Source organism: Ptychodera flava, chromosome 21, assembly GCF_041260155.1.
Source record: "Ptychodera flava strain L36383 chromosome 21, AS_Pfla_20210202, whole genome shotgun sequence".
Taxonomy (NCBI): domain Eukaryota; kingdom Metazoa; phylum Hemichordata; class Enteropneusta; family Ptychoderidae; genus Ptychodera; species Ptychodera flava.
Window position 1 is genome coordinate 22,332,562 of NC_091948.1, and position 119,106 is coordinate 22,451,667.

General features: G+C 38.2%; 6 protein-coding genes across 6 annotated transcripts; 3 read left to right on the forward strand and 3 right to left on the reverse strand.

Moving 5' to 3' along the window:
• The first annotated feature begins 474 nt into the window (after positions 1–474).
• On the forward strand, positions 475–4,724 carry LOC139122247 (putative ammonium transporter 2). The gene is made up of 6 exons (XM_070687676.1): positions 475–1,181; positions 1,365–1,436; positions 1,587–1,646; positions 1,986–2,062; positions 2,955–3,167; positions 3,669–4,724. Exons 1-6 carry the CDS (start codon positions 475–477, stop codon positions 4,325–4,327), a joined length of 1,788 nt encoding a protein of 595 aa, XP_070543777.1. The 3' UTR covers positions 4,328–4,724.
• A 3,454-nt stretch (positions 4,725–8,178) lies between these two features.
• LOC139121733 (putative ammonium transporter 2) lies at positions 8,179–16,548 on the reverse strand. Its single transcript, XM_070686859.1, has 6 exons — positions 14,378–16,548; positions 13,308–13,379; positions 12,753–12,812; positions 11,558–11,634; positions 10,645–10,869; positions 8,179–9,928 (listed from the first exon to the last, which is right to left on the reverse strand). Exons 1-6 carry the CDS (start codon positions 15,064–15,066, stop codon positions 9,228–9,230), a joined length of 1,824 nt encoding a protein of 607 aa, XP_070542960.1. The 5' UTR covers positions 15,067–16,548; the 3' UTR covers positions 8,179–9,227.
• Positions 15,368–18,355, reverse strand: LOC139122248 (uncharacterized). Its single transcript, XM_070687677.1, has 3 exons — positions 18,204–18,355; positions 16,126–17,614; positions 15,368–15,379 (listed from the first exon to the last, which is right to left on the reverse strand). Exons 1-3 carry the CDS (start codon positions 18,353–18,355, stop codon positions 15,368–15,370), a joined length of 1,653 nt encoding a protein of 550 aa, XP_070543778.1.
• A 20,099-nt stretch (positions 18,356–38,454) lies between these two features.
• On the reverse strand, positions 38,455–70,252 carry LOC139121734 (putative ammonium transporter 2). The gene is made up of 7 exons (XM_070686860.1): positions 69,934–70,252; positions 66,935–67,478; positions 56,089–56,160; positions 53,042–53,101; positions 51,241–51,317; positions 40,978–41,195; positions 38,455–40,457 (listed from the first exon to the last, which is right to left on the reverse strand). The coding sequence occupies exons 1-7, from the start codon at positions 70,094–70,096 to the stop codon at positions 39,393–39,395; spliced, it is 2,199 nt and encodes a 732-aa protein (XP_070542961.1). The 5' UTR covers positions 70,097–70,252; the 3' UTR covers positions 38,455–39,392.
• A 7,654-nt stretch (positions 70,253–77,906) lies between these two features.
• LOC139122249 (uncharacterized) lies at positions 77,907–83,565 on the forward strand. The gene is made up of 4 exons (XM_070687678.1): positions 77,907–78,007; positions 78,480–78,622; positions 80,554–80,661; positions 81,176–83,565. The coding sequence occupies exons 1-4, from the start codon at positions 77,907–77,909 to the stop codon at positions 83,563–83,565; spliced, it is 2,742 nt and encodes a 913-aa protein (XP_070543779.1).
• Positions 83,566–83,693: 128 nt separating this feature from the next.
• Positions 83,694–103,600, forward strand: LOC139122250 (uncharacterized). The gene is made up of 16 exons (XM_070687679.1): positions 83,694–88,796; positions 89,180–89,291; positions 89,612–89,800; positions 96,047–96,262; positions 96,761–96,911; positions 97,328–97,589; positions 98,041–98,296; positions 98,504–98,707; positions 99,120–99,299; positions 99,899–99,993; positions 100,989–101,063; positions 101,339–101,491; positions 101,919–102,035; positions 102,354–102,450; positions 102,987–103,138; positions 103,324–103,600. The coding sequence occupies exons 1-16, from the start codon at positions 83,794–83,796 to the stop codon at positions 103,562–103,564; spliced, it is 7,503 nt and encodes a 2,500-aa protein (XP_070543780.1). The 5' UTR covers positions 83,694–83,793; the 3' UTR covers positions 103,565–103,600.
• Positions 103,601–119,106: the final 15,506 nt, after the last annotated feature.

The following is a 119,106-nucleotide window of genomic DNA, read 5'->3' on the forward strand; positions in this document are numbered from 1 at the left end:
TAGTCATGATCAATAGCATCAGCATCATTATTATCGTTGCTGCAGCGTACATTAACAAATTATTAGAACGAGTCTGGCTGTATTTTCTTCGGGCTAGGTATTCCGAATCAGAAATTTAATCTTCCCACTATCACTCGAGCTGCCGACAAGCATATAGTCATTACTTGCAATAACAGCTTTGCGCAGTATACATTGTAGCTGTAGGTACTAGTCTATGAGCTGCCAAACTTTTTTTTTCATTCAGAAGCAATAATTGTCAAATCAGACAAGAAGTTAAGACTCGGCGGATGTTATGAATATTAAATACGAAATGTAAAGACGTTACATTAGCTTAGTTTGAAACTGTCATATTAAAATGCATCATGTTTTTTTGTAGGTTTTCCATTCAATCCCCGGCACCACGCGTATACGCCTACATATAATAAATTGCGTGTTCGAAGATCTCAGAGTTTGACTCGAATTAGTGATGAAACGATGGCGCCGACGAATTTGTCTGAGGCAAATGCTAGCGAAAGTTTAGGCGAAGATATCCTGCATGGTAATGGGGCCAGCGGCGAGCGAGGCTGGGACGACGCAACTTGGATACTGACTAGCGCGTTCATCATTTTCACCATGCAATCCGGATTTGGTCTCCTAGAATCTGGTTCCGCATCCAGGAAGAACGAAGTCAACATCATGGTGAAAAACGCAGTCGACGTGATCTTCGGAGGCATGTCCTATTGGATGTTCGGGTACGGGTTTAGCTTTGGTCAGGACCGCGGTTCTAACGCCTTCATAGGCATCGGACATGCTTTTGTCCAGCCAGCCGACGACGACAATTTCGGAAATGTCTACTCTAGCTTTTTCTTCCACACCTCATTTGCCACCACGTCGACTACGATCGTTAGTGGTGCAATGGCCGAGCGCACCAAGTTAGAAGCGTACATTATTTTCTCCTTTTTCAACACTTTTGTATACTGTTTCCCGTCTCGCTGGGTCTGGGCAAACACCGGGTGGCTGAAGAGCCTCGGGGTCATTGATATCGCAGGAGCGAGCTGTGTCCATCTTGTCGGCGGCGTTACCGGCCTGGTAGCGACAGTAATCCTCAAACCAAGAACAGGGCGATTTGACGAGAGTGGGGCTGTACATCAAATGACAATGGGCATGCCAACCAATGCTATATTCGGAATGTTTATGCTGTGGTAAGTTACCTCAACGTATTGTGGGCCTAAAATATTTTTTACCGGTAAAATCTTACAGCGAATTGTAAGCGAACAATAATACTTGATATTTTCTTGTAATTTAAATGGCAGATTTCAGATTAAATATACTTAAATCGTCTGATAGAGAACAGTTGATGAGAAAACATTGTTTACCGCCTTCAGGTGGGGATGGTTGGGCTTCAACTGCGGCAGTACATATGGAATAACGGGCGGGAAATGGAAACTTGCGGCCAGGTAACTATAAGCTTCGATATCGACTATTGTTGTGTTTAATTATTGAGGACGTTTCCTTGTTGCTTGCATTCCGCACCATACCATCATCAACGCAAAACGATATGCAATAACTTTGTGCGGTTTACAGCGATGCAATAACTTCAATTTCAGGTCCGCTGTGATGACAATAACAAGTTCAATTGGTGGTGGGATAGCTGGCTTATTATTGAGGTAATTTCAAGTTGATAGTTGTAAAGTCTTTAACAGTGTACACGTAAGTTTTTGTGCATCTCGCCGAATGTCTCTCTCCGTCTCCATGTCTGTCCCTCTATGATCTACCAATTAAAAATAAATGAATCTCAGCTTGCAACCCGAAAACATACCAAAAACTTTATTGTCTCTTCTGTGCTGTTTTGTGTATTTCTTTGTTCAATTGACTATGTCATAACGAATTTTTGACTTGTTGATGGATTATGGATGGGTATGATTGTATGATTCACAGTCCAGAGGGACTGTGTATGATTACATATCCGTTACTGATTCATCTAATTATCTCGTGTTTCCTTTCAGCTACGTTTTCAAGAAAAGGACATTCGACATTACATACCTAATAAGCGGAATTCTTGGCTCATTGGTAGCTGGGACAGGTAACAATGCATTTGTTTATAGATAAGCAAATTATGTATCAATCTGTTTACTGTCTCTAACTCTTGAAGTTGGTATTTGATTGATCTCGAACGCTTCGGGTTTTTCCTCGCGGCTGATGCAAAACACAGTAGCTTATAACACACAGTAGCTTAGAAGGGGTACCATGACAGAACCGCTTTGGCGAGACAGCGCAAGCCCACCGTATTCGGGATATTTGACCGAGGGCTTGCAGTGTATTCTACGGCCGTCCCCGCACGAGCGCCTTGCGAATTGTAACTCCATAAGAATGCAAATATATAAACCTATTTAACCAAGGCAAGACGAGGACTAAGACGCCACAGTGGCAGTTTGAAGGTAGAATGCGCCGCAAGGACAGATATTCGGCCTCTCAATATTCTGCAATACTTTTCTGCTCTACCGCTTTTTTTGGGGGGGGGGGGGGCTGATTTTAAAGATCATGGAGAAAGTTTTTATCCTCTTAGTTTTCTCGATTTAAGTTTCCCCCATTTAAAGTTTTCCCCTAAAGTAAACACAGGGATAGCAGATATCAATCTATCTTTGCTAATTTGTTTTTCTAATAGTATCAACCTTTGCATAGTGACACCTGATAAGACCTTTTTTGATCTGATAAGAGAATGATTGAAGTTTCATCGAGGAAAGATGTAGCAAAAGTTTGAGTCTTTCACTTTAGAGGTGTCCACTACATTACTTTAAACAGTTTCAGTTGAGGAGGATAAACTTACCATTTTTCTGGTTTAGTCTGCTTTCGTATCAACCTCTCTCGGGGTACTCTTTTTTCTATTATTTCCCCTGATATTCAGCACGTTAATACGGATTCCGAAGTACATTTTAATGTTCATTTAACTTAACCTCTAATTTTTCTCTCTTTAGCGCTATGTGCATTGGCACATCCTTGGGAAGGTTTGGTCATCGGCCTTATCGGGGGCAGTATAGCTTGTCTTGGTGGAGAGGCAATGGCGAAAATTAAGATAGACGACCCCGTTGGCGTTGTCTCTGTACACGGAATTGCTGCTGTGTGGGGTCTCATCTCCGTTGGCTTGTTCGTTCGCATTGATCGTCTGGAGAACATTTCTTCTCGTAATGGTAACATTATTGATTCTATTTATTGATTTTTTTATATGACAAACTCAGCTGACAATACCAAATGTAATGATGTGATCATATTATGTAATAACATGATCTACAATAACATTACTAGTCAAATAATATGAAGGATTAAAAAAGTTGTGAAGTTATATTATAATTTTTTTCTCTGGCGTCGAAACAAGTACTTCACCGAAAACTTGCTCCGATCTTTCTTTTGAGCGACTGCAAGTCTGTTGACATCATAGTTACGACACACTCAAACACAAATGTACACCAATCCAACCAATAATCCATCCATCCATCCACATACATACATGTTTTACATACATACATACATACATACATACATACATACATACATACATACATACATACATACATACATACATACAATTACATACATACATACATACATACATACATACATACATGATGTACGGCAGCGAATAGCCAGAACATGTCATGCTGTTGTTGTTGTTGTTGTTGTTTTTCACGTAGGGCTGTTTTATGGAGGAGGTTTTTACATGCTTGGCGTCCAGACCTTGACAGTCGTTACGATTATTGTATGGACAACTGTAATATCCGCAGCACTGTTGAAGATTCTGGATACCATCATTGGTTTGAGAGTCAGCATACAGGAAGAAATGCTAGGGTCTGATATTGTCGAGCATGCGCTGAACGGAACATATGACAAAGTCACTGGGGAGCTGAGGGGACTCGATGGCGAATTGCTGGAGATTGTCAGACAAAACGGGGACAACGCCTACAATCAGAACCTGCGGCGCATTTCGGAAGCTGTGGCCAGAGGGATACCGAAGGAGATGCTGAGTTCGGTGGTCAACTTAGGAAATTCCAGCCTCGACGCTGCGATGGAGTCCCGCGGTGAGCCATCCTTCGCAGCGGGAAGAACAACGGGAGAGCGGCTCAGCGTTATCACGATCAGCAGTACAAGGCGAATCTCTCCCGTCGATGATATCTCCTCGCTGTCATTGGTTGAGATGGCGGGCAAAGTCCCGGATGTTAGAGCCGGGAATGAATTCAGACGTAAATTCAAAGATAGCCTGATTATTAACAACTACGTGAACACGGACGGATGTCACGAAGACGTTGATGTTTGCATAGAAAGCATTCTCGACGACAGCAGGGATAGCAAATAGAAAAATCTACATATCAATTCAACGGCAAAAAATAGGTTTCCATGAGTATTAATCCAAGGATATATTAGAGTTTTTATACATGGTTTTATTAATTATCCATCTATAGTGTGAAACGTAAGGTACTTTATAGACTGCAATTTTAGAATCGTACCAAATGACAAAAGACTCGGTACTTAGCGTGTAGATGAGCGCCGAGACAGAAAGCATGCTTTTAACGACGAACGGAAGCCCGCTGGTTTTCAATGATTAATTCCATCATGGCTTTTTTTATTAAGCAGTATTGGATATCTATGTTTGGATTAAGAGATGGAATAAGCTGGAAGAGATGAACTGCATACATATTCAGGCTGTAAAGAAGATGACTTAAACGTACTGTAATACGAAAAGGGTAGCAAATTAGGCTGATAAATATTTGCGATACATCGGGACAAAGAACGAGAATCGTAATACTTATTTCAGTGACTAGGATCATGTGAATGTATAACCTAGCGATTAGTTTCAGCTTGCTGTGTCTGTACAGTCTAAGTACACTGCGCATGACGCTTTAATCAAAGAGCAACTGATCCAATGAAAACCGCGTATCCTCAAAATTTTAATCAATCGCTTATTCTACCGGCCCCGCAAAATCACGCAAGGAAATTTGTAAAACGCCAAATGAGGCGTTTTATTGCAACATCTTCTGATGATCAGCGACTCTTGACGATATAACAAGGAACGAGTTCAGAGAATCAATTTCAACGGCATCAAATATTTATATCTTGGAGAAATCTATAGTGCCTTGGAGAAAAGTATCAGGAAATTCATTTCAAGAAATTGAAATTATCGATTTGTAAATGACCACACTTGGGTGATGCGGCTTGAAAATATTATTGCTGTTGAAGTCGGGGCAATGTAATCTGTAGTCACATTCCAAACAATAACTCTCATAATCTTTAAGACTTACTGAAAAATCCGTTTTTGTCGATATTTTAAATTTGAAATACCTGCAACACGTCTCTGTGATTGACTGTTTGAAGTATCATTATTTCACCGATTTCGTAAAATGCCGATATTGAATAACAAATAGTTTTTTAGCCTTCGTCGTTCTGAAATTGTCGAGTCAGCTTTCATATTGTGAATTAAAATATGCCGGAACTCTCGCACAAACTAACCCTTTCGAAGTGAATACTTCCTGAATATTAAAATAAAGGATACTTGCGCTAGTAAAAAGCTTTCCCGGCACAATCCTAGAGCAATTGAAGGGCTTTCGTGAAACTTCCTTTACTCTTCGTTTATCTTTGAAATATCGATGTCGAAGTGATGACACCATGGGAAACGAGTATGCACTTTTAACATGCTTAATTACGTTATATGAACATCCTACAATTCTATATAATTATTCAATCAAAACGATTATTTTGATAGCGTATTCGATCGAAAGCATATACTAACATGCTCTCGTTTTTCCTCTGGGTTTCCCGAACCTGTACAGCAAAGATTTCACCTTAACATTGAAATGCTGAATACAAAAAATTATTGTATAAATGCGGTTAAGTGTAAGAAATTAAAAATAATTCCTCTGTGAGATGGGCTCGAGGCACACATATTTTTTTAGTGTTTGTACGTAAACGGCCGTATGCCTTGCTCTACGTTTTATTTCAACCAAGAAAGGCGGCGAATTTGAGTTTTTTCATTCAACTAAAGCGACCATATATAGCAAATTGAGAGTGAAATTTAGCAGAACGAAGTTAAGTGCAACAAATGCTGACAATACTGTATCGATTGAAGTCGCTCTAGCAAAGACCTTTCGCCGGAAGTGAGGTGATGGCGGTTTATTTACTGCTGATTTTAGTATAGCTAGCTAGTTAAATTTCATCATCCATCTTCGATTACCCTGCGAGCTGTATTGAAATTAATGTCACCATAACATTTTTACGAATGCATCAACACTTTCTTTCTCGACGTCCTAACATAGTGGCTGAATGAAATTATTATAGTCATTTTTGTTCTCTTCAAAGGCGAAAGCTTTGAAGAGGGTGCCCTAAAACTCGGCAAGAAACTCTATTGTACATGTCTGAAAGTGCTTCGCGTAAGACCATGAATAATTGTCGTGTCTGCAATTAATAATAGCATGCAGCTAAGAGTATTCTTATGACATCAGTATTCACACTAGTAGCATTTGGCTCGACCATGTTAATGTACTCATTTTTGATCTGCGGTAATAAAGCGACGGCTCACTCCATATGGTATTATATCCCAGTCTGTTTTATTCACATGACTCCAGCATGACAGTCCCGGCCCTATCGAGCCAACATATCGTTCCAAAAACCTTGCCTGTTACTAAACCGGAAATTAAAAGCTCTGCCTTGCTTGGAAGCTTTCTTAACCTCACGATTCAAAAGTCACCATATAACGGCACATTATACTCTCTAGAGACAAACGGGTAATGTTCTTTTCTTGCGCTGGTCGGTTCCATCACAGAGAAACATAGACAGAGTCGAGTCACAACGGGTATTGTTTAAGGCGTGAAGCGGTTACGTAACTCATCCATGTTCGCCTCGCCTCAGGTTGCTCTCGCCTCTCTTTTCCGAAGAGTGCCGACCATGCATCCTTCGGTAATTTTCGGATTTTCGCCATTTGTTAATCGAAAGTATGTTCGGCAAAGTTTGTGTTGTTGTTGTAGTGTGGTGCTGAGCGGAATTGACGTGCTGGCGAAAACGGGAGTGTATTGAGCTTCAGGAAAGTGAGTTTTACCGTTTTAAAAATTCCTCTCATATTTTATGAATATATAATGAGTGTGTTTGAACCAAATTTGAAAGTCTTTTATCGATACTGCTTGGTTTTACTCAATGGTTTACGGTCAGTCATACCGTCTTTTACACGTGCGTCAAGGAAGGACATGTTTATGAAACTGCTGGCGTGTTATGTTTTGATTGGCGTGAAGCAGTGTTTCTGGCCTGAGAGCTCACAAAGTAACTATGGTTGCTACGCGACTGGCAGTACGATGCCATCTCGTCGTATTTTTCGCATAATCTCGTGTAATTATCAACCACAAACAAAGCCTCCAAAAAGTTTAACACCTGTGAAGCTCATTTTAATATGAAAAGCCAATAATCTACCGAGACGACCATGGAACAAAAGGCATGCATGCGTTTCCAGTCTGTCTTTACTATTTGTCTGTGGTTCCATAAAACAGATTTCAGAAACCCCGCATGCTCCTCTATCAAATCAATATAGTAATAGGACAAAGAGCGAGCCAAAGTTCACCTTGTGAAATGTCTAAAACCGTCATTAATAACCTTCTATGAAAGCAGACATAGCACTAGGGGATATGGCAATCGCGTCTGAGAGCAAAATTAACTGTCCAATTACCCTCCCAACACAGAACCATCATCTGTTGCGATCAAGATAAGGTTTTTATGTAATCGCCTTTTGAGCGTTTACAGTGCAGGTCCGATATAAAAACAGATTTTCGTTAATTTCCTCACGGTCAAGTGACACTTCACATTGATCAATTAAATGCCGCTGTGCACCAGCAATTTTTTTCAGATATATATAATTTTTTTTATATATATATATATATATATATATATATATATATATATATATATATATATATATATATATATATATATGTATAAATATAAATTCTGTTATACACTGATCACAAATAAGATCTTTTCTTACAACATACAGCCGTCAATCCGTCCGTCGTTACGGACGGATATATACATACATACATACTTACATACATACATACATACATACACACACATACATACATACATACATACATACATACATACATACATACATACATACATACATACATACATACGTCAATAAATAATATGTACAGAAATGCATGTAAATACACTTTATTTTTGGATATGCAACTCTGGATAACAATGCTACATTTATTTATACCTGTAGATACCCTTATGTTTAACGATTTATGCACAAGAGTAATAAGTAGTTACGTAATACATGTTGCTCTCGTTGAAAGACCAATGCAGCGTGGAAATGAAATCCGTCGACCATATTGTACGCCCAAGTAATTAATCATTCATTATCCTACAAGTCGAATTGTTCCCTGCCCTAACAATATATTTATTACCAATGATCAACTCATCCTTGGAGATACTACAGTTTGAACATTTCCGCAAAGCGTAATATGCCATCGCTGAGATTTAGTTCACAAACCGTCCTTTCAAATCTATTAAAATTCAAAACTTTAAAATTATGTCCTTTTGATTTTATTCACCTGATAGTTGCAAAGTTTACTTGGTATGTAAGAATAGATACCTGCATTCTATGCAAATAAGATATTGTACGTTAAAACTTGCTAATGCAGACAGAGGTGAAAAATTAATGAATGTCAGAAAGAAAAAATTACAACCTGTCCATGGTTAGATTTTCTTGACATTTTTTGAGTATAATAACTAAACATATACCCTATAAACCTATTTAATTACCCTAACAGCGTCCCTGAGCACATCATCTCTATACGAATGGATATATTTACCTGTTTATACACCAGAAGACAAGATACATATACGATATTATCTTCTTCTAATACTACCTTTAATATTCAATGCGAATACCATCCATGAATACAGTCAATAATCAATGGCTTGTATTCAGCAATCCCGTATTCATGTGAATTCATTTTAATTTAGGAGTATTATTCTATAATACAGGCAACTTATTAATGTGAATTTATTTGTATTGTTGCGTTTTGATGCAGTGATCGATGAAAACGTTTCGATAAGTTTGTAGTGCTCAGTTGTAAACAGTGCAAATGTTCATGCACTGATTTATGCCTTCACCTCAAAACCACTAATGATCCGCCAAGCACAATCTCCCGGTATTGTTACTACTTTGTTGCAAGTCTGTAAGATGAGATGAACACGTTGGCAAATCAAACCCATATGACGTGTTCTTGGGGTTCATGATCTTCTGGTTTTGACGAAAATCTGTCAAGCCTCTGCGCACTGGTGTCGTCTGCCGTCGGGCTTTCTGCGTCAGAAGGGGTGTTCATCCCCACTAGCTGTGTTGCTGAAGCGTCGTCTTTAAAGTCACATTTTGACTCCGACGTCTGAGTGCTTGCCAGAGAACAGGACGGTATATTGTACAAGATCGAGTCACCATTGGAGACTATGTACTCAGTCGCTTGGACCGTGTGGCTATTTACGGTTTTTAGGTCAGCCGTAGATAAATTGTTTTCCACGGTCCTTGCTGCTTCTGATTCGCCCATATGAAATCCAAAAGCATCACACTCTTGTCCTTGGGCACTGGTCATCATAGATATTTGGTTCAAGATGTCTTTGCGATTACTATAATTTTGGTGTACTGTTTTTCTTTTCTCGTTGATCTTTCTGATGTTCACATGCTTTCCGTCAGGGGTTGTGAGTATCCTCGTCTTCTTGTCGTAGGTGCCGTAAAGGCCGTGTTCCACGATATCGGCACCTAGGAGCTCTTCGTGAATGGGGACGCGAAGACCTATGATTACATCAATCACATTCAGAAATATAAACGCCATTACAGCAGTCCAAGATATAAGTGTAACAAGAGCCAAGGACTGTACCCCCAGAAGATACCAGCCCCCTCCATAAAATAATCCTGCAATGTAATAAGATATACATGTGATTATCAATCTGTCACTGTATGTATGTATGTATGTATGTATGTATGTATGTATGTATGTGCATATAATTATATATGTGATATATATATATATATATATATATATATATATATATATATATATATACATACCATGTCTTAAGATCGAGTACATATATATATATATATATATATATATATATATATATATATATATATATGTGTGTGTGTGTGTGTGTGTGTATTTATCTATGTATCTATGTATGTGTTATGCATATATGTATCTATGTATGTGTTTATGTATGTATGCAATTATCTATTAATGTGTCTATGTATCTATAGTAGATAGACAGATAGATAGACAGATAGATAGATAGATAGATAGATTAACATATATTCTAAATGCAACACAGTTTCTAAATCATCATGCAGTTATATTCATTCGGGGGCAGGGACAGATTTATTTTAGATAAAATTAAGTGACCTAAATAATTGTTGTCGTTACAATTAATGTATATTAGTCAATGTAATCAAGGAATTACGAAATAGAATTGAGTTTGACATCGATAATTACTTTACCTTAAATAAGTGAAATAAGTATACTCATGGTACGGGACTTAGGCTATGCGTACAAGTTACTGTAATGCTCCGAGGTTTGAAATGTTAAAGGGAAAAAAATCCAAGTTAATCGTGTCATAAAATGCCGAACGTACCACTCTGTAAACCTTCATAAAACTGTGAATTGCCGTCGTCCACTTGGCGCAGGAAAAGGCCCACAGCTAGCATACCCCATACGGCACAGACGAAATGTATTGGTATAACATTGACTGGGTCGTCGATTTTCAGTTTCGCAATGCAAGGAATGCTGAGACACGCCAGTAGGCCTCCAATGGAACCAATCACAAACCCTTCCCAAGCTTGCGCGAATGCACAAATTCCTGAAATTAAAACGGTGAATTTCCGAATGAGGATGAGAAGTTACATTTGCGATTCAATTATTTAAATATGTATGTTTGCAGATAGCTTTATGAAAAAAACAAAACCGATGTCTTTGTTCCTGTGCTGGAGACTAGCGACTCTACAGAGAGAGGTTTTAAAGACAATATTCAAAGTTGAACGCCATGGGACTGCAAGTAAACACAAAATATGACTCATTGCCGTCACAAGTTTCACGAGTTAGAAACAAACTAATGGTGTAGAACATAACATCTTACATCTTCAGACAGTTATACCTAACTTTATAGTGTTGTTCTAATTATGAGCCTTGATCAAGGTAAGATAACACATCAAGTGTTTTAATTAAATAAATTGACAATTTAAAGGGTATACCATTGTACAGAAAATATTCATACAAGCTCCCATGTTTTCCTTCCTGTGATATCGAATTAAGTGATTGCAAAAACAAATTACCTAATATTTTCCAAGATTGAAATTTCGAAAGGCCGCATTCCTTGCGGTAGATCTTCAAGTTTGAGAATGATATATTTTTCGGATTTTACAAAAAAGCTGGTGAAAATCAAATGACTCCAAAAAGGTATCATAAAAGTTAAAATCTTAATTGCCGTCCCCAAGGCGCAGTCTATCTTAAATATAATTCATTTTAGTATGACAAGTATCCATAGTTACCTGTTACAGATACAAGGGATCCAAGAACGCCGTTAATCAGAAAGTTAATATCAAAGGTCCGTTTCTTCATGATGTAGCTTTAAAAACATACGAAGATTTGAACCCTTAGGATGTTCAATTGTTAATGCAATGATCTCATATTGACATTTGTACATGTCAGCAGCATTAATTATTTCATCGTTTTATACAACATTTACATTAACAAGGTTGGAACTAATTTGGGATAATTGGTTGGTGAAGTATTGTCTTTTTAATCTGCAAATGTAAGCTCATCTGTTTTTCTTTTTAAGTTAATTGTTTTTATGAGTAATTTGTAATATTGCAACATTTAGCTATAGGGCACCGAACATTTGTGAGAAAATTGAACAATATGAAGATCGTGCTATTGCCAATGTTTTCGGAAGGAGGGTCAAACAATGGTCTTCCTCCGACAAGAGGTAAGTTTATATAATATTTGAACATTTTTTGCTCTCTCTCTCTCTCTCACACACACACACAACTCTTACGAGGACACATATCATGTGTGAGATGTAGTTGTTAATTTATAATATATACATGTGTACATACACACACACACACACACACACACACACACACATATATATATATATATATATATATATATATATATATATATATATATATATATACACACACACACATATATATACACACACGGATATCACACACATATATATATAAGCTTATATATATATATATATATATATATATATATATATATATATATCCTCGTTGGAAATTACAGTGCCCGATGCGGAAAGCAGAGCGTTAAAAATAATAACACAAATTACTTCAAGTACAAAGAAATGATATATGTTACTTGAGTTACATGCATCCTGCAATCTTCAGACAGATGAAGATCTTAATCTGACTGAAGATTGCAGGATGCATGACACATAAATAACAGATATTATTTCTTTGTACTTGAAGTCATTTGTAATATATATATATATATATATATATATATATATATATATATATATATATATATATATATATATATATATATATATATATATATATATATTCATTTTGCACACTTTGTGTGTGGTTAACTTTCCATTATGTCTGATTTGGTATAACATTACAGTTCAACATACATTGTCCAAACTTCTGTGTCAAGGAATCATTGATACCTTACCTATGCATCTTAAACTCAGAAATGACTTATTACCTTAGTATTATTCCGCTTACACCGCCTCCTATAGAGGCTGTCGTGGTCACGACAGCAGACCTGGTATTTAACAAAAACATAGCTTTGACTGTACATGGTTAAACGGCAATGTTAACAGGACAGCGTTGTCACTCTTAACAACATCTAAGTAACAAATATGAAGTGATCCAAGTGGCCTTCGGTGTGATTTGGCTTGAAATTGACCAAAACCATGCGGTGAAATATAAGGTGATGAAATCTGAAAATCTTGAAGAATGGTTCAATGAAAGGTAAAATCCTCAATATCAGATGTTTTGCAAGTATAGGGAAGAATTCGCTGTCAAAATCTTATAAATTGAAATGAGTGACCTTTAAAATGGAACACTGCTTATTACATTCACTTTACACTTGCAAATTGTGATTCGGAATTATATATGCAATTTCAGGAAGAAGTTATAAGTTTTCGAAAGAAACACAAAGAATGGTCAACTTGCATTGCCAGTGGAACAATTATATATAAACCTTCCATGCCCACTTCGAGTAGTAGGAAGATGCAAGATTTTATGTACTTCATACCTCGCAGCCAAGATCCACTTGCCTTCTGTGATCCCATATGTGCTTCCACAGTTGAATCCTAACCAACCCCACCTGTAGGCGAGACAAAAATTTGCATCAGAACCCGCGGGAATGTCTATCCCTCTTCTTAGACAATTCTATTTCAAGAGCTTCATCTGTTTGTTCCTGTATCACAGCAACCGACATCTCTCGGTATAGTAAATCAAATACACCAGGATTTCAATCAATTGATATTCCGTTGCGAAAAATAATGAGGATAAATTTAATTTCGTTAAACCTTTTAACAGGATGCATCTTTCTTAGCCTAACATTAAAGTACTATTTCACAATCAGAAATGAATGTTAGGGGCATCGTGCAAGTTTGTTGTTTGCATTCGGATATTACCTCGAATTAACTATGAAACACTTTCATTTTGTGTGGTAACTTTAAAGGCAAACTTTTTGATTTTCGTCAAAAACAAAAATGAAAGAGAGCCTTAATTTTCATCTGAGATTTAAAAAGAAGTCCACACAAGCTCTAAACCAGCAGAAAATTCTGAGACAGTGAGTTTTGGTGTTTAAAATATATACGAGAAGCTCATTCTTCTTAAGGTAGTTTGCGCCTCGAAAATGAAAGACAAATTTTTGCTCAAACTTTTCTCAAGGAATCTTTAAAACATTCTCTTTCAAAATCAAGAATAAAAATTGGGAGTCACGGTGCAAATTATGGTACTCGAGAGAAAAATTACCCCAAATTTACCGATATTTGAAATTCAAAATGGCCGCGGTCTCTGTGATAACTATATGGAGAAAAATAAAATTTTCGATTTTCGAATACTAAGAAGTTGAAGCGTTTTCTTACACCAAGAGCTTTAAAATGAGCACCCACAAGTGGTACATCGGAAGAGAATTGTAAAAGTTTAAGAGTCAAAATATCTGTCCCCGAGGCGAGTTCTACCTTAAGTGACAGGCTAACTTCCAAAGAAATAGATTTAGACGAATTTTACGTGACACATACTCTTTATTGGTTCTTGGTCGATGTTCACTGGTCCTGTAAATGTCTAAAGTGATCAAAAGAGAGCAAGACTTACCAGAGCATAAACATTCCAAGCAGTGCTGTCGTAGGTGAACTCATCTGTGGCGGTACGGCGTTTCCCTCGAAACGGCCATGTCTCGGTTTCAGGACGATGGTCGCGACGAGACCGGTCACGCCGCCGACAAGGTGCACCACTCCTACCCCGGCGAGGTCGATAACACCGAGCTTATGCAACCAGCCATGCTTGTCCCAGATCCAGTGGCTCGGAAAGCAGTACACTAACGTGTTCAAAAATGAGAATACGATGTACGCTTCCAGCTTCGTCCGCTCGGCCATAGAGCCGCTTACTATTGTCGTGGCCGTGGTAGCAAACGAAGCGTGGAAAAAGAATTCAGAAAAGACAGACCCAGCCACCAGTCCCCCGGTTTCGTCAACGAAGAAATCTCCGAAGCCACAAAAAGAATTTACATAGGCCCCTTTGCCGAAACTTAGGCCAAATCCAAAGGCCCAGTAAGAGAAACCTCCAAAAATGACATCCACAGCATTCTTTACCATGATGTTTGTCTCGTTTTTCTGAGACACGGAACCAGATTCCAATAGTCCGAATCCCGATTGCATAGTGAAAATTATGAAGGTGCAGCTTAGTACCCAGGTAGCGTCGTCCCACAGAAGTCCCAATTCCAGCACAGATACTGTCGTAGGGACTACGGTCACATTGTCTTGGGTAGTTGACTGGTTCATCATGAGCTCTGCGAAACTCTATACGCTCTTCAGCACCGCTTTCGGGTGTGAGTTGCGCGGAACCCTTCACGTAAAACAAAAGGCTCTGGGCCTGCATAACCGAGTGATACATGTACATGTACATGTAGCTATTGCGTAATTTCAGATGCATTGTCTGCTTTGTTAACTATTTTGTTTCCTCCAATATTCACTTCTGCTTACATATTTGCATGGTCGTGTTTTCGTGAATAACCGGTCCGATTTTCACTCCTCTGAAAAATATAATATTTAAAGGACACTGTTTATTTGTTAATTATGGTAAAGGCTACATGTAGGTCTGACAATGAAAGAGAAACATACCAACCAATCATATATTAAAAATATAATATGAATCTTGCACTCTGTACAACGAAAGCCAGTGAGTTATTTTTCCGCGAAGACTTCGATAAAAGGATCTCATATGTTCAGCAACCGATTTGTAAAGAATACAAAGCATTTCTTATCGCTTGCTTATAGTAACCTTGCATATTAAGATCAGGGACATCAGTAAGATACATAAAAAATTATGCCCGCACTTTAAATGCTATTTATATAGGTTTTGCCTAGATGCATGTACTGTGGTGAGCATATGACTTAATTCGAATTTGGTGTATGCGTCAGCGAGTTGTGACACATCGTCTGTGAGCTCATTCTTATGTTAGTGTTGAGCGCAATGTTTATTATAGCTCATTTATTTTTGATTTTCCTGTTTAAAATCCATTGTTTCTGTGGGGGAGTAAAGTGACGATGAGAATCCCCCGGGGTGGGTTCGAGTTAAACTGACGTCGAAACAAAAGCGAGTGAACAGAAGCCTTGTGCGAAAGGCATGAGTCCTTTCAAATGGCTCATGCTATGAACTTCCTGCGAAATGTGATTAGTTAAGTCCGACGATATCTCAGGAATAATCATCGCGTCAATGGTTGAAGTATTCCCGTTCAGTTCGTGAGCAGTTAGTTCGGTGAATGCCATGGTACGCACATTTGAAGTTTTGTCGTCGAATGTTGACAACTTGATTTGTTCGCGATGCGTAACTTTCGCGGAAACTTGACGCGCGAATTTCTCAGAGGCGAATGTTTGGTTTGCTCCTTCATCAAACAAAATAACAGCGCGAATGGGAATTCCGTTGTGCGCAGAGATCGGTACAAACGCAGTCTTTAGTAGCACGGGTCCAGTGTTCACTTTCTTGTTTGGGAGTGAATCAGCTTTGGTAAATGTTACTGTAACCTCAGGAGTCGTTGGGCGCCTCTCTTTACCGTCCATAGTGGTACTTGTTGCCACGGCAACGTCATCACGGTGTAGCGCAGTGTGATGTCGTTTCTTACTTTTCTTGCATGAATATCGCGACTTGCATTCGGAAACTCTATGTCTTCCGAAACAATAAAAGCACAGTCTGTCCTTCTTAATAATGTCTAGTCTCTGACGAGTATCTGTAATGACGGAGCAGTTCGATGCGAAGTGCGATCCCTTGCAAAACGGGCATGTTTTGGGAGCGGTGCGAGACTTTTGTCGGTTCGGCGATTGCGCAGTTGTGTGAAAAGCGGCTGTGATTTCTATAAGGCCGTTGCTTGTTGGCATCTCATCTATGGGTTTACCGGCTTGGAGCGCGTTTATCTCGTGAAGAATTGCTTGCCGTAGTTCCGATAGTGTCCATGCAGAATTACCATGGTCTCTAGCTATTTGCTTTCGGATGTTTTGAGGCAATTTTTCTCGTATCAATGGAACCAAAAGTTCGCCGTAAGTGCGTTCCTCCTTACCTAACGACTGCAGACCGCGAACGTGACTTTCAATCGAGTCGAAGAAGTTTCTCAAACTTTGAGCGTCGTTTGTGGGTTTCTGCAGGTTCCACAACGCTGTCATATGAGCATCAACTATGAGATGAGTTTGTCCGTATCGTTCTTTCAATAGGTCAATCGCGTGAGAGTAGTTAGCTTCGTTGAGTGACAATCCACTGACTGTTCTCGCTGCCTCGTCTTTGAGCATGCTTCGCAGATAGGTAAACTTCTGAATGTTGCCTAGATTAGAGTCCGAATGAACTGAGGACTTGAAAACGTCGAAGAAAGTCGACCATTCTAGAACATTACCTGAGAAAGTTTGTAGCCGGAGCTTCGGTAGAGCGACTGTTTTACGTTGCGTGTTACCGAGAGAAGACATGTTTCCATTCTGAGTTGTGATGAAATCGTTTGGTGTTTGCGTCTCTGGTCTGTTTTTCTTCACAAATGTTGCAATGCCGTGGTTGCGCTCGTAGATTTCCGCTTGGTAATCGCCTGAAGCTTCATTTTCTTCGTCAAAGTGATCTTCGTCGGTCAGATCGAGGATTTTGATCTCGAGGTCGGCGAGTAGAGGTATCTTACTTGAAAGTTGATCGTTCAGCGCTTCCAGCGTGTCGAGTGTAGTCACTTGGTCGGTATCAACGTCTCCAAACTTTTTCATGAGAGCGTCAGCCCGGTTGAATAGTCGGGTAACTTGTGCACGTTGACCGCGACGTGATCTCTTCAGTTTCAATAACGCTGTGGCTGTCTGATCCTCGTTGTATCTGGTGGAGGATTAATGTGTTCTTGTTCCGACATCTTTCTCGGGTATCCTGGTCTCGGCACCCAAAATGTGGGGGAGTAAAGTGACGATGAGAATCCCCTAGGGGTGGGTTCGAGTTAAACTGACGTCGAAACAGAAGCGAGTGATTCGGTTCAATGTAAAAACCAAGGTTGGTTTATTACAATTCGAATCCAACAACAATAACTAGTAACACCAGAGTAGCAAGGCTTGTCCAGCCATGCTGTGAGCATCAGCAACCTATAGAGCCCTCTCCAAAACATGCTAACCTAGAAGCGTGGCAAGTTTCCATACTACCTCGTGACGTCGACCATGAACGCTGGAGAAAACATCCGGAAAAGTAGCAAAGTAATTTGATCGGGAAACATGCCAAAGTCTGATTGGATAATTAACGTCTGTGATTGGCTGAGAGTTTCTACCTCAGGATCCTAGTGTCAATAATGAATAAATTTTGAATTACGTTCTACACTTCTCCAAAGTTTCCACGCCATTAAATTTAAACACATGTTACAATGATACCCACTTTTTTGGTTTCGCTCAATCAGGTTGTCCAGTGTATATGTACCTTGTACCTGCGTAGTGTAGTATGAATGTTGCAAGTTTTGAAGAATAATAATGCCTTCCGCACCGATGATGGACGACCAGACACTCCACACCCGCTGTCCTCCAAATTGCAATACTGCAGTCCCTCGCTTGCTCTTACTTTAATTTTGCGTTGATGCATTCTCCTAAGCAGTCTGACAACCAATGGAAAGAGTGTAATTAGTCACAAATTCCTCCCTAGATGAATTTTTGTAGCCTGTTGTCACTCCTCGGACCTCCTGTCCTCTGCCTTGTATAGAATCACATGATGGCCTCAATTGCATCGAAAAACAAGACACAGTGGAAAATAAAGTGGACGAAATTGGTGTGTTTTTTGATCATGGAATTAAAACAGTGTTTCTCTGATCAAAATGAATGAAATGTGAGAATTATGTACCCCTATCGACAAGGGGTGTGAAATTGCTTGTGAAAGAAATGACCGATTGTATGGTATCAGTCTTCAAGTTGACGGAGTTAAAATGGCGACACTCTGATATACGTAGCTCAGCTCACAGGTGGACAGACTGTGTTAAGCTACATGACGTACATATATGCATCGCATAACAGCTTATGTATGTATGTATGTATGTATGTATGTATGTATGTATGTATGTAGTGCTATGGCCGAGCTGTTGTTTGTCATTGCTGCCGTCAGCTACTTGAACTTTCTCAGCTTTAAGCCTTGAACACATTGATGCTCAGTAACCTAATTAATATCCTCTGCTTTCCCAGAATTTCTGTAAACAGTTTTGACGAATTTTGGAAACAGTTCATTTTGTTAGTGTCAGTACAGTTACTGTGAAACGTGCCGCAATATGATTCTGTTTGCCTTGATATGCATTTTTGAACAGAGATTGTAAGTTTTGGTTGAAGTTAGGGACCGTTCAGTTTTTACGGCCGGGGGGCCGGCAAAATTCAGGGGGGTCATCATAATTTGGAATCCGCAAAGGGGGGGGGTCATCGCTTTTCACTGGTAGGAAAGGGGGGTCACCACATTTTCAAAAACATAATACCAACAATAAAGTTCACTTTATGCCATGGCCATGATCGACCCTCTTTACCGGCGGGCCGCCTTCGGCGGCCCACTACAATAAATATACATTATGTATTACCCATGACCCTCTTAACGGGCAGACGCCTTGGCGGCCCACTACAATTACGTTTACTTCATGCGATGGCCATGATCGACCCTCTTTACCGGCGGGCCGCCTGCGGCGGCCCACTACAATAAATTGACTTAATGTAATACCCCATGGCAATCTTAATGGCCGCACGCCTTCAGCAGCCCTGTCCAGTAAAGTTTACTTTATGCAATAGCCATGATCGACCCTCTTTACCGGCGGGCCACCTTTGGTGGCCCACTAGAATAAAGTTGACTTTACGTAATGGCCCATGACCCTCTTAACCGGAGGGCTGCCTTTGGCGAACCACTCCAATAAAGTTTACTTTATACAATGTCCATGGACATAAGTTGTCTATGGAAATGAAGTTAAAAATTGCCTTACAGTCGTCCTAATTAACAGACGTTTCAATGGATGTGGCTGAGAAGTTTGTGCACTGGCATCTCTGAATAAAGTGCGCCACGTACCGTAGTTCAAATCCAAACCATGCGGGTAAATTTGACATATGGGTTTTGGTTATTTTTCAGGGGGGGGAGGTCATCAAATTTTTTCGTCTGACAAAGAGGGGTCATCTTTTTTCACGAAAAATGCAGGGGGATCTATATTTTTTTGAACACCAGCGACAAGATTTTGCCCCCCCCCCAGGCCGTAAAAACTGAACGCTCCCTTAGAATGATATCTTTGATACAGATATTTTGTCGACTTGTGTAAATAAGTATTGTAATTCTCTCTTTGCTAACACGGCTGCCTTCAGTAGGTACTGCCATGGACAGATGGAGCCGCTGACTGAAAGGCAATAGAGGCATTACAGTTACAGTGTTTAACCATGTCTGCGAGTCAGTCAGTGTATTATAGTGACACCCTACAGGGTTTGGATTAAAAATACACAACGCAATGCTAGACAACATCGACGAACACAACCGAACCGACGAAAGGGGTCACACATATATATTGATATTTATTGATATATTGATATGTATTAACATAAAATTACTTCAAGCACAATGTAATGATATCTGTTACTTAAGTTTCCTACATTCTGCAATCATCAGACAGAAGAAGTGAAAGGGATTCTTAGTTCAACACTCTTATATATGAATGATCGGGACGTACCATTCTATTTGTAGGTGATGTTAAAATTTGTAGGTGGTGTTAAAATTTGATAAACAATATTTATTTTGGTGGCGGCATTTTGAAACAAGCTCCTAGCGTTTATTTATGCTGTTAAACAAACGTTCTGACCATCTGTTTGATGATCGCAGGATGCATGAAACTTAAGTAACAGATATCATTATTTTGTACTAAAAGTAATTTTGTGTTATTATTCATAACGCTATGCTTTAGCACCGAGCATTGTAATTTCCCGCGAGGACATATATATATATATATATATATATATATATATATATATATATATATATATATATATATATATATATATATATATATATATATATATATATATATATATATATATATATATACACAATCTGGTGACTTATAGAACTGGGTAGTTCAAAGTCCGTCTTGCTTCCAATCCCGAGTGGCAATATAATATAATGTTTATTTGTTCTCAAAAAGCAAGGGCCACCGCCCATCTTTTCCATAAACTTACAAAATCAAAGGAAATATACACGGACACGTGATAAAGAAAATAACATTACTTCAAGTCTAATTTACAGGTCAGGAACAGCTATTGCTCAGCTTTTAGGGCTTCATTTCTTCTCAACATTGCTTTATGGATGTACACAGCTAATTTGAATAAAGTAACAGAGTTCTTTGATGAAAATAGAGAGATGAGTTTTTCAATAGTCGGATTGACATTTACATAGGCAGGCAGAAACTTTTCTCGAAGTTCACTATACATCAGACAAAACAATAAGAAATGAATTTCATTCTCCTGTACTGTAACATTTCGTTTTTCACAAAAATAACAATTTCTGAGTCTTTGATCAGTGTGTGCATATCTTCAAGTTCCTGTTTCAATCGCAAGGCAATGGTTTGAACAGCGAAATTTTGACAGAGAAAATTTAAATTTCAGTACTTGGACATGCTGTAGGTAACACTCTGGTTCAAGTTGCGACTTGAACAAAGAATAAAATCTAAGACGCGGAGATTCACTAACTACAGCATACCACTCTTGCCTATAACAATCTTTTAGTCTTTGAGAAAAGACAGATAAAAACAAACTGGGATTACCCACTTGCTGTTCGAGCCATACCTCACCAAAACCATATCTCATGAGTAGACCTTTTATTTTTGTAACCCAATTAACTTTACCTGCTTCATCTAAGTTTTTCAACATTTTGTAACAGGATTTCGGATAACGAGAATCGCTCATTTCTATAAGTTTAAGCCAGTAAGCTATGCATTTTTTCATGTATATACAACTTAATGGGAATCTCCCACATTCACCCAAAGTGGCTTCATTATTCACACCACTCCCAAGACCGAGTAAAAATCTACAGAACTTAAAATGTATTGCTTCAATAACAGGAGAGTACTCAAAACCCCATATCTCAGCACCATAGCATATAACAGGAACTACACAGCTGTCAAATAATTTAAATGCATTTTGTAAAGACATACCCCCAGTTTTCTTAATAGCTATTTGAATTTGTGTTAAGGCTTTTCTACCTTTGCTAGCCAGATCGTGTTTTGCTGGAGTCCAACTTAGTCTAGATGAAATTAACAAACCAAGGTAATTATAATGCCTTACACTTTCTACTTCTTTACCCATGTAAAACCACTTTTCATATTTCTTTAAAATGCCGCCGTTTCGAAAAAATCAAAATTTTTTGCTTGTTTAAATTTACTTTCATGCACCACTGCTTACAAAAACGCTCTAATTGATTAATTTTGCGTTGTAAAGAAATCGGCAAATCTGCATTATCTACAACATCGTCCGCGTACATAAGTAAACCTAAGCATGGCAAATCTTCACTGACAAATATACCATCCCTTTCATTTTGACTCATATATGTGTACAACTCATTTATAAATAAACTAAACAACAAAGGGCTCAGCATGCAGCCTTGCCTTGTACCAATATTGCATTCAAAATAATCCGTTAGGCCGTTACTACACAAAACACATGATTCTAACTTAGAGTACATAGAACGTAAAACACTCAAAACTTTGCCATGTAAACCATATGAAATAAGTCTATACCATAAATAATCGTGCCTAATACAATCAAAAGCCTTAGAAAAATCAACAAAAATACAATACATTCTCCCCTTTCGATTTGAAAGATACTTTTGTGCTATCGATTGTAAAGAAAATACATGATCTATGGTACAATATCCTCTCCGAAAACCAGCTTGTGCTTCAGTTATAATATTTAAATTATTTACCCACTTGACAAGGCGGTCATTTAAAATTTTTGTAAATATTTTACTAATCACTGACAGCAGGGATATCCCTCTGTAATTGTTTACTTCATACACTGATCCCTTTTTGTGTAGAGGATAGATAATACCTCTACACCAAGAGCTCGGAAAATTACCAGAGACTAAAATAGCACTAAACAAGTTTACCAGGTAATTCGATAAAATATTGGCACCACATTTGAACATCTCGTTCACAAAACCATCTGGTCCTGGTGACTTGTTATTTTTCAATTTCTTAATCGTGTTTTCAATTTCTCTTGCGTAATGGGCGAATCTAACAAAACTGGTTCATTTCTATCACACAGATCGCAATACCTGTCATGTTTCATCAAATGCTCTGTACATGATTATCAAACGCAAAGTCACCGTAGGTACATTTACATTTAACAAATTGCGAACTTACCAATCTGAAGCTGTTACTTTATTATTTACAGATCTAGTCCCACTACCTCTTAACCTCTTGATCGCCGACCAAAATTTTGACGGATCGTTGAGGTTTGATAAAAGCAAAGACTGTTGATCCCGTCGATATGTTTGAAGTTTTGACTTGCAAGTTTCTTATGATAGTTTCTAGCTTCAATATATTTACGTCGTGTGGTTTCATTGCTCGATTTTCGAAATGCTTTCAAAAGCTGAATTTTTTCATTACGGGACTTGTTACACTCATTATCCCACCATGGTTCAGTATTATTCAAATTTCTCAAATTCTTAGTAATACCAGCTGTGTACCTCATGTCACTGGCAGCTTGGTCAAGTATTTTGTTTAAAATACCCAAGGCAGTATCTACGTTGCCTTCTTGAATGGCTGTGTTGACATCTAAAAAAACCAACGGCAGATTCGTTGTGTAAATTGAGCAAAAAATCGGCAGATAATTCTGGCTTCCATCTATATTTGACCCACTTCTGAAGAGATGTGTCATCAGCATCTACAATTGTAGTCTTTGCGGGAAAAGAAAAGTTACAAAATATCGGAAAGTGATCTGAATAGTCAGTGGAATCATGGAGGTAGCTACTACCTCCATGGTGGAATCTACAACAAAGTTGCTAACAAAAGGGAACAATGAACTTTGAATGATTATGTAATCAACAATGCTGGCTCCGTTTGCTGTACAACATGTATAATTTCCAGCTTGGTCTCCTGCAAGCGACCATTCAACATGTGTATATCATAACTTCGACACAATTCAATCAGCGAACGACCAAAATTATTAACATTGCAGTCTTGAGAGTTTCTATCAACAGAGAAACCATCAATGTCATAATTAATAGAAAGAAAGCAGTTACTTTCTGGATTCTCTGTGATATAGTCTAGTAAGTCACCAGTTCTGGCATTCAAGTTAAAGTCTCCCATTAAAATTAAATCAAAATCTGTGAATTTAGTAAATAAATTAATCAAATAATTTTCTATCATCAAAATTCCATTTGTTTCCTGGGCTGTGTAAGTAGGTGATCCTTCCGGTGGTAAATAAAGACAACATAGAATAATGTCCCTAATAGCATTTGTATTAAATGCTTCTTTACTAATACGAACAAAAATCGCATTTTTACATGACGAGAAAATTCTCTCGACAAAATTCTCTAATTCTAGTGACACATACAGTGAAATACCTCCAGGAAATCTCCCAAAATTACTTACACGTTCATTATGACAAGAAAAACATTTATGTGTTGAATTGGCAGAAAAGAGGAGAACTCAACTTCCGATTTTGCCCACGTTTCACATAAACTAACAAAAGTAAAGGTGGACAGGAAATTCTTTAGATTGAAATTTGATAAATGCTGTCTCAAATAAACCTCTTACATTCCATGCTAAGAAAGAGACATTACTTGAATCAAACTCGGCTTTATCTCTATTTTGTTTATGGGCTTGGCCACGTCGTTAGAAGGGAACAATATCGTTTTTTGTCTCATTCTTCCTTTCAACAATGAGTTTATCGTAACTGAGGTACGCCCTTTTCCCTTGTTCTCTTTCTTTAGTCATGAAGGGGATCAATTTGCGTCTCGTCTCGCGAACATTTGGCGGGAAGTCCTCACTTACACGAAAGGCCGTATTACGCAGCTGCTTTCTTCCTTCAGCAAGCACGGTAGATCGATGTTTAAATGACAATAATTTAGTAATTACCGGTCTTGGTTCGTTTGACCGCGGTTGTGTGTTCAGACGATGTGCCCGCTCTATTCCGATCTTATGTTCATCTATGGCTTCTAAAATGCCTAATTTATCATGCATAAAGTCACGCACCGCTTTTTCACAGTCTGACCAGGTTTCGTTTCCTGTTTCTTCAATCCCATAGAAAATAACGTTGTTTCTCGTCCCTTGCGATCGTAAATTCGTACATTCAGACTCCAAATTCTTGACCCGTTTTTTCAGCTCTTCGTTTTGATGCTTTAGTTGTTCTTGATCGCTTTTCAATTGTGCAATATTTCTGTTAACTTGACTCATACTCTCTTTTTATTTCCTTTATGTCAGACTGGATACTTTTTAAAATCTCCATAACTTTCTCATCACCGCTTTCATCAGGTTTCACAACTTCTAGGTCACCTTTAGAAGATAACGTGGTTTGACGTGTCATCGGGCCCGGGTTCAGTTCAATGTCCCCGCATAGTTGTAATAATCTGTTGATATACGGTACTGGAGACATTAGAAAACATTTGACTTGGGTTACAGAAGTCGGGTAGTCAGCTTGTTTCGAAACAGTTCCACATAGCAGAATAAAGCGTGAACACACAGGAGGAAGAAATGTAGTTTCAGTTGCATAAGCCGAGGCCAAAGCTGAAACACCAGGTGCAGCAAATACTTCCACGTCAGCATAGAATGGCTGACATGAACAGTCGAGAAAAACGCCACCGTTTACGATTCCAGAAGTTACTTTTTCATAATATTCAAAAAAGTCTTGCCAGCGTTGAGTACATTGAAGTAGTCCTTGTGTAGCACAAAGCGTGTAATAAACTACTATAAAACAACAAGCAAGCCTGTACCCGATTTCATTTACGCTGACCACGTCGTGTATGGTGTGTACTGTTCCACCGATATAGGTCGCCAACTTTTCGGTTGAGTAAAAGTACCAATTGCACTCCTCCAAGCTACCACTCCAACGCCCATGGTTGACGAAAGTGAGTTTCCTTCTGAGAATATTAGTATGGTCCAAAAATCCCCGACAATTTAGTCAGAAATACAACTACTTTCAGGAGCTCAACTTTTCCGCTGTCCGCCATTCTGAGTCGTGGTCACGTGTCCAATCCCGAGTAGCAATAAAATAGCGACGTTTCGGTGCGACTAGCGTACCTTCATCAAGCTATACAACAACACGAATACAAACGAAACTGGAGGTACCACTGAATGGAATAAATACACGTGCACAGTCGTACACGGAGGGCGAGAACATTACAACTGAGGGATGGGAACTGTACATATACACAAAAGGCGACAACATTACAACAGAGGGGTGAAAATTACATGCGGTAGGCAGAAAGTTGCTTAATCTGAAATTGCTGTGGGTTCATATTCATTGAGTCCCTTTGGATGGATTGTTCCTACTCTGTAAATCCAGAGACTCTCAAATGCTTTTGCCATTTGAACATTAGTGTTTAGTATGTGACAAAGTACTGTGGCAATTAGAGCATTGTCTTTCAAGGTGTGGCCAGTCATTCTAAAGTGAGGAACAACGTAGGGAGATCTACCTGATTTGTTTGTTTTAATATTTGAGCGATGTCCATTGAGGCGTTTATGAAATGGTTGTGTAGTTTTACCAATGTATTGAATACCACAAGTTTTGCAAGTAAGAGCGTAGATTACATTGTGAGATTTGCAATTCACTGCATGTTTTATCGTGAAAACTCTTCCTGTTGTTGTGGATTTGAAGTGTTTGGTGCTTACAACTAACTGACAACAGGCACATCTTGCAGTATTGCATGGTTTATTGTTTCCGACGTTGAGTGTTTGGTGTTATTTTGACGCAGTAGATTTCCAAGCGTAGCTGGTCTGCGTTGTGCAATGATAGGTGGATTAGGCATAACCTGTTTCATGCGGGTAGACAATTGCAATATATATATATATATATATATATATATATAATATATATATATATATATATATATATATATATATATATATATATATATATATATATATATATATATATGTATGTATGTATATATATATATATATATATATATATATATATATATATATATATATATATATATATATATATATATATATACTTGTTTAGTTCAAGATCAGCTGGAGTAGAGTGCTCAATACTAGAGTAGAGCTAAATACACAACTGAGTTGATCAGGATAATCTAAAATATTACATTTCCACTACAAATTTGTTTCGTATAGGCTGCAGAGCCGCCTACACTCATCGGGTGGCTGTGATCACAGCCACCCGATGAGTGTAGGCGGCTCTGCAGCCTATACGAAACAAATTTGTAGTGGAAATGTAATATTTTAGATTATCCTGATCAACTCAGTTGTATATATATATATATATATATATATATATATATATATATATATATATATATATATATATATATATATATATATATATATATATATATATATATATATATATATATATATATATATATATATATATATATAAGAATCATGGATAACAAAGAGTTGTTTTTTGACTTGGAAATCATGACATTTATCTTAGTTGTGTAACATTCACATGGAGCTTGCCCTAGATGTTTATCTTTGGATCCCTGCTATTTGTACTATACAACAAAGATATTATGTCAGGATGTCTGACCACTCTCTCAAGTTGTTGTATGCTGAAGTTGTTTATGCCCGTGAAAGTTAAATATGAAGTATGAACATGGAATTTGAGGATCAGGTTCGAGTAGTAATTTAGCACTCTGCAATCTCATGAAACAAAAATCACTTTTCCAGACATTTTTGACAAACCGAAAACACTGTCTCGGACCATGCGTGCACAAATAATAAATCGTTCATATTAATAGATCGACAACCACTGCCGAACTTTTCATCGCGGCGTCAGATTTCCTATTTACCACTTTTGCGGGGACAATTCAAATAATTTTGATAGTTCTCGTGATGTTGTTGATTGTTTTTTTTCAAAAGTGTCTGTCTGCGTTGACATGTGTTACATTTGTTATGGCTTTTATATGTTTTTAACCTTCAATTTGATCTCAATTTTCTTTCTGAAATTAACCTGTAGCCGTAGTAACCTATTGGTCCATGAATAAATAAATAAGTAAGTACGTAAGTATTCAGTCGGCGAACGTATAACGGCCACGGGGTCGTTCTTTAACAGTTCTGGACGACCAATTGTAACACATTATCTAGCCTTGTTGGTTTAATCGTGTAAGCAAAGCGTTAAAGCGAGGCCCATAGGTTGTGCATGTCACAGACATCCATTGATATGTGTTGATGGGTTGCTGTTCAAAGCGGGTACACGATACGTCTGTACGGTCGTGTATGTCAGAAAGTGGGTATCGATTTGAACTACCTCGCGTGAATTGGATATTGTTACGTGCAGAGAAAACGAACAAAAGGGTGAACTCAGCAGTTAACGTTTAAACAAAATTTATTACGAAAAAAAACTAATTGCTAAGTCAGGGATAGAGTACAAGCTTTAAAAGTGTACACTACTTATCTCAGCTGGGACGGCAAAGCTCCAGTCTCAGAGTTGTAACAGTCAGTTGAATGAATGAACAGTCCTTGCAGGCTTGCAGCTGCACAAAGTCCACAGTATAAATCCAGCGTTGACAGTGAAGGTCTTGAAAAGTCTTGAGAATGACTACTGCTGGAGTTTAGTAACACACAAGAGACACGATCCCAAAAGTCTGACTGGAAGCTGTGCACGTCCCTTTTATAAAGGCATATAAGAACAATCTAGAACTTTTATTGACATGCTAATTACTGTTCTAAAATTATCTCCCTTACACAACTAATCAACTTTCCAGAACATTCCAAACATGACTAATTGAATTCAAGGTTGTGAGGTCATCAAGGGCAGTGACCTTGAGAATGTTCTAGACTAATTGAACTCAGGTCATGATGAGTGTGGGGGAAATGACCTACATAACACACCCCCTCTTCAAAAAAAGAAAATTTTTCAAAGAAAAATCTTTCTTTTACAAATGTAATCTTGAAAAGGATTTAAGTACTCAAATTTTGTTTTACTCTAAAGTAAAAATTTCTTGAAAGTGAACAACAATAAACTCTAAATACGAGAAAGACAGTCTGCAATTAAATTGTCTCTGCCTTTGATATGTCTAATATCAAGATTAAACTCCTGTAACATTAAACTCCATCTTAGCAATCTCTGATTTTTGCCTTTAAATTTCTGCAGAAAAACAAGAGGGTTGTGATCAATATAAAACCACTATTGGCTGATTTGAAGAAGTAACATAAACTTCAAAATGCTGTAAAGCTAATATCAAAGATAAACACTCTTTTTCAATTGTAGAGTAGTTTCTCTGAGATTTGCTAAATTTGCAAAATTTGTTAAAAATAGCAAACAAGATGATCTGTCCCATGACTATCTTCTTGCAATTTGTTGTTGGAAAACTTGAAATGGCACTGAATTTGGCATAAAGTATGCACGGCAAAGTCCGGTTATTTTTACTGAGTTCGATAAAGTCATTGTTCGGCAAATACTTGGCTTCCTCCTGGAGATATTCCGCTTTCGCAGGATTCAGTCTGTCTCGATGTTGTTCCACTGGATTACTGTCGCAGACATCTTCGTTATGATAGATGATGTTTGTCCTTGTTGGAATATTTGGAACAAATGTTCATGGATTGGTTCTTTCAGCTGTTGTTGTTGTTCTGGCTGGAGGTGTGCCAACTTTGTAGACTCCAGCTTCTCCAGGATTTCTGAGTTCTGAAGCTTGACCGAGCCCAGCTTTGAGTTTAGAGTATTTTCACTCAAGTCAGTTTCAGTATCACTATCTTCATAATGGTTTGAACTGACTGCACTGACAGGCTGAGTTATAGTAGGATTATCCCTATCAAAATATGGCTTAAGCATATTTATGTGACATAGCTGTTTTTGTTTTCGCCTGTCAGGTGTTATTATGATGTAATTTAAATCACTCAATTTCTTATCAATTAGGTATGGCCCAAAGTAACGAGCATGGAGTGGTTTGCCAGGAATTGGAAGTAGAACAAGAACTTTTTGACCTGGTTCAAACTTCCGTTTTGAGGTGCTTTTATCATATTTGGTTTTCATTGACTGCTGAGATGACTCAAGATTTTCTCTGGCTAATTCACATGCTTTAGAGAGTTTCGTACGAAAATCTGACACATATTGCAAAATATTCAGACAATCATCATCGTCTGATAGGAATTTCTCTTTAACGAGCTTAAGTGGGCCACGGACTGTATGTCCAAATACAAGCTCAAATGGGCTAAAACCAAGAGACTCCTGAATTGACTCTCTAACAGCAAAGAGCAAAAAATGAATTCCTTCATCCCACTGTTTCTCTGTGTCAAAACAGTAAGTCCTAATCATGTTTTTCAAAGTTTGATGAAATCGCTCAAGAGCACCCTGACTTTCTGGATGATAGGCGGATGACCTATACTGTTTAATGCCTAGCTGATCATTACTTGTTGAAAAATACCAGACATAAAGTTGGAGCCTTGATCGGATGGACACATTTAGGGAGGCCAAATAAAGTGAAAAATTTGACTAAAGCTCTCACTATAGTCTTTGTCTTTATATTTCTCAGTGGTATGGCTTCTGGGAACCGAGTTGATGTACACATAATTGTCAGCATGTACTCATTTCCTGATCTTGTTTTTGGTAGGGCCCAACACAGTCTATTAGTATCCTACTAAATGGTTCTTGAAATGCAGGAATTGGCTGTAAAGGGGCCTTTGGAATGGTCTGATTTGGCTTTCCTACCATTTGACATGTGTGACAGGTTTTACAGAAATGTGCTACATCCTGCCTGAGATTAGGCCAATAAAAGTGACTGAGAATTTTATGATAAGTTTTCCTGACTCCTAAGTGACCAGCCCAGGGGGTTTCATGGGCTAGGCGCAATATTTCAGCATGGTAGGGCTGTGGAACCACAATTTGATGTTTTATAGCCCAATCGTCATCAACCAAAACATCTGGAGGTCTCCATTTACGCATGAGAATACCAGATTTTGTATAATAGGAAACAGAGCTATCTGAAGTTTTACCTTCATCATCTACCCTGTCAAACAAAGACAAAATATCTGGGTCTTTGTGTTGTTCTGCAATGAGATTTGATCTAGAAAATGTCTGACTTTGGTCAGCAGAAGTTTTACTGGAAGTTTCAAATCCACGAGGGATAACGGAATGATCCGTGTCAAACACCTGACTGAGAAAGGTGTCTTTTAAGTCAACATCTGTGACATTATTTTTGAGAGTATTTTGATTCTCGGAAGTTTTCTTTGACATGGCTCGAGTAATGGCACATGAAGGAAATAAATCGGGTATCTCTTGTTCAATTGGCTCTGGATCCTGATCTAAAGTAGGATTATCAGTCACAAGTGGATTAGTAATGACCTTGTCCCCAGCAAGGTCGTTTCCAAGAAGAAGGTGAATCCCTTCAAAAGGCAAAAAAGGCCTAATACCTAAAGTCACAGGTCCAGAAACAAAGTCCGAAGACAAATAGACATTATGGAGAGGAACAGGAATGTAGTCATTACAATCTACCCCCTTAATAAGAACTTTAGAACCTGAAAATGACTTTTCAGAAAACGGCAGGGTATCTGCCAACAAAAGAGACTGGGAAGCCCCGGTATCTCTTAAAATTTTGACAGGGGTGCGGAAGAGAAATCACTAGAAAGTGATATAAAACCATCATGAATAAATGGTTCGAAATACCCATAATGCTATCTTGAGAAGAATTGACCTTGACCTCATTAATTGGGGATAAGAGGGGTTTAACCTCAGAAAATGTGTTGCACACATTATTAGACTCTAATTGAGTTGATGAAGAAATAAAGCCGGTGGGCTTAGATCCACTTTGACCACTTTGACCTTCACGTTTTCTTTTCAATTTGAAACACTCTGACATTAAATGGCCGTCTTTCTTACAATAATTACAAGAAAGTGTACCAAACTGTTTGTCAGAAGGAGATTGAGACTTGGGATCTGATGATGTGGGAGTGTTACTTGAACTCTGTGAACTGTTGTCATTTGATTTTCTACTCTCCTTTGAAAAATTCTTGGATGAAAAGGAGGAGTTAAATTTACCTGCATTGTTTCTGTATGAAAAGGACTGGGATGGTTTGCTGAGAAATGAAGATTTGTGGGTCAATGAATAATCATCGGCCAAACGTGCAGCAACCTCCAATGTATCTGCCTTTTGTTCATTGATAAACGTCTTGATGTCACTCCGAATGCACCTCTTAAATTCTTCAATCAAAACAAGCTGTCGTAATTTGTCATAATTCTGACTGACCTTTTCAGAAGAACACCAGCGATCAAACAGTTGTTCTTTTGTTCGAGCAAATTCAACATAAGTTTGATCCTTCACCTTCTCACAATCCCTAAATTTCTGACGGTAAGCTTCAGGCACCAACTCATAGCCCTTGAGAATTAATTCCTTCACAGAATCATAATTTGAAGCCTGCTCTACTGACAACTGAATGTAAATTTCTCTGGCTTTACCCACCAAAGCACTCTGCAAAAGCATAGACCAGACTCCTTAGGCCAATTCAGACTCTGAGCAATTTTCTCAAAATGAAGGAAATATTTATCAACATCCTTTTCTTGGAAAGGGGGAACTAACCTGAAATGCTTAGTGATGTCAAACTTGTCTGAAGGGAAGAATTTTCCTGATTTTCCAAGCTCTAAACGTCTCATTTCTAACTGTAGTCGATGTTCTTCCAATTCTCTCTCCTTTTCTCTCTGTCTTTCTTCCATTTGTAATTCTTTGTCTTTCATTTGTAATTCTTTGTCTTTCATTTGTAATTTTTCCTGCCTTTCCCTTTCTTCCATTTGCAATTTTTCCTTTTCTAATTCCAATTTCTTAAGCTCCAAATCTGCCTGTATTTCTAATTCTAATTTTTTGAGTTCGAAGGAAGACTCAGGCTCATAATCTTTTAAGGCAGACTCCTCAAAATGGCCAGAATTAACTAAATGTTTTGCAATCTTGAACTGAATTTCTCGCTTGCGCATAGATCTTTTGACATCTACTTTAAGGAAATTTGACAGTGCTATGAGGTTGTCTTTTCTGAGGGAATTAAATGTGTCCTGATCAAGGTCATCCATAAATTCGTCTGGCTTGAATTCCGCCATGATTGAATTTCGCTGAGTTCACAGTATACAGTAGTTTTGAAAAGGCTGTCAAAATGTTGTCAAACGGCTCAAAATATTCGTATCCCGGACGAGCCCCCAATTTGTTACGTGCAGAGAAAACGAACAAAAGGGTGAACTCAGCAGTTAACGTTTAAACAAAATTTATTACGAAAAAAAAACTAATTGCTAAGTCAGGGATAGAGTACAAGCTTTAAAAGTGTACAGACTACTTATCTCAGCTGGGACGGCAAAGCTCCAGTCTCAGAGTTGTAACAGTCAGTCGGATGAATGAACAGTCCTTCGGCTTGCAGGCTTGAAGCTGCACAAAGTCCACAGTATAAATCCAGCGTTGACAGTGAAGGTCTTGAAAAGTCTTGAGAATGACTACTGCTGGAGTTTATAGTAACACACAAGAGACACGATCCCAAAAGTCTGACTGGAAGCTGTGCACGTCCCTTTTATAAAGGCATATAAGAACAATCTAGAACTTTTATTGACATGCTAATTACTGTTCTAAAATTATCTCCCTTACACAACTAATCAACTTTCCAGAACATTCCAAACATGACTAATTGAATTCAAGGTTGTGAGGTCATCAAGGGCAGTGACCTTGAGAATGTTCTAGACTAATTGAACTCAGGTCATGATGAGTGTGGGGGAAATGACCTACATAACAATATGTACAAGTCTGAACCGTTGTAAATCCATCTCACAGTTGAATTCCCCCGGCACTTAGCACATTTAAATAGAGTTTGAGTGTTTGCCAGCCTTCTGTGAGTGGTTGCCACAATAATCGACCCGAGTGTATCCAGCTACGTGTCGGTAAATAGACCTTTGTTGGCACAGTTTTAAGTCAGACTATAAATCTGACCCTTGACTTCAGGACAAACAAACACTATAGGCTAAACGATAAATAGAAACTCCCGATACAGTGATATCACACCTCCACCGACATTCAATGGAGTCATGTTCGATCGATTGACCTTTGAAAAGTCCGAACACGATACCTATGTTGTGTAGAGGGTACTAACGTCGGCTTGACAACCAGTGTATGCTGCGAGTAAACTGGGACTTTGTTCAGCTTGTCTTGATTTGTCACCATTCTTCAATTACTCACAGACGAGACGTTACACCAGAAATCAGATGGGCGGGTAAGATCGCACCTAGCTCAATGCTCACTTTATTCAGAGGTTATTCGACGACTGATTGTTGTCCTAATAGTCACTAGAAAACATTCCGTAAACGAGTGTCGTCTATGAGCACTGAGTATTCGGTGTAAAAGTTTGAGGTCGACCGGACAGGGATATTTCAATTGTCGTCGACAATGCAGTGACTCGGAGTCCAATGATGACTACATAATGGCAAAAGTACAGACGTCTCTCACGGACCGGTGCATGACTCGGGCTGAGAAGACTGCCAAAGATCTGAACGAACATTTGGATAAAGACTTGGTGAGACAGAAAACGCTACTTGACAAACAGTGCGATACCCAAGTTGCTCAGCTTGACACCAACCGCAAAAAGTTCCACGCCCGTTCCCGTTACTTCCCGACGCTCTTCAAAGAAATACCGAGCGTTTCACGACAGGCGACCGCGGCGCCGCTGAAAAGGGTCTACCTGACTTCGGGACAGGACGAGGGTAAGCTTCCTGCCATCAACAGATCAATGGAGCAAAGGGCGCTGGCAAATCGACAGGATGAAAAGAACGGGCGTGGGTCAACTTTGCATTTCATCGACACGTACACCTGGGGCGATTTTAAAAGTTTACCAAGATCTCGTCCAGCCTACAGCGAGAGGAGACGGCACCGGCGAGGGAGGAGAGACAAGCTTCCAAATATCAAACACAACAGGTACACCGGACAAGATGGCAACGTAGCGAAAAAACTTCAGTGTTTTCTAGCCATACTGCCCGTTCCGCGTGAAGCCAAGATCTAAAGTAGCCAGGTTTCGTGTGCCACAGACAGGAATGCGGTCGGCTTTATTGGTGCCGACTGTTAGGTACCTCTAAGGCCAGCGGACGTCATTGTTTTTGAATTTTGCTGATAAGTGGTATCATTGTACCAGTCAGACATTGTCATTGAGTCACATGTTATGGCTTACTCTCCATAAAAACGATCAGTCTGCCAGTTAAGGTTTTTCCCGCATTTCTTTACTGACGACAAAGTGGTTACTAAAATGAACTTGTGGCCACGGCTGCCAGTGACTATCAATCTAAACCTGCAGTTTTTGAAGTTAATTTACAAAGACTTGAAAACATTATGTTTTAATTCTTGAATCTGTAGATCTGTATGATTCAATTGCTGAGAGCGACAAATTTCATCATCTCTATGGGTTTTACATGTACAAAAAAAGCAATAAAAGGTAGTTAACCTCAAACGGTACGGACGTTGACAGCTCTCGGTAAAGTCGGCAAAAAAACACCTGAATCCCGACGATATCAGTTCGAAGTAAGTTTATTGCACATCTAAATCTAGGATCCGAGATCCGTATTGTGGTTGCATTATCCGGAGTCCTGAAAAGTATTGTATGTCTGACCTTTACTAAACTTCGAATAAAATACCCGAGTTTGATAACCTCAATGTTTTGAAGCGTTGCCCAGCTGAGTGTCAGTACCGTTTAGGAAAAATGCGCCACGGAGACACAGTTCTGACTCTTAAACTTAGAAAAATACTGTTTGATTACCGCTTGTTGGGGTTCATTTTGAAACTGATGGAGTAAACAAAGTTTTCACCGGCTTATTTTTCCGAAAATCGAAAGTTTCACTTACTCCGTACCTCGTGGATGCTCGCCCTTTTTGAATGTCAAAAATACGGTAAACATTCGGTTGTTTGTTTCTCTAGTACAAAATTTTGCATGGTGACCCCTGGTTTTCATTCTTGTTTTTAGAAAGGGGTTGGTTCAAAGTTTCCTTACGGAAAGTTTGAGCAAATTCAAGTCGAGGCGCATACCTACATAGAGAAGAATTTTATCAATTTCCTGTTTGTTGTTGTTTGATGCCATCGAGACTATACTCTGTCAAATGAATACTCTTTATTTTTTATCTACAAAAATGAAATATTATCTTCAATTTCACTATTCTCACAAAACGTGAGAGTTGTGCCCGCTTACAGCTAATTATTGTTATTGGACGGCCGATAGCCAAACAGTATACCACATAACATTACATAATCTCAAATTGCATTGACGCTGCTCTTAATATACAGTTACCAGCTACATGTGTTGTCGCATAGCAACGACACAGTTATTCGCGAGATGCGGAAATTTACTTATGTCAGCGGTGTCAAAAATACGTACCGTATGTGCTGCACCTAATGGTAGCAAAGGTATACGTAACTGCAGGTTATTTCATAATCTCCCATATAAAGTCGTGTAATCGATACAATTACTTTATTTACATGTATTTGCTTTATAATTTTAGTCATAAGGCAGCCAGCCAGTTGCCTCACAGGTCATTAGCTTCACTGAGACGAAATAACCCAGTTTAAGTTGTTGATAAGTAAATGATTAACAGGAAAGTATAAAGACTAAACCAAAAAATAACAATTCTTTTTCCTCTGACAAAATATTGCAATATACCTGTTCACTCATTTCAGTTTACGTTCTCCCTAAGGCCTGTCTATAACATACGCAAAAAAACCCTAAATATCATAAGCATTTCCTTACAATGTCTTAATAATGTGTTTTGATGACCTTGATTATAACCGTAGCTCGTAGTACGATGTACTTTGCTCAGGTCAACAACTGTATTTTCATCATAGTCAAATGTCATTACGCACATTTTGGATTGAACAAGCAACGTTTCAACGTTATAAATATTAAAACAATCATAATGGCCGCCATGATTCCCTGGCTTGACTCAAAGGTGAAAATCTAGTTTTCGAGTTTCACAAAGAGAAGACGAAGAGATATAATTTTTCTCTACAAGTATCAAAATGTGCCGGAGACAAAGCTGCAGACGATCGAAGAGCTAAGACTTTCATTGCGCGCCAAAAATATGTGCCCGATGAACTCTTATTCTAACTTGAAATCATAGTTTTATTATGTGACAAGACGTGAAACTTTAACAATTGAGGCCTACATCCATAGAGAGAACCTGTTTAGAAATAATTGTCATTGTTTGAGCCAGACACAGTGACCTTCAACGAGTACCGACAGCTTTCTTGTCGTTTATATTCCCAAACATGCAGTTCATTTCTCGGGAGGGTCATTATATAAATGAACCCTAAAAAACCCTTGACAGAATATAAACTCATTACGGGGGTTGACAGTCTGTCACTGATGTGCGTGTGAAAATCAAAAACTTTGTAACCTAAGTATTGTCTGAAAGACAAGAGGATGTCGATGGATGTAGAATGTTGGGGCTTGTGTAATTTTCCGACTGCTCCGTTATTCTCTAATTTGAAAACGCAAAATTTGTATTCTGATATATATGGCTGGAATTAGTTACATTACTCACACTCTAAGCGGGCTGACAACTGGTTTACGGTAAGAAACAGGAAGTTTTAAAGTTTTGCTCAAGCTTCCCCCGGCTAAACTTTCAAACCATTCTCTTTACAAGAATAAAAAGCCGGGGTCACCATGCAAAGTCAAGAAGAAACTGGTTACCTTAAATCAAATTATTATCGATATTTGAAATTCAAAATGGCTGCGATGCCCTGTATTAACTCGCGAGGAAAATTATATTTTTCATTTTCACAAAAAACGGCACAAACTTTTTTTTTTTACCTCACACCGGCTTCAAATGAGTCCAAGCAAGGAGCAGATCAGTTAGCGTGAAAAAGGTCAATACCTGAGGCGAATTTATTCCTTAAAGTTATCCATGGATAGACCCCTCCTCCGTATTCCAGCGGTGATAGTAAAGACCGTGTACGACAGAAAAGTCTACAGAATATATTTCTTCTATGCCGTATAGACCTTGCTGGCCATTTAAAATTGACCTTTACCTTTAATCAAGTCGAACGAAGCATATCAAGAAGAAATTGACCCGCTAGCTCTCTAGATGACTGCTGTTAATAACAGAAGCAGCTATACGAGAGCTACAAGAAGATATCAGCATTATCATTTCACGTAAATTTATTTGTTTGCAGTTGTCGGCCCATCTTTATCGTCAGAGATAATAACGAAAAGGTACAACTCATATAGAATTCAATACGGTAAAGTAAATAGAGTCAAGTTTGCTGACTGTATTTATATGTGTTTCTTTAAAGTAACAGCGAGGACCATGTGCATGAGTGTTATTAACGTATTGAACTAAAGAACATACTCTCTCTCTCTCTCTCTCTCTCTCTCTCTCTCTCTCTCTCTCTCTCTCTCTCTCTCTCTCTCTCTCTCTCTCTCTCTCTCAGTTCAGCTGAAAATTCAGTGGTTACAAGACAACTTAACTCTATATTATAATTCTCTCTCAAGGCGATATTCTGACCAATAGTCGGTCGATCGAAATGCATCTCAACAGAGAACTGCTGTTGTCGTTAGTTCATATTGATACAACTTTTATTATGACTTCAATGTGAAATATTCTTTAACTAGAATTCGAACCATAACTCGTATAAAGAATCTAAAGGCTTCAACACAACGTCAACACACGCACTGTATGAAAAATCAATTCTGTAATGGATTTCGAATAGCAAACGGTGACGTCATCACTCAGAATTGATGAAGTGGCGTTGTTTTGATTATTGCAGGAGTTGAAAAAGGACAAACCTAATCACCATTAAGATTGGAACATCGAGAAACAATTTGATACACATACACTCCAATAAACTATGGTCTTGAAACCTAAGACTAGTAAAGATAAGTTTCATTTTCCGTAAGCGCAAAGAAATTAATATACTTCATAGTATTTTTATGCTTTCACGTAACAGGCAATCGGTCGCTTAAGTATAGCGTGCAATTCCCTCTGCCAACCGAGATATTTGTACAGCATCTAAACATACATAATGACAGTGTATTGTAACCAATCATGTAAACGCGTATTGCCAATTATGTCAGGAAACTGGTGAATTTGCATATGCTGAATCACTAATCCATTCTTCTCTCGCAACGCACCTTTTGAAATGTCTGTAGCCTTCTGTAATGTAGGTGCTAAGTAAAACGAGAGTTGAAATTTCACAAAATTATCAATAAAGTTTGATGATAAATTCTCGCGACTGAATGCCGACGTCAGACTCTCCTGATAGAAAATCACAAAGGAATTGTCTTGGACCCTCTTTACACCTCGCAACACAACAAGGTAAACAGGAATTGTGCGTCACACGATCACTTATTGAAGAGTAGGTATAGTGTTTGTAAATAAATTCTATTATGTGTGACACCTACAGTGTATCTGCATAGCGTCCTCCTGAGCTTACATACGTGAAATTTCCAAAAGGTCATTAAAAAGTAGAAATTGTTTGATGACGCGGTGTGTATCTTGGTTCAGAGACTCGTCGTTTCATTTGTTTCGTTCAAATTAATGTCAACTTCGATTTCCGTTCCTGTGGGGATTTGACCAAGTGATTTTGACTGTGATGTCTTCGCTTGACTGGGTGACGAATTTTGTGAGTTCGAATCCGATTGGAAATTTACTGTAGTTTCTTCGTGGTTTGTTTCAAAACAAACGTCATTTTGCAAGTCGTCTGTTTGCACGGAAACAGACACTGTCACGACCGCCTTTTGCATTCCTCTATTTATCATGGTAGTGTCGGCAGGCAGAACCCTCCACCTCCGTTGCTTTAATCTTCCACAGTTGCAAGGGCACGTGCATTCTTCAGTGACATCATCGGGAGGCTGGTCAGTTTGAGATATTCTGTCCGCGTCATCGTTCTCAAATCCGAGGTTATCTTGCCCGTCATAAGTTGTCGGTATTTCCGTTGTTAAGTCGCCGACGCCAGCAAGGAGTTTCCTGTGATCCGTATTTGATCTGCCCTTCTCGACCTCGTTGTGGACCGTTACAACAGAGTTTGAAGTGTGGTCGTCTATGTGCTTTCGCTGTTTGCCTACAACGTTCCCGTTTGATTGCGAACGTCCCCCAGCTTGACCAGAGATGAGGACAGTTGTTCTCGGCCCCTCGTCGCCGGCGCTGTCTTCCCTTTCGCTGAGGCCCAAGCTCTTATTTTGGAAGACGTTAATCAAGATCTCCTCAGGTCTGACAGGTTTCGTCTCCGCTGCTCTTGCATATCGTTGAAAAGTCGATATTTTTTGAAACGCGTTATGCCAAGACCGCCTCGCTCGATTTGTTGTGTCCCTCTCGACGTCGATTGAGCCTTCCTGGACATCGTTTTGATTGCTATCGTTCACAATACGTCTCTTGATCTTGTCGTACTTAACGCTACCGATAGAGTGTTCCACGAGGTCAGAGCCGAGGATTTCCTGATCGAGGGTGAGTCTCAGTCCGATGGAACAGTGGATGACCGTCAGCAGGATGCAGGAGGTCAGGGCACACCATGCTCCGATACAAACCACAGCCAGGGACTGTACTCCAAGGAGATAAAAGTTGCCAGTCTGTATTGAAATGAATCAGAAAAATAATCCAAATCACGGTTAAGATACCGAAAGGGTTATAAAAACTTTAAAAGCATCGTCAAATTTTCAAACTGCAGATTCTTCTTAATGTACACTTTTAGAAACGATATCACTACTTGTCAAAACAGATACTGAGTTAGGGGTTTATCCACTCGTAATACATGTAGTATTTGATGTGTGTCTGAACGGAATAAATCGTTACCTTTATGATATCAGTATTTTGGATTTCTCTGCCCTAATTATCTTTTTTTTTTTCAGAATGCATTAGTTCACTGATATTCCAAGAGCTGGTCCTTTAAAAAAACATTTTTGCTTGTGGCAAGAAATTCGTGTAAACAAAAAACACGGTCGTTTTTTATTTTTGTTCTGTCAATTTTAAAAAACCTTCACAACCGCGTGAAAGCTTGATTTTTTGTATCTAGCCAAGGAGAAAGTAGATTGCAACGAAGAGAGGTTTTTGCAGTCGCATCTAGCGTGGAAAAAGAATACTGATTTTTACCGCGATCAAACCATCGGGTCCTTTCTCTGGCTCGATCTGTCGGCCGAATATTCCGCCTGCTACGAGGCTCCAAGCCCCGCACATCGCATGTACTGGCACAACGCCAACCGGGTCATCTATCTTCAGCTTGTTGAGCAGCTCTATGCCACCGCAGGCGATGACGCCGCCGATGGAACCCACCACGAAGCTCTCCCAGGGGTGAGCCGCCGCGCATATCGCTGAAGGTTAAAACAAAAGCAATAAAAAAGGGAAGAGAAAAGAAAAGGATACGCATAAATTAATTGTGTCACACAAATGTGAGAGTTACGAGTCGGTGACATTATATATCTAGGTATATATTTACACAGGTTGTAAGTCTAGTCGTACTCTCCCGAACATTGAAAGTAGTTTTTTGTCGAAGGAGTGACTACATCTGCAATATGCTTGAACCTAACCACCACTCTACAAAGTGTTCGTTAGTGCCTGTGGTGTTCAATATATGAGTCCTTCTCGCTAACATCACAGATATATTGCCCGTTTATCGAAGGCTGAAATAAAGAAAGTGAAATATGACGTCCCCCCCAATATAAACAAGTTTTGCCAAAGCCGTACATTGATGTGCACACACGTGCCAGCGATGAGAAGACACACAACATTGAAATGCTCGCATCGCTGACGCTCACATGCAAAGTGAGGTCTATTGTCACTATCGCGGTGAGTAGTGTACGTTTACACTGCAATGAGCACAGCATACGTGATTGGCTTGTACTACACATGGAGAATGCAATGATGTCTGGCGGTGTGAAAAAAAATGCTAAAAAAACCACACCACACTCTGCCCACGACGTTATCATTGTTGACGTTAACAGAGTAAAACATTCTAACTGCAGTGACATTAGAAATCGGATATGATTACAGATGTCGTTTTGTTATGCCCGATCCGACAGAGTATGCACGCAGAGTACGCACGAACGACAAAGTAAAAATGGTTTGAGTAGACTGATTTTCCCACGGCTTTATTTGTCAGGCACCACTGATTAATATATGAAAAAGTGTGGCCTTCTTGTTATTACTCTATATTCACCTGCTAGCTGAGTAATAAAGGCCTTTTCTCCTCTCCAGACGTAGCTTAAATTAAAGTCTTGATATGAAGAAGGAACTACCAACATGTGAGCTCTTTCAATGACTGTACATTGGCATAAATTAGTCTGTTGAACACTGAGTTTGAGTGGAATACCGAAGACCACAGTTTTTTTTTTCAATGGAAATATACCGCTAGCGTTCACCATGTCCTCCGTTCGGCTAACGATCCAAAGTCACTGTCGAATTGCAAGCTATGTTCATTTCTTTTGGTGAAGAGCTTTGTCAAATTTGCAATTAAGTCTTCCGAAACTCTCGGTAATGTGTCACTTTTCAGAATTAATTGCACGTATCACTAACAGGACGCTATAGATACCGCATACAAGGCACCCTTGTTTCTGAATATGCACCATCTATAGGTCCATGAGCAGAGTGGAAAATCTGTTGCCCTAGGAATGATTTCTGATTTCTATATTTGGCGAGTCGTATATAATAAACAGTTCCCCAAGTCTTTGAAAATCATCATCATCATCATTTACATCATCATTTACATCATCATCATCATCATCATCATCATCATCATCATCATCATCATCATCATCATCATCATCATTTACATCATATCATCATCATCATCATCATCATCATTTTTATCATCATCAACAGCATAACCATCATCAGTGGCAAAAACACATCCCAATTATCGTCATCACCACCATCACCACCACCATCGTCGTCGTCATCGTCGTCGTCGTCATTGTTGTTGTTGTTGTTGAAGGTGCTGCTGCGTCATCTGTCAGAAGAAGAAAGGCACAACTACCTCATACCTAAACTACCACCATACCGTTGAAAAACAACAGATGAATTACTAAGAACATCTCAAGATAGAAATGTAAATGCAATAAAGACATCTATAACATTTTAAGAATATAACGGGGATGCAGATCTCCTTAATTGCTAAAGAAGGCCGACCACCAAGGTCAGTTATCTTATCTGGTACATGCCATGCGATATATGATATTTTCAATCTATTTGGAGAAGGTATTGCCAATCAGTATATGGTAACCTAACGGAACGAAGTATAATTTGTAAAAAACCATTCGTATACCTAACCGTTTGATTTGACAGGTGAGGAAAACGGACATTTACTCAAATTTTTCATACAAAAATCAAACAGGACATTTACACACGAGTCATGCAAATGGCAATCACAGCCATCCGAATAAGACACCCAGTACATAGCTTCACAAGTAAAAGAGCGATTAATCTTTTTTCCATAGAGTGCTAGGCGGAAAAACAGATATTAGCCTCGTTTTCTCCTTACGTCAAAGCACGGCTCGCATTTCATTTGTTTTCAAATGTTTGTCTAGTGGCATTACGTCAACATGTTTACAAGACAATAAGCTGTTCATGAACAAGTCGTATCAGTTTTTATTCTCTTCACTTTGTAGTTTTTAAAGTGAAAGTGGGTTAACATTCCACATGGTTTTTTGCGTGCATTTTACAGCAAATTTTGAGTGAGTCTAACGATAACGATGACCCAGCACCTCTGCTTTGTAACTTGAACGTCTCATCTCTGCAGTTTTCAGCATGACTTCAAATAATATATAAGGCCCATAGCGTTCATTCAACCGTCGGGCCTTTCTTGGCTTTACAGGCGAAAAAATATATGGCTGACCTTTCACTGTCCATTTCGAACTTCAATTTCATTTGGCAAACCCCTTGACGGCTACCTTTAATGGCAAATGTCAAATGTTGTACTAAAACGTTGTGCACTAAACTCAGCAGCTGCTTTATTGTAACGCCCGAACTTAAAACCGTCTTACATGATCACGCTGCTATATTCCTTTTGACCGACCCCCTGTTTTGATGTCAGGCACATAAAACGATGAATGAAGTCTGCGTATATTCCAGGAGGACTATAATTAAACGGCATAACATTGTGTGCCTTCGGTTCATTTTACATTGTACTTCTTTAAGATAGCGTTTCAGGTTGCACAAAACCCAATCTCGCGCATCCCCCAATGATTCAAGAATGATATTTCAGAAAGTATCGCCTTACAGGTGGCATAAATGAGCAAAAATGATTTATGATTCATTTGTAATCGGAGCACTGAAATTAAACAGTACAACAAGTGTTATTCAGGAAGCTTTCAAATGTTTATCCTTAACTGTAATATGTTATTCAATATGCGAATGACTAAATGAAGATGTATGGGTCGCAGTGGCACTCAGTTTACGGATATTTTTCTCCCGGGCTTTCTTAGCTGTCGTCATGGATACGTAGATGTCAAAGTTCAACTTCACTGAATGTTAGATAATAATGTACACATGTGTGTCGTGTCACATGCTTTGGATACATTCAGTGATAAGGCCATTCTTTCAAAAGTATATGTTCTTATCAATTTAGTAAAATGTTCCTATTAAATTTAAAACGATAAAAATGAACTTCCGTAAAACAATAATAAAAGTTTACAAAGAGCACATTGCATTAAATTATAAAATGCGCGGGATTACTCGCACAAATATGATTCTGCCTCGATACGACAAACCTTTTTCTGAACTGGCACACTGTAGAAGCATAGACGCTTATAGGAAGTATCATGCCACTAAGCTGTCGACATTCTCTTGCGTACAATAAATATACACTGGTAAATTTGATGAGGGCTGAGCGAAGTGATGAAGATATCCTAAATCTCATAAAATATTTGACTACTGGATAGCTTGTTCAAGACACACCATGGTAATCGATACAACTAAGAAATAAGTCATTCATTACTTCCATTGTACAGTGTGATAACGAGGCTGTTTCGACAAACGACGACGACGATGATAATGATGTTGGTAGTGGTAACAGTGACGAGAATGATGATGATTATGACGATGATCAACCTGATCGAACACAATCTATGGAATTTCACTTTTCCTTGATTGGGCAAAGCCGGAAGAAATATTTAAACAATGCTGTCATATATGCACTGGCAACAAGCACAAGCTATTTCGATTTGCCGGGGCTTGCTCATTAGGGGCCTAAGCCAAACTGGGCGTGGGTGCATATTTGTTTCGTTCGAATTCTAAAAAAGCCTTTGATATAATATTAAAATCTTCATAAGAACTAACGGATTAAATTAACTAAACTAACATTGCTAGCCAACTGTTTGAGTAACTTTCGATGACCTATGACCTACTTTTATTTAAATCAGTAACTGCAAGGGATTAGTGATATATCTGGATTGGCAGCATGAAAGTTGACGAATATTGCTATGTATATTTTAGGATACACTGATATACCAACTGATATAACAATCATGAAAGTTGTTTTAGCCGTTTAAGATAAACTTATTACTAATTTGCATATTTAACGAACTTTACTTATTATGGATATGGATTGACATGAGCAAAGTTGATAAAACTTGCAATGGGAACAGTATAGATACTAAGTTAAAAGATTATTGAAAGTCATTTAGCTTGTTTACTTCAGCTAATTACTAATTTGCATATTAACGAACTTTCCAAATTACAGATCCATCAAGACTGACTTGATCAAAATTGTTGAAACTTGCTCTGTACATTGAAGAAACTATAATGACCAAAAGTCGGTTTAGAATTTTTGGAACATCTAATTACCAATTTGCATATTATATGAACTTTCCTAATTGGCTTAATCAAGGTTGACAACGTGATACGTACATTGAAGATACAACGAAATAGCATCATTGAAGTCACCTAGTATCTTTATTTAGCTAATTACTAAATTGAATATTAAACGAACTTCCCCATTAGGGATGCATATCTGGATTGACTTGACCAAAGCTGAAGAAACGTGCTACGTATTTTGAAGAAATATGAAAAAATATTAATGAAAGTTGTTTAGAATTTTTACATCAGCAAGTTACCAATATTTAAGCAACTTTCCAAATAAGGGATATAAGACTGGAAGAACTCTACAAAACGTTTATGAATCTTGCCATATGTATTGATGAGACAATTATGTTGTAACATATTTTGCATTATCTTGTCAGTTACTTTATAATTTCTATTTCGAATGAGCTTTCACAGTTTGGCATATATAGCTGAAAGACTCGACCAAAGGCAATTACACTGCTATATAAAGTGGTGAAAAATGAAATCAGTCAAAAAAATTTAGTATCTTTATTTCAGCCAAATACATATTTATATACTTAATGACCTTTGGAATTAATCTGTTGTGAATATTGTACAAGATGTTGATCCTAACGCTTTCAATTAAGTTGCAAACATGTTGCAAAAGTTCAAATTCACAGACAACTGCAATATATACTGAAATACGTGAGCATTTTCAGTTCATATCTGGTCGTACGATACTGATCAGAGTGGCACAAAACTTATTTCTCCAAAATGTAGATGACCTTCGATGACCTTTGACCTACAGTCATATATCTCAGTAACTACAAGGTCAGATCTTTTTTTTCTTTGCTGCCAAGCAGGTCAGTCCACGATGATTCTTTTATAGTATTCACTTGTATCTTTACACCAAATTTTACATTCATTAAGTGCTTTATGTCCTGTACAAACTTAGTTTGAATTTCCATCCTGGGCTTCATATTTAACGAGGGCAATTTTCCCACTTGACATCATCGAACACATCACATATGTTGTACACTTTTCAAGTTTTCATGTTTGGCTAAGTTTTCCATTACTGTCGTACTTTTTTCTTCACATTTATTTTGATTTTTTTTGTTTCACTATTTTATTGTTCACAAATCCTGAACTTTTTACCGTTGTGTGTGTGTGTGTGTGTGTGTGTGTGTGTGTGTGTGTGTGTGTGGTGTGGTGTGTGTGTGTGTGTGTGTGTGTGCCTTTTGTCAAGTTCAGTTTTTTTGGAATATTTTACCACAGCGGATGTTCTTTATCTTTCGTTGTACTATCAGTAATTGCTATTGCTTGGTGAAGGCAACTCGTAAGTTGTCGATTAACGTTGGTGTGAAATATTGATGACGTAAAGTCAGGAGATATGTGAAACCACCTATTATTTTTGCAAACGTCCAATTAAAATATCAATTAAATCCGTGCCTAATTTGAAGGCAAGGTCGAATGGTTTACAGCAAATAAATTAGCAAAACATCGGTTCATTTCCTTCTCTCATTTCTTTTCTGCTCGAGCTGTCTTAATGAAATTGCAAATTCGGGGAGAGGTGATCTAAAAGTAATGAGAACAATAAAACGTTAATGAAGTCTGTTACGATCTCCTGAACAGTGTGGCTTGTGGCAACAGAATAAAGTCCACCAACTTGGAGTGTTCCTTTTGGCGCTCTGCATTTAAACCTCTGTATCGCTGAGTGCATCAACCAAGGTGTCGGATTCAAGACAGCTTGAATCGCACAGCTCGATCCAAGCTTGTTAGTCACAGTCACTTTTGAACTACCGTGATCCATTAGCGTTGAAGGAACTACCAATAGTTCGCATTTGATCATCGCGCCGTATTTGATTAGAGGAAACACATGCCGTATCGCAGTGAGTTACCGATGTTATCCCTATTCTTACTTGGTGAGAAAAATTGAAACTGACGACGACACGGGTCGTGCCTTCAATTAGGCACCATTGCTGAGCATTTCAAAGCCAGCGGATCGACTTTCAATTAGTCTCGGACACAGTCATACGAATGCACTTTGAAGTTCTGAAGTTCTGAAACACCGACACATTTGAGCTCCTTTCTCGCTGCACAAATCGGTTATTTCAGTAAACCAAGAATTACGGAAGTTTCCAAGGCGACAAATCAAATTAATTTCCCCAATCGAGTATATGATGACAACAACCGAGCAGTCTGTCTGTCTGTCTGTCTGTCTCTGTCTGTCTGTCTGTCTGTCTGTCTGTCTGTCTGTCTGTCTGTCTCTCTCTCTCTCTCTCTCTCTCTCTCTCTCTCTCTCTCTCTCTCTCTCTCTCTCTCTCTCTCTCTCTCTCTCTCTCTCTCTCTCTCTCTTTCTCTCAATGGTTAAGGTACAATGCCAAGGGGACACAAGGATTGTCAATTTTTCAAGATTATTTCCCAATACACATCAGTCATTTTGAATTTAATTTCTCATTTTTCTCAAATCCAATACGGTGATCACTTATTTATTTTCCAGTATTAAAGTGAATGTTTTAAAGTTTTCCAAAATAAAAAGTTTAGGAAAATTCCAACAACGTCCTGTTTCGGGGAGTACGCTCCTTAAATCGACCAATCTGCAATCATCTCGATATCGATTTATCTTTTCAGAGACATCTTCAGAGAGTACGGCCATTCGTTTCCACGAATTATCCCAATCATCAGACGGAATCATTAATAGATCTAGAAAACTTATAAAACCTGTTGGAAGGTAATCGTTGATAATTCCCAACAGGAAAGTATGAAGCCCGATTTACTCTTGAAAAAATATTGATTTACATAGACAATGTGCCATCAAGCAACCAGCTGCAGCTGAAATCGCGATCAGTAACACTGAAATGACATGATGTAAAACATTTTCCAAAAATATGTAAAAGTTCGTAGGCCTATATCCCGATCAGAAAAACAATCTTACCACACAGCCAATCAATGCGTTAGAAATCTTGCAACGAAAATTTAACGCATCAATATGTACCATGGAGAAAACAGATTTTTTCGCAAATGGACGATCCAATCAGTGTTTTTATTGGCATTCAGAAATTAATCTCTACAGCGTTCTCGCCGAATGATAACCTTGACACTGAATGATGCAAACGTTAAGGTATAACAATGTTGAATGGCGATTGCGAATTAATCTTCTGCGATGACTCTGAAATGTAGGTATACCGGCACTGTCCAATAGCTGACAACGCAGAATCTCTATAATTGGTTTAATCCTAGCGAACGGATCGTCCGTTACTGCCGCTAGTTTCCTTGACTCATTTTGTATTCTGAGGCCTACGACGGGTATGGATAACGTCATGAGTATGTGGCCCCTGGTATTAAACGCCGCGCATACGTGATATGTGACTTGGATCGAAACAGTAAGCGTGTCTTCTGGAGTTATTTGAGTCAATGCGCAAACACCGATCTTGGCTAATGACGCATTTACGCTCTTGGGTTACTTCTCGTTTGCCAGTGTGTCGTTTCCATCACAATGGGGTATTAATACCGAGTTTATATCTGTATCTCGGGACTCCGAGAGTAAGTGAAAACGATTATCTTTCCTTTTTAATGACAGGCTAGGGGGATAGCACCGATTTCGTCGGCGTTGAAAAAATCTTCTTTTTTAGCTGATAATTGTGAAGTCGTGACGGTCATGCACAGCTGAAGAACCGATTGTGTCGGCGTGGTAAAAAGTGAGCACGCTCTCTTTTGAAACTGACGAAAACGGTTATGAAAATAATATATTTATCTCGATCAAAATATGGCCGCTTTGCTAGGGTAGCCCATAATTAAATAGAGATGGTTTGCATGGTTTAAAACAAAAATTTGAATCATTTCTTTCAGTCATGTGATTGTTTTACTTAGTAAATAATATCGCAGTTTTTATTTCGGAGAGAAATTGTCAGTATGAGTTAATCTGAAGGGTGATAAAAGAATGTTAACCTAATACTTTGCGGTAATTTGGGAGACCACAGTCAGGCTCTTTGTCCAAGGTTTATTTTTCACGACAGAATATTCGGGCACCGTACAGAGCAAATAATACCAAATGCAAAAATAGTAAGGTGACCACAACTTTGAGACACTAAGTTGAGATAATTTCGTCTACAATCTTAGAAACTATCGCTAACAAGATTAAATAAACTATGATAATCGCCAACAAGATTTTGTCGTCTTTGGACTACGGTCATTTTTCCTTTTTTCTTTTCTTTCAGTGTCCCCACAGAGATCAACACAATAGCTATTCTGCTGAAATACAATATTTTAAAGAAGCTTTCACTAGTTTGAATAAAAAAACAACAACATATATGCATATATATATATATATATATATATATATATATATATAGATCTGAGGACGATATTTGTGATTATGACTATATATTTCATCTTCATGGATTGTGCCTACATGACCTAGATTTCTTTTTCACAGAGTACTTCGGTACGCGATCCGTTCTGAAAGTAGAGAGCTTGGAGGTATCTAAACCTATTTCGGTATTGCCAGGTTTTCAAGAGTTAGTCTGCTACGGCAGAAATAGAATATTAATACCTGCAGTCCTCACAGGACATCGCAAACGAGAAACACTAGAGTTATATATGTGAAACTTCAGTCAGCAACAGGTACTACGTGTACTTTCATTGGAGTTTAAGTAATTTAAAAGCGGTATATTTCCTATCTAAAGTGGATCGTTGCAATGGCAAGTGAGATATTCACGGCAAATGTCGCTAGGCAACCAGGCTAGACATTGATTTTTAAGGTAGAATGAGCCTAGGGTACAGATATTCGGACTCTCAAATTTTGATAATACCTCTCTGATTTAAACATTTTGGTCACTCATTTTGAAGCTCGTTGAGTCTCGGAGTAAAATAGGTTTTCACTTTCTTAGTTTTTTTTAAATCGAAAATTTCATTTTTCCCCATTGAGTTTACACAGGGAGGGTGGCCATTTTGAATTTCAAATATCGGTAAATGTTAGGCAAGTTGTATTTCTGGTACCAAACTTTGCACGGTGACCCCTGATTTTTATTCTTATTAGGGAAGGGATTGGTTTAAAGTTTCACGAGGAAAGTTAGAGCAAAAGTTCAAGTCTTTCACTTTCGAACTCGGAGGCGCATACTGCCTTAAACGGTACGCCTCATAGTCAATGAAACGGTATAAGTAACGCTTCTCTTGAAATCAGAGAGCGCTCAAGGAATGAGTGTGTCTGTGCGCATGTGCATCGACACAAACAAAAGCAGTTATTTATAATGGATACCACGCAATTGATGATTGAAAGGACAAGGGAATTAATGCTGCACGTTTTCCATGGGTCATTGCAAAGGAAAATCATACCACACTACCGATCAGTTGGTTCTCGACAACGTACAGCCACGGGGTTACAGACACAGGACAAACGTTCAAATTAACTTCGAGGAAGATGAAGTTCCTAACCGGCGTACTTGAACTTTGCGAACACACCAAGTACGGTCATCGATCATTTTACCCAATATGCATGGCAGTATATTTTCTTGTAATTGTGTCAGGAAACTCAATTCCCAAATTTTAGCCAGCGGCAGAATTTTATCAGTAATAAATTGGGAAAATTCTTCGCAACCTTACCTGTTATTGATACCAATGAGCCGAGAATTCCATTTATAATGTAGCCAACGTCAAATTTTCTCCTTTTCGTCACGTAACTGCAACGGAGATGAGAAGGCAAATGTCAAAGTGGATCTTGATCAGTTTCCCCTCCCACTGAAATGGTTGTTTCCCACAACAAAGATAATCGTTATTTTCATCAAAATGAAAGTCCTAAGGTTGCACATCCCGACTATCATACGCGCTATTTTGTTTCCAGGTGTACATTCTTAGGAATGCGTTTGACACAAAGTAATGAGACCTAAACTTGAAAGTCTGTTAGTATCAAGGTACGGCACACTCTTTAAACGTTTCGTCAGGTTTCGAGTCATTGCTAACCAAAGGTTATGATTTCATTCTTGGGAATACATTTCTCGGACCATTCAGGACATGTCCCAAAAAAATCTTCATCGCCATCACTAAAGTCAATCGAAATCCCATTAAAACGGTTATTCGGAACTGAAATGCTGATTACAGGAAGCAATTCCGCTTTTCCTAAAACACGTTACATACTTTAATAACTCCGTACGGCAAACCCATTTCAGGAAGAATAAGGCTAGAAACTTAAAAAACCTAACCTTTCGGTCGAACTTTCAAGGAAACTTTCAACCAATATCATTCCAAATCAAGACTAAAAATTAGGGGTCAGCGTTTAAAGTTTGGCACTAGAGAAACAAAGACCTAACATATATCGATATTTGAAAACCAAAATGCCCGCCATCCTTGTGTTAACTCTATGGGGAAAAGTTCAATCTTCTACATTATGTATTTTCACAAAAATAAGCCGGTGAAAACTTTACTTTGTCCATGAGCTTCAAAGTCAGCCCCTAAAGTGGTAGCTCATAAACGTTTTAGAAAAAATTGAGAGTCTGGAATATATTTCACCGAGGAGTATTCTTCAATGTCATTGAACGTAGTGAATGTAGGGAAAGGGTACTTTATCTAACCCAAGGGTACAAATGATCTTCAAATCGCGACGACAAGGAGAAAAAATCGGCCACGTGGCTACATCATCTTCGAAATCCTAAAGAATTGTAATTGTGCGTCTTCACAAGTAGTTCAGCCTACACAATATTCATTCAGAAGTGGAAACTGCGCCCACATTGCTTCGTGATTCCATAATAGACATAGATAAATATCGAAATCCAATATCTGTGATAATCTCTATTCATTTTGGAACTTTACAACAGTAGCAGCGTCTTTTTTCGACGGTTGAAGAATTTCGGAGTCTAGGTCGTGTTTCCTGACTCAAGTTTGTTTGGTAATAAACACGGATAGATGACTATCGTGTGAATTGGAAATACGCCTACCCAGATTGACAAGTAGAAAATAAAGAGCCAAAAGTCCGAATACTCAAAGGATGTGACGAAAAGTATCCTGAGATCATGACACAAAAAGGTAAAGACAGATTTCCTGAAACAGCACGTTTCTATTGCAGTTTTTTTTTTCCAAATGCCTGCTTTACAATTTGGTGGGTTGTTTTTTTGGTTTGGTTTTTTTTTGTTTTTTTTTTTGGGGGGGGGGGGGTGGTTGGCTGACGGCTTTAGATTTCCGCCCGATGTTTAGTTTGCATGGCATCAACAATGTGAGTGTATTCCTTGCGTGAGTGGGCGAGAAGCTCACGTTTTTCTTCAATTATTTTCAAAGGGACCATCGATGGTAATTCAAACAGTCAACACTTCCTACTGAAAAAAATACATGTACACCATACTGGAGCCGTGACCGACAACTCAGAAGCAATAACGTAAGATCTGACTCAATATCGAAGAAACAAAATATTCACCTTAGAGTAATGCCGATTATTCCGCCGGCCATTGAAGATAATATTGTAGATACTGCAGACCTGTTTAGACAATGAGGCGATGAAATAAAAGAAATTAGAGACCACAGATGAAAAGATGATAAGATTTTTACACTGAAGATGTGTGCATTTGTGTCTATCTTAGTTGTTATTTGTCGCTGTCTGCTTGTATATATATATATATATATATATATATATATATATATATATATATATATATATATATATATATATATATATATATATATATATATATATATATATATATATATATAATGCATAATATATATTATACATGTGACTCCTGTTGAAACTATGGGACTGTAAATTGCACCACAAGCTTGACAGTCAGCTTTCAATGAAGACAGAGACTTATCCCGGAGATTATTCTCTCATTGTGCGAGCTAAAGGGGACAAAATCGACTTTTTTAACATTTTGGTGATATAAAGAAAACAAGGATTTGCATAAAGTCACTCTCAGTTTACAAAATTACGACGGTACATTACAGCAAACTTGTCAAAAATTACCCCTTTGCTGAATGCAACCAGATGATTTCGTTCGTGACCTCTAGACGAAATGAATGTTTCTATGATTTGCTATAAAAAATAAACATTCCCACAATGTAAGGGAAAACTGCTATCCTTATCTATATGAAAGGCATCTCCAATTAATCTACATACATACATACATACATACATACATACATACATACATACATACATACATACATACATACATACATACATACATACATACATACATACATACATACATACATACATACATACATACATACATACATACATACATACATACATACATACATACATACATACATACATGCATACATGCACATACATACATACATACATACATACATACATACATACATACATACATACATACATACATACATACATACATACATACATACATACATACATACATACATACATTAAAAATCTCATCATATCAGATCGCATTTTACAGAAATCAGAATGTGAATAGTCAATCGATTGAGTTGCAAAGTTCATCAGCAGCATGGTCTCTATGTTGAAATATACTATCTTTTTTATCAAAGTTGTGGTCATTGCCCGACTCAGCCGGGATTAGAAGATACATTTTGAAAGAAATCGTAAATTAGACAGGGTAGGAAGTTTAACCCTCGCTGTGTCAGAGATTAAAGAGTCTTGTTGCCTTGGCGATCAGTAAAATCTCCAACTGAGAAAGCCATATCAATGACTTTTTTACAAGAAAATTATATAATAAAGGTACATGACGAAATTGCTGCTCATTTCCCCTATGAACTGGCATCACCCGGAGTAATACTATTCAAAACCTCATATACTTCATATTTAAACTGAGACAAGTTTAATAAGGAACCTTACTGGAAGACATCTTTCATGTATTTTATGTGCAAACATTCTAAACGATGGGCTAATGGGATTTTTGCATTCGTCGCAGGGTTTGATGTAGCATTTTTCCCGAGCGCCTATACATTATGTGTACCTCTCGCAGCGATAACTTCAATGCAATAGAGATCAATTATACTGTGATCCTTCATCTGGTGCTCGTAAAATTGTCTGGTCGCCGATTGATGGCATTTGACATGTTACCTACTGTATGTATAAAGGAGTTTAGTTTACCCCAGGTTTATAATGGATATGACTCAATTAGGGCATGTTTTAATTTACCATTCCTGTCTGTTTGTCTTTTGAAACTAGTGGCAGTCAAAAACTGTTTATCACCCCCCCCCCTTCCTTCTGGACAGATTGGCCATGTACTCACAATCACGTCCGGTTTGGAAGATACCTTTAAAAGTCTACACTAATTTGTATGTCATCTCATAGCGTTCTCTCTCTCTCTCTCTCTCTCTCTCTCTCTCTCTCTCTCTCTCTCTCTCTCTCTCTCTCTCTCTCTCTCTGCACAAATGAACTATGAATGTTTATGTTTTCTGCTAATACTTTGACATATCATTGATAAATTACATTCTGTACGACACCGCTTGCTGCCGTCTAATGTGACGCGCAATCAGCATGTCCAGCGTTGCTCTAGTTTGTCTTTCTGCTTTCATTTATTTCACTCCATCCTTTCTACCACTAGCGCGATGTCATTTTTCCCATCAAAATTTTAGTGCAACATTTTACCATTTTTTATGAATTTTTCCGTAATTTTTGACAATTTTGTACCAAATGGACATCACATTTCATCGGCTGCAGATTTTTATGAAAATTTTGGCAAAATTCTGGAAAAAATCTAACTTGGGTATATTATAAGGGGGACAAAAATTGACTTTGGCGCTCAAAGGGTTATTGGTTGTGTACTGGAAATTGCAACACAGGCCTAACAGTATTACACTCTGTACCTATATGTGTGTACTCTGAGAGCACGTTTACCCCATATGTGTCAATCATTTCATTAGCCATTCAACGCGACGAACAAGGGCGAGTTTCATACCGCGACTGGCACAGAATGACGAGGTTCAAGCGGTGACACGCTCGGTATTTGTCGGAATATCAGTGCATTATTCCCAAACACGTGCCAGCTTTCAAGCTTGCCTCAATCTAATCACGGGGCTATCTTAGACTGGTGTGATTGCCCTAATAGAACAGGTTGCACGGCTTAAAACTGAATCATGCAAAGAATCAACTACTAAGATCAGCCTAGAAAAAAATGAATATGGTTACCATTTTACTTGTTTAAAAGCTCTCCACCGAGTAAAGACTTTGTAATCACACAATTAAGCTTCGCGGATTGCGAAGAACTTCAAGGCTATATGCAAATCATTAGGTGTTTATGGAAAGTTTGCCATGGAAACAAGAATTAGCCGACCATTGGTCAAATGAAAATCGACAAATTAAACGCGACTGGAGATCAAGGGAAGCATTGTCATTCTGAATACAGATTCATTTCGCTCGAAAATTGGACTACGCCAGAAAGGCGTTCGCCTGACTCGCCTTGACCGCACCAGCAATCGCACTCGCCCAATCACGTAGCATTGCCACTTGCTTCTCTTAAGAAAACTCACCTTGCAGCAAGTTTCCATTTATTCGATGTTATGCCATTTGTACTGCCGCAGTTGAATCCAAGCCATCCCCACCTGAAGTGGAATACATTAAGTTTAAATAAACACACTGGAAGAAAAGTTATAGGATCGAACAGTAATCGGGGTTTTGATCGCATTTGAATAGCATTGCTTAATATTCCATATTGCGAACTAAACACTAAAACATCATTATTGCAAATTTTATTCCAAGCGCATTATTTTTATGATATCTTAGAGAGAGAAAGAGGGGGGGAGGGAGGGGGATCAACGACGTCAAGTGACAGCCAAAAATAAAGTTGAATTTGAATGTTGTACAGATTAGAAAGTTGACTGATTTACAACATTAGAAAAGATAAATATTTTCTAGTTTGCATTTATGAAGTCGATGCATTTTTATCCTTTAAAGTTTTTAACCCAGACTGCACTTTTAATGACCTGATGGTGTACTTTAGGGACCGTCGATTGTCAAAGCTAAAATATGCAAAAAAGTCGCATTTCCTTCAATTTGGCACTCAGGAAGTGATGTCTTTTTACACGGTATTGTTTTTATTGGGCTTTGATATATAGAAAACGAATAGATTTGGTGCGTTAAGTTTTTCGATCGACGACAACCGGTGCACACAACTTATATTTAAAAGGACGAGGAATGAACTCGTTCTCGTCTTTCATTAATTTATTTTGATGTCGGGAATATTACGTTATATACTCGATAGCAAAGAGATGCTTGTTTACCTTGTAGATCTCATATAGCACGCAATCGCCGCAATTATTGTGGAGGAATAAGGAAATACTGGTCTGAAAGTTTTCGAAATGTGTTACAAATATGTACATTGTACAACAGCACATCGTCTGTGAGATGAAACGGCTTTGTGCTGATTGTTCACCTTGTAGAAATTCAGTTCAAAAGACTGGTTTCGGTTCTTTTTCATGGGTATAATTGTTTCATTTTGAAAGAAAGTGGGCCTCCGGCGGTCGAGAGACCGTCAAAGCGAAATATAGCAACAACAGAAAACATTTTCAATTACTCGAATATGTAAATTGGAAAATTCTTTGTACACTCCACATAATAGCCTCATCTGGCAAACCGTAAGCTATGGGCAACAGCAGGGATTCTACCAGTCCAATATACATTTTCAAGTAGGTGCAATTATAATTTTGATCGTGTCAATGGTAGGTATCGTGAAAATGTCAATTTTCTTCCAATGCTCTGCCGATCCAACAACTGGCATTCATTATTGTGATTTTTGAATTCCTGTTATTACGTTTGCTCATCCAAACGTTTGATTATTCCAAAGCGATGTTGGAGTATGCATGTCAGTTGCCGATTAAAAGCAATTAAACTAACCGCAATATTCAAAGCGTTCGGATGCCTTAACACGCGCGATGACTAAAATTTAACAAGCGAAATCACAACAATCAAATTGTCTTAAAAGCGGAATATTCAATTACTTCCGCAAATTCAAGTCCATGGCAATTTGGAATTTTCTGTGTGCAATGTTGCGTTCAGTATAGCTTATTACATTTCCCCCATCTAACAATTTAATGAGTGGAGGCCGCTGTATGTAAGTTCCCTGGCATGCTTGGAGTCACTCGGCAAATACCTGCTGCGTTTATTTCACTTCTCGATATTATTTTAATTCATAACGACATCCTGCCACACGTTTTTCAGACTTTCAAAGTAGGGGAGACATATTTTTCGCTTAATACAATAACATACGTCCAGATCTTTATGGCAAATTATTTCTGAATGAATAATTTAATCAAATATGAAAGATTTTCCGAATTATGTTCAGTACGACCGACCGCTCTACTGAATGATACACATTTGTCGCATTAACTGAATAACAAATAACGAGCTATTATTTTTTGTTCTTGCTTTTTTGAAAACTTTAAAAGCAGATTAAGACTGATCTGTTTAGGTTAAGCAAGGTTTTTCCTGTTGTCTTTTATGATATGAATGATAATCTATCCGGTTAACATCATCATCATCATCATCATCATCATCCTTACCATCATCATCATCATTATCATCATCATCATCATCATCTATATGGTCGTCAACATATCCCCATCATCACATCAGCATCACTAGATCATTATTATTGTAGTGTACAATGCAGAGCACACATTTTACATATCTCGTTTCACCCTTAGAATCAAAATACGGTCTGTTTGTGTGTTGACGGTAAAAATAAGTTGAACGTTCTAATTTCTGATTAGCCTATTTCGCAGCTTGAACGACGGTGAAACGTCTAAATGGACGGTCATGAACTTGAAAAATAATTTCCGTTCATTGCTACGTCATCTCTTAAAGACGCTCTAAGAAGATCAATACTAACAGAATAAAATGGCCGTAATTTTACAGGCGTTTAAAAACATTGTCGCTTTTAAAGATAGAAACTTGTCAAAAGATAACCAACACCCTTCAATTGAAAGAACATGAGATGGACTCAATAATTGTGATTTCGTTCGACCAATTTTGCTGATCAAGGGACAATCCGATTGGTAAGGGAATAAAATTTTTCGTTGTCTGATTTGCTCTGTTTGCAGAGAGGACAAAAACAGCGGCAGTCGTGAGGGAGTACTTCCTTATCAAGAGTGCCATGCCTAATTAATCAAGCAGGAAGTACAGTACTGTGACGTTGCATGGCTTCCCGTTCAAACGGCCGCGCATAATGGCATGCTTTTGAATAAAATAACATAAAAAGCCTCTAAACAGGTTTACTTTTACTTCCCTTATTTTCTTTTCACTGGAATGGGACAACAAGTCCCCGCCATTCAACCAGAATCATACAGCAAGACGAAAGCAACGCGGCGTGACGCACATTATCCAAAGGAAAGAATTGACATGAAATAGTACTCTTCGACATGTTTGTACTGGCATGCAAACACTATAGTCGTCATCTGTTTCATGGCGTGGGGATGTTGATAAAGTACCCTCTTGAAGAAAATTCTATCCCATGAGCTTTATCTTAGCCTTAGAGTAACCGACCCACTATCTTGCCCGAACTTACTGTCGGCTGAGACAACTCTCACAAAACTGGTAAATCGTTCTGTCTGGAGCGGTGAAAATCACGAGCAAACAATTATAAATTTTTGATTCTTTCTCTCTGACTTTCGTAATTGACGGCGAAATATAAGGATAGTACAATATACGGTGTTCAAACAGGTTCAGACATAGATGGTTCATGTTGTATTAATTCTGATTGTCTGGGGTCTGAAGATGTTGACCTTTCGTCTTCCTGGTGTCAGTTCTCTGTGTGTACTATATTATGGGATAAAATTGTTCAAAACATGACATATGGATTATGCCTTCGGTGTTGAAGTGTAGATCTGAGTCAAACTGTTTTCAGTATAATTTATCGAGGTCGTATGAAGGCTAGCGAATCTGAACTATGCACGCTCATCAGTCAAGTACTCAAAGTCACAGACAAGGAATTTTTTTCTCCTTCCTGTGTGAAAGTCAAGCATCTTCTGGAAGGTCATTATCCGAAGGCCAATTGGGGACACCTATATGTCACCTTGCGGTAATTGTAGAGAATCCCCTCCAGTTACACTCAGGGAATTGAATGAAAAATAACGTTTTCACACCTTTGAGGGTCATATGCAGACATTTTGAACCATGTTTTTATCCTCGATTTAGGTGGTGCCCCGAAAGTGAACGACTTAAACGTTCGCTCAAACTTTCCTCAAGAAAGCTTTCTAACATCTGTTTCAAAATAAAAAAATAAGCATGGGGGAAGGAAATTCACCGTTCAAACCAATCTATGTACTATAGAAAGAAGTATAAATTCACCGATATTTGAAATTCAAAATGGCCGCCATCCCTATATTAACTTTACGGAAAAAAAGTTATATTGTCGATTTTAACATAAATAAGACGGTGAAAACTTGACATACTCCAAGAGTTTCAAAATGATCCAATACGAGCTGTAGATCAGAAAAGTATTGTGAAAAAGTCTGAATATCGTCCCTGAGGAGAATTCTAACTCAAGGCTTACTCTTGACCAATTAAAAGTTAACGGCAAATAATTCTAATTTTAATCCTTGTTGCCAACTCGCTTTACTTCTCTTCAACTTCCTTATTTTTTGTATTACTTTAATATTTTAAAACGACGAAATTAAGAGGGGAATTTGTACGTTTGGAATGTACAAATGCCTGTCATTTTATGGCAGATCACGAATCAAAAGCTTTGCTCCAAATGATTTTGCATGCAATCGGGTACTCCTGTTAGACCGGACTCTTTACAATTGTGACTATAACAATGACCGTAAATCTCCTGAACAGATGAAGTGGACAGTAAGAGTGTTTTGCAGCTCACTCGGTGATGCGTTGTTTTAATTTACATCAAAAGCGCCGCGCACACTTACCGATAATTTAAGACTTTAAATTTAATGAAAACCCCGTGTAATTGCGTACGCTAAAACGGACATAATTTAAATTACATTCAAATTTATGTAAATTTGCCACATCTCCAGATTTAAAATGCTTGACTTCACCAGGACTCCTGGCAATTTGGTCGGGCTTATGATTTAATTCACTATATATTACATTGTTTTATTTTATATGATAAAGCCTTAATTTCGGCTAAATAAAACAGCCACGGTCTCAAACAAGACTGAAAGCTCTAATCATACATTTACACGTATAAAATCAATAAAACAGTTGTTGGCCTATCATAGAAATGAAAACATTATTCGACCCTAAATTACCTTACTTTACCCATCTTGTGACATCCATTTCCTGTCGCTCGCGGGGAGTGCGCTGTTCTAATGGATGATAGATTGTTGCAGTGTCTCCCAAGGACAGTACCCACCAATTCATCAATAAACGTGTACACACCGAATTGACGTCAGAATTCATGGGTCGACTAGGGTATATAAACGGCCAGTCACCTTGATTGCGTAAAAACATATATAGGCGAGAAAAAATTATCTTGCCCATGGGCCCGACCGACCCATATTTGGTACGTTTCACAAATTTATTTTTTCTTTTCAAAATCTTCACACTTGTAATACCGCCAATGCATTTTAGCATCGCAGACGACACTATAAGTGCGCCAAAAAGGCCAGCATCATTCTAAGTTATTATTAATATTTAACATGGCTTCGAATTCTGCCACACTTCAGTTGTACTTATTTGTGACGGAGATCAAAATTCGATATAGGGAATCCTCGCAAAATCGTATGACCTTACATCAATACCATGACAATCGGTGATGCACTTGAGAAAGGCACTAGGAATTCTGAAGATTCTGGAAAGTGCAAGAAAGTTTGATGGCATTGATGAGTTTATGCAAATTTCATACTCAGCTCAGCGTAAATATGAATGTATTTGATGAAAGCATAGTCGTTCACTGACGTCCAAATACAATGAATTGCGATTATTGACAAGTAAATCAATTTCATACCTGTGACACACTCGCATAAGCGGAGAAGACATTTATTATCTAAAAATAGTTATGATATATGAATATTATTAATAAAACAGATTGATATTTGATCATGTTTGAGTTTGCTTTCCGTTCTGCAATACTTGAAAATCACTAAACGGTTTTCAGAGGGTAGCGTTTCCCTAAGTACTCTGCCATATAACATGGAAAGTAACTGGACGCCGATGGGGATCACACTTGACCGTCACACAGTCGTTTTCGGCATGTCAAATATGTGTAAACGTATGTTGTCAAATATCATTTGCATCGATGTTGTTTTTAAAATGTCAGAAATATTACAACATTTTTTTGATATGGAAACATGCTATATGTTTTTGTAAGAAAAAATACAGAAACAGAGCTAATGTTAAGATCCATTTGGTGGGTGGGGGGATCGTACAAAAGGCATTTTGAACATGAACTCTGAAAAAAACAAAGGAAAACAATTTCAAGGAAAAAAAATACAATACTGACCTTCCTACCCAAGTTTTAAAAAACCTTGCCGGTTGAACATATTTTTTTCGCTTTTCCTCACTTAAAAACGTCTGTAAGTTTGTGATTTTTATAGCGGCTGTAAACAATTTGTAACTTACTGCTTTATTAACACACTTTACCCTAAGGAAAGGGTAAACATCGTTATACATAGAGACTTCAAAGAAGCAATACAATAAGTAGCCAAAAAAGACAAAATCAGCAATAAATAAATAAATAAAGGTACATACATAAATAGAACACAAACTGGAAAGAATATTTGTTTGTCATTGTTGTTGTTTGTTATTGATCTCTCAGAAGTAGACACTTGTTAATGTACATCGCTATGGGAATGTATAGTTTCTTGTTATTCACCATGAATTCTAGTTGACTGTTAAGTGATAATGATTGGAATGTTGGGTGTACTGATTGAATAGTATTGTATAATGTATCTCGTTCTGATTTATAGTATTCACAAATAAATAAGAAATGAATCTCATCTTCAATATGATTATGTGTACATCTTTTGCAAATTCTTTCGTTGATGGGGGTTTCAGATTGTCTTCCAGTCTCTATGTGGAGTTTATGGTTACTGAGCCTTAATTTTATTTATGTTTCTCTTAGCTGTGGTTTTTTATTTCTATAAGGTATTTTTCAAGTGCTATATCCTTCTTGAATATTCTATATGTTCTTAACTTGTTTCCATTTCCTTTTTATAGTTTTGGTGTCCCAAAATATATCTTCTTTCCATTTGGACTTAAAGATATTACACAGCTTGTTTTTGACAATTGATAATTTACTATTTGTACAGATGTCGTGAGAATTTAATATTTGTGATTTTTCCATTTTAGTTAAGAGTGACTCAATTTTAGTGTACCTGTTGCTTTTGTTATTTTTCTATGACGGCTTCTTTTATCAATGGATTTTGGCTATTTAGCACTCTATTATAATATTTGATCAGTTGAGTTTGTACAAAAGTTTCAATTGGGTATCTTTCTAGTTCACTGTATATTGCCATCTTAGGGTATGCCTTGGAATTTTTAAAATAAACCGGCAAAAACTTATGTGCACATCTTCAATAGACATATTGTATTTACTTTCATCAGCCCATATATCACTTCCATATGTAAGAATCGGTCTGATCAATTTGTCGAATAAACTGAGTTGTAGGGGAATGCTTAAGTTGATACCCGGGCCTGTTTTTCCCTTCAGGGCAAAGAGAGCCTTCATACCTTTTTTCTTTAATATATTCATGCCTGTTTTAAATTTACTATTTGGTGTTATCGTGACTCCTAGGTAATTAAATTGATTCACAACATTTAGTTCCCTTCCCTCAAAAAAGAATATATTGTTATGTAGTAGCCGATTTGTCTTATTAAAAATCATTACTTTGGACTTGTCTGTATTGACATGTAATTTCCACTTTTGGGTATATGTTGATAATTTGTCTAAACAATTTTGAAGGCCTGTCTTTGATTTTGATAGAATTACTACATCATCCGCATAAAGTAGACAGCTAACTACTGTATCAAGCAATGTAGGAGAGTCAGAGCTGTCATTGTCAAAAATATTTGGAAGATCATTTATGAAAATATTAAAAAAGGTTGGGCTTAAAGGTATACTGTCACCTGTTCTAATTTTGCCACAGTTACCATGGAAAGAGAAAATCTAACCAATCACAGATTTTAAGCGGGTGGCCGTTTTTTAAAAACAGCGCCCTCTCATGGGCATTTTGAATACCAAGGAACGCCCCTTTGACCATATATGGGCATATGAAGATTACAGGTGATTGTATACCTTTAAGTTACATCCTTGTTTTACTCCTGTGGTAAACTGAAAAGTTTCCGTTAATCCTTCACTCGTTTTTATCCTGTAGTTTAAATTATTGTACATATTTGTTATGATATTAAACATATGACCGCTAATATTATTATTGATTAGCTTTTGATAAAGACCCTCATGCCAAACACTGTCAAAGGCTTTCCTTAAATCAATGAAACATGCATACAATTTATTTGATTTTGGACCTTTACCTGGACAAATTTATCAGACCGATTGATTTTGAACAATGCAACGTACACACTGTGAGAGGTTTCCTCGGAGGAACGGCGAAAGTAAACAGGAAGATATATGGCAATGTCAAATTAAAATGGGCAAAGTATACACGTTGCTCTGATAGTTCATCGAAACTTCCCAGCCTCAATATGAATTTCAATCTACTGCGTGTTTCTCTTTCAGCGTGTCGCTGATGATGAGGCACGTGGTCAGATGGTGGGGAAGCATAACCTAAAATGGTCAATTGTCAATGAATTCAATGTGAATTAAAAGTCCTTGTCATCATGTCGTGGAACAGTATTGAACACCGATTCAGGCGTATTTCAGAAGACAAATAAAAAAACAAACATTTTTATATTCCTCGATTGTTTCTCATGTTGAATTCAAGGGTCAATGACCCTTTCGTTTTGTGTTCGCACAGCACATATCAGAAATCGCTCTGAAGTAAGTCCTCGCGCTCTTTAATTTCCGGCTGTCAAGATTTCGATGCATTTCACAGTCTTAGGCTTGCCGTTTGTCGATGTCTACCTTCCTCCTACTTCCTCGATAACGATTCCTCGACAGGTTTCTTCACACCTGAGTCTGACCGGGCAACAAAACGACGATTAAATACAATTGCCCCAATCACGCCAACATTTTAGTATTCTCCTCGGGTCGAACGAAGCTACAAGTATATATAGCGAGTTCAAATTGATCTATACTTGAAACGTCTTCGCTCCGCGTAAAATCAGTGATCCGCAAAAAACGGGTCACTACCTGTAATCTTTGCATCTGTGTGAATGTCGAGGATCACATGACGAGGATTGTAATTTCATCTTACTGACTACGTACATCGCCTGACGAGCTCAAACTCACCGAAATCAAAGACGCCGAGTGATACTCTTCTCGGGACGCTAGCTAATTGAAGACTTCGCCCATTTATTCGGATATTGTCACACGCTTCGGAAAGCAGCCGCTAAGACTGCATTTACTGAAGCGAAAGACGAGTCTGTGCACCAGATTTCTTTTATATACTGTCACTTGCCACTCAAAGAGGACTAGACGGTCTGACTTTGTGCATTCTTTTTTTTTTTCAAAGTTGCGCTTGAATGCTAAATTTTGAATGACACCATCATGTTCTGACATCAGATTTGTTCCTTAATTGACAATGGGGACTTGAGTTGTGTCACCTGGGTCCGTCAGCAAATGGAAGTAAAACAAGAGGGCGATGACTTCAATCAGAAAAAGTACTCGGACAGTTACTTAAGGTCAGGATTTATCAATCTGCCAATCCTTTCACGACAGAGCAACGTTCGTAGAATGAGTATTCGTCAGAAAATTAGTCGCATCATCAATTTCAATGATTGTTTTGTGTTCTGGGAAATAGCGATGATTTTTTTGAGTTCAACTGTATCATTTTAATCTCTGTGATAATTTGAACCAATTTAATCAAACGCACCTTAATTCGCATCAGGTAAACTTGGAGTGTTTATGCTAGAAAATCTATTTTAATCTCTTTTAACCCTAACACGACGACAACTTTCGATGCTGTTCAGCGTGTTCCCGCCTTTTTGCTTGAATGTGACGTCGATCAATCTATGGCCACATCGAAGCGTATAGAGCTGTCAAACATTAGAGTTGCCGGGCAACCTGATCGGCTATTAGCAGCGAGACAACTAACTCGGTTAACGAACGGTATTGAAAACAGATAATTAGAAATAAATACATTCGGATTAATTTCGCGCGCTAACGGCTGATGGATCGGCATTTGCAGGCCGCGTCTGTTCGTCTTCATAACTAAACGCGGAGCATTCAATAGAGTGTGCGCTGTAATGCTCTGATGAAGGGTGAAACGATTTGTCGACCGACAATCGACGTGTAAATGTTCGATTAATTATACTTTCGGGTAGTACCCGAGAGTATTCTGTGTATAAAGTGTATTGTGTGTGCAAATAAACGTTTTAAAGTGCAAATTAAGGCAATGTACTTTAAATATGCCAGTTTGTGAGTGACTGGGTGAGTGTGAGAAGGATTGGACTGGTTCTACAACTCTTTCTAAAATTTACTCTGGAGAAAGCTGATGCTCCGACTGCATCTTAAACACCAATGCCAGAATGTTGGAAGAGGAACGTCAAGACGTTTGCATTTGTGAAAATAAAACTCTAATATGAGAGAGAGAGACAGAGAGAGACAGAGAGAGACAGAGAGACAGAGAGACAGAGATAGAGAGAGAGAGAGAGAGAGAGAGAGAGAGAGAGAGAGAGAGAGAGAGAGACAGAGAGAGAGAGAGGGGAGAGAGACAGAGGCAGAGACAGAAAGGGGTATAATTGTATAATATTATGTCGTGGTGTCATGGCGAGGAACATCCACTCCTGAGGTTGTAAAGCGCAGATTGAACATTGTAATGGTTAGACCTTACCATTGAGACCCTACAAAACATCGCACGTTGAAAATAGGCATTTTAGTGACCAAAGCACTTAGAGTTGCTTGAACTTGTGTTTCGAGAGAGATGCGTTTGACATGGAATATCTGTATTTGTATTGACGATATTTGAAAAGGGTAGGGAAGCTGAATAGTTGCAAAACACTCTTATTCTATCCCACAAAGCTAATGGCAAAACGTTTGAATAACCCCGACCTCGGCAGTAGAGCGATAATATAGCATTATTAAGAAATGTGCGTGCCTGAATGTTACTGAGCAACAGATTGTGTTTATCAATTGGCCCTGCTAAATGAGTGTAGCTTATTATTATCATTATTATCCTTCTAAAAGAAAGGCGTGTTGTGTTAATTTTCACTAAAGGCAGGAATCACCTTGAAACTGACATAAAACTAGTTAGTTACAAAGAAGTAGATATATTTAACGACTGTAAAACATGTGAGACTACTTACCATAACATAAACATCCCTAAAATCGCATTTGTCGGCGATCCCATCGGCGGCGGCGTCGTTGACGAATAACGACGATGGCGGGGCTTCAGGAATATAGTTGCAACAAGGCCAGTCACTCCACCGGCCACGTGGACCGGACCTCCTCCTGCGATATCCAACACTCCCAGGACGTTCAAGAAACCGTTGTGCGCCCAAACCCAGTGCGAGGGAAAGCTAAACACGAGGGTGTTCACGAAGGAGAAGGCAATGTACGCCTCCAGCCGTGTTCTCTCCACCATCGCGCCAGATACGATGGTGGTTGCCGTGGTTGCAAAGGATGCGTGGAAGACGAAGTCCGAATATTTGCCCATTTCCGTGTCGTTTGCCTGGTAGAAAAACCCGCCAAACCCGCAAAAGGCGTTCGATCCAGGGTCATTACCAAAACTAAAAGCGTAACCGAACATCCAGTAGGTGAATCCGCCGTATATTACATCCACGGCGTTCTTGACCATGATGTTAACTTCATTTTTCAGCGTAGCTGTGCCGCTTTCGAGTAATCCAAACCCTGCATCAATAAAAGGACGATAATAAAGGTTCCTGGTATCTACTATGTATGCTTGGTCAAAAGAAGGTCACAATTACACGGCTTGGTTCAAAGTAGTGTAAATACGGTTTAACTTTAAATCTATTTCATGTAATTGGCGTTATAGCTTCCCGTTTATGTCTTGGAAACCTAACATAAACTAAGACTAAATTTTCAATCAGTTTAATTTCATATATTAATCATTATTACATCTCTTTCGGAAAATTGCAACACTAACAGAATAGATGGAATGCCATTAATGCAGATGCGATTCACGAAAAAAAGGAATATTATGAGTCCCTTCCTGATCTTAGCTCTGATATTTTCATCGAAGTGCAGCTTATTTACAGATCGAAAAAGAAAGCCTGCTTTGAGAACAGTTTGTATGTTCTATATTTACGCTAAATAACCCCAAACTGGAACAACAGCCACGAATCTTATCTAAACAGAGCCGGTGGCAACATGGCCGCCATCAAGCCTGCATCGAGCCATTTCCAAGTAACACCTGAACCTTTGAAAGAAAGGAAGGACTTTTAAAACCTCAAGTCATATCTTGCACAGTCGGAATGGAACAAAACGATCTAAAATGTCGTGACTCTGTTATTTCTCAGTAGAAAAAACGAAACACTCCAATTGGTGTCGCCATGGTGACCCACGAGTTTTCCTCATAGTCACCGCTTTGTAAAGTTCCTACAGACATTATTTTAAAGTTAGTGCCACATCAAAATTCGGGACCCGAGAAACAACATTTCAAGACGTACAGCAAAAAGTGAAAGTGAATTCATTCCTTAATATTTCACTTGAGTTTATTAAATGTGTTCAGAGCACACAATAAAGCAGTAATTGGTGTGTAATATCTTGACCGTAGACATTCTAACTTAGCTTGTGTTTCCTTGCCGTCTGTCACCTCTGACCTCTACGGCATTTCGGTTTAAAAAAAAACACAAGAATATAAAGAACACACACAAACAGATAGACTGACTGATAGACTGACTGACTGACTGAGAGATAGGATGGCAGATGAACAGGTTAATAGATAGGCGGGTCGACAGAAGTGCCAGTAAGTATACAATTGTTTCCGCACTGCACCTCGGTCAATGCCATTGAAGACGAGGATAAAATGCAGTTTCTTATCGGACCCTCATGTAAAACTCGACGTGATAGGAGGAATGAACGAGCTTACAAAATTCCACAATACCGTTGTACCTTTAAGTGTTTGAATCATATTACAGCTACACAACAGAAACCGCTATGGCAGTTTTCAAGTCAATTTAAAAGATGTCTGGCGCGTCTTTTGAAACGTTTCTCACTATCTGTATAATGCTATCTTGAAGTTTTGAGTGTTGGAGTGAGAAATAACCCCGCTGGCTATTATATCGATATGTAGAAGATCTCTGATGACTTATCGCCGCTTTCAAATCAGATAACATTGTGTTGAAAAAATGGCAAGGCACTAGTGCATACAGATGTCCACAGGCCTTCAATAAACGAGCAAGATCAAAATCACGACTACATTGCATTTTAACCGTAACAAATTTGGTAAACAGTCACGGAGACGCCTGAAGGCATATGTCTGCTAATGCAATATTGACGATAGCATGTTGTTGGGTATAGTATTAAATGGTGGCCATTCGACGCTACCCGCATCAAGGCCGAAAGAACGTTGAATTTCACAGATATTTTGTTTTGTCGCGCCGACAGGGTCGACTAAACATGGTCAGATTGTCATATTCATCCAGCAGCTCACGACATAAGAAAATTTAGGTATATTTTCCTGAGTCGGAACGGAGGTGGAATTAAACCAAGCACGTGTCCTTCATCCATATTCAAGCGTCCTTTGTCCTGACTTAACTGGTATAGGCTTGAATCGGCCGGCATTCAACGGCCGTAAGCGAACAAGGCACTCTGAAAGATGATATTTTGGCTTACTGGAAGAATTTTTGAGAGTATCATTCAGTATAAAATATTTTTAATCTTCTCGATGAGATCTATTCAACTATCGGAAACGTTTGTTAGAAGAAAGATCGCGTTTTATACAAATGATATTTGCAAGTTTCATAAAAAGTCGGAGCAGCCCGCTATTTGTCATGTTAAGGCGTCTTTTAAACACGCCCAAGAATTTCTTCGGGTAGCTGATTCAACTCCTAAAATATTTAAATGGGTCACGAATTCGAAATTCGAGTCATCAGGAAAGCCTTAAAATTTACAGTGTCAATAACTTTCAAGGAATCTGCTACGATATAATTTATATGCCCGAGCGGCTTATCGTCTACATACAATTCTTTTATTGGTTATTGGGTTTGCAAATTTCATTACTATTGCCCAGTACCTTGTAACAGCTCTTAGATTTACTGCGGATACATCTGGAACGTGATCTAGTGAAGTCGACGGAACAAGTCGGGAGAAAATCAAATTGAAAGAAAATACGGAAACCTACCCGATTGCATGGTGAATATTACAAAGGCACTGGTTAGAATCCACGTAGCGTCGTCCCACTCATTGGGCAGTAGGTGTAGAAGTATAGTGGTGTTATTGCAACGCTGCGAATATTCCAGATTAAAATCTATGTCCGACTCGCCGCTGGCGTTTTCACGGGGCATCTCGAGAGCTCCGTAATCGCACACATACACGGATACAGTAACGTCAACGAGAAACACAAATATTGGGCCAATTTGCTCCCTCTCCGCCGCCTATGAATCAAGGCAAGATTCCGACTTTAACGTTTACGAATTCTGTTTACTCGCCGTCGGGTATTTCTGAAATGAAAGATATATAATTTTCTGGTTACGTAAAGGTATGGAAATTATGTTAATCAATAACCTCACACTGGACTCAAAGGAATGCAACATGCAGAAGTGTAGGGGTAACAAGTTGCTCACGTTCTCACAGCAGGATAATTTGGTACGCAAGAATCGTATATGCATTTGTTTTCCGAATTTGTCGTAATCAGTTCAGGTACTGGAGGGCGCGTCACCGTCATCGCCATAGCAACAGTTGTTGATAGAGTACATTTGGAGAGATAAGCCCTTTTGTAAGTTAAAGAAGCTAACCCGCTCATTTCATCAAAATAAATGTATTTCAGAGAGGAGATAAATTTGAAGCTCAAAGCTCTCAAACACAGTCGCTTGACCATGGGTGTCATAAAAAGGCGACCCTTTTTATGGTCTGTATGTGACTGTGTGCTGTTACAGAGAGATGCTAATTGTTTTTTTAACCCACATTTGAATCGCTCACAGATTACATATGCAAAGGTAAAAGCTCGGTTGAAAAAAATAGTGAACGAGATTCGTCCATACTCACGCCGTGTATACACTGTTGCAGCTTTACTGTCCACAACATTTTATGGTTTCTACGAAGAAGGTGACGGACTCCACGCTATATCCAGATGTAAGGACATCGTCACATACGAAGACTTCGCAATCTTGGTTTGCCGCCATTTTGCCGAGATTATGTCCCGTGATGCACCTTGGTCTCGTGTCTTTTATGCTTGATGATATTAGCCCCGCGAATGTTTTCAAATTGACGGCAACACACTAACATGTTATTGTGCATACACGTGGGGGTCACCTGGTGCCAATCATTGCTTTGCACGTTGCATTTTGCTTGCCGCTCTGATCCCACGCCGTCACGACTTCGTCAGATCGCGTTACTCTTTACTCTTTATACATCCTTTGTGTTCTAGGTCAAACTGAACAAACGTTTGGGTAACCAACGAAACGATAATAAACTACTTCATATCTAAGTCAGATTAGCAGCGCGGTTATCCAAACTGTCTCAGCACATACAGGCTGAAGCGGTGGCGTTGTCTTCAGGTACGTCTTATTTACTATAGGTCGGTGACACTTAAGAAATAAATTAGCTACCTCGTACTAAGATCTTCATCATCGTCGCCACCACCACCACCACCATCATCATCATCATCATCATCAAAAGTATTATGGTTTGTTTTTTGTGTTGTTTTTTTTTTTTTTTTGCATTCCCATATGAAATTTGCCAGACAATCTTCAATATTCACACAATTTTCCCCAGAGTACTCACCGTTCACGGAAATGCAATGGCAAACGGGATTTTAGAAAGACGTCTGCTCGGCTATATGACACGAGAACCTGATAAAGAGCCCTCAAGTGGCTGCGTAAGGAAGAGGTTTAGTAGCGAAGTATGTAAAGTGAAGGTGTTGATATAAGATCGCACTGACATAGATTCCCAGTACTGAGCTTTTTCATGGAGAGAAAATGTTTTCAGTGTCTTTGAAGACGAAATACCTTTCCTGACAACTCAACATTTAAATTGTGTTTTTTTTTTTCACGAGACACAGTGCTCTGTGGGTGATGTTAACAAACGTCATTGAGTGATCCTAAATTTGTGGCATGAAGTACAAAGGATTCTCATTTGTTGATAGCCTTTCCACTGAAAAAAAATAACTTTCGGTTTCGATGGGAGTGTAAGCGCGTTTCCCCCTGTCCCCAGCGTCCATTCTCTTTTGTATGTACTAGACTGATATTATTTCCATTTCAAACTGTGTGCATAACCTTGGCACTGGCAGGAATGAACGCATTGTGGTATACATGGCTATTTACATTAACACACAGTGACACTTCACGGCAAATCATTTTGATACTAAACTAAAGAAGGCAAGGTACTCGACCTTGACTTGTTCATTATAAATCACGACATCAGCAACACTGCATAGGGATCTGACTTCCTGTTTTCATACCTAATCAGTGTTACATTTTCTTGTGTAATTTAGTGTCACTTCAAGGCTTAAGTGAGATCTGTGTATGAATGGTATCATGATATACATTGTAAAATGAGAAGTTTTCGACTGTTTAGGTGAGCAATGTGAGGAAAATGATCTTATGCCTATAATATTCTCGAAGTGTTCCTATGGAATATTTATTTATCACTATATTGATATCCGTCCTTGTCCTTGCGTGAATGTCTACGTGTTCGCCTGCCCATCTCTCCCTCCCTCTCTGTCTCTCTGTGTCCGTCTCTGTCTGTCTGTCTGTCTGTCTGTCTGTCTCTCTCTCTCTCTCTCTCTCTCTCTCTCTCTCTCTCTCTCTCTCTCTCTCTCTCTCTCTCTCTCTCTCTCTCTCTCTCTCCTCTCTCTTCTCTCTCTCTCTCTCTCTCCCTCTCTCTCTCTCTCTCTCTCTCCTCTCTCTCTCTCTCTCTCTCTCTCCTGCTTCAAGTATACCATTTTTCTGTCATGTCGCACAGAGTTGGAAAATCACAAGTATGACGTGCGACTCGCAACTACGTATGTAATACATGGACACAGTGACCTGCTTTTTCGGTAGAGTGGATTGTTCAGGCGCTGACTCCTACATTTGCTGGGATAAATTAAGGGTCGATCAAGTACGTGCTGGCTATAATGTCCACTTCTTTTAAGTACACATGGTTCCATAGGGAAAGTATTGAAGAGTGAAATAATTTGATAACAGTTGCTAGGATTTATTTGCTTTAATATGGATTTAAAACAAATACAATTATTATGGGGGCCAGTTAAGATTTTCCACGGTGCTACATAAGTAGTTTTCTTTTTTTTAACAATTTAAGCGATCAAATAATCATTGCTCAGATTATTACGAGGTTCTTCACGCAAAAGAAGCAGCAACAGTTTCTGGAACATTTGGATAATAATTACATAGTCAGTGTAAGGAACAAGCTATGAACATTGTGGTATTCTTGCCGGCGATCAGCGACTTCGTACTGAACAATACGCAAAGGCGTCTTACTGGGATGAAATGTGCTTCACAGCATGTGAGCAACCCACATGTTTTATAGCACGATCTTTCTTTGTATTTTAAATAACGGTTGAACTGAACAAAAATTACGTTGGATCGTACTTTATCGGCCATCATTGCCTTGTATCTCGTGAGAAATTCTCGCTTCTTATAAAAAAAAAAAAAAAAAACTTAGCGTGAGAGTCAGTACCGGATATGTCCTCAGTTGACAGACTGGTGTCGTCATTGAAATGCGGATGAACGTAACAAAACGGCTGGATGTCATGAAATACGCAGTTTTCGGAATAGGATTTTAGTACGTGCGAAATTCAATGCTTTGATACACATGCATTTGTCTTAGATGAATCAGATGTATGCTTACCTACATAATTATGTGCGCACCCATTTCAACATTCTCCGTGTAATGGAAGGTTAAATTAAATTCAACCCACTCATGCATCTGTCAACGCTTTTCGTCTGTGAATATAATTAATATAGTATCTTGTGGTTTCTTTTTAAAATTCTAATAGAGCTTAGTGATAGTGAACGAAATTTCTTCAGTAACTCAATAAAACCTGGGATCATCTTCCATAAACTCATTGAGGGATGAACACTCAATACGGCTAGTTTTTATATTCCCGAAGGCTTGCTCAGTACACGGTAAACTGTCCGCTTTTCTATCACGTTGTGTTTTGGAGAAGAATTAGGACGGTGCATTGACTTACGCCTAGATTGGGGAAAGATGACTAGTTCTCACAAATTCTATAAAAGAAACGAAACCAGGTCACTGCAACTGCACAACCATGCTGAATATCAAGAAATCATTGTCAACAGCGCCTTCTTCACTGAAAAGCTTGCGAGAAAATTCGCTTACTCAGCCATCGTTTCAACGGCTCCAGAAATTTATTGCTTTCTATCCTACTGGCGTTGCCTGATAGCTGATCGATCTGTGTCTCTATGTTTAAAATATCATTTGTATATTACGTTTACAGTATAATCTGCACGGGAACTTGATGACAATACCTCCATCTTAATCTCTTAGTTGACATTTAAAAGTTCTAACATACTGAACCCATTCACATAAAATGAGAGCGGCCTCGTCCATCTTATGAGACTCAAATGGTTGGTAAAAAGCACCGATCTTTAGCATTATTTTGTTTTACTCTTACTAATTTTTATCTGAAACGCATGACGTTATAAAGACTATTACAACACCTGTTTATATATTGGTAATACTTCGGAATTATTATATTATTATTAAGAATACTTAATGAAAGTAAGTGGAATACATATTCGTACAGAAATTTTTAAAAGTGGTTCTTTTCATATTCTGACCAACGTCTCTCAATGCATTGTTTAAACAGCATTCCAATTTATAATTCATATTTGAAAAATGTTTGACATTAATTTCGAAAATATGATAAGGTCAACACTTTCGTCACTTAATCCCTTGAATACTGGATTTCTCATATAATATTATGACCATGTCTATGATAAACTTATATTTCCCCCTTTTGTAGGTGATACTTTCCGTCGGGCGAAGTTAGGGATCAGGGTTAACGGATATTCTCAGATTTTCTCAGGCGAAGGCCGTGGTATATATCTAGAAAACCATTTATTATGCGCCCTCAATAGTCAGAAGCAGACATTCTTTTGAATGCTTCGTCAGCGCGCAACGAACGCGCGTCCGTTCTGCTGCGCTCTCGCGCGACTGTTCTTTTGGAAAAGTTAGGAATGTTTATTGCGTCATCACGTGCGCGTGACACTTCCATAAAATGTCATCGAATCAGTTCGATCCATGTTTACAGTTTCTTACATATGTCATATCAACAATGAATTGAAGATAATTACTTATCGCAGGTTTGTTCACTAACTTTTCCATTCTGTGTTCTCTGAAAACACCGCCTTAGCCAGTCTAAGACGATTTGGCAAAATATTAAGGTGGTCAGCGTTCATGTCAGACAAATTTTACAACTCGCACGTTCACAAATATGCTCACTTTGGTTTACCGACTTAAAAGGTTAGGGACAACTCATGGGTGGTGAAGTGTTAGCCACTTCCAATGACTGGCCTTTGCATCTTTGCGATTTCTTGAATGTTAGAAAAGCTTAATACGAGAAGCCATTTTTGCAAGTGTATTCAGACATTAGGATCGCTTTGCCTAATTTCGAGGTAAAATTGTCAAGTAATATATTTTCCTCTACAAAAGAAGCTGTTGAAATGCTATGAAGTACTTTCCCATGGTGCTTTCATAAACTTATATCATCGTGTATCTTCAATCCACTGGTTTCTTCAAAATTTTATGTCATTAATTTCAGTCACTTTTGGAGAAATATTTTTGAAATCCAAGTCGAAAGGGCATAGAGCGCCGGAGAGGCTTCAGACTTCAGTCATAATTTGTCCGTCAGCTGCCTGTATCTTTGAAGGCTAAAATATGTTGTAAAGCCACACGAACTACGTAAGCTTACAATCAAAGTAGGCCTATACGATATATTTCTGTACTATGAACCTGAAATTAATTTTGGATCAAGCCTCATATTCCTTGTCTACTCTGTGCCACCAACAACAAATTATGAAGAAATGCCGATTTCTTTTACGTTTGCGTGGTCATCCACATGCGAATGAAATTACTTCAATATTTACCTTTCTTAAGAGTGCACTGGGATGATAATTCCTTTTTTCTTTTCTCGCAATCGTTAGGATAGTACGCATCTCGAACTGAAAGGCTCAAACTGTCAACCATACTCTTACTTAATCAAGAATAAAACACAGGGGCCATCGTGCATATTTGGTACGAGAGGAAAAAAAACACCAAATATAGATATACCGATCTTTGAAATTCAAAATGACAGCCTTTATTCCACGGGAAAAATTGAATTTTCGATTTTTACAGAACAGAGACGGTGAAAACTTTCCTCACACCAAGACCTGAAAGTGTTTTCCCCACAAGCGGAAAATAATTGTAAAATTACAAGTCCGAATATATGCGTTGCACATCCTGCCTCAGCATCCACAGCTTTGTCAATACCAGTGAATTCTGTGACGTTATCCCCCAAATTATTGCTGATAATGTATCCGATTATCCAGCATTGTGGCCGCAGATGTTTTCTACATCTACAAATATACTGGCATTGCAGAAAAATACAATATACAGCTAGTTTTCAATCGGGTTCGAACTCACAACATACGGCATCCAGTCGCCTAGCGGAGAGGCAAAAGACAGAACCGGCGCTCGGCCAAATCCCCAACAATAGCAATAATGTATCCCATTCCAGCCCATAACTTGATGGACGAAAGCAAAACTTGCACTCTATAATAACTCCACATTTGAAAACAAATGTATCATGTCAAATCATGACGACAGGTATATCGGGAAATGTTAGGTAATTTTTTTCTAATACAAAACTTTGTGCCTTAGCGCTTGATTTTTATTCTTGATTTTATGAGAGCATTGTTGAAAATTTCACTGAGGAAAGTTGAGGCAAAGGTTCAAGTTTTTCACTTTGGGGGGCATATTAAACTACCTAAGCCATAGAGCTTTCATTGTCTTCTCGTCTGTCTTGCTTTTTCCACAGCAGCAAGTGAATCCTAAAAGATGTAAATCGGTAAGAAACTCATTCGATATTGCACGAAAGCACATCACTACACAGTATACACTCCACCGCATGTACATAACATGAAGACATTAACCAGAATTAGCCAACAAAGCTGTTCCAGCAAAACGATGAATATCTTTGTGAACGAGCGGGCAGTTTTTGCCCGTATCAGAGGTCGGTGAATGAGCAATTTTTCCTCTCTAGCAAGACCATGAAATGTCCTCTCTTTTTTCTGTGAGCATCTTGAAAATGAACTTGTACGCCAAGGTTAGGGCGTTTCTTTGTGTAAAGTGGAAAGCATGTGGCAAGAACGAGAAGGAGTTTCGTTGTTTGCAGAAGGCATTGTGAAGTTTAGTTTATAAAGCGGGGAGTGACGAGATTTCGAAATGGGTAGTGGGCAGAGGGGGAAAAATATGATATTAAACTGGTCCAATAATCATTTCCATTCAAGGTAATACATTACCAGGTCCATGGGACATTAGTGATTAACAAATTTAAGAAGGACCATCCTGAACCATCCAGAACGATAAGTTGTCATTTTCCCTGTGATAATTTAAATTATCTGAAACATCTCAAAACATTCATGATTATGTGACTACAAATAGTAAAGTTCGGCTGGTTGGCTACCCCTGATGAATGAACGAAAACAAAAACCTATCATGACACAATGCCAATGCTACATGATCAGTCAAGGCTCTTCATCTAAAAATTCATAACAGAACACATTTGTAGGTAGCGATCAGTACCGTTAACCTGTTCAGTAGTTTCAGTAACTCACAAGATTCAACTCCATTATGTAAGAGTTTAGGCAGAAAACGTAAAATATTTCTGACGCAAAGCGTGGTAATTTTTTACTTTAAAGCCGTGGTAATTTTTTACTTTACCATTCCTTTTATAAGCTATGCATTCCAGCTTATTATTTATTGAATTCAACATTGAATTGTGATTCATAAAAAAATTGAACCCCAGTACCCTTTGCACAGTTGCTATAGCGTCATACTGTTTCACAGCCTGACGCAAAAAGAAACCTAACAACGTCTAAACCTGTTCTCTTTCATTCTTAAAGTCATTCTGGACGTTTTCAAACCTTAATGGCTACTCCAGAGAAGCCAAAAAAGTCGGTCAGCTTTGCTGTCGAACGCCCTCGAGAGGAGGAGATCAAACGAGATACTAAGTCTCTGTTTATCGTTAGGTAAGTCAAGGATATTTATTATGGTATCTCCTTGGAGAGCGATATTTCTTTCTTTCTTTCTTTCTTTCTTTATCTATTTGACGGGTCAACAAGCCGAAGGCCCAATAACAGACCCCGAGAAAATAAATACAAACAAACAAACAAGCAAACTACAATATCAACAAACATAATAAAACGAAACATACATTATGCACAGAATGAATACAGAGAAAAGACCCTACGAATAAAAATATCTTGACACAAACGTCTTAAAAGCAGTACTAGGTAAAAAATATCCACAGAAATGTCATTTGCCAAAGTCTTTCATTTTTTTGTTTTCTATCTTTCATTTAAGGAGAGAACTTGTACTTTTCATATTCAATCATAACCATTATTCTCAAAAACAGTTATTGTGACAAGCGGTCGCCGCTGTTTTTGAAACGTGACTCGAAAAAGTACATTTTTGTCATGGTAGTTGGGGTTTTTTTTGCAGGCAACGTCCCGAGGTGTTCGCCGACAGTAAGTTGATTCGACCGAAGTTCAGTTCCCCAAGTATGAATCTATCGACAATGTACTTGAACGCATCCGATGAGTCCGATTCAGCAGAATCCGAATCTGAAGACATGGAAGAGGAAGGTAAGATCGCATTCACGATATCACCATGAAACGTCAATTTTATCATTGATGGAAAAAGGATGTACAATCATAAAAATTGAAATTATTGTCATACTTTTCATTTAGAGATTTTTGAATCTAGTGTTATTAGAATATTCAAAAACTACAGAAAAAAAGATAGTGGCGCTTGATATTCTGTATAACGACGATTAAAAGTCACCGCTTCTCACGAAAATCACTGAAAATAAAATTAAATCTTTGAACAGTAAAGATTCTTAATTAAAAAGAAAAAAATATGTGAATACGTAGAATAATGTACTTTTTTAACAAATTTGTCATTATTTTACCACAAATTCGAGAGATTAAAATATTTTTTGATGGAATATAACAATCTTGTATCTTCATTGTTTTTATACTGTTTTAAATTCGCGGTCTTGTCTCGTACTATTTAAACATATTGTTGGGTAGATCATGGTGCTCAATCATTTTCCATTATTTGGTAAAATGAATCAAGACCTTCACAAATTGCATACTCTCTCATGATCCTCGTTTTGAGCTCTCTTCAGCTGGCATAATTGACCTAGTCGGATTTGGATTAATCGAAGCTGGCCAATATTAACAAACCCGCAGAGTCCACTAAAGCATTGACAAATGACAAAACACTGAAAGCGCGACAGATAAAATGTTGAATCCATTGAAGAACTTGATTTAGGATTTACGACTCTATAAACGCTGACGACATCATAGACTGCAAAATGTTAATACGCTCGTCTTTTTTTTTTCGCGCATCCTTAAGAGTATCGGTTATGAAAATTGATCGAGACAGCGCGCAGTCGTCACTTGTTCAGGGATTTACTTACTTTTAGATCAGTTCAGATGTATACAAGTTATAGCTTTAATATACAAATGATAGGCGCAGGTGTCTCACATCTGATTGACAGTTCACATGGAATTTACAAATAAATATTAAAGAGAATTAAGCTAAAATGTTGATCATCGATTTCTCGATATTTTATTGTCCCGGTTTCATCTTTTCAGAGTTTGAAAACTCTTTCATAAATTGCCATCATAAAAAATATGCAACATGGCAAAGTTCGTCATAAAAATAGTTTGGATGGTTAGATCTGAGGTGTAATAATCATCAGTTGCTTGAGGAGGACTATGACACTAATATTTGATACTTCAAAATACTTCGCGAAGTGAGACAGAAAATTACGTTTGTTTGCGCTCACAGACAAACCAACAAGGATGCTTGTGTTTAGTGCCTAAAATCTCCTAATATAATAACGAATCCAATTTCAATTATTCTAAACAATCATTAATCAGTATTATGTGTATTTCCTGTGGTTCGGGTGTCATTGTTTGTTTCGGTGTCTTTTTTTACAACGCTTCTCTGAGATATTATGCAATTTTTGTCATTTTACTGACAGGTTTTGCTTTCATAATAATAATAATAATAATATTGGGTTCTTATATAGCGCACATATCCACAAGTACATGTGATCAAGGCGCTTTACAATTATTATTACCCCTGGTCACTGGACCTAATATGATACCACTCAACTCCCTGGGGAGCAAACAACAGCTCACATGTGCAGCCAATAAGCGCAGCAGAGCTAAACGCACATATAACAATCTCTGTCCTACCAGGTACCCATCACTCCTGGGTGGGGAGAAACAATGAGGAATAAAGTGCCTTGCTCACCATAGCCATGCCGGGGCTCGAACTCACCATCCTGTGATCGTGCGTCCACTGCTCTATCCACTGGCCCATGATGCCTCCTCATGCTGGCAATCTATTTGCGGCAGATGTTGACACTTACTTTACGGTGCATTCGATATGTCAGATTACGATATTATACTTGAGTCAGTAACTTGTGTGTCATGCCTCATTAAGTGAGTAAATTTCAGATTATCGTCACCATCATCTCTCTGTATATGATGATTCACAGAAGTCCTTGAAGTTGCACTGAAATCAGAGGATTCTATGGATGTCGATCGAGAACACAGCAACACGTCGTCATCTTGGCAACCTTTTGAACCAATCATTGAGAGTCCAGGTCAGTTACGTCGTGATCAGTTGTTGTCCGTTGTTATAGATGTGCAATTCATATAATTCTACACGTCAGTGAGGAAGATGCATTTCTCAGGCACTAAGTAACATTTTTTGTTTGTCCTCACTGCAGCGAAACATTAGAAATACACGTTGTGTGAATTGCATAATTTTATAATACAAATTCAATCGATTTCTGATCAAATTGTTCTGAAAGCAAAGAAGACTTTTAAATTGATGGGTTTTTTTTCAAAACATTTTACTGTTTCTTCACTATTTCATGTACGCACCGTTATAAGTTTACAGATGTGATAAGACAGATATGATAAAAGTTCCTACATATAATATTCAAATGTATGAAGAAACATATTTGTTAAACGCGTCCGAAGTACTGTAAAGTCAGTATTTTCGCAGGTCCTTTGATAAAAAGAATAAATAGTAAGATATATCATGATGACTGAACATAAACATGAAAGCGGGTTATTAAATGTCACATTAGTTATGTACAAATCTTATCATAGAACCAGAACCAGAAGTTGAACCTGATCCAGAGCCAATGATTGTTGAATATAGTCCAGCATCAGAAAGTGGAATCATCAGAAAATACGTCGTGTCTGAAGATGCTATGCAGGAAGGGTCACCAAGCGATTCTTCTGTTGGCATTGCTCCTCCATCCCCTGGCAGCTCCAGCAGTAACCTCTCTAATAGTAGCAGTGCAACACCATCCTATTCCGGCAGCAGATCTGGCAGTTCTACTTCGAACGATTCGAAAACGACAGAACACTCGAGCATTACTGCTTCATCGACTACTACCGACCGTACGGATTTGAGTTCCAGAACAGGTCAATCTATTGAAAGCAGCTTGACATCTGGCACTTATTCAAGTTATACTTCGGGTCGGACTGGAACGAGTGGAACTACTTATTCAAGCTATACAACAGATATGACGCATTCAACAATGACTACTGGTTCTACAATGCCAAGTTTTGGGTCTTCTGAGTTCTCCACTGATGCGTACACAAGCACTTTGACAGGAAGTTTGAGTCGTAGTGACAGTGGAAGTCGGACTGAATCAGCAACAACTGAAAGTAAGTACAGTACATCAAATGCTAAATCGAGTAGCGATACCGTCATTTCTGCACAAGTACCTCAATCAGAGGGGCCGGCTGAAACGAAGCGTAGGAAGGCCCATGAAGTCGAGCCGCCCACGCCACCACCGTCTTCAGCTTCTGAACAATCATATTCTTCACAGACATCAGAGACTGAAGGAAAGTCTATGACAGTCCCACCACCGAACTCATCAAAATATGTGTCAGAAGTCATAGAACCACAGATTACACAAGCCCAGATGGCACAGATTGGCCAAGGTCGTATTGCAGCAGATGATGGAAAACTGACAGTAGGTAGCTTTCACTCAGCTGAATCAAAATTCAGTTACACTACGCCATCAATTCTATTGGAAAAGAAAGAAATAGAGGAAGCCAATGATTCTCTTCTTGACTACACGACACCATCTAGGTTGCACCAAAAGATCATCTCGAGGGACATTAATGAAAAACCTCACATAACTGAGTCAATTAAAAGTTATACAACCCCATCTGCCCTTTTTAGAAAAAAGGAGGAGATAGAAGGTGTTGATTCTTTACAAGACAACAAAACAGCCACAACGTTGGTTGAACAAACTGTTGGCAGAGAACAAATAGAGAGGGTTGCACTTCAGTCACCTACTTCTAACATCAGACCTTCACAGATATCGACAGAAAACGATAAAATCGTTGGCGAGCCCCCTCATATACGGGGCACTCATGGATCTCATATTACACCATCGTCTTCATCATCATCAGTTGAAGTAGTACCTGAACCAGAAAGAACTGAACATACACTTGATCCTAACTTTGGCGAGAAATACCCCTACTTACAGAAAACCCTGGGCGCTAAAGATAGCTCACCAAATGACGAATTCAAAATGTCTTTTAAAAAATCTGATACTTCATCATCTGGTCATGTTACAAGGAAAGAAAAAGAAGAAACTTATGGCACTCAAATGGATGAGTCAGGTAGAAAATCGACAACTGCCACTCCCCATGATTCAGTAACACCTGCATCATCATTTGATTTTGTGACGGATTCTGATTTACCGTCCCCAGCACAGGCAGAACTCTTGTTCAGACGTGCTTCCTCTGGGCCTGTGTACCAAGAATCATCATCTGGCACTTTGCCTGATGTGTACACAGAAAGTGATGAGAGTATGCCACCCGGGGTTTCCTTCGTGAGTGCTCCAACACCAACAATACCATACGATTCAGAGCTAGATGTTGAAGTAGACTCTAGAGCTCAGTCATACGACATATGCTTGCCAACAAGTGAGCAGGCTACACAAGAGAAAGCAGAAACTAAGACAGTTCCACTAAAGGCACAATCTGTGTATGTTTCTCCTGTCAAAAGGCATATTTATGGCAGCATAAACCAGCCTTATAGTTTGCCTTCCGTGCCTGTCTATTCAGTTATGCACAGAATGCCTGCTGCTGGCGATCTCCACCATAAGAGACCAGAATTCCTCCATGATTACGTGACAGAAGCATTGACTTTGGACAAGACGAAAGGGGTTGTGGGTAAAATTATCCCAACGGTCATAGACATGGAAATATCAACAGACGAGACAGAAAGGGAACAACAGGAGGCAGAAGGGGAATCAAAACGGCAAATTGGAGAAACTGATCTTAAAACAGACAGTAAACAAATGGCTGACAAAGACCTTGAAATCAATCAGCAAACTGACAGAAATGGACAACAGGAAAGAAGTGATGACTCAGATGAAATTGAAACTGTAAGCAATCCATTATTTACATATCAATGGAGTTGTTTGAATTTGATATTAACATATGCACTTGAAACTGCATTATCTGTTTAAGAGTTTTTATGAGTGTAAGAGTTGTGTAAAATCCGATTATCTATTTCCTTAATGACAGACAACCGAACTTGACCGGACCGATGTTCTCATGTTGTCCGTAATGCATTATGTTCTTAATAGGTAGAGCGAAGAAGTTCCCATTACTTTGGATCAGCTGAAGACATCATTCGACAACAAACAGAAGAAATTCACAGGCTAATCTGGGAACTGTATAAAGCCAAGGCTAGAATGAGCGACACAAGCACTGAAGATACAGATGATGATACCCATGATGAAAGGTTGAAATTGGTAATTAAAGAACTGGAAGAAACCCATGGCCTGCTTGAAGTGAAGGACTTGGAAATAGATGCCATGCAGGAGAAGATGAAAGAATTAAAGGCAATCGCGGAAGATAAACAGGGGCAGCTCTTGAGCACTCAAGAAGAACTTAATGAAATGCAAAATCTGGCCGAGGAAAGACTCGAACATATCCAGGTTCTAAAGGAACATTTCATAGAAGTTCACTCTACCCTAAACAGCGATACCGATGTAGCTAGCTCCCATGAAATTCTTCTCTCCACATCTGATGGCACAATATCTGAAGAAGCAGTTGCAATTGCTTCTTCAAGTTTGAACCACATATCTCGACTTCAGGATGAACTGCAAGAAGCACAGCACATTATTGAAGTCAAAAATCGGCACATAGAAGTACTTTTAAACACTATAAATGCCGATGAAGAAACTGATATGACGAAAAGTAAAGTTGGAAGACAGCAGTCTAGTAAACAAGACAAGGATGTAAAATTGACAATCGAGAATGAACTACTTGAGGCGAAAGTTGAAATTGAATATCTTCGTGAAGAACTTCTTCAAAATAAAAAACTGGCTGGTGACAGGGGCAAGGAAATCAAATCTCTCCAACAAAATTACGAATCTGTACAAAAACAGCTTCAAAGCCGGCATAACCTCATAGAAAGTTTGAATAATCAAGTGGAAAATGTAACAATGATGTTAGAGACCAAAGTATCTGAAAATGAAGACCTAAAATCCCTCTTAAATGCTCAAATTGAAGGAAAAGAGAGTGCGAACCATGAAGACTTATTGCGAAAAGACCGTGAAATAGAACAGTTACGCAGAGAAGTGGATATAAGTAAAACTTTAGCCGAACAAAGAAAAGAAATCATATGGAATCTACAAAACAAACAGGGAAAGAACGATGCTGATGATGAATCCACATATGATGTAAAACTTCAAAGTAAGATTGATGGTTTCAAAGCCTTGTTGGAATCGAAAGATTCCATGATTAAAAACTTGGAAAGCAAGCTTGCTGATATTCATTTGGCAAAAACTGAGTCAGATCCATCGGTACTCAATCGAATCGAGCATATGGAAGGTTTGTTGAAGCTTAAAGAAGCTGATAATGAAGCACTGCAGAGAGAAGTTCTCGCAATTAGAAAGCTAGCTGGGCACAGGCTTCATGATATCAATTCTTTAACGCGTAAGTACAGCGCGTTAAAGCAGACAGAAAATAACAGCGATTCACTGACCAAGACTTTGCAACTACAACTGCAAAATCTGTCCATGGTACTTATAGCAAGAGATGATGAAATTGAACGTCTGCGCATTGAGCTTAAGAGTGTCACAGATGGACAAAAACAACATGATAAAGTATCGTCAAGTATGGACGAACAGTATACTGCACTACAAGATGAGCTGAAGGCCACGAAGGTAGACAATGAAGCACTGGAAAGGGAACTGCTTTATAGCAGAAAACTTGCTGAACAGAGATCACAGGAGATTAATTCTTTGTCACGCAAACACAGCACGACTGAACAAGTTGCTAATGATAGCAAAACTCTCGCTAAGAATCTGCAACTGCAGATGAGGGGTTTGATATCACAGTTAGAAACCAAAGACCAGAAAATCGCAGAAATTCAAAGTAAACTTGCTGAAGCCAATAAGAGCCTGGCAGTGGCCTCACTATCTAGTCAGCAGATGAATGTTGAAGCTGCGATACATAAGGCCGACTCTAAAGACTTTGTTGACAGTATGACGATGAAGTTGTATGAGTTAAGAAAAGTGATTAGCGATCACCTGGTGACCATTACTTCTTTGAAATCTGAATTACAACAGTCAAAGAAATCATCAGGTGAAAAGGATGCACAAATACAGATGATAATGAATGAAACTCGAGATCACCAGATCGAATTAGAGAAAAGAATTGAAAAGATGCAAGAACAACTTGAAAGCATGGCGAATAAAACAGGGGACCAAAAGATCGATTCCGTAATACGACTACTGCAGGATGATTTGATTATTGCCAAAAGTGAACTTCACAAGAAAGAGCATGAATTAGAAAAGCGAATAAGTGACCATGGCAGAGAAACACAAATCCTCCAAAATCAACTCCAACACATGTCACAGGAGCTAGGTAATTCCAGTTTTTACTCGAGCCAGAAATACCGTGACATGAGGGAACTATTTGAAAATCAACTTTCTGAAGCTTGCAAGACAGCGAAAGAAAACTGTGAGAAATATGATACATTAGTCAAAGACAGTGAAAATGTTAAACAGGAGCTTCAGAAGCGTATTGAAGAGCTAGAATTACAGTTGATTAAGACTCAAAGTACAAAAGTGCTTGCAGAAAGTAACACCCAAGCAGGAATAAATCACCGAAAAGATCTGGAATGTGAATTAATAAAATCTGAGCAACAGCGTCTTCAGCTTGAGATGGAAATTCAACAGCTACAGAAACAACTGCCTATATCTGAATCTCAAAAAGCTGCAATTGCCATGCAAGCAGAATTGTCAAGTGGTGCTGATGGAATTAATATGGCGGAGCAACACTTACTGCAAGGCGTTCGGAACGACAGTACCAGCATACTGATTAATAGTCTGAAAAATGAACTCCTATCTCAGAAGAATGAACTCCGGAAGAAGAATGATGATGTTGATCAAATGATGAAAAGTCACGAGAGTGATAGTAAAGTGCTGAGAAGTCAAATAGAAATTTTGAAGCAACAATTACAGCAAGTGAGTCAGCAATCAAAAATGGACCGAACCGATGAGAAAGAACTTGAGAGCCTTCAAAGGTACCAGAATATAATGAAGGAGTCTGATAAAGAGAAGCAACAACTTCAGAAGGATATACAAGATCTTCAATTGCAGTTGGTCAAAGCTGAAGCAAAGGCCAATACTCAAGTTCTCATTGATTCTGACATTTCGCTGAAAAAAGAAGTGGAACATGCCAAAGAGCTGTTGGCAGAGAAAGACGTTCAGCTTAAACAGTTAGTCAAGGAAAGCCAACAGCAGTATGCTGACATGCAGAAAGAAATCCAACTTTTGCAGATTAAACAAATCGAATCCGGGGCTGAGATTGTTGACCATGGAAAAGACAACGCCATTACAGCTCTGCAGCAGGAGCTTGCAATTGCAAGGAAAGTAATCAAGGAGAAAGACGACCACCTGCAACTTGTCACACAAGAAAGCCAAAAACAACTCTCAGAGTTACAACGCCAGCTTCAGGAGATGTATGTAAAATCAGTTGACACTCGTCATGTTGCAGATGCAAATAAAGATGCCCTTCACGAAATGCAACACATTAAAGACGAATTGGCCATACTCAGATCTAGCACTAAAGATTCCACCGAAAACTCAGTACTGAAGGTTCAGTTTGACAATGTGAAACAAGAATATGGACGCCATCTTAAAGAATTGGAGACTCTCCGCGAGGATTACATTTCAACAAAAAGACTTTCATCTGAGAGAAGACGCAAGATTGAAAACGTAGAAGAAGAATTAGCTGAGATGAAGGACCTGGCTAAGTCACAAAATATGAATGAAAGAGCCTTGCTTGAGGAACTTACAGTGATAAAGTCTTTGGTCGATGTAAAAGAGAAGCAGAACAATGCTTTGCAAGAAAACTTAGATTCCAGTCGATTTGCTCTTAAACAGCAAGAAGATAACATTGCTAAGATGAGACAGCAGATTGAAGAACTTCAAGAAACAGTTAAGGAAAAGAAGCAAAAAATTAACTTATTATCAGCCAACCAACAACAGAGTCAAAATACCTTTCAGAAAATGGCTTCTGACAGATTAGCAATCATGCAGAAGGCTGAAGCCGCTAAATCCACGATACATACACAAAAGCAACGGATTGAATCTCTTGAAAAGACAGTAGACGAGGCTAATCGCAATGTAGAACAGAAGCAAAGGGAAATTGACACTCTTCGTGATAATTTGAAAGTTGCAAATAAGACTGCATGTGAAAGAAGTCATGCATTGGTTCAAATGAAAGGCAATGTTGCTGATGTCGGTGTTTTGGCTGATGACAGACAGAGACAGACAATGGAACTTCTCGAAGATCTTGAGAATAAGGAAACACTCACTAGAGAGCAACAAATTCAAATAAAGATGTTGAAACAGGACGTAACGAGGACACATCAGACTGTCAAGGACAAAAACAGGGAGATTTGGCAATTAAAGCAAGAGTTGGACGATGCAACAGATATAGCTCTCTTCCGAGAGACTGAGAGTACCAATATTCATTCTGAGTTTGAAGAGACGAAACGTTTGGCTGAAGATCGCAAAAGACAAGTAGAAAGCCTCGATAAGCTTCTTGAAGACTCGCAACTCTCCGTGCAAACGAAGGATTCAGAAAATGTCAACTTGCAACAGGAATTGGCTAGATCGGAGAGCATTTCATTAGAACAAAAACAGGAGATAGGTACTTTAAAAGACAAAGTGCAAAGTCTAACTGGTACTGTTCACGATCTTAGTAGACAAAACAAGGAAAGTAATGACAAATTGAGGAGCAGTAGTCGTGTGTTAGCAGACCAAGAGAAGAAAATACAGCAGATGGAGGCTCAACTAAAGGATATCCGAGCCAAATTTGACGAAAAAGACCGGGAACTGGACAATATTGCCCACAATATGGACATTTCTATGAATGTAGCCGAGGAGCGCTTGAATAAGCTGAAGGCTATGGCACAAGAAATAAAGAATTTGCATAAAGAAATTAAAGATCGTGATAAAAGCATAAAAACTCTACAGCATGAACTTCATTCGCTCAAAAGTCACTCTGAAAACAAAGAGAGGAAAGCAGAAGCATTGTCGGGGAAAACTGAAGGTTTCAAGAGACTGGCTGAAGAGAGGGGCTCTCAGGTTTCATCCCTTCAGAAGGATCTGGAGACTTTGAAAGAAATTGCTAGGAACAAACAAGGCCAACTAGACTCTATACAGGATTCACTTATGTAAGTTATGTATGTACGTGTGTGTGTATATATATATATATATATATATATATATATATATATATATATATATATATATATATATATATATATATATATATATATATATATATATATATATATGTATGTCGATAGAGAGAGAGAGAGAGAGAGAGAGAGAGAGAGAGAGAGAGAGAGAGAGAGAGAGAGAGAGAGAGAGAGAGTGCGTTTTCTGTACGTGAAAGGGAGTTGTCGTATTCCGTTTTTTTTACAAGTGATAAAATTTCAGTATAACACGGTATATGCCTACTGTTTTAAAGAATAAGGGACAACACATATTACATTGACTAAAAGAAAGGTAAATACCAACTTCATTAGAGGTAACTGTTTTTGTTATTCTTCAGTAAGCAAACAGCGGAATACAAATCGCAGAACGAACAAGTGACTCAACTGTTAAATCAGAAGAACTCTATGGAAGAACGACTGCAGACATTGACCAACGATCTACAGAACAATGTAAGTTCCTGGTATTTAATGTTGTAATGGATAGCTGACTGCTACACAATTAACAAGGAATTTTCAGTCAATCATGTTACCTATAAGCAAGATTAAGATGATTCAAACTATGCATTTATTTGATAGTACTATAAGGTGAATTTTGGCTGTCTTTATTGCAAATACTTTTAACTAAGGATGTTTCTAACATTTTACAACTACCTTCGTCGAAAAATTAAAAACAACAGAAGAGAAATAACAAGGCAAAGTAACGCTATGCCTTTCACCCTGTATCACCATAAAACCTTCCTAACGATTTCGATTGTTAATGTTCTCTACAGGCAAAGGAGTTAGCTACAGCAAAAGAAATAAACCAGACTCTCTTCTACGACAAATGCAAATCGGAATCTGAACGAAAACAGAGCGAGGACGAATTGATCGCTGTGAGGCATCTCCTGGAGTCTGAGAAAGACGTCCATAGAGCTGAAATGGCTGCCATCAATTCTGAACTCCAACAGTCAAAAGAACATGTAAGTGTAGTGTTACGTGCAGAGAAAACGAACAAAAGGGTGAACTCAGCAGTTAACGTTTAAACAAAATTTATTACAAAAAAAACTAATTGCTAAGTCAGGGATAGAGTACAAGCTTTAAAAGTGTACAGATTACTTATCTCAGCTGGGACGGCAAAGCTCCAGTCTCAGAGTTGTAACAGTCAGTCGGATGAATGAACAGTCCTTTGGCTTGCAGGCTTGAAGCTGCATAAAGTCCACAGTATAAATCCAGCGTTGACAGTGAAGGTCTTGAAAAGTCTTGAGAATGACTACTGCTGGAGTTTAGTAACACACAAGAGACACGATCCCAAAAGTCTGACTGGAAGCTGTGCACGTCCCTTTTATAAAGGCATATAAGAACAATCTAGAACTTTTATTGACATGCTAATTACTGTTCTAAAATTATCTCCCTTACACAACTAATCAACTTTCCAGAACATTCCAAACATGACTAATTGAATTCAAGGTTGTGAGGTCATCAAGGGCAGTGACCTTGAGAATGTTCTAGACTAATTGAACTCAGGTCATGATGAGTGTGGGGGAAATGACCTACATAACACACCCCCTCTTCAAAAAAGAAAATTTTTCAAAGAAAAATCTTTCTTTTACAAATGTAATCTTGAAAAGGATTTAAGTACTCAAATTTTGTTTTACTCTAAAGTAAAATTTCTTGAAAGTGAACAACAATAAACTCTAAATACGAGAGAGACAGTCTGCAATTAAATTGTCTCTGCCTTTGATATGTCTAATGTCAAGATTAAACTCCTGTAACATTAAACTCCATCTTAGCAATCTCTGATTTTTGCCTTTAAATTTCTGCAGAAAAACAAGAGGGTTGTGATCAATATAAACCACTATTGGCTGATTTGAAGAAGTAACATAAACTTCGAAATGCTGTAAAGCTAATATCAAAGATAAACACTCTTTTTCAATTGTAGAGTAGTTTCTCTGGGATTTGTTAAATTTGCGTGAAAAATAGCAAACAGGATGATCTGTCCCATGACTATCCTCTTGCAATTTGGTATTGGAAAACTTGAAATGGCACTGAACTTGGCATAAAGTATGCATGGCAAAGTCCAGTTATTTTTATTGAGTTCGATAAAGTCATTGTTCGGCAAATACTTGGCTTCCTCCTGGAGATATTCCGCTTTCGCAGGATTCAGTCCGTCTGGATGTTGTTCCACTGGATTACTGTCGCAGACATCTTCGTTGTGATAGATGACGTTTGTCCTCGTTGGGATATCTTGGAACAGGTGTTTATATTCGTGGAGCAGTTCTTTCACCTGTTGTTGTTGTTCTGGCTGGAGGTGTGCCAACTTTGTAGACTCCAGCTTCTCCAGGATTTCTGAGTTCTGAAGCTTGACCGAGCCCAGCTTTGAGTTTAGAGTATTTTCACTCAAGTCAGTTTCAGTATCACTATCTTCATAATGGCTTGAACTGACTGCACTGACAGGCTGAGTTATAGTAGGATTATCCCTATCCAAATATGGCTTAAGCATATTTATGTGACATAGCTGTTTTTGTTTTCGCCTGTCAGGTGTTATTATGATGTAATTTAAATCACTCAATTTCTTATCAATTAGGTATGGCCCAAAGTAACGAGCATGGAGTGGTTTGCCAGGAATTGGAAGTAGAACAAGAACTTTTTGACCTGGTTTAAAACTTCCTTTTTGAGGTGCTTTTATCATATTTGGTTTTCATTGACTGCTGAGATGACTCAAGATTTTCTCTGGCTAATTCACATGCTTTAGAGAGTTTTGTACGAAAATCTGACACATATTGCAAAATATTCAGACAATCACATCGTCTGATAGGAATTTCTCTTTAACGAGCTTAAGTGGGCCACGGACTGTATGTCCAAATACAAGCTCAAATGGGCTAAAACCAAGAGACTCTTGAATTGACTCTCTAACAGCAAAGAGCAGAAAATGAATTCCTTCATCCCACTGCTTCTCTGTGTCAAAACAGTAGGTCCTAATCATGTTTTTCAAAGTTTGATGAAATCGCTCAAGAGCACCCTGACTTTCTGGATGATAGGCGGATGACCTATACTGTTTAATGCCTAGCTGATCCATTACTTGTTGAAAAATACCAGACATAAAGTTGGAGCCTTGATCGGACTGGACACATTTAGGGAGGCCAAATAAAGTGAAAAATTTGACTAAAGCTCTCACTATAGTCTTTGTCTTTATATTTCTCAGTGGTATGGCTTCTGGGAAACGAGTTGATGTACACATTATTGTCAGCATGTACTCATTTCCTGATCTTGTTTTTGGTAAGGGCCCAACACAGTCTATTAGAATCCTACTAAATGGTTCTTGAAATGCAGGAATTGGCTGTAAAGGGGCCTTTGGAATGGTCTGATTCGGCTTTCCTACCATCTGACATGTGTGACAAGTTTTACAGAAATGTGTTACATCCTGCCTGAGATTAGGCCAATAAAAGTGACTGAGAATTTTATGATAAGTTTTCCTGACTCCTAAGTGACCAGCCCAGGGCGTTTCATGGGCCAGGAGCAATATTTCAGCACGGTAGGGCTTTGGAACCACAATTTGATGTTTTATAGCCCAATCGTCATCAACCAAGACATCTGGAGGTCTCCATTTACGCATGAGAATACCAGATTTTGTATAATAGGAAACAGAGCTATCTGAAGTTTTACCTTCATCATCTACCCTGTCAAACAAAGACAAAATATCTGGGTCTTTGTGTTGTTCTGCAATGAGATTTGATCTAGAAAATGTCTGACTTTGATCAGCAGAAGTTTTACTGGAAGTTTCAAATCCACGAGGGATAACGGAATGATCCGTGTCAAACACCTGACTGAGAAAAGTGTCATTTAAGTCAACGTCTGTGACATTATTTTTGAGAGTATTTTGATTCTCAGAAGTTTTCTTTGACATGGCTCGAGTAATGGCACATGATGGGAAAAGGCCGGAATGTCTTCCTCTATTGGCTCTGGATTTTGATCTAAACTAGGATTATCAGTCACAAGTGGATTAGTAATGACCTTGTCCCCAGCAAGGTCGTTTCCAAGAAGAAGGTGAATCCCTTCAAAAGGCAAAAAAGGCCTAATACCTAAAGTCACAGGTCCAGAAACAAAGTCCGAAGACAAATAGACATTATGGAGAGGAACAGGAATGTAGTCATTACAATCTACCCCCTTAATAAGAACTTTAGAACCTGAAAATGACTTTTCAGAAAACGGCAGGGTATCTGCCAACAAAAGAGACTGGGAAGCCCCGGTATCTCTTAAATTTTGACAGGGGTAGCGGAAGAGAAATCACTAGAAAGTGATATAAAACCATCATGAATAAATGGTTCGAAAATACCCATAATGCTATCTTGAAAGAATTGACCTTGACCTCATTAATTGGGGATAAGAGGGGTTTAACCTCAGAAAATGTGTTTGCACACATTATTAGACTCTAATTGAGTTGATGAAGAAATAAAGCCGGTGGGCTTAGATCCACTTTGACTACTTTGACCTTCACGTTTTCTTTTCAATTTGAAACAATCTGACATTAAATGGCCGTCTTTCTTGCAATAATTACAAGAAAGTGTACCGAACTGTTTGTCAGAAGGAGATTGAGACTTGGGATCTGATGATGTGGAAGTGTTACTTGAATTTTGTGAACTGTTGTCATTTGATTTTCTACTGTCCTTTGAGAAATTCTTGGATGAAAAGGAGGAGTTATATTTACCTGCATTGTTTCTGTATGAAAAGGGCTGGGACGGTTTGCTGAGAAAGGAAGATTTGTGGGTCAATGAATAATCATCGGCCAAACGTGCAGCAACCTCCAATGTATCTGCCTTTTGTTCATTGATAAATGTCTTGATGTCACTCCGGATGCACCTTTTAAATTCCTCAATCAAAACAAGCTGTCGTAATTTGTCATAATTCTGACTGACCTTTTCAGAAGAGCACCAACGATCAAACAGTTGTTCTTTTGTTCGAGCAAATTCAACATAAGTTTGATCTTTCGCCTTCTCACAATCCCTAAATTTCTGACGGTAAGCTTCAGGCACCACTCATAGCCCTTGAGAATTAATTCCTTCACAGAATCATAATCTGAAGCCTGCTCTACTGACAACTGAATGTAAATTTCTCTGGCTTTACCCACCAAAGCACTCTGCAAAAGCATAGACCAGGACTCCTTAGGCCAATTCAGACTCTGAGCAATTTTCTCAAAATGGAGGAAATATTTATCAACATCCTTTTCTTGGAAGGGGGAACTAACCTGAAATGCTTAGTGATGTCAAACTTGTCTGAAGGGAAGAATTTTCCTGACTGTCCAAGCTCTAAACGTCTCATTTCTAACTGTAGTCGATGTTCTTCCAATTCTCTCTCCTTTTCTCTCTGTCTTTCTTCCATTTGTAATTCTTTGTCTTTCATTTGTAATTTTTCCTGCCTTTCCCTTTCTTCCATTTGCAATTTTTCCTTTTCTAATTCCAATTTCTTAAGCTCCAAATCTGCCTGTATTTCTAATTCTAATTTTTTGAGTTCGAAGGAGGACTCAGGCTCATAATCTTTTAAGGCAGACTCCTCAAAATGGCCAGAATTAACTAAATGTTTTGCAATCTTGAACTGAATTTCTCGCTTGCACATAGATCTTTGACATCTACTTTAAGGAAATTTGCCAGTGCTATGAGGTTGTCTTTTCTGAGGGAATTAAATGTGTCCTGATCAAGGTCATCCATAAATTCGTCTGGCTTGAATTCCGCCATGATTGAATTTCGCTGAGTTCACAGTATACAGTAGTTTTGAAAAGGCTGTCAAAATGTTGTCAAACGGCTCAAAATATTCGTCTCCCGGACGAGCCCCCAATTTTGTTACGTGCAGAGAAAACGAACAAAAGGGTGAACTCAGCATTTAACGTTTAAACAAAATTTATTACAAAAATAAAACTAATTGCTAAGTCAGGGATAGAGTACAAGCTTTAAAAGTGTACAGACTACTTATCTCAGCTGGGACGGCAAAGCTCCAGTCTCAGAGTTGTAACAGTCAGTCGGATGAATGAACAGTCCTTTGGCTTGCAGGCTTGAAGCTGCATAAAGTCCACAGTATAAATCCAGCGTTGACAGTGAAGGTCTTGAAAAGTCTTGAGAATGACTACTGCTGGAGTTTAGTAACACACAAGAGACACGATCCCAAAAGTCTGACTGGAAGCTGTGCACGTCCCTTTTATAAAGGCATATAGGAACAATCTAGAACTTTTATTGACATGCTAATTACTGTTCTAAAATTATCTCCCTTACACAAGTAATCAACTTTCCAGAACATTCCAAACATGACTAATTGAATTCAAGGTTGTGAGGTCATCAAGGGCAGTGACCTTGAGAATGTTCTAGACTAATTGAACTCAGGTCATGATGAGTGTGGGGGAAATGACCTACATAACAGTAGTCATAATAAATTGTACCTAACCCGAAGCCTCCCTGAGTTTGTTAGTAATATAAGTATAGTCTATGGGAATTGCTTTGACTCCAGGATGCCCTTCACCTTGATCGACCATATTTTTCTGTAAAAACGTCATTTACTACAAACAAAGTTTTATCTAACAAAAACGAACCGAAGTTACATTACAATTTATGCATTTTACAGAATTAGCAACTTCATATTTCAGCATAAGGAAACTGAAGATAAATGGATTAAAAAGTCAACAAATTTTACCGTGATGATTGTCTCATGACAATAGCCATTATATTTAGGGGAAAGATCTTGCTTTCGTTTATGTGTGCGTTTCACGTGTGATTTTTTTATTCTGTGTTTGTTTTGTTTTGTTTTGTTTTGTTTTGTTTTGTTTTGTTTTAGCATTGTTTGTTATTGTTATAAAAGATAGTCTTTCAGGGTTATGCGTACGGTATTTCAAGTTTCTAACTCACAGTTTTCGTATAAGCACATGTTTCTGACATTCACAAATTACGTCATTGTTTTCATAATATTTTCTTGCTGCGAGCAGGACTGAAAGCATGCATTTGAGACAACTCTTTCAAAAATTTTCTGATCTCTCCAAAATAATGTAAATATGACTAAAATATTTGACTTTGTTCCTATAAAGTAGCACTATAAGTTTGTAACATCTTGAAAACATTTGCTGAAGATTTGTGAAAATACTACTTTTATTCAATAAAACAAACGCGTCTCGGATAACAACATAGTAACTGCATTTTCTCGAGCCCACCGCTTCTGTAATTTGTAGCTCATTTGTGTCTTGATGCCAGATTCGTAATGCTGAAAGGACAAAGGAACAACTCACTACAACACTTGACGAAGTCAAAGAGCAGTTGACAGAAGACTTGAACAGGGCCAACAGAAAATCAGAGAAATTGGGTAACCAGCTGGCAGACTGTGAAGCTGAACTTGGATTGCTGAAAAACAACTATAACTTGGTGTGCTCTGCTTTGGAAACCGAACGGAAGGACGTTGAAGCACTGAAGGTACTACTTTATATCAAACCTAGTTTGATTTCCATTTTTGCATTCCTATTAGCACAAAGGAACAAATATATCTTGAACCCCTCCTGTTTTGTGCAGTTAGGAAACCAATACAGTCAATGGACCTGCATTTTCTGTAATCGCAACCCTTACTTAGCATGCCGTGAAACTGATACAAAATGACTTGCGATTTGAGTTCTGTTGAGTTTGTGACATTTCGGAATATATCTCCAAAAGTTAAACAAAAAATGTTCTAAGACAGTGTACACTCACTTCACTCACTTTGTCATTATACTAATTGCCTTTTATCTTCACATTTCTTTGAAGTCAATACATAATTAAAGTTTTCTTACTACAAAACCTTGTTAAAGGTTACCCAAGTAAAACGTCGCCAAGTCAAGAGGCCTTGCTTAAGGTGCCAGCACGTAACAATAACCAGGTGACAACCCAGAATACTTTCCTATACCCTCAATACTTCCTTCCGTATCTATACTTTGTTAGCGCCAGTGCAAGTTAGCTGAGGACACCAGATATGCCCTCGAAGAAAAAGTCAAAGACCTTACCATTTATGTTGAGACTTCCAAACTCACTATAGATGCTGGAAAGGAGCAGTTTGAAATGCTAGAACGAGAAAAACAGTCTCTTCTAGGAGGTAACACATCTACATATCTCGCACGTGTCGGCATGATATAAACATGTCTTTAGGGGTGTTATACAGCCAACATAATTATCAAGTCAAGACATATATACACACACACATTCTTGTCACATACTTAAGGGAACCATGCATGAACAGACCTACACCAATTTATTTTCTACTTCACGACGAGACATGTTTCTGTGCTAAGGCATAAAGACTCGATAGATCATTTTCTATGAGATATATTTTTTCTTAACAAAAAAAAATATTTTTCCTGTTGGTAGATGAGGGGCAAGTGTGGTTACAAAATGCCACTGTTACATTTCATTCATTTCATTGAAAGTGAAAATCATTGGATGCTTCTATCGATAAATCTCGAGTGCAGGATTGTGTTTATCTAAGGTAATGTCATTGATGTTCTTTTCCAGATATCCATAGCATGCAGGAGACCCTTACTGAAAAGGAAAGGTTGATCAGCGAAACTAAAGTGACCTGTCAACAGTCTATTGAGGATCTGAATCGGAAGCATCAGCAAAAACTCCTCCAAGGGGATAAAATCAGGGGTGACATTCAGTGTCGATTCGACGAGCTTCAAGAACGATGTGAGGTGTTGAAAACTCAGGTCGAGAAGAGAAACGTACAGCTAGTAAACTATGGAAAGACACTGCGTGATTTAGATTCGACTCGCAGGTCCGTTAAAGCAATGTTCTTAGTACTACCTTGAAGAGACACAATCCTTCAAATCTATGTGAAGCACATACTGTCTGTTGTTCCGTACAGTCCTCCAAAAGTCAGCTTTTGATTTGAAAAGCTTTTGCAAAATTTCAATGCAATTTATGCAGTGCAGTTCCGTCCTGACCATGAGAATATGTTCATTAAATGCTTTGTAGAGTTCAACGATTTGCTCTAAATCAATTGTCATGTATGTGCACATCGTGTCTTCAAGTGCATCGACCGCATTAATAACAATTTAATTGTTATGTTTCTAATTTACATTATTTACAAAAATAGTGATTTAATAGTTATTTGAAATCATTATATTTACAAATGCTTAAGTAGCCTTTGCCTTCATTACACGATCTTTCTTTTGACAATGAGAGTAACAAATCTTATTCGGGGGGATTTTATATGATTTCTGCAGTTCCAACAAGGAGCTTGAAAACCGTATAGATGGCCTGGAGGCAGAACTTGAAAAGACCCGTTTGTTAGTCAAGGACACGAAAGCGGAACTCGCCAACAAAGAACAGAGCCTTGAGAACGCCACACAGGCATTGGCCAAGTCCAAAAACGTAAACGGTGACCTGAGGGAGGAACTCAAACGACAGCGTTTAACGGCTGCCAAGGCTATCGGTGATAAGGACAAAGAAAAGAGCGAGTTGGACCAAACTTTGACAAATGTATGTATTTGAATGACGTATTGACTTGAAAATTTAAACTACAGCTGCTTGTTGTTAGGTATGATTGCTTTAGTGTATCCATTGAGTGAGAAGCCAGAGTCCCTGGTCTGTCAAAGGGACTCATGTGATACGACCACGAGTCAATCATGGTCTCGTTACCTTTCTTTCTATACAATAATTGTTAAGTGTATGATTTCTCAATTTTAGATTAAAAGCTCACTGGAGGACACCAAATGGAACTGTAGCACTTTGACCAACTCTAACGCCCTCCTAGAATCAGATAAGAGACACCTAGCGGATACAGTGGACAGGCTACAGAATGAACTCAAGACAGAGACACAGCATCGAATTCTAGCCGAAAAAGTGGCTGCAGACCGTGAATTCGAAATAAAAGAATATAAACGAGACCAGGTAGATAAAGTGTTGACTTCGTCTTTATTGTAGCAAATCTTTGAAACGGCCATGTAGTCATCTCCTGAAAATATCGAAAATGTGTATTGTGACCCAAGATATACGTGCACGTTCGCCTTCACATGTGGAGGTGACTGCTAACAACCATCCAGTTGTGTGTTCACTCACGGTTCCTCTAGCCACTGGTTCACCATTAAATTGTATGTTTTCTTAGTACATGTGACATAAAGAGAAATGTTCTGCAAAGTATTCGACAACGAGACAAACAGTGTGTTCACGAATGGTGAAGTACGGTTCATTATGTCCATGCTTGTGCTATCACGGATACTGGTTGATAAAAAATAAGGCTTGAAGGAAAATGAAGCCTAGTGTCAGTGCGTTGAAGTCTGAAAAATATCGGTTCATCTTTCAGGATTTACTACATGAAAACCTGGGAAAACTTAGGGATGACATCGGAAAGCTGGAACGACTGTTGCAGGAAGAAAAGAAGCGTATTGATCGACTGAAGAACGAGAAGGAGAGCCTGAAATCTCTAGCGTCCGTCATGGACAGTAGGGCTAGTGGCCTTGTCCAAAAGATTAACCATTATCAAGTGAGTAACAAACCGGATAGCTTTACGCTGCTTGATTAAATTTCCTCCTCCAAAAAAGAACAATGTCATCGACATTGGTATACCAGAAGTAGAATACACGTCCACATCCTCTATTTCGTGGCACAATATTCTTTTAGATTGCAGCCTTTAAAAGTTTTTCGGCCACCGCAAATTTGCATAATACTCACGTCGACAATTGGACGTCACTGCATGGCCGCGTACTTTTCTGTCGCGATTGTCTTTGGTTTTGTTTTTTGGTTTTTTTTGTTGTTTTTTTTTGTTTTGTTTTTTTTTAGGGGGGGTTGTTCGATTTGCTCTTTTTTTGCCCTAAAGTGAAAATCAACGATTAATTGTTTACCACAAATGCAGGTGAGCCAGTTCCTTTAACAGTAAGTTTGCCTAAAATGATCTAATTATCTTCATTCCAATAGGCGATCTCTCAGAATTTTGGGGGACAGTATAACCCACCGCCACAAACTGATTAAACTTCGGCCTTTTGCAAAGTTTTACGTGCGGATGATTGCAAAAAGAATGCAAAGTTTCACAAATTATCATTCCATGGTCCTAACCTACATTATTAACTAACATTTCTTGATCAGAGCGAACTGACTAAGACGAGGAAAAAGATGCAATCAAGATGTCGGACTCTTAAGGAAGAAGACGAACAAGTGATCTTGGATCTGCATGACAAATTGTATGTTTATACATATTAACATTGTTAAGGATTCAGATTCTTGTTGTTCCTCAAAATATTTTTCCTGACTTTTACCAAAATGCCTTTCTTAATCGGTCATAGCATCTAACATTCTATAGTGTTATTATGACTTGCAATGAAACAATGCACAATCACCTGTGACGTTAAAGGTACACTGTCACCTGTTCCAATTTTGCCACAGTTACCATGGAAAGAGAAAATCTAACCAATCACAGATTTTAAGCGGGTGGCCGCTTTTTAGAAACAGCGCCCTCAAATGGGAATTTTGAATACCAAGGAACGCCTCTTTGACCATATATGGGTATATTTAGATTACAGGTGACTGTATACCTTTAAACAGTTTGGATGTGGTCTGATGCTGAGTATCGGCAGCCACTACTGCTTTCCAATTTTATTTACCCTATCACTGACCCCTGTTTGCCTGTATAGAAGTCCAATTTGCCTCGGAAAACAATGGGAACGAAACAAATCATGGCGGTGAAAGGTTGTTTTTAGTCTGACTAGTCAGTGGAAACCAATTATAAAGTGATATTCTTCCAAATCACGAACTCTGTTCGTGTTGATTTTTTTTATTCCGCTGGAGTATTGGTGTAATGAAAGGGTCACTTGGCTTTGAAATTTCATACCTAGGTTGTGACTGCAAAATAGTACAGTCCTCTGTCGACAAGTCGTTGATAAGTGTGCTCTAAGGGTTGAGCGTTCTTAAGATAGTGTTGTCAGCAGCTTTCATATACCTTGTTACTCTCAAACACTTTGATTCCATCGGTTCTATACACGATCCCGACTGAGAAAACTCAAATAAATTTTCCTTTTAAATTCTAACTCTGATCAGAATGCCAACTAAAACCCCTTTATACAATGTCATATTTTCTCATAAGTTCCACGGTTTTGAATGCATGCCCATTTATTGGGTTTGGAAAATTCTATATATTGTACCATGGAATTCAAATGTTTGTTGTACTTCCTCTCCGAAGAAATGTGCTCCAGGAAGAAAAGGAAAAGAACTCTGAGCAGCTATGCAAGACGATGAAAGAATTGGAAGAAACTAGGTAAGGTCAGTTAAGGTAATGACCTTGAGAAGGTCACGAGAGTGAACTCATTCCGTCACAACTAAAATTTTCAACCGTACAATGTACACTCTATCCTCAAAGTTCCCATATTTATCGTATGATTCAGTCCGTGTTTGCTCGGTTTACAGTTTATCTTTGGTCGGAAGATCTAGAATACGTCATTCGGCCTGCCGACAAACTTTATCGATAGAACACTTTGAATAAATCGATCGCATTCTCACCAGTCGCTGTTATTACCTCCTTTTCATATACAGGGACCATACCTTCAAAAAGAATGAACAGTGTCACAAGCTAAAAAAGACTGTATCAGAACTTGAAAACGAGAAGAAGGACTTGAAATTCGACTTAAAGAAAGCGGAAGATGCTTTGAAAGTGGAAACCGCGCTGCAGGAGAGGCTGTCGCTCAGGTAAATATTTGACTATTTCGCTTCGTCGTTATCTTGTATGTCCATGTAAATATAGTTTATGTGGCTCTATTCGTTTGTCGCAATTAATTCCAGGCTACCTGGTGATGCTTCAGAATAAGAGGTTAATACAAAGTCTTCATTAATTTATGGACTGTCGAAGGACAACATGCCTTTTCCGATCATCCAAAGCTAGCTGATCGTCATGCTGGTCTCTGTATAAACATGTACATCGAATGTTTAGAGCGATGTGTGACTGTGTGTGCTCAAGACAATGTTATGGCCAGTCTAATCCTTTCTTGAGTATTAGGAGCCGAATGTAAAATAATTAGTTTACGCATTTAATTTGACTGTACACCTATAAAAATGTATTTAGATATGTGAACTACTTATTCACATTTGGCGCCCCATACTTGTGTCCTTCCACCAGAAACCAAGAACTTGAAAGTGAACTGGTGAGACTGAGGAATGCTTTGGGCAAACTGCAGGAACAATCCATGTTGCATCAGCACCAGAGTCCAAGTGCATCCACTGCGAAAGATCAAAGGTCATTATCTTCAGTTTTCAGATCACACCTTGCCTTGGAGGGGTGTCCTCTGGCGGCCAATATCTTAATATGAACCACACAACAATAATGCAAGGGGAAGAATATGTACTGTACCCTGACTCTCCAAAGTACTTGACTGTAATTCTGTAATTAGAAACAGTGATCTTCTCAACCCGACATCTGTTTAGCGGCTCCGGGAATCACCGCATTGTTATTGCTAGATTATACATGTACATTCGTCAGTCCTTTGGAGTTTGACTATGATTTATTCAATCGGCTTCATAAGCATCTCATGCAACCTTTTTATATCCTAAACAGCTCGGAGTTGAGGACAATCATTTCAGAACTAAGTAAACAAATAAAAAAACAGGCAAATGCGAAGACAACGGACAATTCTGTCAAGGATAAATGCACGGTATGTAGCAGGGACTACTCTCATGATTTAGCAACAATCCCGACATTAATAGATAATATCTACTTAGATCAAGGACCACTTTCAAATACGTTATTACATCGTGTCTTCACAGTCAGTGCCGTACGACATAGAGCCAAACTAATTAATGTTCTTAGAGAGACCCATCGACACTAACTGCATCTGTTAAAAAAGTTCGGAATAACAATTTGAATACATGTTAATTGGTCGTTCGACATTCACCGAGATTAAAGGTATACAGTCACCTGTAATCTAAATAGCCCATATATGGTGAAAGGGGCGTTCCTTGGTATTCAAAATGCCCATGTGAGGGCGCTGTTTTTAAAAAAGAGGCCACCCGCTTAAAATCTGTGATTAGTTAAATTTTCTCTTTCCATGGTAACTGTGGCAAAATTGGAACACGTGACTGTATACCTTTAATTGATGTAAAGAACACTAGATGTCCGAGTTTTATCGTCTCGCGATGGGGGTTCAGACTGATTTGACGTCTAACAGTTGTTTCATTCTATTTCTTTCAGGTATCCCAGCTGCAGTCCGACTTGAACAGAGAGAAGACCTTTCGCGCCGTAGAGCAGCAACAGCTACGGGCAGCAAATGAGGAGATTGAACATCTCCGAGACACGCTCAATAAATGCAACGCCCGAAAAACTGCTTCATCGACTCCCGAGAGGTAAGTTAGAAACCACGCATGTACCTTCAGCTTCTGCATAGAAAGTTTCGGTTACCCAGACTGCTCTGTGGGGCTCGCTTCCGGCCAGAAAACAACGGTGACTCGCTTTGGTCAAATGAAGTACTGCTTTCCTTTTATTTAGTGACAATTTTCTTTCTCTTTTTACTTTATTTTACTATTCACAGGAGCCCGAGGAGACGACTTGTACTGGATGACGTCACTCAGATCGTTGCCGATTCACAGACACGTGCCGCTCAAACACTCGCATTGCAGCAAAGCATGATGGGCAGTTCACCTGTTGTCTCTCCATTAGGTGTTTCTCGGATAGGAATGCCGCCCTCTGCTGATTTCTTTCATTCGACACCTTTATCGGGTTCGCACGCGCAGCAGCCACCGTTGTCCGGCACTGCGACTGATGCCGTATAAACGCTCTATATTGTATACAGCACATATGAATAAATAAACTTGGTACAGATATTTTCGTCGTTTTTCCTTTCTTACTTATCAATGATACTTAAACTTACACTCCAGCCTATCGCTTACCTGCATGCTTACTGATATCTACTGACTGACCGAAGTATTCACTCACTATTTATTCACTCAATCTCTCGGTCAGTCTCTCATTTATTACTCAATCAGTTCTGTTCAGTTTCAAAACGAGTGTAGACCAATCAATTTAATTACAACCCCAGATTTCTGTAAACGTACTCTCGTACACTATGATGATGGATGGTTGACCAGTTCTCTCCGTTTCGATGCTATTTGTTATCACCACAATGATATAAACATCGGCTTGTTGCATCATGCTAGTAAAGGCGTAATCGATGTTTATGGGAGTTGGTGGGAATACAGTCACGTGTAGGTTCTCTCCACCGTTGAAATTTATAAGTCCATCATAATCTGTGAATACATTTTGAACTAGGGACAGTGAATCCAATCCAGGACCTGAAAATGTGACTTAAAAACATTTCCAGTAATCTGTATCTTTCAAGGTAAGTAAATCAAAGGAACAAAGAGACAATGAATAATTAACAATAGTGTCATCTTGAATCACTGTCCAGCAACGGACTTCAACAAACTGATTCGTCCAATATTGAACACGCAATATGATTCCGGTGATTTTGAATTTGTTTGAAGTAAAACTTTTCTCATAAGGACCACCTTCTGCATCATTCGGACGATTTACTTAGGGTATTAGAAGTCACATGACAAGGTAAACCAGGTAGCCCTCTGGAGATCAAAACACTAAGAGTGCGAGATAATCATGGACGTTTACTCCTGACCATTAGACAAAGTGCGAAGATCGAACATTCTTTCTATAAAGGCCTTTTGGCTCATCATTGAACGGAAAGTCCAGATGAGCAAAGTAAGGTTGATCGTCGCTTGTTCCCTACATACTTAATAATACCATGGAGGTACCATACACGTTTGTTGTAGACCTTTTCCCGTTTATCCCAAAATGCATTGCAGTGGCTAGATCAAACACCGTATATACACTCAAAATAACGAAAACATACTGATTTGTGTTGTGCAACGGATTCTCAAAGAATGGCACAAATTTGCAATACTAAATACTGTCCCGTGTTAACCATCAGCGACGAAAATATAGGTCAGGGTGTAATCTGCCATAGAGTTCTATGAGTAACATACCATGTGTATACCCTGTCTACGGCTAAAAAGTGCTGGCACAAGAGCAGTAATTCACTTTTGGGTTCCGACGAATAGTTCAGGTGAAAAATAGTGCGGACCTTGAAGTTTTGATACTTCCATGAACTTTAATTTGAAGTATTTTTGTAAAGATATTTTTCTGCTTGAATCAAAATGCAGACTGTTGTGAATGATGGCTGAAGCATTCTGTGGTAATATGAGGTGTTATAAGGCCCATAGAAATCATAACAATGAGTGTGAATTTTGTCAAAAACACCACTGAGGGCGCCACTTTCATCACTAACTCAAAATTTCAGTGAACTTGCCCACACGAAAAATTCATAAGTAGTCAAGCTGACATTGATCTAACACTTGCCGCTGAATGATTTAAAATAGGAAAATTGAGCTCAACGCTACTGTGGTGACCAATTGGAAATTAATTAGTGGTCTTGTGCCTTCTATGCGTAATGTATGTACGGCGCCTATCGCGTACCGTGAGAGCGGACGACCTCATGTGACCTCGTGCCCTCTCTTACAAAACGTGCTTATCTGACAAAAACAACTTAATTACTGCTTGTAGCCTTACTCATTTGTGGAAAATAATCCCTCACACAATATTTTGTCTGTTAAAACACACAAACGAAATCTTCATTAGAGCATTTTAAAATAACAAACATCACAAAATAGCCATATAATCGTTAAAAAATACAGTAAAATTTCATTGATTGCGTTAAATCGCCGAGCACCTCAATCAATCACTGTGTATACATCGGTCAACACATAAAGGCTGTCTTAAGGGACCGAGCACAATTAATGGCAGGGGGGCCGGAAGAGAACATGGGGGGGCCACGAAAAAAAATGAGTGTTCTTGGGGTGGGCCATGAAAATTCAAAGGAAGGTAAGGGGTGGGCTACCAAAATTTTTTACACCATGACAGACAGAGAATATTTTTCAGCATTTTTGTTCCTCGTTGAAGCTGGAGTTCCTTGTTAAACTTCTTGTAGCATGATGAAATACATGTACCATGTCTTAAACCTCACAATGCAGTTGTTATGTGTAAAATGAGCAATATTATTATTGAAAATTGACTTCATTTGTCAACAATAATAATGGTTGGTAATGATACAGAGGCTAGGTTGAAACTGGTTATTTCATCATGGCCCTTATAGAACAGGAATGCCTGTCTGTACCATGTGAAATTATCATTCACATGGCTAGTTGGCATGGCTAAATGCATGTGCATAGGGGATAGGCAGTTAAGCAGTCCACATTCATTTCAGAAGCACGTGGGTAACATGTGTATAGGCCGAAATATTTAAATGAGCTAGCCATTCACATACATGTGAACGAATGGTTATTTTGGATAACGAATGGTTATTTTGAATCCATTCACATGTATGTGAACGAATGGTTATTTTGAATGCACATATGAATGACAGGGTCATCCTGGCAGAAAAAGAGCACCATGAAAAGTACTGATTTGACACCGGATTTTACTTATTTTGATGTTGCCGTTATGAATTTGGTAAACATTGTTACATTTGCATGTTTGCAAGGTGTAAGCAAACATCAAATAAGTGAAATCAAATTCCAGTAAAATCAAGTACTTTTACACAGCCTCTTTCGGTGAATTATATGATACAATTGGTTGGAGATGTAATTTAACCATATTTGGCCTAAAACTAAGACTGGCCAAACAGAGTTAAAAGCAACTCTGACTCACCTGAACACAGCAAACACAAGCAGACTCACCTTTCCAAACGTTCAAAATAAAAAGCACAAAACATATCTGTAAGTCTGATGACCAATTTAATAAATTTTTGGCTTCAACAAATTTCATAGACACAGTGAAAAGTGATTTAGTCAAAGATTAGTTTTTAAAAGAGTTCATTTAACTCTGGCCAAGTCTCGTCTTTCATGTCCTATTTTGTTTTGAAATTTGACATTGAAGACTTCTTTACGTAAGTCATTATTATTCTTGCCGAATTTCTCTTGGGCCTTGGCTGACATGCACACTGAAATGAAAGAGAAAGAAGAGAATGAACTTAGCAACATTTATTAAGACAACAACTTTACAATATAGTTTCAGAACATGTGTGTGATTTGTTGCATACACATAGAGGAATTTTTTACATACATCTTTGCGAGAGTAAAATTAACACATTGAAAGTGTAACATATATGTCTAGAAATGTATTGGGCTTGTGTACGTTGTATTGACTTGACTAGTTGCCACTGCCACTATTCCGATTAATTTATGTACATCTTTACAAAATGAGGACGTCACAATTCATAATTTGAATCAATACAAGAAAGTATGTTATACATGAGGCAAAAAAGTTCTTGAACTCATAAAAAATTACAGCTGCTGTCCCTCGAAAATTAAGACGTATCACATTTCTAAATATTTTTTCTGTCTTTCAATACAAGGCTTCTTACCTGGCAATATCTTGAGCATCCAGCCCATTATGTACGCATTCTTTTCATGGATTTTTCCTCTGCGTTTAATACAATACAACCACACCTTTTGATAAAAAGACTATTGGATTTAGGCGTTAATCATTCTATCATTCTCTGGATAAGGCAGTTTTTAAGCGATCGACCTCAACGTGTAAATTTAAATGGTGCAATGTCCGATGATCTAACGTTGAATACTGGTGCGCCACAAGGTTGCGTCCTCTCGCCTGTACTCTTTTCAATTTACACGAACGAAATCATGTTATCGGATAATTTGTTGACTTTGCTTAAGTTTGCTGATGACATGGCACTAGTTGCCAGATTAAAAGGTGAAGTATCCTTGTCACGCTACTTTCCTGAAATTAATCGCCTGTGTTCATGGTTCAAAGACAATTTTTTACCTTAAATATCAAAAAACGAAAGAGTTGATTCTTAATAATGGCAGAAAGCTAGAAAAAGTAGAATCTGTTACCATTGACAACCAACAGGTTGAAATAGTAAAATCATCATTTCCATATCTAGGGTCCATAGTAGATCAGAAGTAAGTTTCAAAGAGAATACAGACAAAATTTATAAGAAAGCTCACCAAACGAATATTTATTCTGAGGAAGCTAAAGAGTTTCAATGTTAGCAGTCACATCCTTGTTTCTGTATATCGTTGCTGTATTGAAAGCATTCTAACTTATAACATTGTCACATGGTTTGGTCATATTTCTTTTAAAGAGAGAATGCGATTAACGAAAATTGTAAACATGTATTTAGTCAACTTGTCGGGACAAAGTTAAAAGATCTTGGAGAACTGTATACTTATGCTCTTCGTATGAAAGGTTTATCCATTCTTGGTGATAAATCTCACCCATTGAATGACAAGTTTCAATATCTGCCTTCGGGACGCCGTCTACTTTTGCCCAGGGCTAGGAAGAATCTTTTTAATAAGTCATTTATACCGTCAGCAGTTGCTGTTTTAAATATGAATATGTCTGATTCCATTAGGAGAACCAGAGCAAACACCATTTTAAGTAGGAACTTTTAATATAGTGTTGTGTTTGTCTGTAACTATTGTATTGTTTTGTATGGTGTTGTCCGTATTTGGTGTTTTTATAGCGGTCCTGATGTTTAAAGACAATTTTCCATGTTTTTATGGACAATAAAGTATATCTATCTATCTATCTATCTAAAATGGATTTTAAAAGTAACCATGTATAAAAGAAGTAAAAAATGCAAGTAAGACCGGGTGGTACAAACAATCATAAGTTTACATAGCCATGTTCATCCTACGATCTAGTTTGTTTTTTTTTTAATATTTTCATTTTGCCTAATTTTTTTGCATACCCCAGAAAATTGAAAGCGGGCGAAAATTCATCTGAAAATGCTTAATGAGCCAATTTTGCAATGTGAATAAAAACAGGCACAACTCATTATCTGATTGACTTCGAGTACGAGCGAGGCTCACATCTTCACGATTGCCAGCAGTACACGGTGAAGTCAATGCACCAACATTTTGTCCATAGTCTGAAGTCACACATACATACCGGTAGCATTGAACGTGTTGATCTTTCCTTGAGGTAACAGGTATTCGGAATCAAAATTTCTACCTCATGAGCTTTATAAGAGTATTTTTCATGATAACATTACAAAATTTGAGGGGTGTACCGTCATTTTGAAGTTTTTGAACTGACGTTTCGCTGATAAATGTTTGACAAGAGTAAAATATACGAATCGGCAGCTATGAATTAAGAGAACGCTAATATTGAATTTGCAACGACATGTATAGTTAGGCTGTAACGCACATGTATAGTTAGGCTGTATTGAATTTGCAGCGCATAGTATAGTAAGGCTGTATTGAATTTCGCAGCGCATACTTTGTTCTTTTCTGCAAATACTATCAACAACAACAACAACAACAATAAAAACAACAACAACAACAACAACAAATTTACAGAGTCCAATATATTTTTATTTTTCTCCATTTTTAAATATTTAATCATCATCATCATCAATATCGCTGTATTGAATTTTGCAGCGCATGTGTATAGCATGGAGGTAGCTTACCTCCATGTGTACAGTGAAGCTGTATTGAATTTTGCAGCGCATAATTTGTCCTTTTCTGCAAATACTATCAACTACAACAACAACAACAATAACAACAACAACAACAACAACTTTACTGAGTCCAAATATATTTTTGTTTTTCTTCATTTTTAAATGTTTAATCATCATCATCATCGGAGCTCGAGGACCCTTTGGTAGCGCTACTGGTGAGCGAAGTTGCAAAAACCAAAAATCACCGACCGCCTCACCGTAGCGCTACAATTTTGCAGCTAGTTCCGATCATATGGAATATTTAGCGGTGAACATATGTTTATTATTGCACATTTTGAAAATAAAAATAAACGATGATTAAAATTTGATCTGTGCTGATTTGATTTAGAGGCTGCTCACAGACGTTTGCAGCCATCTGCATGACTTCCCTCTTGTCATATTCATTGGTTTATACTGAAAATCCCTGGTCTCGTTTTTTTGAATGGAGATGAATGAAACCAATTCTAATTATATTTAATGGATTGGCTGTGTAAGTTCATAATTTTGGTAGAAATTGTGTTCTTCGTACATCGACTACAGGTTTTTCTCTCTTTTCAAAATCATGTTAGCCAGTATTGCTAATGTTATTCTATTTTCTAAAACACGTTCCAATGTCCAGTGTTCACAATCTGTATTATGTATAGTCAGCATTGTTATTGTTGGTAAACTTATTTTGGTCTGGACTAAACTTCAATTGAACACGATAACAGTGAACTTTTATAATATACATGCACACAAAGTGTATGTTGGTTGTATTGATAATATCAACGAGCTAATTCAACTTAAATTTGTGAACCAATAAAGTAAGTGTAGTTGATACATAACAAAAATATTAACAAAATCAAAAACTTACAGCTTTATACTGTCACTTTAAAATGGCAAACCGTTGCTTCTGTAATCACTAAATATTTAAGTCTGAGAACAATTTAACTGGTAAATGTGACCCATGTGGCATTTCTATAGTGCAAACATGAGTAATTTCACCTGAAAAACTTAACCCAAGTAAAAACAACTCTACACATGAGTGCCGCCTAATTTATTTAAATTAAATAGACAATAGGGATATGAAAACATGAGAATTGACAAGTCAGTCCTTGCAGTTTAGTAATGCATGTCTCAATTTTTACTGCCACATGTGTAAGCTACCATTAAGTCCATTGACAATCTTCCCTTCTATCTTGAATTCAATAGGACTGCTAATGAATGGTTACTTCACATGGCTGAGTCTGATTTCGCATGCATAGCCAGTGATGAATGTTCAAATTTTAACATGTCATATTTCCAATACTGGCATGTGGCAGGTTGGACTGCTATGGACTGCCTATTTTTCCTCAAATATCCATTCATCCTGTTCCACACAGGAATATGGACTGGCTAATAGGTAGTTCAGTTTTGTAAGAACTAGAATACGTAGTGGACACACAGGAAAAAAATACTGAAAAAAGGAGGAAAAAATGGCATTAATTGGTCTTTTATAGTTAGCCCATGAAGGACTATTCCAATGGCAGACTGTCATTACAGTGGAGTAACATTGAATATCTTGGGTAGTCATAGAAAGGCAGACACTGGGTTGTGGAAAGTGCATTGAAATCACAATGGTCATGTTATACATTTTTCCCCAACATCTGAAAACATCATACAGATACTCAGTTGAAGTAAAGTTATTTTGTTTGTTTATTATTTATATATTTATTTGTTTATTATTTATTTCAAGAATGCAAGAATGTTGTTTTCACTAAAGCATATATTAAAAGTTATAAGGATTATATATATGTGTACAACTTTGTACCTATGTAATCTTTCTTTTTTGGGGAGGGGGCCAGAAAAATTTTGTTGCCGTTGATGGGGGGGGGGCACTAAAATTTTTGCAGGTGTTAGGGGGGGGCTGTAAAAAATATATGCACCACATATTTTCTCTTCCAGCCCCCCCCCCCCCCCCCCCGCCGTTAATTGTGCTCGTTCCCTAAGGGGATGAGGAGAGGGCACGACGTCACATGAGGTCGTCCGCTCTCACGGTACGCGATGGCGGGAGTATCAAAATCACCACAATGGCAAGCAGAGTACTTCTTGTTTTTGTTTTTCATCACCTTCCTCGATCGCTAAATTTGCCATTGAAGTACATAAATTATACTCAATAAACATGCAAGTGGATGAGAAAAAAAGCGCCTACATGTTGCAATACGGAGTTATCTTCATGGTTTAGGTCTCGACTACAGTACAGTGAGCGAGCGCGAGCCCGGCCGATGGAAGAACAACCACAATAAAAAAGACTTAATCCTACATGTCAACAATTTGACAGTAGTTTACAGAAACAAAATCCTTCGTATAGAAGCGTATTAACGTTAAATTGGCACACTCCGTGTACACAACATCGTACGAAGAGCGAAGCGACATGTACCATGGGCATTAAGTGCGCTGGCTAAAGTGACTCCCCAGGGTATTGCTAAAACGAGTTTTGTCAGATAAGCACATTTTGTCAGATAGGCGCCGTACAAACGCACGCTTTGTATACACTGGCGCGCACTGCATCATGGAACCCGTAAAAGAACTATTCTCTTGACATTGGTGAATGCATTTCAAAGATATGTCGATTCAAACGAAGCCTTGCGATTTGATAGCAATCGCCAATCAGGTAACATTTTTATAGTAGCCAAATTATATTACTTAGGATTAATGCTGAAAGCTGTAATTTTGGCAGTGGATATTATTAGCAATTAAAATCACAAGTACGAGAAATGAACGCAGAAATGGAAGTATCAATGCTTGAGGGCGTTAACTGCTTATGATAGCAGATAAAATGTATAGTCTCACATGCCAAGTTTTAGATTGACGACACAACGTGAAAGTGTACTTACTGCGAACCCTCTCCGTGGAAATATCCGTTTCCATGACAACGGCACAGCCTGATCCACATGCCAATTACGAGAGATATTGTTATTGTAAGGGGATTTACGACACTTGAAGTTAGTTTACAAAAAAATATCAAAGGTCATGTAAGATGTTTTTTGTTCCTATAAAAGCACTTGATAATCATGTCGTTGAGCTAGTGAGCGTTATTACCTTTAGCCTTTCTGTTACTGTATACTTGTAAGGGTATATATAGACTTGGTTCAAGTAAGTGAATTAAAAAAAATACAATAATTTGTAATAGTTTCCCTTGTGTCCCTCCTATTTCATACAAACTTATTTGGAATGTGGTAGCCCAGGCCAGGTTTTCCGAGCGGCTGAACACGTTACCTTTGAGTCTTATCAACAGTAGGTGGTTAGTTTCTGCCTGATTAAACTGTCCTGTATTGCGTTCACACCACTCACGCGTTTCACATGAAAACAGAACCACAAATAATCGCGTTCAACACACTCAAACATTCACAAATCACAAACTTGAACCAAGTCTAGGGTATAAAATAGGTCCCTCAGACAATGTGGTCCAGGGAAAGTGCTATATCCTTCATACTGATGTGCGATATTTGTACGGCGAGCTCATGGAATATAATATGATGTAATAGACGAGCACTAAGACTTGATATTGTTATGCCGGTGTGAGTCGTATACTACCTCATTGGAAATAGTCACAGAGATCAGCACTTTCAGAGTCACAACCACCAACACGGTACTAATGTAGACATTATCTTTGTTCTTAAAGCTCTGTAAGGTAACCCCTGCGAAAAGGAATATGCCCACAAGACAATTTTGAAAGAGGTTAATTTTTGTGGACTACTTTTAAGATCAAGTTGTAAGTTTTCATTATATTAATTACAAATAATATGATTGAACTAATTTGGGATTATTGGACAGTGAAGTAATGTCTATTTGATCTGCAAATGTAAGCGCATCTGCTTTTCTTTTTAAGTTATACACTTGTTTTTTATGAGTAATTTGTAATATCGCAGCATTCAGCTGTAGGACACCTAACATTTTTGAGAAATTTGAAAAATATGAAAATCAAATTATCCCAAATTAAATCCAATCGTGTTCAATGTAACCTTGTCTATTGTCAAGGTACGTATACAAATGTACGCGGCTCGTTCAGACCCTGAATAATTTCGTTTAAAAGAAATTAAGAAAATCAGTTTAATACGAAAGTTAGTCTGAACTCAGAGGTCATTGACACCAAATTTAGAGGTCATTCACAGAAGTATGGGCTTTTTGTGAGTCGATTGAGTAGGTGTAAGTCCCATTTTTTCTGCTAAGCAATCAAGGCCTCGTTACTTAACTTGGAATTATTCAACTTTGATTTATAAAGGCGTTGCCAACCTTATTTCTAAAAAACGTTGCCAACCTTTGGTAAGTGGTCGTCTCTGATTACCTTTCAATTGAACGAAAATTTAAAATATACAGAGTATTTACCAAGTGTTGAAGAGCAAACGCAGCCGTGGTGAAAGTGTTCCCTTTTGTCTTCTACAGGGATAGTTTCACACGCGTTGAGACAGTTGCATCATTGAGATTAAAAATAAAATTTCCCCAGACCGAGCTCTTAGTGGATCTGCTGTTGACTCTACCATTGTTTTGATATCGTTTGGAAAACGTTGTACAATTATATTGTCATTATTCTTCTTTCTTTTGTTTGTGCATTTTTCACGTATAATATCCGACTGTTTCTTCAGTCTGAAGTTCTATATATTTGATTTTGAAACGGAAGCAAGGCAGCCCATACACGCGTGGGTACTCAATCGATCGATTGGTAAAGATTTCACTCGGCGGTAGACAAACAGACAAAAACTGCCAGAGAGCGAGAATCACAAACAGCTGGACTCAGTGTTCTGATTCTGTACTTGTCGTCTCCTGATTATAGAATTTTTCAATCTAGTTTCGATTTTTATTGTGGTTTAACCTCGGACAGTTAGCCCAAAGTGATTGCATTCTTCATATTGTGAATATTAAACTATTTTTGGGTTGTCGAATACCATGATGACGAAAATAATCTGCATTTCGGCATGGCGTTCAAGTTGTTTTGCTCATGTATAACATTTGAGGAATTTTTATTTTCAGACGCAGAATACTTCTTCGGCGAAATCCAAGGCCTGGCTGATGCTTCCGACAGGTCCCAGTTTAAATGTAAAATGAACGTATTCATTGTACAGTCTTTCAGTTTCCGACGGTGACGGTGCTTGGAATGTTTCGTTACTTAAAAGTATATCGCTAAGCCTTACTGAATGGATTGCATACATAGGTTACGTGCGAAATTGTAAATTTAGGTTTCATATGGCATAATTACTTTCGATTAGGTTTCGTAGTAAAGGCAGTGGCACACATGGAATAGCTCTTCCACATGTTTAGTTTTTCATTGTTCGCCGGTATCGATTCGGAACATTCTGTCAATGAGGGAAAGCAAATGTTTCAGTTCCGTTCATCAGCGATCGAAATGACGCGTCGGAATTTGAGTCATCGTGTAGTCATTTGAGCATTTTGTGAACATTTTTACGTCGAAAATACCTGAGGGAACAATTTTTGAATAAATGACTACTCAAAGTTTTTAATTACCCTTGCTATTCTTGACCTTATTTTAACCCATTATAATACATATTGAAATAGATTCGACCCGGTTTTCGTCCAATCACGGTCATTTCATTTTCTTGGAAATGGACTATAGACTTTTCGTATAGAGAAAGCGCAGTTTTCGTTTTAACTTTTAAGATTAGATACCGGTCAGCTGTAGGTGATTTGGTGTTTTTATTGAAAAATGCGTGACGTAAAACCTTTTTTATTTCGTGATTTAACTTGATAAGAAATTATATAAAGCGCCCTTGAGTGATTACCGACAGAAAATAGCAATCAACAATCAATCATTACATTCTGTTCACACTTGTTCCCAACTTTTTGCAACGGTGAAAGAATCCATCATCCTGAGTGAACTGACGTAAGTTTGAAAATGTGTGACGAAAAAGACAACTGTTTTTTCACGCAATTCCAAAATTCAGACCACAGGGTGTGTTGTAAAATCATTAATTTCCCCTCCGTACACGGAAACACACACACGGGCACGCGTGTGTATGCGCAAAGTCGGCAAAGTTCAAGTTCGTTCAGTTTTGGACGGTCACTTTCACAAGTTTTCATGATGCCAAGCCGGACTGTTGACAAAGGACAATATTTATGATTATCATTCAAAAGATGCCGATACCATGTACGCTATACATATTGTCAGACTATATCATCACCTGATGAGAGAGATCAGAAGTAGATTTGCCTTACGGCAGAAGATTTCGTTTGTAATGATTCCGCATTTCCTAGAACTAACCATAGGCCCTAGAATCGCGCTCTAGGGTTTCTGAATTAACCATGTACTTTATGTTCAAATCACGTTAATGATCTGGGAAAGTCTTCCTTACAATGACCACTTGACGCGAAACTACAATAATGACTATTGAGCAACTACTACCTGACGAAAACCTCTAAATTTGCTATAGACCTGAAAGTTATTCTATGGGGCAATTCAAGGTCGTACCGAAGGTGGATTTGGCCATGCGGCTACGCGCTCTGGACTGGTTTCTCGGTGAGTCTATGTACTTACTAGCTGATAGTCTTACCGAGATCCATTAATGAAAAGAGTGATTATTAAATTAAAACAAAGGTAACATTGTTTATTTGTGTATTTTTACACGTTTGTTGTGAAAATATCTATCGTCCACATTATTCATGTATTTATTTACAGATTAGACGTAACTTCCTAGGAAGTAACATATTGTATCAGGACACAGACAGGGAGAAAAATTGTCTGTGATCAGAATCGTTTCAATGAGGAATCTTGCAAGCATCGTTATTCAATCAATCAATCAATCAATCAGCAAAGCTTACATGGCGCCAAAATATATATATAAAAAAAACAGTTTTTTGTTTTGTTTTTTTGCTGCTCTATGACTCTCGATGGCTAAACCACACTGTATGCTCTGGAGAATATCGGTACATCGCCGCTGGATTAGATCTATATGACGCTACCCCATTAATTCAGCATGCCAAACTTTAATACATGCAACTTTGACAGCCAAACTTGACTACTTTAATTCACTTCTGCATGTATACGGACTCTAAGATAACACAAATGCCTGTTACAACGAGCTCATAATGCTGCAGCGAGAATAATCACACGCACCAGGAAATTTGCGTCGATCACCCAAGTTCTCACCCATCTCTATTGGTTACCAGCGCAGTTCATCTAAGGAATGATTACAGAATTCTGCTAATAACTTTCAAGGCTATTCACAACCATACTCCTGCACGCATCAGTGATCTACTCCAGCCTTATATTAAAACCAAGAAACTTTTTTCATCTACAACCTACAAAACCATCACCTACATGTACGGTGGCCGAGCATTTTCATACGCTGAACCTAAACCATGGAATTACGCTATACCACTTGACATCAAAGAATCCCCAAACTTTGAAACTTAAAAAAACAACAAAACAAACAAACAAAACAAATCACAGACAATTTTTCTCCCTGTCTGTGTCCTGATACAATATGTTACTTCCTAGGAAGTTACGTCTAATCTGTAAATAAATACATGAATAATGTTGACGATAGATATTTTCACAACAAACGTGTAAAAATACACAAATAAACAATGTCTGTGAAAAAAACAAAAAATCAGTCATTTAACTACAAAGATCATCATATAAATGCATTCAGGATGCATTCTTCTCCTTCAAGTCTTACAAGGCTTGAAAACTTTGTGATAAACTCCTCAGCTTTGTTCATCATCTTATGAGTGAAATATAATGTATTCATCCATGAGGAAAAATAACGTTTTAATTGCGTAACATAGGATTGAAGGGAAACTTTAATCCCATCAAAAGTAACCGAATTTCGAATATTCCAAACTGTGAATTTTACAAAGGAAGTAATACAGTAAATAGTGTCAGATGTTGCATTATTATCATTTTCGATTCCTGCAATTGCAATCTTTTGCTATTGTTATTGTTATCAAAGTTGTGTTTTCTGACAAAGAAAGAAATACATTTCTGCCAGATTCTTTTACACATTTACACTCAAATAAGATGTGTTCCAGTGTTTCTTCTTGGCCACAAATATGGCATTTCCCATCACTTAAATTGAAAGTTTTGGGCAAGCTTCCTGTGACTAGGCCTCTATGGAAAATCTTCCAATTTAAATCATTTACTGAATTGCTAACAATGCCTGTTGAATTCGGACGACTGAATAAAGTAGCTTTGTAATTGTCAGTGAGACTTAGATTGTCAGCCCATTTTTGACCAATTTGACCTTTGACTGCATGCCAATTCAACTAATTTCCAATAAAGTGACTTGGTTTTGTCAGACCATAATTCTCTAAGTCTAAAATATCATAGTTTTCTTCAATTTGGATGTTTAGAATTGATGAATTGTTCCAGGAATCTGGAATAGCATTAAGGAGTGTTTCATACTCATGTCCTAATTTCCTCTCGCACATGTCTATTTGTACCTCCTCTAATTTTTGCAACTATTTCCCATTGTTGAAGCCAATCATTTCTGCTATCATTCCAGATGTCCTTCAGCCTTAAAATTCAACTCTTTGACCATTTTTCATAAAAAAGACACTTCCTTCATTATTAATATTGTCATTATACCACAGAACTTCTCTGAGAAGATTCTGTTTTGATGTTGGTAAATTCACTCTTGTAAGTCTTAGTGACTTCAAGGTATTTTACATATTCCCATACACCATTGGGATTCGGTTGCTGTTGACTTTGAAATTGAGATGGAGATGGTGATATCACTAGTCAGTTTATTGTCAAAATTCCCTATGAAATACTGTGACAAGCTGGCCCATTAAGGGGTCCCTTTATCTGGATTTTTCTCAAATAATTTCATAAGCCATTTTCATTGGAGTGCATTAATTTTTCTTCAATGTCGACAACTTTTTTGCCACAGTCATCATATCTTTGAATGAAATGCCCCTTTTTATAACTTCTCGTTTGCCTCTCCAAATAAAATTCCATAATTTACTATCTGCTTCATTAATAATTTCCTTAGGTACGTGATCAAATGATGCTAGGTACATAATTTTGATGCAGCCAGCATATTAGCTACTATTACCCTGCCTTTAATGGACAGATTTCTAGTATTCCAGATATTAAGGCAGTTCGTAAATTTCTCCATCACTGTTTTCCAGTTTTCCCTAGATGTGTTACTGTTTCCAAACCCAACTCAGAAAATCTGTAAAACCTTGTTTGAAAAATCGATCTCTTCCACTGAATCAGTGCGGTTTTTAAACTCCCAGCCCATAAACCTTTGGATTTCTTCTTGTTTAGTTCCTGTTGCTTTTTCATATTTGTTAAACGTTTTCGATGACTGTGTAATACTTTCTACCTTTCTCAAGTACAGAGTCGTATCACCTGCATAACTCTTTATTTTTTCCTCTTGTTTGTCTGGCAGTATGAATCCCGCATTAGGGGACGTTTCCATCTAAAAAACAATGCATATTCAGTGCACATTCACCCCTTGAAATAGGGGTTTCAAGGGGTATGGAGCTCCTAATTAAAGTTATTTGCCATCTCATAAGCTGTTTGCAATATGTGATTAGAGATAGCGATTAAATGGGTGTACAGGGAAGACATCTCTGCCTTACACACTTCACTCATACAGATAATCGTTCGCCTTGAACTTCTTTGAACATTGTACCCTAATTTTCACAGAATAGGACCTATAAATATACTACAAGCCATATGTTAGTTCAAATTAATAAAAGTAGGAACAAATTCCGATGTCCTGAAATGATAATACTGTTGTCAAGGTTTACACGAGACTGAGTTTGTGCCGCTTCACTGTACAATACCTTGGCATAAAGTAG

What these genes read in the sequence shown, in the direction of transcription:
- LOC139121733 (XM_070686859.1), bottom strand. Translation starts at nt 15,066, where the DNA reads ATGATGAACCAGTCAACTACCCAAGACAATGTGACCGTAGTCCCTACG. An exon ending in ATCCCTTGTATCTGTAACAG is followed by an intron (nt 10,870 to 11,557) that starts GTAACTATGGAT and finishes TTTTAATTTCAG; the next exon opens with GAATTTGTGCATTCGCGCAA. An exon ending in TTATGAAGGTTTACAGAGTG is followed by an intron (nt 9,929 to 10,644) that starts GTACGTTCGGCA and finishes ATTACATTGCAG; the next exon opens with GATTATTTTATGGAGGGGGC.
- LOC139122248 (XM_070687677.1), bottom strand. Translation starts at nt 18,355, where the DNA reads ATGCATCAACGCAAAATTAAAGTAAGAGCAAGCGAGGGACTGCAGTAT. An exon ending in ATTCATACTACACTACGCAG is followed by an intron (nt 17,615 to 18,203) that starts GTACAAGGTACA and finishes ATCCTCCACCAG; the next exon opens with ATACAACGAGGATCAGACAG.
- LOC139122247 (XM_070687676.1), top strand. Translation starts at nt 475, where the DNA reads ATGGCGCCGACGAATTTGTCTGAGGCAAATGCTAGCGAAAGTTTAGGC. An exon ending in ATAGCTGGCTTATTATTGAG is followed by an intron (nt 1,647 to 1,985) that starts GTAATTTCAAGT and finishes GTTTCCTTTCAG; the next exon opens with CTACGTTTTCAAGAAAAGGA. An exon ending in CTCATTGGTAGCTGGGACAG is followed by an intron (nt 2,063 to 2,954) that starts GTAACAATGCAT and finishes TTCTCTCTTTAG; the next exon opens with CGCTATGTGCATTGGCACAT.
- LOC139122249 (XM_070687678.1), top strand. Translation starts at nt 77,907, where the DNA reads ATGGCTACTCCAGAGAAGCCAAAAAAGTCGGTCAGCTTTGCTGTCGAA. An exon ending in TGAAGACATGGAAGAGGAAG is followed by an intron (nt 78,623 to 80,553) that starts GTAAGATCGCAT and finishes GATGATTCACAG; the next exon opens with AAGTCCTTGAAGTTGCACTG. An exon ending in ACCAATCATTGAGAGTCCAG is followed by an intron (nt 80,662 to 81,175) that starts GTCAGTTACGTC and finishes ATCTTATCATAG; the next exon opens with AACCAGAACCAGAAGTTGAA.
- LOC139122250 (XM_070687679.1), top strand. Translation starts at nt 83,794, where the DNA reads ATGAGCGACACAAGCACTGAAGATACAGATGATGATACCCATGATGAA. An exon ending in AAAGAATTGGAAGAAACTAG is followed by an intron (nt 101,064 to 101,338) that starts GTAAGGTCAGTT and finishes TTTCATATACAG; the next exon opens with GGACCATACCTTCAAAAAGA. An exon ending in TCCACTGCGAAAGATCAAAG is followed by an intron (nt 102,036 to 102,353) that starts GTCATTATCTTC and finishes TATCCTAAACAG; the next exon opens with CTCGGAGTTGAGGACAATCA.
- LOC139121734 (XM_070686860.1), bottom strand. Translation starts at nt 70,096, where the DNA reads ATGCCCCGTGAAAACGCCAGCGGCGAGTCGGACATAGATTTTAATCTG. An exon ending in TTAGGGATGTTTATGTTATG is followed by an intron (nt 56,161 to 66,934) that starts GTAAGTAGTCTC and finishes ATTCCACTTCAG; the next exon opens with GTGGGGATGGCTTGGATTCA. An exon ending in CTCATTGGTATCAATAACAG is followed by an intron (nt 41,196 to 51,240) that starts GTAAGGTTGCGA and finishes TTTAACCTTCAG; the next exon opens with CGATATGCGCGGCGGCTCAC.